Below are 128,795 nucleotides of genomic sequence, written 5' to 3'. Positions count from 1 at the left end.
AAGTTCTCTGGGCCAGGGAGCCCATATTTTGGTTTGAGGCCAGAGAGTCTAGTGGTAGTCTTTTTCCTTAATTTTCCTTTTTCTGTTTCCCACTTTTGGAGGGGAAGGCAGGAAGGCCGTAGAGGGTCTCATACTCGGCTCGAGTCAGGGTCAGGACAGAGCTGTATATCTGCAGGAGAGTGCGCCGTATGTCAAGAGGCAAGGGTCGGGCCCAGAGATGTCAGCAACTCAGCGAGGCTGGGTATCAGGGTGAGGTATAGAGGAGGTTGGAGCCTCACAGAAGACCATTGCCCCTGGATTTTTGACTCCGGATATGCCCTAGCAGTCGACCCTCCCCCCGCCACTGAAAGAACAAACAAAGTCGTGGCAGGTGAGATTAGGGCAGAGACTACCCAGGGGTAATACATCCAGGCGGTACAACCTACAGGACAGAGTGGCGAGCGACTGTGTACACCGAAAGCTGGGCAGCGCGGGACTGGATGTTTGAAGCCCGCCAGGTACAAAGTGGTGCATTGGCCGGGAACTTCTCAGAAGACCCGAACGAGGGAGAACTGCACATGATGCAGCCCACACCCTTAAACCCTCCCGATGTGTTGAGCCAGAATTTACAGATATTGACCCAGATAGTGGATGCCCAGCAACAAATGTTGGGGCGGCAACAAGAATGGCTAAGACACGGTCTTATGTCGTTTAATATGCCCCGCATGACAAGTGAAGATGACCCGGAGGCCTATATGGAAGCCTGTTGAGAGACATGCCATCTTAACAGGGCTGGATAAGGGGTATTGGGTTAGCCAGTTGGGCACCTTGTTTGTAGGAAAGGCCCAGGCGGCCTATCAGGCCCTCTCCAGAAAGGAGGCCAGCGATTATGAGGTGGTGAAGGCAGCTATCTTATATCGACTGGAAATTAACCCCGAGTACTATAGGCGCTTGTTTAGGGCCAAGAAGGGAGTGGAGGAAAAACGCCCCCGTCTTGTATTACAACATCTGAGAGACACCTTTGGGAAATGGATAAATTTAGCGACCTGTGACCAGGAGACATTAATAGATCAAATCATTCTGGAACAATTTCTCAACGACCTGGAGGAACAGGTACAAAGGTGGGTCCAACAACATTCCCCGATCAATTGCAAAGAGGCCTTTAAACTGGCGGAAGCCTTTGCTGCCTCCGAGGGGTACTACCCTAAGGATAAGAGGGTAATGACACCACTCCAACAGGTTCCTAAGGACCAGGAACAGCGGCGATCCCTACCTAAAGGACAAACCTGAGATATCATATGCTTCCACTGTGGAAAAATGGGGCATTTTGCCAAAGAATGCCCTATGCGGGCAGGCGAGAGGTGGCGTCTGGATCCCCCGCCTTGGGTAGCAACGGGGTTACAAGGAGAGCTCACATACAGAACTGATGGATTGCAGTTTCGGGAGTGGGGGAGACAGTGCCGTTTGGGACAGACCAACGGTACACATCAAGGTTAACGACCGTACCCTTTGGGCTGTCCTTGACTCGGGGTGTGCCCAGTCGCTGATCAGAGCTGGCTTAGTACCAATAGGTTCAGGTCCTAAAGGAGCCCTGTGAGAGTCTCCTGTCTACATGGGGAGGCGCAATCAATTCCCCGGCAGTGGGTACGGATAAAGGTGATGGAGCATCAAGGGGAACTGTTAGTGGGTCTGGCCCCTTGTTTGGCATGTGAGATACTCTTGGAGCGGGATTGGGCCCCTTTATATGATACCCTGGAGAGGGTCTGTGATGTAGAGAGGAACCGCTGAAAACTGAGGAAGCCTGAAGGTTGGTGGGGTAAAGCAGAGGAGGACAGACAAGCTGAGAGCGACTCAGGGACACCTGACTTTAAGGACATCGTCTGTAGTCAGCAGTTCCGGGAGACCCAGGAGGAAGACATAGAACTCCATGAATTGCATGCCACTGTGACGGAGAGCTCGGATGCAGCATCAACCTCAGCCTCAATGACGTACCCCAGATATGAGGTAAGACACTGCTGGTTATACCGAATAACGGACAACGGGGCGGGAGGCTGGGAAAAAACACAGTTAGTAGTCCCCTTGTGATTCAGGAAGATCATATGGCGGCTGGCCCACACTAACCCCACGGGGGGGCATATGGGCCGCGATAGAATGATCGCTAGAATCACCCGATATTTTTTTTTGGCCGCAGCTAGGGGAAGAGGTAGCCCGACAATGTGCCACACGCCCTGAGTGCCAAAAGGCCAGGGAGAATCGCCCCCGCCCCGCTACAACCGCTGCTGGTCATAGACACCTGTAGCAGGGCACTAAGGTGCCTGCTACTGATAATGGTAATATGGGCTTAGCTGCCACTCACCAGGGCAGCACAGGTGAGTTGCTAAGGCAACTGATTGGGTCAGCTGACCAGAAGGGGGCAGGGCCTGGCCTTTATAAACAGCGAAGGCCGGGGCCAGAGTCAGTTCCCCTGCTGGCAGCCTAAGGAGAAGAGGGAGCTCTGTTGGAGCAAGCAGAGCAGAACATAAGAGAGAAGCCTGATGGCCGGAGAGCGTCTGTTTGACAGTTCTGGGTGGAGGAAACCCTGATAAGGATATACGTAAAAGAGAGCCAGTTTGGCTTGGAAGTTGTGTTGTAACCCAGGAGGGGGAGATTTTGGTTTTGTTATTGTAGTACGAACCGGAGGACCGGGCGAGGCTGTAGGGGTGGAGGAGGCCTCAGAGGAGCTCCCCAGCAGTGGGGGTGGTTCCTGGCGCCGCAGAGGGTGCTGCGTTTTGGGGTGTCCCGACCCCGGCCCCAGTGTGGGCGATTATCGGGACGAGCCCAGTGGGCGTGGGACCCGAGGAAGGGGTCTGGGGGCCAGATAAGGCTAAGGCCGCCTGAGCCCCAATTGGGAGAAGCCCGTGAAGGCGTAAGACCCAGGAAAGTGGTCTGGGGCCAGGTAAGGCTGAGGCCACCTGAGCCCTGTCGTGACAAGGCCCCAGTGCGGGCAGGGAGTGCGAGAGGCGCGAGCAGGGCCCCAGCGCGGGCGGGAAGCACGAGAGGCGCAAGCAAGGTCCTAGTGCGGGCGGGGAGCGCGAGGCACAGGCCCCGGTTGGGGGCGAGAGCGCGGGGAGCGCGAGGCACAGGCCCCGGTTGGGGGCGACGGTATAGAGGCCCTGGTGCGGACAACGGTTTAGAGACGGGCCCCAGTGAGGGCAACAGCACGGGAGACAGGCCCCGGTCCGGCGAGGGCTGTAAGGGAAGCGAGGGGGCACCCGTGAGGGCAACAGTACGAGGGTAAGGCCCCAGTGCAGGCTATGAGAGCCGCGGGAGACGGGCCCGGTGCAGGTGAGAGCACGGGAGACAGGCCCCGGTGCAGCAAGGGAAGCAAGGGGGCACCCGTGAGGATACAGGTGGGCAATTGGGCAGAGCCCCGGTACAGCAAGGCAGGCACCGTGCCAAGAAGGGCAGGAAGGCAGCCTCCCCTTGATATTTACCAGCAAGATGTGGCGGGCAAGATAAAGAGGGTGCGTTCGAGACCCGATTTGGCACGGTAGGTAGGGGCGCTAGGGGAGGTCACAGCACCCCTAAAGGTCCCCCTGCCACAACACCCCATTCTCCCGGATTGCCATGGACATAGTGGGTCCCCTACCTCGAAGCAGCGCAAGTAATCGTTACATACTAGTGATAGTTGACTACGCAACGAGCTATCCAGAAGCGATCCTCTTGAGGACAGTTACTGCTCCCCGGATCGCAGAGGAACTGGTAAAATGGATTACCTGAGTAGGGATCCCTCGGGAAATCCTAACGGATCGGGGTGCAAGTTTATGTCTGGGGTATTGAGAGCAGTTCGCCAGACCCTGAGAATAAAACAGTTATGCACATCCGTGTATCACCCACAAATGAATGGATTAGTCAAGAGGCTTAATGGGACCATCAAGAGAGGTCTTCGCCTGTGTATACAGAAGGAACCCCGGAAATGGGATTTACTCCTCCCCCTGGTACTTTTTGTTCTTAGGGACTCCCCATCAGAATCGTTAAAGTATTCTCCATTCAAATTAGTCCTGAGGCACTGACCTTGAGGATTGCTTCAAATGCTAAGAGAAGACTGGGAATGTCCCTCACCACCAGGTATGGATACTTCAACCTACCAACAAAATTTTCAACACAGACATCACAACAGAAAACTTACAGCAAGCCCAACAACAGAAAGAAAGGCATGACATACAAGCTAAGGCAAGGGAATTTCAACCAGGACCAAAGGTCCTTGTTTTGTTACCCACTTCCACGAGCAAGGTGTTGACCCAATGGCAGGGTCCTTTTGAAATAATTAGAAAAGTAGGACCAGTTGATTGTGAGGTATACCGGCCTGGGCATCGCCGGACAAGACAGATCTTTCATATCAACCTTCTCTGGGAGTGGAAACAACCAGAGGGTTGGTCAGCATTTGTGGAGGAAGACTCAGAAGACCTTGGGCCCCAGGGAAAAGGGGTGGAGGGAAGAGCAGAGGGGCTAGAGTGGGAGATTCTGATCGGAAGAGAGCTGCCCAAGGAACGACGAGGGATGATTTGGACCCTCATCAAGAAATTCAGGGACGTGTTTCGAGAGGAGCCGGGATGGGCACAAGGAGTTAGTCATGCCATCCACACCCCTCCCGGCGCCATTGTCCAAGATCATTGGAGGCCCATACCACATCACTTCACGGGTGAAATACATAAAGAGATTAAGAAGATGCTGGAACTTGGAGTGATTAGACCATCACGGAGTCCATGGAGAAGTTCGTTGGTTCCAGTTCCTAAGCCTGACAGGACCTTGAGGCTTTGTATTGATTACCGGCATTTGAACGAGATAGCCATCTTTGATGCTTTCCCCATGCCCCACATCACCGAATTGGTGGAAAGGATTGGGTCAGCCACATTTATATCCACATTAGATTTAGCTAAAGGGTACTGGCAAATCCCAGTTGCTCCATGAGACAGGCCCAAAACTGCATTTGGAACTCCGTGGGGGCTGTACAAATTCATACGCATGCCATTTGGGTTGCATGGGGCAGTGGCAACCTTTCAACGCCTAATTGAAAAGATCTTGGTACCTTGTGAGTTATGTGGCTGCATACATCGATGATATCATAATCTTTACACAGTCATGGTCCCATCATATACAGGCTTTGAGGGCGGTGCTAGAAGAATTACGGAATGCCGGACTCACAGTGAACGCTCGAAAATGCGCCTTAGCGCAACACCAAACGAAATATCTCGGGTTCCTAGTAGGCCAGGGAATTATCAGGCCACTAGCAGACAAGGTCGAGGCAATACAGAGGTTTCAAGCCCCACAAACTCCAAAACAACTTCGGTTGTTCTTAGGCCTAGTCAACTACTACCGACACTTCGTGCCACATTTTTCAGACCTGGCAGCACCCTTATCTGACGCGTTAAAGGGGGCAGGGAAAAAGGGGGTGGCGTGGTCACCGGAGATGACGAGAAGTTTCCAACAATTAAAAAAGGCCCTGTGTGAAGAAGTAATGGTACATGCATCTGACTTTACAAAACCCTTTGTATTACAGACGGACACATCAGAGACGGCCATTGGGGCGGTACTGACACAAGAGAGTGAGGGAATGGAAAGACCAGTGGCATATGCAAGCCGCAAGTTGGCTCCAGCAGAGACGAGGTATGCCGTTATTGAGCGGGAATGCCTGGCCATATGGTGGGCCGTAGAACATTTTTGGTATTATTTAATGGGACACAAGTTCACTTTAGTAACAGACCACGCGCCGCTATGATGGCTGGGAACAGCGAAGACCGATAATGCACGTATTATGAGATGGGTGACAGTAGCCTCAGTTCGTCACTAAAAAGGGATCTCGGACGAACATAGTGGGGGTTAAGTTGGGGATATTAGCTGGAGTAGGAGGGGTGCCTTGTACAGGGCTGACAGGGAGAGAAGCTCTCCGGGCCAGGGAGCCCATATTTTGGTTTGAGGCCAGAGAGTCTAGCAGTAGTCTTTTTCCTTAATTTTCGTTGTTCTTTTTCCCACTTTTGAAGGGGAAAGCAGGAAGGCCATAGAGGGTCTCATGCTTGGCTCGAGTCAGGGTCAGGATAGAGCTGTATATCTGCAGGAGAGTGCCCCATACATCAAGAGGCGAGGGTCGGGCCCAGAGATGTCAGCAACTCGGCGAGGCTGGGTATCAGGGTGAGGTGTAGGGGAGGTTGGAGCCTCGCAGACCATCGCCCCTGAATTCCCGACTCCAGATATGCCCTGGCAGTCGACCCCCCCACCACTGAAAGAACGAACAAAGTCATGGCAGATGAGATTGGGGCGGAGACTACCCCGGGGCAATACATCCAGGCGGTACAACCTATAGGACAGAGTGGCGAGCGACTGTATACACCCAAAGCCGGGCAGCGCGGGACCAGATGTTTGAAGCCCGCTGGGTGCAGGAAGTTTAGGTTAGATATTAGGAAAAACTTTTTCCTTAGGAGGGTAGTAAAGTACTGGAACAGGTTATGCAGACAGGATGTGGAACTTCCATCTTTCGATGTTTTTAAGATCCCAGCTAGAGAAATCCTTGGCTAGGATGATATAGTTGGGGATGGTCCTGCCTTGAGAGGGGGGTTGGACTATATGACCTCCCGAGGTCCCTTCTAACCCTAATTTTATTTGATTCTATGAAATTGGAAAAAAGGTGCTGCACAGTTATGCGAGTAAAGAGGAAGTCAAAATATATTCAATATAGTGGTTCACCATAAATTTAAAGAGTCAGTGCTGAGGGGGACTGAATGCAAAAGGCACTATGCTTTATTAAGATGGGCTGTACTAATCTAGCCTTATGGTAGGATCCCATCAGTATGTTCACCCAATATGAGCCATGTATTATACAGGCATGCTCAGTGTGGGCTGTATTCAGTCAACTTCAGAGTTGGTCTGTATTACTGAGCACATGTTGCTTTTGGCAGCAGTTTAATGATAAGACAGTGTATTTAATGACATGTTCCTGTATGTGAATATAAGATAAGGGCTTTTTCTCCCACCATGCTGACTGGGGGAGAAAAAAACCTCAATTTGTATTTGATTAAATATGGTACATTAGACATCCATGTGTACTTTTCTGGGAAGCTGGATCTTTGAGATGTAGGAGGTTAAGACACAGCCCAGGCATTACTGCAGAGTGCAGATGAAGCTTTATAATTTCACAATGTATCACGTGAAATATTTGAACAAACCAACTATAGAGACTGCAAGGACTGGACATTCTAGAGAAAATTTTGTTATCGAGACTTAAAAAACCTCTACAAAATATTTTAAAGGTAAAAATTACAATTAGGAAAATCCTGTTCCAGTGACTGATTAATACATAGATAAAGGAATACTCAAAAAGCATTATCTATAAATAGTCAATAGGCTGCATTCTAGGGTATTTAAGGAATTGGCAAAGGAAACAACTATCCCATTTACAATTAAACAAAGAAGATAAGCTAAACTAAGATCTACCAAAAGGTCTGGGAAATTAACATAGTACTCAACTTCACAAAAAGGAGACATGAGCAGTCTACTCATTCATCTAAAGTCTGAATAAAAACAGGGAGCTGGAAACACCACATGGGAACAATTCAGAAAGAGTTACAAAAGCACAGATTGGTTAAGTAAGGTCAAAGGGATGCATATGCAGGAGTGGGTGAACTACCAATATTTGGAGGGTAGAAACGCACAGCTCGGAGAGGAATTTGATGTGTTAAAATTAGTAACCCCAAATAACCAGATAAAAAGGAGGAACATTAAAAAAAAAGTCACATTCTAATGCTAAACCAGGTTGGGCCACAGAATAGTCACTCCTCATTGGAAATGGCAGAATCCCCACCCACCAATTAATACGTTAAAAGAAAATCAAATACAACTTAAGATGGTATCAGCAAGAAACCCTGTATTAGATGAAATTACAGACTTCTCCCAATCTCTGGATTCTGTAACAGCATCAGATTCTAACATGCATGCATTGGAAATTGATCAAATGATTCTTCTGTGAAATGCAATAAATGATCACCTGGATAGGCTTGCAACTAAATGATGTGAAATGTGTGTTGTAAAACCAAGTTTTTTGTTTTTATATGTACAGCATACAATGCATAGACTCTTCACTTACATAAAGAACACCAAAGTGACAATTTTTAGTTTGACAACTCATGTCATCTTGGTAACGATTTTATCCTATGCACCGACTCAACAATATATTTTTAAAAAGTTATCAATGTTTACTTTAATAGAACCTTCTTTTCAACGCTAAGTTATCTCTCTTTCTCATAATTTTCAATCTCTTTCAGAAGTTCTTCTTTTTCCTTGAAGTAATTTCGGAACCAATCAATATGCTCAACTTTTTGTTTAACAGTTAAATATGGGTTTTTAGAAAGCCCACAGGTCACTAGTTCCATGAAGTGGCGAATAGGTCCTTGCTTGGGAAAGTCTTCTAGATGTTTATCCAAAAAGATATGCTCATAAAATTCAACATCATCTTCAATTCCTAGAAAGTAAATGACAAAACACTGTCAGATCATCTTCATCATCTGAGTATGAACAAGACAAACTCTTACAAATAAACTTTTTATTAATAAAAAGTTTGGTAGTGGAAATAAAAGAAAAGCTACACTGGAGTAAGAGTAGTACTGTTGTAGTACCACAAAACATTCATTTCCTCCCTAAAGTGAAGAAAAGGTGCACAAAGTTTCATGCTAGCATGATAATATTCTTTATTCTCATTTTAAATTTTCTTTATGGGATGGCATTATTGATCTATATTACTGGGTTGGGAATCCCATGGAAGCCTAAACCCTGATAACCAGTTCTCACCAAAAACTTCTATTCCATTATATGCAGACCTTACAACTTATGAATACTGGACTGCTAACAGTGTTTTTTTTAAAGACACTTTTATTTGCAAAATTATGAAATATAATGATTGTGCAAAGAGATAACTTTGCAAAGAGATTTAAAGAAATGCATAAAGTAGTTCAAATGTTTGCACAAACTAGGTTAGAAATCATACGTTGTTTGAATGGGTACCCTAAACTGGTAGGCCCATTACATTCCACTGTTTTAACCAGCCTTTTACCATTATAACTGAGAAAGGGAATAGTCACTAAACAATGATTTTAGGACTTCCCAAACTTTTGCATTTCTAAAAGCGACAAAAGGGTAGGTTGGCACACACAATTTAAAGATTTTCTAAGGTAGTTCAGATGTGCTTTGTAAAGCAGTGACCAATACAAAAAACCTGCATTAAAAACATTCCGTTTCAGAAGAATGTGGCATTATGATTTCTTACAAACCTTTCACCAAACAAAGAAACTATTTCTCTACTCTTTCTTGGGAGACTTAATTGATTTCTGCTCATATTTTTTTCAGTCTAAGTAAAGAATCTCCAGGTCTACAGATCTGCCTATATGCAGAAAAAGAAGAGAATGTCTCAAGCACCAGACATGGCCCTGTTTCACAGCCAAAAATCAGCTGACTAGCATTAGTTACTGCCAGGAGATTTTTAAGTTGAATCCTATATGAAAATTCACATTTCATTAGAACCTGTAACAAACTGATTTTATACTTTATTCAAAGTATTTGATTTTATACTTTATTCAAAGTAAATTATGCTAATTTGCAAGATGCTAATACCCACATAAAATGCTGGACAGTAATCTTTAGAGATGGCCAAGAACATTTTTTGTTTTGTTTTTTTTAAAGAGCGATAGGCAATGTTCTTGGTCTCAAGCAACAGATCTGGTTGATGTTTGCCTACGTCAAAATTTGAAACATACAAAATATACTTGTAAGCCTACATGAAGATCACATCACAGAAAAGAGTGTAATTTTTATGCTAATGGGGATATTGCAATACATTTGGCACATCGTTACAATCCATATAGACTGTAAGAGGTTACAAATAGAGTTCCACAGGACCCTGTTCTAGGTCCAGCATTGTTTAATATCTTACTAATAAACTAGACTGAGAGAGAGATGTTCTTGATTAACTTTCACATGATATAAAACTGAGTGGGCTTGCAAAAACTTTACAGGACACAGCTAGAATTCAAAAGGATCTTGACAGGTTGTTGAATTGCTGTTTAGTGCACAGTTATCTGAACACAAATAAAAGATGCTGCACCTAAGGAACAAGAATCAAATGTACAAAAATACAAAAGGGGAGATGACTGGCTAGGCGGTAGCGCTGCTGAGAAGTATGAGCAGGGGTGAGGATATAAAAGATACATAGGTATGTAATGCAGAAAGGTTCAGATAACTATGGTCAGTCTTACAAAATGGAAATCAAGAAGGGGTATAATAGCAGTTTTCAAATATTAGAAATACTGCCATTAAAAAGAATAACTGTTCTTTTGCTGCCGACACAAAACAACAGATTTAACCTGCCGCAAGACAGATTTAGATTAAATCTCAGAGAAAAAAAACCCTTTTTTTAGCTGTCAGAACAGTGGTTTGGTGGAACAGGCTGCCCGGGGAAACTGTGGAAACTCCTTCATTGGAGATTTAAAAAACAAGACTAGATAGGCATTTGTCAGGGATACTATATCCTATATTTGTGAAGGGGATTCAGTTCTATGACCCTTGAACTCCCTTCCAAACCTATAAAAGTGAGATACAAATCAGTGCAGGGTTCATGGCATGTCAGTTTCTTCAAATCCTCTAGCTTGGGGGTAGGCAATCTTTTCTGGCTACAGGCCCTGAGATAACCCACCTGGAGTAGAGGCAGTTGACAGGTACCAAGACCCTGCAGCTGCCACCACCTGTCTCCTCAGCAGTGTCAGGGAAGTGCCAACAGCCAGCACCCTCCACTGCCAAATGTTGCTGAAGCCCCATAACCACAGGTCAGATACAAAGGTTCTGCAGGCTGGATTCACCCTCTGCTCTACATGCACAACAGTGGTGTAAATCTCCCTATTGCTACATCCAATTCAGAAAGTTACTGTAGTTTCTTTTGGGTTTTAACTTCAGACACTGCAGTGTCTGGTACCAGTGAGACATCACCCTTCTTCCCCTTGTTCTGTAAGGAAAGAAAGCAAGTATTTCTTTCCCCTATGGAAGTCAGTATATTTTTTTCCACCCATCACATCAATTGTAGAAGGTATAATTCTAGTGGGCTTGGAAACCCAAGACCACTGTGAATCCAAGAAATCTTCCCATTATCATGACTGTCTCCATGTAGCATGGGATCCTGATTTGCTACTGTTCATGAACTTGAGAGCCCTTTCGTAATAATTCTAGAATGTGATCATCGCAAAAGTCAGAGATAATCAGTGAGGCAGTGACTGCAGTTAGCTGTCTTGGAAAAGTACTCTGTCCTATTATGCTAAGTAATAGGCGCTGAACCTTGTCCCACAAGTCATGCAATCCACCTGTGAGACTCCTCACTGATCTGGAAATTTTGGTTGCAATGAATCCCCACTGCCAAATTTCCAAGCCCACAAACCAACTCTCATCACTCATCCAGGCTGGGGATCTAAAAGTTTGGGCCCTACTGCTCTAAGTAAATGCTCTTCAATATTTTTGGAAGCGGTATATAGAAAGTAGTGAGGTGCTCCAAGTATTAAAATTAAATCTATTAAGACTTCTGGAGTGGAGAAATATTGTTTCTCAAATCTTAAAAGTTCATCAGTAAATTTTGCACCCCATCCCTTCTTTTAAAAAAATATTTTTTCCTTTCCTCTAGCAACCATTCTCTCCTCCAACCTCAGAGCAGAAGAGATACAGGAGAAACAGAAGTGACAGCTTCTCAGTGAGGAATTTCTGTTTTCACAGAAGTTAAGGTCAGAAGGGATCATTAGATCATCTAATCTAGCCTCATGCACAAGGAAAGGCAATTGAATTTTAGCCAAAACCTTTTTTTAACAAGTCTAAAGACTTTAGTTAGGCTTAATATCTGTGTCTTCAGAAAACAGTATGTCACATGAGTCTCCCATGTGTCATCAATGCCCCAGGCCCCAGCAATGGCATGAAACTAATGAGATGAGATAAATCTAGATGAGCCCAGCAGGCAAACTGTAGCCCTAGCAGCAAAGAAAGCAGGAAACCCCACTCAAGCTTCCTGCCAAACTGACCTGGGGAACATTCTTTCCTAATCCCAAATCTGACCAGTGTTACCCTGAGCACTCGGACAATGTAGAGTAACCAGGCATCTAAAAAATAAGAGAATTTTTTGTATCTGCCCAGATCACTGCCTCACCCAGGCAGTATCCCATTTCCAATCTCAGATGTTTTGAAGAAAGACCTCTCTATTTCACACAGACTGAAGAATTTTTCCTAAGGGCTGGATACAAGTATTATCTTTCAGAAAGATACCCAATCTTGCTTTAAAGACCCCAAACGATGATGGATCCACCACCTCTCCGGGTAAACTGTTCAGTGTTTAATTACCTCATTGCTAGGAAATGGCGTAGTTTAGGGTCAGAATCACATAAACAGAGCATTATGGCAACAGTCAGTACATGACTGGTAGGACTTTTGCCTAGAGACTCTGCCAGAAGCAACTTCACATAATTGATTTGCTGACATTTTTCATAACTCTATCATTGGAAAAGTAACATTGTTTAAGTGTCAGTGTAGAAATATTTGTTTTTCAAAATGAGGCAGCTACAGATGGGACCCAAGTTTGGCCTTACATACCCAGTTCATTACTCAAAAAAACAAGCTATTAAGGTATAGATGCACTCAAACCATGTTAAAAAGGGACAGATGTTTCCAAGCAGTAACACAGGGTTTTTTTGCTTTCCTGTTTATAGTTTGTTTTTAAAAGTTTAAAAACTGGGTTCTGTTAAACTGTTGCAGCCAGAAATATTTGTTCCACATAAGATACAATTTAATATTACTTAAGTTTTTGTAATCAAAGCTTTGTGGCTTACTAAAGGAAGCAACTCTTTCTTGGTACAGCACAATGTAAAAGAAGGTGCTGCTATTGAAAAGATGATAGCATACAAAAAAAATCAGCATTAGAACAGGAAAAGGGCAGCTGAGGTTAAGCTGTACTGACATCACTGTGAGTTTCTGCAAGCCTTTTCATGTACCTGCTTTAGTTAATGGTCTGTAATACAGTTGGCTATTTGATACGACAGAATTTATTGGCCTAAATTTGCAACCTGACCTGTGATAAATTTTGGATTGCTGTTGAAATTTTCCACATGAGTAGCCTTTGTGGATAAATCAATAAAGATTCCTGTCTAACTATATGTGAAGACTCCTTGTCCATTTCCAGACAGCAGGGTTCCAGGCACATTACTACATCAGAAGAAAGCTTTGGTCATAGCAGTTACAAGCTTGTGAAACCATAACTAGAATATCCTTGGATTAGTGCACAACAAGATGGACTGATTCTCACGGAGGCAGCAATTAAATTCTATTACAAGACTGCCAAAACAGGATGGGAAAATCAAAAGAAAACACTGAACTTCATTAGGCAATTTGCAACTCTTATCTATGACAGACGGTCAAGAAGCGCCACTTCAGCTACTACCCTGTTATGCTTTTAGTGACAAAATTGTTCTAAAAACAGTTGTATGATGTCTTCAAAGACTTTAAAATGCCACTGCCAAGCTCTCTACAAAGTTATTAAAAACTTATTTGAAAAGCATCCACAAATTCTTCTTCCATTCATAATGTTCTTTACAGGTCTTTGGAGGTCTAACTGCACACACAAAAGGTTACACAGTATAGTATGACGATGTCCTGCTAAATATGACTGCTGAAGCAGCTAAATGCTGTAACTCTGCTTTTGCTAATGAAATAGGTTGAACTAATGTTAACAATCAGTGCAGCTCTGGCAACATTACAAGGCTGGCCAAAACTTGGTAGTTGCTGCAGCCTTACTCTGAGCCATGACCAAAAAATATGCAATGTACAGGGATGGGTTTAAGATTCTCCCGTCTATCCCTGCAGTCCTTTTGAAAACAATGCAATAGTGAAAAGAACCATTAATACGGCTGAATGTCTTTTAGGGGTTTGCAACTGGGGAAGGTTTCAAATAAAAGCATTGAACTCTGCCATGTGAGAATTTATTGAAGTTTAGTTTCTTTTCAGGTTTTTTGTTTTTTAAAGACATTTCTGTTGGCAGCTTTGCAAAGTGTAAAAATAAGCAACAAAATCTCCAAAAAGACAAAGCAGAAAATTCCTGATATTTAGATTTAGCCCTATTCAACAATTTCAACTTCAGCCTGTATCTTCCAACTCAGTCTTAACGTATTGTTTTAGTTATTAAAATGTTGATTTGGAAAGTCTAACAGCCAGTGTGCTAAAATGACTTTATCTGAAGCTTTCTTGACTGACTTAGGGTAGTTTAACATTGCGTTCATGACAAAAAGCACTGGTACTGAATATATTAGATGTAGCTCAAGTGCATTATAAAAATAGTCAAAGGTCATGTTAGTACTCTAATTATTCTACAAAGTATTCTACAAAGATATATAAAGAGATCATTAAAGCTCATGTAGACGTACCAGCTTCGTTGTTAATCGGGAACTCCCATAGTTTCCCCTCTTCTGTCCATTGGATCATTTCCTCAAAACCATTCAGAGGTGGCTGTCGACATATTGCTGCAATCTCTTTAGCATATTCCAGATCCCAAAGTGTTGGTGAAGATTCTAAAAAAAAAAAAATTCTCTCAGTGTGCTGCTGTACTAGCTGAAATATAAAGCTTAATTAGAATATTCATCAACCTTAGTGAAGTCTAGTATCAATTTTAAGCTTTATGAATTTAAGCTGTAGTTAATAAGACCATCTTGGTCCACCGCTGAAATGAAAGCCCATTTAATTCTCACATGCCTATTAAACAAGTCTAAAGACCTGATCAAATTGCAGCTGAAGTTCTTCACCACTTTTTCCCCAAACATCAAAAATAGGAATTAGGAGGGTAATTCCACCCAGTGTGTCATTTTTTGCTCCCTTTCCCTTTTGCTGTCTTTTGCCTTCCACAGGTTCTTTATTTAACACATATCAAAATCCAAACATGATCTATGTATTCCCTAATAAACACAACCTTTTTACTTTCAGGTTGCTTACAAATGTGAAAAAGCACTTTACTTGCAGGTCACTGTGCCCCTGCACCAAGTGAAACACATGCTGAGAAGAGGCATCACAATCATTTGACACAGCTCACCCAAAGTCTGTATATACTGTGCTTAGATACAAGCGCCAAAAAGCCCTGCTGAAGCACCCAATCTATACAGATGCTGGGGAGCCAGGTCAAACTAATGTGCTTCCTCTTCCAGTAATGCAAGCACTAGTTGTTTTTTCTTCACGTCTGTCAGGAGCTTTAGTGGTTTCCTGATACTCCATGACCACGCTTTCATTCAACAAGGCAGCCCATGATCTGCTCATGCTTATAATAGCTTTCTGTGAGTGTCATAGATACTGCTGCATATCCTGTACGTCCCAGATGTTGTTCAGCTGAGACTTTTAGATACCAGAATCAATGACTCCTATAGACGTGTGGGGAGCCAGCGCATCAGAACAGACTCAATTAACCAAGTCTGCTGGAGCACAGAAACTGACATGCTCTGGCAGCCATATCAAGTTTATCATCATCCCCGTGCGACCCCACACTGAAAAAATGGTGGTGGGGCACTTTGAAATAAAACATGTTCGATAAGCTTTAGTTCAAAGTGCCCTGCTGTCATTTTTACAGCATGGGGCTGCTGATATGTGGGACGCGTGAGCACTTCTAATTAGCATGGTTTGCTGATTAAAGTGCCTGGCACTGCATCCCAGATCATGTGTAAAAATACCCAATGATTTAGCATAACAGACTGAGAAATGTCAACTTCCCTTTTACCTCACTACCTTAAGTGTTGACCTCTTTTGTGGAATTCCTTAAATAATCCCGTGGGAGCCACTGCTTGCATAAGAGTCAGAACAACACTAATTAATATTAAAACAATAAAAGCAAAAAACCCCCAAACTTTTAGCTAAACCACAAGCCCCAAATGCATGACTAAAATGAACAATAAATAGCTGTCTAGTAGTACTGCTGGTGCTGCCAGACCTTCTTTCTTGCTTCCTCCTATATGAGATTAGATAATAAGCTCTCTGGGATAGGGACCCTGGTCCAAGTTTTCAGAAGTGACTGGAGATTTGGGATGTCAAACCTACAAAGAGCTTTGTCTTTCAGGTGAGTACTCAACCCTTTCAGATGATTTATACTGGGCACCCCCAAAAATAAATCTTTTCATTTTTTAGAGGTCACACTCACATATCTTTATACATACGCTGAAATACCAGCACAACTTTAGAAGCTGTGAAATAGCAATTCTGATACCATAGAAGACATATCTTTGCATTTTCAAAGTGCTCTCAATTAAATTAAGCTTGTAGCACTTTTTCAGACAGTTCACTTAACTATCAAAATCCTAAAAGCTATCAGGATCAGATGTTAAAAATAGTTTTTTAACATTAAACCCTTCCTAAAATATTCTAGCATTAATTTTCTCATCTTTTTCCTTCACATCTGACATTTACACATACACAAAAGGCAATGGGGCATTTTCAGTTTTCATCTAACCCAATATTTTTGTTCACTGATCCATTTGGGACTACTTCTGTTCTTTTAATTCTCAGGAACAGTGGACAAGCCATCAGTAATCAACTGCAGGCATTATGAGTGTTGATTACATGGGAAAACAAATATCTGACAAAAAAAAGGGGATATATATCAACAGAAAGTTGTATGCCAGCAAACTGCAAGAGGGATAGAAGAAGTGGTACAAAGACAGAAAAGATTTTAGCAAGGCAGACAACATGAAAAAAAGATTAGCGGAGAGGACTTCCATTGTTTCAATAACCTATTGACAAGGGTGGCATTTGATTTATTGGCTGGTTAAATTTCAGTTGTGGTGGAAATTGTGCTTAACCTATCATCAAGCCTCCCTGGAAATTGTTTTACATTTTACATCTATTTCTGCAATAAAAAGCCGAAGACTTTTTTTTTCCAAAAGGAAAGCTTACATCCCTTGAAGTTGCACCCAATTGTAAACATGACAGGCAACTGGCTGTAACGTTTTAAATATCACAAATCAGTAAGAAATTGAAACAAGTGGAGGAAACTTTGGTTCTGTGAATTGTATCTCCATTAGATGGAGCCAGTAAATTCTTTTCCTTTCTTTCTGCAAATGGCAAACACTTTTTTTACACTCTGAAAAGCACTTATTTCTAGGGGTGTCAAATTAGAAAATAATTGTTCAAACAACTTCATACTCGGAAGAAAAATTCACCCTCAACCATATCTCTCAGCTACCCATACTCATTCTTGTACTTCTATTGGAGGATTTTAGAAGAATGCAAAGAAGATATAATGAGAAGTGAGCTGCAATATTAACTATGAAAGGATTATCATCACATTTTAACTTCTTGTGTGCATTATCCTCTGATAATTTGCTGCTACTAATAAATCTGCTTAAAAAGACTGTACCGAGTTTAAGTACACACCCTTGGTATGAATGTTAGATAGATTACAAAAATATATTTACCATTCTAAGAGGAGGATGCCATAATGTAAAATGCTTCTTTATTAACAATTCCAAAAGCCTTTAAAAGTTTTCCTTGGATGCCTATTTATTTTCCACTTACCACTGAGTTTTTAAAAATGAATATTCAGCCCACAACTTAGAGCTTGAATTTCTACTATGTGTAAATAACATTTTAATTCACAATCTGCCCTAATATGAGCCAACAAGAAAAAGAGGGGAGAGGAGTCAAGGAATCAAATATCATACTGGTATTTCCAGAGATTAGTAAAAAAATTGTTTTGCAATGAAGCTCATAGTCAGCAACTCAGAAAATAAAACTGGCCTAGAATTCTAGACAAAGAAATGCGACATAAAAAAAATCAAGAAGCATTTTTGTTGATATCTGATTAAAAGTCCAATAAATGTTCACTCATTTCCCAACCTATTTTAGTTTTATTCCTGCTACAGGATATTTATAAAATTAATTGTGCCAATTAATAATAAAATTAATGATCTGTGGAACTTCAGATACTATGAATAACATTTTCATTTTGCTTTATACGGCACTACTTTTAAACTAGTTTACACAGCTGCTAATAAAATGGTCATTATGACTGGACATGCTTGATTGAACCCAAAAATTAGCTATGTGAATACATATTTTCAGAAGGATAGCAAAAATAATATTACATTGTGTGAGTGGTTCTCAACCTTCTTAGACTCAAGGCACCCCTTGGAAAATGCCAACTCTTTCACTTGTTGTTTGACCATGGAAAAATAATAGAGCAAATAGAAAAAATAATAATGTTTTTTGCAAAGAACCTGAAAAGCCCACAATGGGTCATAACAGTTTTGACACCCTGGATTCCCATTTGTAAGGTTCTCAAGGCACCCTGGCTAAGAATCAGTGTATTATACACTCTGCTTTTCATATAAAATTGGATAATTTTAAGCCAACTTACATTTTCAGATAATTACTTAGCTATTTGAATCTAAAAGAGGTTATAATTGTGATATTCTGTTGAATGGCTCTCACATTCCATCCCCAGTGGGTTCCACTGAATCCACTGTGTTCAGGGAAACCAGCAGCTGCTGGACAGTGCACTCCACTATACAACTGAGACTACAAGGAGAAATTAACAGAAGCAGAACATTTCCCAGACTAGAAACTGGCTAAAGCTATAGAGCTAATCAACCTACAATCAAAATGCCCACAAATGGGGACCCTTGCTGATCCACAGAGAAGAGGCCATCTCCACTGCAACCTCTGGCTTTATATGAATAATACTTTACAATGGAATGTTTTCTGTGAAAGGAACTCAAAGGATTAATTTTAAAAATATCAATTAATTAAGCATCAATGGCTACAAAACAGGACAACCCCAGTTACACAAAATAAATAAGGAATAAAAAGGCAGTGACAACATAAGTAACTTGCCAACAGCCACACAATAAATCAGTCAGGAATGCAAGCATAGGCTTTAAGCCCTACAACATACTCTTTCTGTTCTTAAAAAAATGAAGAATATCCCATTCAGGGGCCAATCAAGCCTGCCCCTGCATTGCGGTAAGAGCTGCTGCGTGGCACTAGGACAGGCTTTTCATCTTATTTTTAAAAGATTACGATGATTTTTGTACATAGTCAAAATTTATGTGTGGCATTAGCTGCTCTAGGTGAAGCTAAACTTCATTTGTCCGAGAGTCGCAGCAGGGTCCCAAAGTTTCTGACAAGGAAATTCCTTCAATTCTATCCTTCAGTTTTCCCTACCATTGAAGTCTTGGGCTCCTCCTAAGCAAAAACTAGTATAATGCTTTTGCAGTATAGATAAACATTCAATCAGAACTTGGGTCAGCCAACAGATACATTTTCAACTGGAAAAATTCAGGGGAACTTTAGCATTCACAGAACACTTACAGCAGTTACAAGAAGCACATGATGTCAGTTTTACCATATGACTTTAATAATATATCTTAGTTCTGAAAGATGGTAAGAACCATTATTTCATAATGTTATGTGGATGTTTTGCCCAGCAAAATCTAGTTTAGACCAATATATTCATTTTTTACTAGATTTGGAACCAGAGAGCTTGCATCCAGCACCTTTCCTCTCACATTCTCAAAATTCAAATCATCCTTCTCCTTCGAATTCGTTGTTGTTTTTTCACCCACCTGTTTCAGAAACCTCTTTTGTAACCCTAGGAGCAACCTGGAAAATATTAAGCTTCGTTCCACTATACTGCACTGTACTGTAAACACAAAACAAAAAAACAATGGTATTTAACATTTCACAACTTTACAACATTGTAAACTTAATTTTAAACTGGCAATCACAAAATATGCTGGCGAAATTCTAACTAAACCTCCTCTGGAAACAAAAGATACCAACATACTGACTGTATTATTAAATCTTCAGCCTTTTAACCTAAGGCAAACTTTCCATTTGAGATATTATCTCATAAAGCAGTTACTGAGGCACTGAATGCATATACAATACATTCTTTCGTTAGGAAGTAAATTAATATAATTGCCATTATTTTAACTTATTTCTTTCCATTTAAATATTTAAGAACCCTAATGAAGTCAAATGCTATCAATTTATGGTATGTTAGTAATAAAACATTTCAATTAGAAAGCAAATTTCATCTTCTTTATTCTTCTACACAGAATATTACATAATTCAAGAAAAAAGTCAATAGCTAAATCAAATGATCCCCGATTTGTGAAGTAAACAGCTTTCTTGGCAGATCATATAACCACCCATTTCTCCCTGACATATGACTAACAACTCAAAGTCTAATTAGTATCATTCTGGTTCTTCCTCCTCTGGATAGGGACATATTTGATTTTGATCGTTTGTTTACTTTTCTGGCAAAGAATCATCTCAATGCTTTACAGGATTTAATAGTCAAAAGAAGAGTATTCCAAGAGTAAACATCTTCTCAGTAATAGCCTAAAAACCCATCAAAATGAATATTTCGAAAAAAAATACATGAAGCAAGATAATACATTTACTTTAAATTTAGAACAAATTATTCTTTTAACCATGTAATCTTTCCTGCGTGTACACGTTTCCACTGAAATTCTGACTGTTTCTACTTAGTATGATTACATATTCATTGTTACCCTAGCAACACTTGCCTTTTCTGCCTTTAAATTTCATCCCTCTGGCTTTCCTGCAGTTTTTCTGCAGGCAAAACTGCTACTACAAACCTGCTCTTGTCATATTCCATTTTATTGATGTAACTACCCAGGATCTATTTCAGAACACACTAATATGATGACATGGTCTGAAAAGAATGTCACATTTAAACAGATTTGGGATTTTGTTTTCCTATTTGTGCATGAATCCCAATAATATTAGTTGTAGAGGCGTATTTTGAAAAAATATCTACACCAAAAATTACTGGCTCAAATTACAATAAAGCAAGTATCACCTGTCTTTTAATCTATCTCTCTCCCGCCCCTCCTTCCTTGGGACATCAACATCTGGCAAATAGAAGATAACTTGAAACTGAACTGAGAGTCATAGTTCATTACATACAGATGCTAATCTGTATTAGTTTTTCTTTACTGTCTATGTTCTGCCCTCTTAACCCAGATTTTCAGTTTACATTTGCAGCCAGCCACTCTTGGCTATTTCTAAGTTGTAACAAGTTTTGCCACCTTAAATGAAATCAAGGACTGCTTGTGTCCACTGAAGGGTAAGACCCCCTCAGATTGCATTGGCTTTCAGTCACTATTAGCCTGGACTGGATTCACATCTCCAAGTCACAGGTAGCAGGCTACAGAGCCATCAAACAATTCACAATGCATTTAGTTTCCCAGCTCCTCAAATTAAAATAGTTTACAGCTTACCATGAAAAGTGAAAAATCTCTGGACAAAAATTTCAAGTCAACAAAAGGTGCATTTCTATCTCTTGATCCATTCTTCATTATCTTATCAGATTTTTCCTCCAATGCTTTCTGAAGCACTGGGTTTGGGAAGCAGAGTATGTCCTGCTCCCATCTATTTAGGATTCTTCCTCAAGATACTTCACTAACTCTCATCTCAAGCTGCCAGTGCCCCAAGAGAAAGCATACCACTGAAAAATATTTCAGCATCTGAGTCAGGTTTTCTCAGGATTGACTGTGAATGCTGTTTCTTAGAGGATTTCTTAAATATTCCTGTTTGTTCGAAGGCATAATTCTCTGTTTATGATATACTGAAGTGTCTCATTCTAGGACAGCAAAATCATTGTATAACTAGTGACTCATAACTCAGTGCTAATTTCTCAGTTAGCCAGATTCCACCTTCAGAATTCCCCAACTATATGTTAAAAAACATGATTCAACTTTAACCCACTAACTCCACTTAAAGTTAGATGCAATTAAGGGAGTTAATCTTAGAGAAATGTGGAGAAAAGGGGAAAGCATATAATGAGTCAACAAGTGGTTCTGAGGATGTTATGGGATAAGAGTTCCCAGGACAATAACCAGAATGCAGTAATGAGAGGACATTTTGTTCCAATATAACAATTCAAAAGCATTCTCTTAACTTCATAAAATACCTTGTGTAAACAAAAAAACAAAAAAGGTACTATGATTTTAAAGATGCACTCTGACATCACCATTTAAAAGAGTTAGTTCTATAATAGCCAACTGCAAAATCTCAGTCATTCTGTGCCTGAATTAAACTATTGTCTATCAGAAGCAGACCTTCTGTTTTAGCAACTGTGCATGCGCATGTACATGCACGAATGCATGCATACACATGGCAAGTTATTTCTACTAAGAATATTTTCCAATCAGGTGAATGTAGGACTTTAAAGCCCTTCCACCATCCCAAAATCTGATGAACAGAAACTAAAATAACTCTGTGCATAAGTAAAAACAGATTACACTTTAGCTCCAGATAGTTCCAAAAATCTAAGCTTTAATATTTAAAGACAGGCAATTACTTTAATGGGCTATTTAAAAATGAACTAATGCATTCTTGTGCCAGGCTATTTCAATGCTAGCAGCACTTTGGTGAAAGACAAAAACCCCATGGAGGTCTCTTATGCTGTAAAATTTAGCTGGTGTTTCTTGATTACTAAAATAAGTCAGTCAATAATTTATTGGGAAGGAATAACATAGAAAAAGCAGATTAATAGGGAGTACCTCCTAGTTCCAGAAAATTCAGACTTGGCTGTCTCGGGCACCTCTCTCTCCCTCTTATCCTCGAAGGGAATAAAGTTTGATGTCCTGGATTTACTTCTTATATGAGTCCATTTTCTAATCTTGCTTGCAATAGTGTTGCTGAAATGGAAGAGATAAGAAGAGAATTGGAGAACATGAAAATACAGTAAGTCTGGCAACATGTTTTAATATAGCAAATCATTCCCTGTTGGTTTCACAAGCCTGCCACTCAAACTTATGGAAAAGAGAACCAGACATACTGCCAAATTTCTGAAGTCTTATCTTTATAAAAACTTAACTGCTCAATTATTCTTATATAATAAAGGGCTTAGTCTGTCTGCCTGTCTGTCCATAATGCTCTTGGAGCACTCTGATTGGTTAGTAAAACACAATACAACCTCTCTGCCTTTGTGCAACCAAACTCCTCCTTGCCCTCTGTTTTCTGGCTGGCCAAAGCAAAATTACCCTCATGCCTTTCCTCTCCTCCAACTGTTTTTGGGATGATCCAAGAAAGAACAGCAAAAATCAGCTGTTTTAAACCACAGTGCCCAGAGTTTAAAAGGAGAAAAAAAACTTAGTTTGAACAGTATGTTTCATAGTTCTAAGTACAATATATTCCCACTATGCCAATACATTTAGAGGATCAGTTTAAAATATAAACATTCTATCATTCATGCCTAGATTAAATCAAAAGAGCATTAATGACTAGGAAAAAAAAGAATGTCTGGAAAAGCTAATCACTACAAAAGGATTCTCTCTCAGGTTTATAGATATGGTTTGGCATAGCAGAAGGAAGACAAGAATGTCCCAGTTTTTCAAAGCAACAGTTCGCGACAGAAAAACAATCAAAACATTCAGAATCTTATACATTTATACATTTAAATATCAGAATCTGATATTTTAAAAAAAGGTCAGCACGTCTGTATTCTTTCACTCTACCAATTATTTTTGTTAATATTATTACTGGCATTGTTAAGATAGAGCTGATTCAGAAAATCCACAATTTTTTGGAGGTCTGGCTAGCATTATTCCCAAGGTCAGAGTCCCTGACTGCCCAGCCCAGCTGCTTTATTTGGCAAGTGGACCAAAAGGACAGAATGCTGCTGTATTACAGAGATCACATTCCCTCTAAGCCGTTTCCATTGCTAGGAAGCTGGATTCTTTGTGGTTTTGCACAGCTGGCCAAACTTCCTCCTGGATAGGCCCCTGAACAGCTAACTTATACGGTCTATGATGTTACAATTTCAGAGAAACAGGGTCCTAAGTCACCATTCACTGATGCGTGAAAAACTAGCAAACTTGTTTTCACCTTACCCTTTCAAAATAACTGATTGCATGGTATTATGTCAAATGCATTCATCATCCTACACCCAAACTTTCCTCCAACATTAACCAAAAACAAAACTAAAAAGGTATTTAGGGCCTGACCTACATCCCAAGCAAGAGAAGTCAGATTTTCAATTCAAAATTCACCCTTGTTCAACTCACTCTGTTTAAGTATAGCAAGTGTCTCCTAACAGAGCTAAAGGAAGCCAACGAGTCTATACGAAGGAATAAACACACTAGAGATCCTTTTCCCTTCCGGCAGCTGGAGGGTAGGATGCTGATGACAAACAGAGCCCCACCCCCTTGCACGAAGGGACTGAGAAAATTGCAAATTAAACACAGAAATATGGATAATTCAGGATGTATTTAGCTTCAAGTGAGCTTTAACTTTTCCTTCTGTGGATTTAACTGTAATCTTTAATATTACTAAGATATTTCAGTATGGTGCTGTTGTAATTTCCACCAAGTAAAACTTCATCCCATACTAAAAAAAAAAAGTTCCTGTATTATTCATATTTTTCCCTTCTAGCAAACATACTGTTCTCACTAGGTCTACAAACCAAGGAAGAAGAAGATAGTGTACAACAGTGACCTCTGCAGGACACTCAATATTATGGTAAAACCCCTGATTATCTGAGGGACAACTCTGTTTTACTAATTTGTACTGGCAGGGTCCATGACCCAGCTCCACCCACAACAGATCTGCAATGTATTGGTACTGTGTAACAAACAGTTCTCTTTTAATTTTTATTGTATTTAGGTTTGTTCTAATGTTATGGTATGCATCAGGTAGAAGATAGGGTACAGTGGCACCTTAGAACAGGAGTGGGCAATTATTTGAGACGGAGGGACACTTAAGAATTTTGGGTGAGCTGTTGCGGGCCAGGTCAGCACCCGCCCATCCTCCCCGACAGCTCACCAAAACTCCCTCTAGCCCAAATTAAGTGCCCACCCCTGGACAGAGAGAAGAAAGGTTAGGGGAACCTAACCTTTGTTCCCCATTTCTCCACATCACCCTAACCTTGATTCCCTGGCACGCAGCCAGGCTAGTGCCATGCTGTGTTCCTGCACACTGCCTCAGGCCATGTGGGTGCCACTGCCATAGCTCCTGTCTGATACAGCCACATGCCAGGGACTTGGAGCAGGGGAGAGGGTACAGGGAGAAGGGCTAGTGCCATGCACTTCCCCCCTTCTCCCTGCACCCCTTCACCTGCTCCAAGTCCCCAGCATGCAGCAGGGTCAGGCAGGAGCCACGCCAGTGGCACCCACGTGACCCGAGGCAACGCATGGGAACAGCACGGCATCGGCCTGGCTGACTGCTGGGGACTCAGGGTGGGGAGGGGGTGCAGGAAGAAGGGGCCAGGAGCTGCAGGTCATCTGGGCCCAGCCAAACCGGTGCCATGCTCTGTTTCCTCCCAGCTGGGCCCAGATGACCTGCAGCTCCTGGCCCCCTTCTTTCCGGTCCCCCTCTCCCCTTCCCTCCCCCACCCTGACACTCAGCTGGGTCAGGTAGGAGCCGTGCCAGCTGCACTCATATGGCCCAAGGCAGCATGCAGAAACAAAGTGGCCCAGCTATATGCCAGGGACTTGGGGGAAAGAAGGGGGTGCAGGGAGAAAGGGGCTGGGAGCCGCAGGTTATTTGGACCCAATCAGACCAGTGCCTGACTGTTTCCTCCTTTTCCCTGTACCCTCTCCTCTGCCCTGAGTCCCAGGCATGTGGCCAGACTGGTGCAACATTGTGTTCCCAAGCACTGCTTCAGACCACACAGGTGCAACTGGCATGGTTCCTGCCTGACCCAGCTGCCTGCCACAGACTCAGGGTCAGGCAGGAGTCAAGCCAGCCACTCCAGCTGTGTCCACATGGCGCAGCCTGAAGCAGCACATGGGAACACAGCGCAGCACTGATGTCCACACCACTGGCCACCACCACTGGGACAGGGTGGGCCAGCCAGGGAGTGGAGGGGAAGGGAGGGTCTGCTGCTGCAGCAGCTGAGTAACACGGGGAAGGGTGAGAGGCACTGAAAGCCAGGGCAGCCATGAGCCAGATATAATTCTCCTTTGGAGAAGCAGCTGCAAAATCATTTGGTGGGCCATATTTTGCCCACCCCTGCCTTAGAGACTAACTGGTTTGGAGAGGCATAAGCTCCCATAAGCAGCAGTAGGATATTTTAGATGCAATAAATGGACTGGCAGAACGAAAAGATAATTTATAATAGAAGGAAGAGAGACACAGACAAGGGATTCTGCTAAGACAGGCAATAAGTAGGTTTCATAGATTTCATAGACATCAGGGCTGGAGGGGACCTCGGGAGATCATCGAGTCCAGCCCCCTGCCCAAAGGGCAGGAAGTCAGCTGGGGTCATAGGATCCCAGCAAGATAAGCATCCAATTTACTCTTGAAGGTGTTCAATGTAGGTGCTTTGAACCACCTCCGATGGCAGACTGTTCCAGACCTTGGGGGCTCGGACAGTAAAGAAATTCTTCCTTATGTCCAGCCTGAAACGGTCTTGCAGGAGTTTGTGACCATTCGACCTCGTCATCCCTTGAGGCGCTCTGGTGAACAGACGTTCCCCCAGATCCTGGTGGTCACCCCTGATAAACTTATAGGTGGCCACCAGATCACCCCTGAGCCTGCACTTTTCCAGGCTAAAGAGTCCCATGGCTCTCAGCCTGTCATCGTAAGATCTGTTTTCCTGACCTCTGATCATGCGCGTGGCTCTCCTCTGGACTCTCTCAAGCTTCTCCACATCCTTTTTGAAGTGTGGAGCCCAAAACTGGACGCAGTACTCCAGCTGCGGCCTCACCAAGGCCGAGTACAAGGGGAGAATGACGTCCCGGGATTTGCTCGAGAAGCATCTATGGATGCAAGCCAGCGTTTTGGTCGCTTTACTAGCCGCAGCATCGCATTGCAGGCTCATGTTCATCTTGTGGTCAGTGATGACCCCCAAGTCTCTTTCTTCTGTAGTGCTAACCAACGTAGCACTGCTGAGCCTATAAGGGTGCTGCAGGTTTTTCCTCCCAAGGTGGAGAACCTTGCATTTTTCGGTGTTAAACACCATGAGGTTCTCGTCTGCCCATTTGCTGAGCTTGTCCAGGTCAGCCTGGATCACCCGCCTATCTTCTGGCGTGGATGCTTTGCCCCAAAGTTTGGTGTCAGGTTGTTAGCTCAGTTAAGATGAACAAGGCAGTTAACACCTGCAGGGACACCTGAGTAAACAGCTAGTTGAGGTAATAGGATAAGAATCTATAGTCCTTGCTGAGACCACAGTTAATACAATCCAAACTGCAGACCACTGGATCAGCTGTCATCATCTATTAGCATGTACAATTCTTCTCAAGATGCTGCAGTTTCACTTATTCAAGCAGCCTTTTGGCATGCACTTTCCAAAGAGGTTATAACTGGACATGTACTATATAATATAAAAAATACTTAAACCTCAATAATAATGTTCTGTTTTGTAGTAACAAAATGTTATATTGCACAGTTCTGATGTTCAGTTACATACTAGTTCTTTAAATCAATGTAAAAGTTTGAATGGAGAAAACAATATAAATCAGTTTGGGGAAATTTAAGCTTTCCTTGCTGCACAAAAAAAATTAAAAACTAAACTTATAAACTTTACGCACAACATTTTGATGTGAGCAGCTTACAATCCATTGCTGACAATGATAATACATTTGGTTTTGAACTAAAACAACTATATTCTAAGATACAAGAAGTATTCCAGTCTCTTGTGTAGACTAGCAAATTGATTGAAGAAATCATGACAAATCAAGCACACTTGTATGTGTTAAATTTTATGATGAACGCTTCTTCACGTTTAGCAGATGGCTGAATGTGTTAACTGATTTTCAAAGGCCAGATACAAAAGCCTAGTGTTCATCAACTCATGACAAGACATTTGGAGGAGTTGCCGTAAATTCTTAAAGGCAACTTGTCAAACAATACTATTTCAAACTGTATGATGTTAGCAAAAAGAATAAACAACTGTTTGACTTTGAACACTGAAGAAAAAGAAGCACTCCCAAGCTTTAGTTCAAGGAACCTGCCATAAAGGGTGGCAAGTACTCAATACTTCAGAAAACGGAAATCCAGCCAGGATGAGTCCAGCTAACTGTTTAGAGTTGCACTTGCAGGGAAAACATCTTCCTAATCACATGGACCAAAAGAATGAGTTATCTGTAACACTATTTCAAGCCATGTAAAAATCCAGCTGTTCATAAGAAAGAAGCTTTCACTAGGTAGCATGGGGATTTAAGCTCTCGCAATTTCTGCAAAATTTAAAAAAGTGTACAACTACTTTCTTTTCTGACCTCTTTTGGAGATTGTTCCAAGGAAGGCAGAGTAGACACTCATAGATAAGCCAAAGGGCTGTGAACAAGGAGCAAACTAAAGCCCAGATTAAAGATACAGTACTTGATTTCAATCAAGTGGCTGGTACTTGGTACTAAACATCTGTTAAGTTTATCAGGCCTTAACTGCAAATGATTAACAATTCGTTCTTCAGATACAGCCACAAGATTTGCCTCAACCTGTCAGCAATGAATTCCAATTGCTCATCGTGCAAAACAGGAAGAAATACTTTCTTGTTTTTTTCATCCTAAATTAGTGAATCTCTTAAGCCTTTCCATAATACCATACAAGAACAAAATGCAGAAAAATCACAAATTTTCACAAACCCTGGATACATCTTCTCTATTTTTTCAGCCAACCATTCCAAAAATGTTTCAAGCCACACAGCTTCTCTAACCACTCATATCAGACTTCTCTGCAACTTTTACATTTCTGATAATAGGAGATAACTAAAACTATAGACATCATTCAAGGGAAATTTATACCATGGATCTAGTGCAGTGGTGCTCAACATTTTGGCCTCCTGAGCTGCCCTGCACTGGTTTTTAGGCATGCACTGATAAAGATTTTTTGGGCCAATACCAATGGCTGATTATTGACCAGCCATATTGGCTGATACCAATCTGATTGCCTTTTTAAAGCTTAGCAGCTTGAAAAGCAGCCTCCGGCAGGTAGGTCTATTGGGTGGGGAAGGGGCATGAGGGGGGCAGACTGAAGCCCCCACGATGAGAGAGGGAGTGGGGCTGGGACAGGGAGGGGAGGCTCCGCACACTGCATGCACCCCCAGGGGAGGCATGGGGGGGCACATGCCCCCCGGATCTGTGCGCAGGGGAAGCATGGCCTGTGGCTGAGGGCTGGGGCTGCGCCAGCCTCTTCCTGGCTGTGCTTGGGTTGGGCGGGACAGGCAGCGGCCATGCTGGGAGGACTCCAGCTGCCTGCTCCACCTCCATCCGCCCCAAGCACAGCCCTGGCCCAGCCCCCACCACTGGGAAGAGCCTGGCACAGCCCTAGCTCCCAGCAGTCAGCCCACCCTTGCCCCATGCACGAATCCAGGGGGGGACATGCCCCCTCCTCACAAGCTGCCTATAGCTCTGTCCCATGCCCCACCTTGGCTGAGCAGCGCCTTCTACTGCCCTAACCCCCTCCCTCACCATGGGTGCCTCAATCTGCCCCCCCACCTGACTTAACAGCCCAGATGCTGCTCTCTACGTTGCCAGGCTGCACTCCTGGTCACGTGCACGCTGTGGCTGTGTGCATGCACATGGCATTTATCAGCGACATTATCAGCCACGCTGGCCAAAAAAAGACAATTGCTGACATTGTCAATTATCCTTTTATCGGTACCAATACAATATGGACCAATGTATTGGTGCACCTCTACTGCTTTTGCCTGGCCCTGTGCTGCAGGATCAGGCCCCATGCCACCCACACCACTTCTACTTAGCACTGCATGCTCAATCTAGTGCACAGGACCACAGCCTATGTGGCTCCCCATGGACTTATGGGGAGCCCCACAAGCCAAGTGACATGGGGCTAGGAGCTAAATCTGGGCCAACAGGCCAGGGGGCTGAGCACCTCACATAGCACAACATTTTCAAACACCCCTTTAAAAAAAACCAATCCAAATAGTATAGATTCCAGGCATTTCAGGAGAGCTCCATTTATCTACCTATAATAACCCCTGGCACTCTTGCCTGATAGCTATGAATTCAACCTGAATGGGAAGCTTTCATTTTCCAACCTCTCAAGAACATGTATCACATTATTTTTAATGAAGTTAACTTTTATCTGGCACAGTGCTTCTCCCTGACTCTATTTGTAGCGATCTGTAACCTGTCAAAATCATAGCCGTTTTTCAGTAATTGAAACAGTAGATGTCAGCATGAAACGTTGTCAACTTTTTGGCTACTTTCTCTGCTAATGCTCATTAGTATACCAACAGAAAAAGATATCCTAATCACTATAATACCCGACCAGTAACTTTTTGTCAGTCTTATTATGAACCTACATTTCCAATCACTATGTTGGCCAATAATGCATTACTTAAATTTCCTCCCAAATGAAGGCTATTTTAATAAATTTCTGTACTACTTGTGGCTTATGGCAAATACATAGTCTCAGTAACAAGTATTAACCTTCTCACTCGCTGCAGATACAATTTTCTGCTATTGCTCACTTTTTCATTAGATTTTACAGTTCCTTTTCTGAGCTGTTATGCTGGAAATAGCAGAATCAGAGAAGTCAGTAGCCTGTCTTTGGTCATCTTCACCAAATTTAAGTCAGCAAAGTTGTTTTGCACCTTCCAAACAAATAATGCTTGCCTGGTTGAAAACCAGGTAAGAAAAGGAAAAATGCCATGAATTTTTGGGGCTGTCTAGAAACTTTTGGAATGAAGGGTGAAGCTACAAACAGAAGCAGCCTTACTTCGGGGCACCTTGCAAAACTGCCATGAAAACTTAGCAGACCAGATGAAGTCTATAAGTCCATACCTTTAGTGATGACTGAGGCAGAGGGACGCAAACTGGACAATGCTACAAATATAACAGTTTAGTACAACTTGATCAAATCATATCTCGGTTATCAGCTTTGTAAAGAACATAGCTGAAGGTGTCTTTTACAGCCATTTGTCTGACAGTGTTTCCAACCATCAAGACAGCATGATGTTACAGGCCTGAACATTCCTGGGAAAAATAATATACAGACCTTACATTACTTGCTTCCCCACTTCGCTGTGCACATGTGATTTTGTGATGTTTCCTTAATTCTGAAAGTAAATCTGACAGTGTCTGTTTCCTGTTACATGGTAAGGAAGAGGCAATCATAGAGGCAGCTTTTACCAGAGCTGGACTTACAAGTGTGTCGCTGTAAGAAATGCAACAAATACAAAAATATGAAAAATCAAAATCATATACTTCTTTCCAAAGAATAAGTAGCTAACCAGTCTTAGTGCCAGCAATTACTGTAGGTCTTAACAACTTAGAGATAATGGTCATGCAACATTAAAAAAACAGGCCAAGTGTGTCTAGCTTTTGTCAACCAATCAAAGGGTGGGTAGAACTGCAGAGCTAGTATTCTCAAATCTGTAGCTGAAATACCAGCAAACTGCCATCTGCTAACTAATCAGAAGTTGAGCCAACATCTTTCCAGACAGATTACAATTATTATGCCAAGAACTATAAACAGCATAGATTATAAGAAAAAGAAAGCCATCATTAAGACACAGCTGTCCCATGACTTTTTTCCTCCTGAAAATAAGGATTTCAACTACTGGTATTAGAAAAAGGATTTCTGTCACTGACAAAAAGTCTTCCTCAGTAAAACATAGATATCATTATTTTTCCTCGTGATATTTTGCATAATCTTAACCACTGGATTTAGGAATAACGATCTGTTTTACGCATTAACATACTGGAGAGTGAAAAAAGATTTCTGCAGTTATTTTTTGATTCAAATATTTTTTTCCCTCTGGTTGCATCTAAACAACTGGCCTTCAGCTACAAAATTATATTTTTGATGACTGGTTGTACTCCCCACCTCATCAAAAAAAACCCCCCTTAAATATAGGCCTTATTCCCTCTTAAGTAACAATGGCATTTTAAGAGGAAAATTTTGTCATTCCTGCTAAAAAGTGACCCAAGGACAGCTCATAACGTTTCATTTTGAAAATTCCATTTCAGGAATACAAAGTTTGCAACAAAAAATACAATATGCTTTGTCCAGCCATTAATTAGCACTGTATTAGAACATACATTTGTATCAGTTGCAAAAGGACTGTTCCCTCAGAGAATCCTTCTCTATGATAAGCAAGAGTTTATGCCATTTTTTATCCTCAACATTAATAACATCAACTTGACAGAAAAGACATGATGTGAGGATACTGTACTTTACCTTGCAGCTTTCTTATTTTTATCTTCCAGAATTATTTCACTTGCACTCTCCATATGTTCTAGGGGGCTCTTGGTTTCCTTCTTCATCTGAAGTTTGTTTTCCAACAGCACTTCCTTATTTCTGCTTTCTTCTACTTTCATGCCATGAAGAATATTGAACAAGGTCTTCCTGTTATTCTTCTTTGTTTTCTTCTTCTGATTCTCTGAAGCCTTCTCAGTAGTACTGTCTGCAGAAATGGTAGACTCATCTTTCTGATTGCAGAACCCAGCACTACTGCTAAAGCACTTCTGTATTTTACTAGAAAAATCAGGGAGAGGGAAGAGGAAACAGAGACAAGGCATAAATTATACACTTTTAAGAACTGATGTGTTAGTAACAACCAACTGGGCATAATTTTGTAGAAACTGAACTGAGACATTCAGATTCAGAAATATTTTAGATTTGCAACTACTGAATCTTCATGCACTAGTCAGTTAAAGAGCTTTCTTTCCTCCATAAAAGGAGAGAGGTATGAACTGAATGAGTAGCATGGCACCCAAGCAGTTTGCTGAAACGTTGCAATCTCCACTTTCACCACAACTGTGGGCGCAATTTTGTAATACAGGCCATAATCTTGCAACCGTGTGACCCTGAAAAAGTCATCTGATCAAAGCCTTGTCTAACACTGCTGGCAAACTAGAAAAAACCTTAAATCTGCACAGAAATGCAGCCACAGTCTGTTATGCACTCTAGAACTGTGGAAGACTGAAATACTACTAGACCTGGGTGATATTTTTGATGAAATGCAGATTTGGCAATGTCAAGATATTCTGCATCTTAGTTTCAGTTTCAAATCATTTGCTTTGAAAAAGAAAAAAACCTTTAAGAAGTTACGTTTCATTTTTAAAAAATGAAGTGTTTTGATTTTCAATTCAAAACATTGCCTCTTCAAATTTAAAAAAAAAAAATTAAATAAAGCTTGAAATTAAACATTTTATTTTCGGTCAAAGAAAACGTCAGCCTTGAAATGAAACAAACGTTGTTTTAATATCTTGGCCATCAAAAATTTATATTTAGAACTCAACTTTCATTTTGAAAGCATGTTTCCATTCTTCCATTCTGTGTATAGTCAAACATGGATCAATGATATCTGGAGGGTTCACAGCCTGCTTAATTTGTGGCAGGCTGCTAAGAAAGGCTGTTTGTTACAGCCTTTATTTCAAAGGGGGCTACTGCTTCTTCACTCAGTTAAAGTTTCTAGTTGAAAAAATACATTAAGTTTCTAAACTGTGCTACTAACTTTTATCCAATGCTTTAAGCATACATTTCATTCTGCCAATGAACACCACTGTTTTCTCTCCCCTACCTCCCAGCTACATGCAACTTTAAATTATATGTAGGTGTATGTACATTCACTTAATTTGGTTCTCATCCCAAAAAAGGCATCTGCTTACTCTTTACTGTTAACCTGCAACAACTGGAAAAGCTGTGTGAGAGGGTGTTAATAATATATACCCCCATTCCCTGGTAGCGCTACTAGAACTATGGCGGGGGGAAGGGTAGTGGACTACCACAGAGGACTATGCAGAGTGCCAAGGGAAATGATAACATCAGCTGATCACCTGCTCTTGACCTCCCCATCATTAGCAACACAACAGGGCAGGAATTTCATATTTTCAACTAAAACAAACCAAAGAAAAGTCATTCGAGTATCCGCACAGGACATTACAGCAATGTAAGTCTTAGTGTAAAGCCACGCCTTACCTTATACCAGTGTAAACTTCCTGTTTAAAGATAAGCCTTTAGTTTTCACTTCTGTACATTTGTTAAAAGCAGGGAAGTGGTACTTCTCTGCCTCACAGGAATGACGCAAGGATACATACATTAAAAATAAAGCAGTCAGAGCAAAAAGCAATTGAACACGACCTGCCATCTCGGATGCAGTGATGAAGATGGCGAGTCCAAGGATAGAGAGAGACCAGGATCAGACTGATCACCGTATTTGAGGTCACAAAGAAATTTTACCCCCTGGTCAGACTGGTGCAGACTGTGGGGGGTTCTGCCTTTCTGTGTAGCTCTCTTGAGCTTATATTAACAACATTTCAGGGAAGCAGGTCATGGGCTGCTGCGGTTCCCTTACTTTCCCTGTGGCAGGTTAGGGTGTTAGCTGTGCATTGTGTCAGACCCAAGTTGCTGTATGTCGAGTTTAGATCAGCGGTTCCCAAACTGTGACAGATTGCACACCATCAATTTAAAATGACACAACCTTAAGTACCACCAGCAAATGTTTTGGCATATGAAGTAATTATAAAAAATCTGTTAACACGTATCACTGACAGGGTGTCTGTGTACCAGATTGGGAACCGCTGGTTTAGATGATGGTTTATATGGGGATGATCTTGCTTCACACAAGGGTTGGACTAGGTGACCTCTGGAGGTCCCTTCCTGCCTGACTTCTCCATGATTTCTATGACCCAGAGGTTACAGCAGAGATCAACTGAGCCTGAGCCAGTCTTGTGTATTGCAAAACAAGGCAGCAGTGCACCACGGAGCATCAGGAGGAACAGCACTCACAAGCCTGGGGCAGCAGCTACTCTTCTGCTTTGCTAGGCCCTGCCGAGGCCACCTTCCACAAAACCACCCAGGTACATTAGAAAGAGGCCAACAGAGAAGGTGCCGCAACAACACTCAGAAACCCGGAGCCGTGAGGGGCAGGGAGAGGCCATCCTTTTTTCCCTGCTATGCGTGTCAGTGTTTTTAATTCTCCCCAGATGCACTGGATGCCGGCTACGGCCAAGTCTGGGGACTTCAAAGGGGTTGTGCCCATCCTCCTGGCTAAAGGGCATTGCCCTCCGCTTAGGGTCACGCCGATATCCCGATTTCGGGTCAGGAAGGAATTTTACCCCCGGTCGCATGGGGGTAGAGCACCTTCCTCCGCCCCGGGGCCTCTAGAGCGCCCACCGGAGCATGCGCAGTCCCTGGGACCCCGCCGGAGGGGGAGGGGGAGGGGCAGCCCAGCCCGGGCTTGGTACCTGCGAGGCGGCCGCGGACAGACGGGCAGGGGGCAGCAGGCAACGGCCGGGCAGCGCAGCGCGCACACGCGGCTCCACATCCCAGCGTCGCCGAGCTGGAGCGGTAGCGGGAGCGGAAGTGGGACCGGAAGCAGCGCGCGGTCCGCAGCCTCAACGTCCCGTGCCGCCGCTGCCCGGCTCGAAAGCTCAGCTGGGAAAAGCGTTCCGATGTCGCGGGCGGCGCCCAGGGGCTTCCCCTGCAGCCTCTAGGCGGGACGCGAGGGAGGAGCAGGACCTGGATCCTGCCTGTGCCACTGATTCCCTGCCTGGCCTTGGGCATGTCCCTTCAACCCCCCCCATGACATTCTGTCAGATGCTACGGGGCTGTCCCTACCTGCCCCGACCCCCCGCCTTGGCCCGGCCCCTGGGGGTCACCCATAGGCAGATGTAGGATTTGGACAAGGGGGTGCAGGTGGGGAGGTGTATCATCACCAGGAATCCTGTTTTCTCTGATTCAAAAAAAAAATCCCCAATTTTCTGGTTTTAAAAAAAGGAACGCAAAATCCACAATTTCCTTGAAAAAAATGAAATGTCATTAATATGTAGATATATATAGTGATGTTTAATTCTTATCACAGAATAACATGGATTTTGGGTTACTCTCTTTAACCCAAAAATTGGGGATTTTTTTTTTATCAGAGAAAACCAGGATCCCTGATCATCGCATATAAAAACAACACTTTTTTTCTCCAAGTAAAAATAAATGAGAAACTTTACTAACCAGTTACGGGCCTAGGGTTGTATTATTCAATTTAAGACTGAAGCAGAAATACATACAGCTTCACTGAAATGAGTTAAAAACAGTCTGCAGGGCTGTGAAATAGGAGCTTCATTACTAGGGGTAGCAAAGACAGCAGCATGGAAGAACAAAAGCTAGCTTCATTGATGGAAGATCAGGACCATAAAAAAAAAAAAGAGGGTGGTCAAATGAAGAGTTTAGAAGGGATCAGGTAGATTATAATGAGCTATGAAGTCAATTGACTCCCTCAGCACTGCCTGACTAGAAATGCTTCTGCCACTGCCAGGCAGTTGATTTTAAACTTTGGGTGAAGCAGGACTCCAAGGAGGGTGCAAGAGCCAGTGCCACCATTGCCATGAGGTATTTGAATTTCTATAAACTTCTTACTGTGGAAAGTAATACATCAGGAGGCAAAACAAAACACTGCAAACACCTAAATTACAGATTCATATACTTTGGAAGCACGCCACTACATACTGGTGTGTAGCAAATGCTTCTATTTGGAGCAGCATTACAGAAAGGAAAGTGGATCACTGAAAAAGTTGAAAAACTTTAACAGGTATGTGTGAGCTGAATCAATCCTAAGCTTTTTCTAAGGCGAGCATTGTATATATGTAGTAGCTAGAATAAATAAATAAGCAAATTTACCCTGATCTTCACCCCAGTCTTACCCTGGTACTCTTCAGTGGTCCATTTGATAATAACATAACTAAGAGATTTAGAAGAAAGTTCCTTCAAGGGAAGGTTGTTCTTAGGTTGTAGATGCTTATCTCTTCCTCTGAAAGAGGGTACTAATCTGTACTGGGAACAGGTTACCGTGTTAGATGGACCAGTGACCTCATTGGGTCTCATATGGTCATCTTCACGTGGTATAAAATTCTAGGTTTCATCACAGCTCTTTTTTTTTTTAAATCTTCCATATTTCAAGCTGAATTAGCCAAATCAAATTCCAAATCTGTGAGTCAGTCCAGAACTATAAGTGGCTCTACTACTGGCAAACATCCTCCACTCCCATCTGGGACTTCAGATGTTTCCAGATCCTTTGGCGGGCATCCTACTTGCAGGCCCAAGCCTGGAGGCGTTGGGTTCAGATGCCCCCGGAGTTTTGCTTGCCCTCAGCCATATGGTTGCAGAAGCAAGCTAGGGAGGAGTCTCCCCTTTCCTTAAAGTGGGCATAAAGCCAAGACCTTCCCACTCCAGCAGCTAAGTGGGAGGTTAACTATACATTACCTTAGCAGGTACTATACCTGTGCCAGGAGAGCGGTCTCTCCCAGCTGCAGCTAGGAAGACCACCTCAGTGGTCACAGCGTTTCACTTGCCAGGTAAGCATAGGACTATGCTTGATCTGAGCCTGCACAGCTACACAGTGTGGAGTCATTGTCACGTTTTTGAAGCATGATTTACACCAACAGTCCAGGGTTTGTCAGTCTGAGATTCTGTGCTACATATACTAAGCAGATGGAGCAAAAGGATAGCTTTAAGCCACTTTCTGCTGTCAAGATGGTTAGCTGTCATAAATTAGAATAGTCTCTAGCTGTTCTAATTTACACCAATAGTTATAATGGCCCTCAGAGCAGCCCCAAATTGTAAAGGTCAGAAAAATAGATTAATGCCATCTTCCCTCCCCTCCCTGCCCAGTGTCTTCTGAGCTGTCATAGCCCAGAATCCCCATAGTGCCTTTACTTCAGATACCAGCTCCTGCCTTTTGGGCTATGCCTTACAAAACGGCAGTGCAACACTACTTATAGTGTCCTTTTTTGCTTGCATAGAGGGAATTCTTCCTCTACCATCTGTGACAATTCTGGTCATGCCACCGTAGTACAAATAGGCTGGGACAGGGGATGAGATCTGCCCCTTTGTCTTTTCTTAGAAACTGCATTTTTCACTGCCAGTCACTTCATGAAGGGCTTCAGAATAGCTCTCTGAACAAGCACTTAACTGGCTGTGAGCTAACCACAGAAGTTTCTTGTAAAACTTGTAATAATATCTGGTGTGGGCATAATAAAATTAGGTTCTGGTGCTTTACATACAGCTGGACTCATTTTACACTAGAAGTGAATATGATATCCAATGGAATAGAATAATTCTGAACCATACTTAGACAAATGAACAGAATTCTATCAAATCCTAGATGCAAATAATACAGATGGAAACTCTTGTGTTCAGCAGAAATGTTGTGGGCTCAGTTTAGCCTATCTGATGCAGGAGGTCACATGCACCCCGGATAGTGCTAAAATGTTTGCAATGTCACATTCCTGTGGAGAGTTTGTTTGTGGAAAGACAGCTTTAAATATCTATAAAATGGCCTGAAAAGTCTGGGTTATTTTCCAGTAAAGGTTGCTTTTGTCGGTGGTGATTTTGGGACAGCCATCAGCGATGTACAGCCTGCAGGCCAGATCTGGGCTGCAGTCATTGGATCTGGTCTGTGAAGCCAGGGGGTTTTACCCATGCCACACCACAGCCAGGTATGAGAAGGGTAGTGTGTCACTGCCATGGCTAGGCGGCAGAGGGAGTTTTGCATGCTAACATTGTCAGGTGGTGAGAAAGAAGCAGCAGCAGGCTGGGAACACCAGCTTACCTGGGACCCAAGCCACTGTGATCCAGCCCACAGCTTGAAAATCTCATCAACCTTTATTGGGTTGTTTTCGTTATCTTGGGAATTCAGATCCTGTCTATCTTATTTTCCCTGAAAACTTTTTCAGCAACTACAGAACTTCTCAGTTGATATTACACTCCAGATACCATGGAAATTAAGCCTTATGGTCTACAACCCTAGGGCAGACTTGATTGACAGTTCTGCCCCAGAGGATGCATACTGGAAGCCCCTGAACAGATGCACCTAAGCAGATTTGTTGCAGACCTGAGTTCCCTGGAAGCAATGAAATATCAAGCCTCAGGGCAGATATGTTTGATGAGTCTTCTTGGGGGTTGAAGATACTGGAAGCCCTTTGCATCTGCTTTTGGAAACTGACTCTGTGCTATTAGTAATGAAACTGCCAGAACGTCAGTTTCACTGAGCAGATGCAAGGTCTGGGGAGCTTACAGTTTTCCAGAAATTAAAATAAAAATAGTTCCAATCTAGTTCAGATAGAACTACATTTAAAACCAAAGAAAAACAAATAAAACCCATGAAATGTCCACTGAACTTGAAAGCCTGGATTTTGGCTAGCTCTAGTTTAAATTTCAACTGCAAGGCATTTCCTTTATCTTTCGGCCAAGTTCTATAGATCTTAAGAAAGGAAGAAGGAAGGAAAAAGAGGGGGAAACACAGAAGAGAGTGGATAACGGATACAAAAGAGTGAACAGAAGTACGACTCAATCTGGCAACAACAGATTTAATTTATTATTAACAACAATTAATAAACAATTGCAGAGAGATCTAGTTTATCATAACACCAGCCATCAAATTGAGATATAAGAATAATTATTTTTATTATTGATGATAACAGCAGTGATGAAATAATGACCAGTTGTTCTTTGTGCCCACAGAAGACTGGACAAGACATATTGGGCTTAAATTGTAACAAGAGAGATTGAAGTTAGCTATTAGGAAGAACTTTTTAACTCTGAGCATGGTTAAGCAGTGGAACAGATTACCTAGAGAGGTTGTGGAAACTCTCTCATTGAAAGTTTTTAAGAGCAGGTTAAACAAACATCTATCTGAGATGGTTCAAATAGGGATGCTTCAGCCTTGAGCAGGGGGTTGGACTAGATGCTCTCCTGATAGTTCTTCCAGCCTTGTTTTATTACGATTTTGTGATTTTTGGCTCTATGGCCCAGTTGCTTTCATTAATTAGTTTCTTTAATTTCCCAACACCTGCCCTTTGGAAATCAAGAACTTTAGTCACAAAACTGCTTTTGTTTATCTTTCCATTTAATTTACACCAAGTCACCTCATGATCACTTGATCTAAGATTATTTTCCACAACCTGCTCTTCAACAAAGAGGGGCAAGGGTGTCTACCTGAGCCCAGCAGCCTCTTAGAGACACCATGGTTAAGGCCTGTGTAGCAAGGGTTCCCAACTCCTGCTACTTGAGAGCCAGGGAGCCAGCACCAAAGGGATGCAGTTAGATAGGCAACTGGGCAAAGCCCAGCAGCAACACAGTGTGCATGCAGGGAAACCCAAAACGAATTAAGGAGCAGCAGGGGAGGAGGCAGTGGCTGCAGTTTAGGGTGGAACGCTTGCCTGAGCCATGTGACCAGAGAGGGCTGAGCCTAGCCCATTAAATGCCTGGCTCCATGGAGGACAGATTGCCTGCTGGCTTGGGAGGTAACAGAGAGGCATCCAACTGATCAGGTATCTGAGGAGCTGTAAGGCGCCAGCAGCTACAAGGTAGGAGCAACTGCATAGGTGGTAGAAGGCCAGGGCTAAAGGGGCTTGGCCCCTCCAAACGTGGGGCAGCAGATACGGCCACAAGGCAGCCCGGCTGTGGGCTCTGGGTGGCTGCAGCAGGAACAGGAAGAGGTGGGGATGGGTGCACACGCAGCCAGGATCATAGTCTGATGTGGGGACCACTGGCAGGCACATACTGCTCCTATTCTGTGAAGGGGAAGGGCTGGGAGGGGGTGCAGATTAAGACCCTCACAGTGAGGGAGGGGAGGGGGGCAGGGGTTAGGGTAAAATGGGGCCCCAGCTGGGCTGGGTGGTGGGACAGTCTGAGCCCGGACGGCTCATCCAGGGGCACAGAGGGCTCCTGCTGCTGTGTGCAGTCCTGGGGCAAGCACAATGGGCATGTGCGCCCTTTTCCTCCTGCCCTCTGCCCTCCTGTCAGTGGGATGCACAAGGCATCGTGGGGCTTTGGGTGCAGAGTCCAGCATGCAGTGGCAGCCATCTCTGCCCTGCACACAGATGGGGGGGCACATGTCCCCTGGGCCTCTCCTGAGGTGCATACAGCAGCAGGAGTCCCCTCTCCCCCTCCCCAACCCCTGTGGTCTTGGATGAGTTGCCTGGGCTCTGATTGTCCCACCACCTGGCCAGGGCCCCATTTGCCTTAGCCTCTGCCCTTTCTCCTCCCCCCGCCCCTTCCCCCACAGACTTACCTGTATGTGCACCTCCACATCCAGCATGTGTGCACATATTCAGCCCCCCAAATAATTTTTTCTCCTGCCTGTGAGCAACTGGGACCCTGAGAGACCCAAAGGGGGTTTATGAGTGCTTTGTAGTGGGTGTGGCTGAAAGGGGAGGATAGGAGGCCACAGGGGTGTATGAGGGGCATGCAGTTAGATGCTGGGGATGGCAACTCTGGCAGAGTCAGGGACTTGAACTGCGCTTTTAGCCCCCTAAGGGCTAGGGGATGGCATGTAGAGAGAGCAGCCTTGCCTTGGGTCAGGGATCCTAGGAGGGCTGGTGCAAAATGTGAGATGGAGCTTGGAAACCTGACATGGATTGGGTTGAGAAAGCTGGGCCAGAACAGCTGGCCCACCTTCATGCTGGCCCAAAGCCAAGAGGACTGAGGCCACTACAGAGGTGAAGAACATTGGCAAAATAACATCTGTGAGGCATGGCCATGGCTATTGAGAAAGATGGAGGACACAAACTCAACCCTTAAGGCAAGTGGACCAGAGGAGCCTGAACCATGAAGAAGAACTGTGCAGTGGGGCTGGAGGCCCAAGGCAGGTGGGCCAGGTTGAGCCCAAAGAGGAGCAGAGAACCAGAAAGAGAATCCAGAGCTAACCGGCCTCCCTGTTTTGTTTGGACTTTAATCAGCCAGCCATCAAGGAAAAATGCTTTGAAGCTATACAATTAAAACACTATAAAAAGCAAGACAGAAAACTGCCAGCAAGGTGTGCAGTCCAGGAAAGATCAAGAAACCATCCTGCACCCAGTCCACAAGTGAAGGCTTCAAGGCTGGAACAGGTTTCCTGCCTGCATTGGTGTGAGAACACCGCTGCAGCTAAATATGTACTAAGACTTCCTGTAATAGCTCATTTTATATTAGGAAAGAGTCTTTTTTCTGTCATTTAGTTTTGCAGCTTGTTGGTAGTTATTAAACCAAGCCTTTCTGCTATTTAAAAATTGACACAACACTCAGTTGATTAAAGCACTAGGTTTAAAAACCTGTGTATTACATGCAACAAAACCCACATGTTATTCCCAAATCCCCACAAAAACTTGTCTAACTTCTGCGTGTTTGTAAATCCATCTGGCCCCTAGGGGTCTTCCACATGAAATTTTAAAATGGGTGTTGCAAAATGATGCTTCTATTGTGTGAAGGGGAAGGGGCTGGGAGGGGGTGCAGATTAAGGCCCTCACAGTGAGGGAAGGACATGTAAAAATGCTTTTATAGCAGAAAGACCTGTGGCAATTCATAATGATGGCTTTCAGCCTGTACAGTGCTCCTGCATTTTCAGAGACTGATGGAAAGAGCATTACATGAGTCTACTCTTGGCCTTCTTGTTAAACCTTGATGATAACTTGGCCCACACAAAAAGTCAATCTCCCGCTTTTGTGAATAGTATATAATAAGCTAAAAGGTTCCACTCTGACATTAAACTCATGAACATGTGAAATGTTTTGAAAAAGGACTTATCTTGGGCACACAAGCAAAGGAAATTTTCACTGACAGAAAACTGAGGCCGTGCATAGGTTTGCCAATATTGCAAAACCACGACACATCTTGGGTGAGAAATGGGAAAAAAAACAATCATGAGTTTAGTATTTTCAGGGTTGAAAAAGCCTCTTGTGACTTCTCCAGTCTTGGCCTATCCATGTTTCAAGATCCCTTTCATATTAGACACTAATATGCATTTAGCATACTAAAGCACTAGGGTTGGGAGAAATATTGAAACAAGAACACAAGGGACTTGAGGCTTGTGGGTAATTGCAGAAAAAATCTATGGTGGGGTGAAGATTTAACTATTCAAAAGGAACTCCTTGTAGTGGTTAAATCTGTAGACCATTTCCATCACTATCTGCATGAGAAGAAGCTAATGTTCAGGATCAACCATGCATCTCTGCAATGGCTCTCTGCAGCCAGGAATCCCAAAAGGTCAGTTGGCAGGAGATTGGGTAGATTGCAATGCTATGACTACAGCGACACAAGGGCTAGGGGGCATTCATGCACCTCTTGTTGGGACACTAACTGCAAATACTGCCTACGCAGGAGAAAGAGGACCTTGTTGCTCAACCAGATGAGGTGTCTATGTCTTCTCCTCCCAAAACTTGCAGAAATGTAAATGTTCCTAGTTCAGCCAGTGAGGCCATGGATGTGAAGTTGCAGCAATGATCTCCAGAGCAATTAAAAGCTTTCTGAAGAGAAGACTCTGACCTCAAAATAACACACGATTTAAAAAAATCAGTTGGCAAAAGCAGCCACCCTTGAATGAAATTTACCTTCTCTATACTACAGTCAGCAAAAGCTTTCTGGTCATGATGACAAAGCCAGAGGTTTGAAGATGAATTATTGCACAGATGTTAAAAAAACAGCAGTTCATGTGTACAGATAGCAACTGTGTGTATCAAATGCAGGAAAAGGAAGTCTTGAGGTAATTTTAAATGGACACTTCGTGGTGGCAAGCTAAGTGCAGAAAATATTTCTATTGGGCAACATGTAGACAGAATCTAGGCACATAAATTGTGAGGTTAGTACTACAATGTTGTTAAGGACTTGTCTACATGGTGATTTACACAGACTGTCTGGGCACAGAGGTTTATACAATGCAACTTCTTACAACCAAGTAACAGTCAGTGTACATGTGCAATTAATGCAACTGAATTTTCTGCACAGAAAATTCAGGTGCATTAAACTGCACCCAGGCATGTGGGCCTTCCCCAAGGAGAAAAGGAATGATCTTGCAGTTGGCATTTTGGCAAATCACCCTTTACAGAAAACAGGTGAGAGTTCCTGCAAATACTAGCATCATTAGTTTTTCTAAACCAACCTGTATGGACACTGATAGCCCCAATGCAGTGGCCAATCAGCCTTTCATAGAAAACTAGTAGGGGTGCACCAATAACGATTTTTCTTGGGCAATACCAATGGCCAATTATTAACCAGCCATATTGGCCGATACTGATCTGATAGCTGATTTATAGGAATGCAGCCCATCAGCTTGGAGAGCAGCCTCCTGCTGATAAGTCAGGGCAGGGGGAGGGACAGATGAAGGGGGCAGATTGAGGCCCCCACAGTGAGGGAGGGAGTGGGGCAGGGATAGACACTGCCAAGGCTGTGAATGCGACCCTGGGAGTGGGACAGAGCCACAGGCAGTTCATCCAGGGGACACGGGGGCAGGATAGCTCCCTGCCACTGCACACACAACCACAAGAGGCATAGGGGACATGTGCCCCCACAGATTTGTGCATGGGGCAAGGGCACACTGCCCAATGCAGGGCCAGGGGCTGAACCGGCCTCTTTCCAGTGAAGCATGCTATGCTAGGGCTGTGCTCAGGGGGGGCAGTGGCACTGAGAGGGGTGGCTTTGTTGAATTTTGGGGTGGCTATAGCTCACTCTAGCTGCCCCTCCCAGCATGACATTGCCCACCTGGAGCACAGCACCAGCTCAGGCCCCCCACCAGGAAGAGGCTGATGCAGCCCCTGGCCCTGAGCCTGCAGCAGACAGCCCACCTTAGCCCTGCATACAAATCTGGGAGAGATGCATACCCCCCATGCCTCCCCTGGGGGTGCATGCAGCGGTAGGGAGCTACCATTCCACCCCACCTCCAGTGCCTCCCAAACAATGCCTGCAGCTCTGTCCTGCTCCCCAGGGTTACATTCACTGCCTTGGCTGGGCAGCCCCCTGCCCCTGTCCCACTCCCTCCCTCACCATGGGGGGCCTCGATCTGCCTGCTCCCACACCTCTTCCCCACTCCTGCCCTGCCCCCAAAAGACTTTCCGGCAGGATGCTGCTCTTCAAGCTGCCAGGCTGCGTTCCTGGCTGTGTGCATGCTACGGCTATGCATGTGCACATGACATTTATTGGTGACATTATTGACTACACTGCCAAAAAAAGCTGAATGCCAATCCTGTTAATTTTCCTTTTATCAGTCCCTTCAAGTAGTTGAAGGCCACTATCAAATCCCCTCTCAGTCTTCTCTTTTCTAGACTAAAAAACTGCAGTTCCCTCAGCTTCTCCTCGTAAGTCCTCATAAGTCATGTGCCCCAGCCCCTGAACCACTTTTATTGCCTGCTGCTGGATTCTTTCCAATTTGTCCACATCCTTTCTGTAGTGGGGGCCCAAAACTGAATATAGTACTCCAGATGTGGCCTCATCAGTGCTAAATACAGGGGAATAATCACTTCTCTCAGTCCTGGGATATTGATTTTTGGGGACAAACTCCAATGAATTTGCAGAAGATTCAAGTCTTAATTCAGACTGCAGGTCTCAGGTCCACTCTGGTTTTCAACTTGACATCTTTTGGATAGTTAACTGTGATTGCAAGTGGCTGGACTCTGAGACCGAGGTAGTAATCCCTGCCCACTGTTGGTTACTCTATGTTTGTAGCACAGTCTTCACTCACCTGTGGATGTTTGTTTCTGAAGTCCAGAGACAGCCCTGCACTTGGTGAAAGTCTTTCAGGAAAAGTCTTCTGGAGCAGGTGCTCAATCTAATCATCCCTGATCTCCTCTTCATCACATTCTTGCTCTCCTCTAGATGCCTCACAGTAGAAAAAGGGGAAGATGTAGCTGCTGCAGTAAAAACTACTCAGCACCCTGGCAATTGATTTGCAAAGCTGCAGCCATCTGGTGGGAATATGTCAAATACGTCTGTTCAAACTATTGAATATTCCTGACCAAGAGCATCACAGTGTAAAGAACCATCCTTGAGGGTTGGCTAGCAGTCTAAAAATGAGATGGAATATAGGGTGGCAAAAGAGAATTCATGGGCCCGTTAGAGTGATTGAGGCTGATGAGCAATATTCAGTGGCAGCTCTGGGCTATTTCTCAATAGATCTTACACAGTAAGGAAGCCTGTGACAGAAAGTCTATGACAGTAATAGGTTCGAGTGAATTAGATTTGGAGTCCTGTGTGATCAAGTGAGACGCTTTAAATCCAAAATACTTCAGCAAACTTATGCCATAAGATGAATAAACCTTTGGAGGGACTCTGTACTGTATTGCCCAAATAAACGCAGTGATGTGCAGGAAATAGTTTGGTCCCCAAATTAACCCAAAGTTATGGATAAGGACCATCTAAGGAGCTCTTGGCAGAGCTTAATTCCAGTGGGCCTTCCCTGCCTCTCTCTCTCCAAGACTAAACGTGTAGCTGTCAGAGCTGCCCCTAGGGGTACGTGGGGCCCAGAGCACATCAGCCTATGAGGGAGTGGGGCGGTAAAGGGTGGTGAGCGGCTGGAGCATGGAGCTGTTGGCATGCGGCAGTCACACAGAGTGGTGGCGCCCTCGGCAGGGCCTGTGTGGCACTGTCCATGGGGCCCCCCCAAAGCTTGGGGCCCAGGGTAGTTGCCCCAATTCACACCTACCCACAAGGGATGGCTCTGGTAGCTATATAAGTTGCTAGAAAAAAAACTTCCTCAGATGTGAATTCCGCAGTTAAACAGAACAGGCAATTTCCATTCAGCCAACCAGTTCCACAGGAAAAGGGTGGTACTCTTTGGGGGCTCATTGAGAGAGGCCCTCAGCAAGGCCTCTCTGCGATCACTTCCATAGTAACTGAAAGTATTTTAAGCAGGGAGCGTACAATTCCAAAGGGTAAAAACTGCTTTGTACTAGCCATACAAAACTAGCCTGACAAGCAGATGTTGTAGGTGTGTAAATAGTTAAGGCTGTATCACTCCTAATCTATCAAATCACTTATTACCTGCTTAATGTATCACCCTTTTAGGTTGGGATGACAGGCAAAGTTAAGGCAACTAAAGTGGAGAAGCAGAGACAAAGCTCTGAACCAGGCTGAAAAGAAAGCCAGAACCATTACTTATCAAGAACCTGGGAAAAGCCTAATGAATAGATCTCTGGGTTGGGATTCTGACTGAAAGAGTTGGTGCTGTGAGCAGACAAACTGTCTCGGGTTGTTTGATTCGCTCTTTGTTAAGACAGAGGGACTCTATACTTCCTTGAAAGTAAGAAGAATAGCATCAAACAGACTGGGCAGCATCACCAATTTCTTCTCTCCATTGGACTAAAATACAGGACTTCAGCTTTGGCTCTTCACCGCTGTCTAAAGGGCTAATTTACATTAGTACACCCCATGTAGTAGGATGCAGATACACTAGATAGCCACATTGGGGCAGTACTCTCACTGGAATATGGCCCTACTCACATAAATTAACTCAAGGCAAACAATTTAGTATTCTGTTTCAAGAACACCTGATTTGATTTCTAAATCTTCTGTGCATGGTTCAGTCCACAGCAGTTTTGTCATTTGTAGAAAGAATGTGACCTCAAAGTAGTAATGTATGACCTACTGCTATGCCCTGCAATAATCACAGCATGATGTTTACATTGGACACGCAATGACTGTGGACAGTTTATAATCTAACTCCTGAGAAGGTCATAAGTGTCATGTGTAGCAGGGGCTAAGATAATTTTCAAACAGTTCATTTCTCCAACAACAACATAGTCCTATGGAAATTCTAAGTCAATACAAAACCCAAAAGTTTATAACTGAGCAATAACTTGTTTCAGAGCAGTAATTAACTTACTCAAGCTAAATTTTATCATGAACGTAGCAAAATACTCCCAGTTTAAAAGAATAAAATCACTTACTAATTAACTATTCATTCCCCGGAATTGCTTCTAAACTAGCCTGTTTTTCATTAGCAGTTCGACCCTTAGCAGTACAATGAGAGTTATGAGTGGCATTTGTAAAAGGAATACCTCTCCACCCCTCAATCTCCTACCCCCAAATGTGACACTTGGGTTTTCAAATCAAGTAAATATTTTAAATAAAAAAGTTTTTATTCAAAACCATAGCTTCTGTAACTGTACCATGAAAGCTCCTCATTTACATAGCTTAGTCTTTTAAAGGAGACTTGCAATTAAACAGAAATTACTTAGTCAGTAAACAGAAACAAGAACTTGTGTTTGACTTTCAGGCCCTCTTTATTCATGTAGCTGCACAAATGGACATAGAGCTGTTGTTTGTGTGACACAGGAATTTGTTAAATAACACTGAACATAACCAAACAGGAGTGATAGAAGAGATGCATTAGGGCCTACCAGATCTGTGTTAGCTGGATTTCTCCACAAAGCCCAACTGACTTTAGTTTGTCTTCATGTGGGCATTAATAGCCTGCTCCTTTAAATTTCTGTTCAGATCTACTTGTAAGTGAATATTGTTGTTTATTATCTAAGGGTATGCAACTCTTTGATGCCTCTCTACATCTCACCAATATTTGGTTCTGATTCATAAAATTATGTCAATCCAGCTCAATGGGGTTTACATATAGCCGTCAAATCATTGATTTGGAAAAAAAATTAGGTTACTGGAGAATTATGTGGTGATTACCCTAAATTGCAACAGATTGAGTTCTTTGTTTTACTATTTGGGACATTCAGCATGTAACTCCAATTGCCACGAAGAAATCTGTACATGATCTTTGAATCACACACAGTTTTGCTTTCGAGGATATAAAAAGCTCTTCATTGTATTTTAAGCCAAATGTTTTAAACAGAAATTCATTTGGGGATCTTGATTTTTGGGGAGAAACTCCAATGAATTTGTAAAAGATTCAAGTCCTAGTTCAGACTGCAGGTCTCAGGTCCACCTCTGGTTTTCAACTTGACATCTTTTGGATAGTTAACTGTGATTGCAAGTGCCTGGACTCTGTGACCAAGGTGGCAGTCCCTGCTAGTCTGATGTTCCTCTGCACTCCACATCCTCCTCTTCCCCCAAAAATAAAGTAAGAATGGCAAGGAGAAAGTAAATAAGGACTTATTATTTACTGTCTCTCACAAAAACTAGGGGTCACCAAATGAAACAAGTAGGTAGTAAGTTTGAAACTAGCAAACAGAAGTTCTTTTTCATACACATTTTGTGAAAGGGTGGGACTTGTTGCCACCAGACATGGTAGAAACTGACAGTTTAGCCAGATTCAAAAAGGGACTGGACAAATTCATGGAGAAAGGTGTATCAGTAAATAATGAGCATGGGAGTTAGGGAGCTGAATCAGAACTTCTTAGACCTTTAATGCTGGAGGCTGCAAGTGAGAGCGGAACAGTGGAGGGGAAAAAACCTGTCATAATCAGTTTCCTCTCCCTTTCAGCAGCCACTCTCTGCCACTGTGTGACACAGGGGAGTTAGGGATACAGCCTCTGAGTCAGAACTTCCTGGACCTTAAGGCTGCCTGCAGACATTTAAAAAAAAGCCAAAACCAAAACACTTTTAAAAAAGCCTTTGATCTGGTGTCCCATGATCTCTTAATGGAAAAATTGGGGAACTGTGGCCTCAGCTACATCACAGTCCAATGGCTGGGAATTGGCTCCAAGTTCGGACCCAGAGACTGGTAGGCGATGGAGGAGAATGATAATGGCGCTCCATGACCAGTGGTGTCCCCTGAGGCTTGGTCCTTGGACCTGTACTCTTTAACATCTTTATTAACAATGTGGACACTGGTGTCAGAAGCAGACTGGTCAAGTTCGCTGATGACACCAAACTTTGGGGTAGAGCGTCCATGCCCGAGGATAGGCTGGTGACCCAGCCTGACCTTGATAGGCTTAGAAAGTGGGTGGATAAAAACCTGATGACATTCAGTACAGAAAAATGCAAGGTACTCCACCTTGGGGGGAAAAAAAATCCACATCACACTTATAGGTTCAGCAGTGCTATGCTCACTAGCATCACGGCCGAAAGGGACTTGGGGTCATGATCGACCACAAAATGAACATGAGCCACCAATGCGATGTTGCAGCTGGTAAAGCGAACAAAACTCTGCCTTGCATCCATAGATGCATCTCAAGCAAATCTCAGGATGTCATCCTCCCACTGTACTCAGCCTTGGTGAGGCCGCAGCTGGAGTAGTGCATCCAGTTCTGGGCTCCACAATTCAAGAAGGATGTGGAGAAGCTCAAGAGAGTCCAGAGGAGAGCCACGCGCATGGTCAGAGGGCAAGAGAATAGGCCTTATGAAGACAGGCTGATAGCCATGGGACTCTTCAGCCTGGAGAAGCACAGCCTGAGGGGGGGTCCTGGTGGCTGTCTATAAGTATATAAAGGGTGTACAGCAGGACCTGGGGGAGTGCCTCTTCACCAGAGCGCCCCAAAGGATGACAAGATCAAACAGTCACAAACGCCTCCAAGACCGTTTTAGGCTGGACATAAGGAAAAACTTCTTCACTGTCTGAGCCCCCAAGGTGTGGAATAGACTCTCTCCAAAGGTGGTGCAAGCACCTACTCTGGACACTTTTAAGAAATGTTTGGATGCTTATCTTGCTGGGATCCTTTCACCCTAGCTGACTTCCTGCCCCTGGGGCAGGGGGCTGAACTCGATGATCTTGTGAGGTCCCTTCCAGCCCTAATGTCTATGAAATTCTATGAAACACCCTTTATTGGAAGAAACAGATGTTACTTTGACCCAGCTCCGCAGCATCTGTATAGATCGGATGCATCAGCAGGGCTTCTGGGCGCTTTTATCTAAAGCTGATTCAATCAGCTATTAGATTAAAGCGCCAGAAAAGCTCCCTTAAAGTGCCCAGTCTATACAGAGGTTGGGCGAGCCAGGTCCAACTAATGCAATGCTTCTTCTGGGCACGTGCTGGGCTCGGCGTCAGAGCACACCAAGTTTAAAGTAAAGTACTGTATCCCCCTACTCCCTCTTCCCTCTTTTTTTTTTTAACATCTCCAAGCAGCCTAAATGCTGGAGGCTGCAAGTGAGAGAGGAACAGGGGAAAAATTCTGGTCAAATCTTGTTCACTCTCCCTCTCAGCACCCGCTCCCTGCCGCCACGTGACACAGGCCTACTCGTGCTTTGGGAACCCACGACAAACATCTACAAGCCCCCCCTAAAAAGCGACAGCACTGAGCATACAACAACAGACTGTTTGGGACAAATGCAGAAGTGGACAGGAAACAGTGGCAGTCTCAGGTTGGAAACAAGGGGGCGTGAGGCAGGGCACACGGGCGGCCCCTGAATTTGCTGAGGGCGCTGGTGGGCACTGCGCAGTGCAGCTCTGCCGAGGAATGAGGAGGCAGCCCCACGCACGAGATCAGTACAACTGGCCTGAAGTATTTGAACGATACATAAAATCAGTGGCGAAGCCAGCATGATAACACACACTTGAACATAGGCCAGGGTCTACAAACTGATGGCCATAATCCCCAGGTTCGATATGAACACAGCAGTAACAACACTCCTCTCCTCTCCCACCTGGAAGCCCCAAGGCCCCCGGGGGCGGGGCGGGGCGGGGCGGGGTGCAGCGCGCTCCGCCCCTGGCCCGAGCATATAGCGCTGGCGGCGGGCATGAGGCGGCTGTGGCGGCTGCAGGGTGAGTGGGGCCGGGGCCGGGGCCGGGGCCGGGGCCGGGGCCGGGGCCGGGGCCTCGGCCTCCCGGGGGCCGGGGCCGGGGCCTCGGTCTCCCGCTTCCCGCGTGGCAGGGCTGGCGGGGAGCGGCGCGGGCGCTGCTGGAGACCGGCTCGGCCCAGCGCCCACGTGGCTGGGCAGCTCTCGGGGCGGTTCAGGCGGAGCCGGGCTCCAGCCCGCTGCCTCTGGCCTGCTCCGGGCGCTCCTGTGCCCTCGGCTGGGGACACTCCTGGGCTGGTCGGGGAGGACGCAGCCGGGGATGCTCCTGCTCGGAGCAGGGGTGGGACTGGCCGAGCTGCTGGGGTCCTGGAGAGGCCTTTGCTGGGGGGATGGGCTCCCCCAGAGCTCCTTGTTGGATCTTGAGGGGACTGAAGGGTCCTGTCCTTGAGCTGCAGACCTTGCAGGACTTCCCACAAGGCAGAGCAGGCTGCAGGCCAGGCCTTCTCCTCTTCACTTAAAAGGGCCTGGCACTTGCCCTCTGAGCAGGCTGCAGCGTGGTTGAGGTTGTGGTGCTCTCGGCTCCTGGTGTGAGCGTCCGTTTTCTTGAGGTGGCTCTGAGGTGATGCTTGGGCACCTGTGCTGAACCGAGTAAGAGAACTGCCTGCCAGCTGTCATCTGGTACAGCGCTTCCTCCTTTCCTGTGGGTCTCCAGCTCTGGAAATTAATGGGGGGGTTTTGGGGTGTTCCCCCTCGGTTTCCTTTATATAATGCTTCCCCCATTGTAGCCAAAGCAATAGGACAGCCTCATGATTTTGAGTCTGCTTTCCCCAAAACCTGGGTTCTAGCATGGGCAAGAGTAGCTTTGCTCATGTTGCAAAAGCAAGGCCCAACACAGACACAAGGCATGGGTGAACCGGGTGGCCATCCAGGGCCTGAAGAGAAAAGGGGCCTGAAAAATGGTAACTTATTTGTTTATGAGTATCATCATTATCTCTGAAGGGGGGCTCGATTCACTGAAAGTTTGCCTGGGACCTAAGTACAGTGCTGTGCAAGAGGCAAGGATTTTTTTAGGACAATATCTTTTATTGGACCAGTGATGTAGTTGGGATAGCATTAGACAAGTTTTTGAATGCAAGATGTTCTTTCTTCATGTTGGCATGACGTGTAAGAGATGCTTTCATGACTCCTACATTGTAATCCTTTTTGTGCTGCCTTGTTGTGACCTCAAGGAAGTCCAGGGTTATGTCCTGCCTCTCTCTCAAAAAGAGTGAATATTGCCTATCTTTGAAAGCTGAGGCATAATCAAGATGGAAGGCACTTGATCCTAGTATTAGAATCACCAAATATTTCCTCATAATCACAGAGGTGACTCCTTGTCTGGTTTGGATTTGTAGTTTAATTACCCAAGTAGCCAGTGCCTGCCGAAAACCTATAGATCTGTTAAACACCAGTCAAATAAAGAAACATAGGAAGGAGGAGTATATGCATTGGTGTCTTAATTTTAGTTTCAGTACTTCCTCTTTAAGCTACCAGTGTAGTAGGGTATCTGTTAGCCAAGGCATGGTACTTTAAATTCCTAGCCAAATATACTTTTCTTTGAAAACATTTTCTTTTGTTTCCATTAGTTTGTCAACTCCTCAATGAATATCTAAGAGTTGGTATGGAAGATGGCATATATTTCATTTTTAGCTTGCTGAGTGTTCATAATTGGCTCCACTGTGGAGAGGGACCTGTTTCTTCATAGTGACTTCTGTCATTTGGAGACATAATTTTTATTCATTGATTTCTTCCTCTACATGTGTCCTAGATCAAAATTGCAAAATACTGAGTGGACTGTAGTGACGTTTTAATTGTAGGATAATTTAAGTTCAACTTAATCTTATATAGTAGAGTGTCATTTTAATCATGAAAACAGGTAGATTTTGGGTTCCTAGTTTTTGAATGCAAAAAAGTGTTTTGTTTTGTTTTTTGTTTTTGTTAAGTAGAGATCCTGGTTCTCAGGCTATTAGCACAGATTTGTATCTATAACCCAAGAACTCCGCAAGAGATGCGGTACGTCTCCTCGAGCAGAATCTTTTTATTTGCAGTATGAATTTCTTTCCCCCTTGCTTCTTGCTTATCTGACTAGCTTGTCCCCCTGAATGCTTCAGATTTAAATAGTTTGCTCAGAACTGAGGAGGATTTTCAATCTTGTAAATATCTCCCCTTTACTTGAAAACATGCTGAAAAATAATGTAAGGAAGAAAGATTTGTCACTCTCTAGTATTTAAAAAAAGATGTTGGATGTTCAGTAGCATCAGCGGCTGGAAACTTTTTGAATTCCTAACAAGCTGGTTAGTCCCAAACAAATTAGTCTTTTTTCATGAAATAACCTTTGCACTAACATGGAGACTTGTGTTGCATGAGTGTTTTATTTGAAAACTTTGCCCCTTGAAGGCTGTTTATTGTGCTAGCTTCTTTCTTGAGAGGCAGAGGAGAGGGAAAGCCTGACTTTCACTTTACAAAAAGTTGCTGAACACAAGGCTTCCTTTAAAGAGAACTCCATTGGGAACATAAGACAAGCACAATTGCTTCCAGGTATTTTCTTTTGTTTTTTTTCAGCAGTCCTTGGAATGGATACTGTTGTTTACCTAAAGAATTTATATGGACCCTAATATCGCATCTGAGCTGCTTATGATCTTTAGTGTAGTTCTCCTACTCCATCTCTTCCTCATGAAGTCAAGAAGTACTATGTCCCTCTTTTTTTAAAGAGGGAAAGAAAGACTAGGTGACTTGCCCAGGGTCACTTGGTAAGGGCAAAAAAGGGCAGTCGAAGTCTAGCCTGACCTTCATTTCTCTTCCCTTCTTTTCTTAATTTTTTTTTTAATCAATAAAAAGGGGTGGGGCATGAACAGAAGTTGAAGTGTATATTAATGTATGAAAGCAATTAATACATTATGAAAGTAATTAATCTGGCATATGTGACATTGGTGATTCTTGTAGCCATCATTTGGATGCATTGTTTTTTTTCTCCTTTTTTTTTTTTTTCCCCTACATAGGTATATGCATCTTGATACCTTATGTGACTGTGTGGATTTCTCATTCCTTAGTAACCAGTTAGCAAGTGAGAAACATGAGGACAAATCCTGTTATTCAAGCTGCTATTGACCTTACAGCTGGAGCTGCAGGTAATATCTCTGGAGATAATGTCGTATTTTGCAAAGCTTTTGAGTTTGATGTGAAAGAGTCTGCTATCTGAAATGAGCACAGTATAGGGACAGCAATCTAACTTGTCACTAGCATTTTTACTTTCTGAAAGCCTGTTATAAAGTCACATCCTTTATGGTTGAAGAAGGAAGTTGAGGTGAAGCAGCTGACCTGGGCCGTCTCCCCTTCCCACCCCTCCCATCACTATTGCTCTTCTCCAGTGAAACACATGCTGGAAAGTAAATATGTAATCTCCCTTTCAGGGTAATTATCTTCTAGGTATAGCTTTGCATGTTTCCTAGGGTTTAGTTTGTATGCTCACATGACTTGTGACTGGCATTTTGAAACTCAAGTTTTTGCAATGCAGGCAAACAGTGTGCAGGAAGGCAGTCATGATAATGCTGTCGCAGAATTCTCTTTGGATAGCCTCTTGCCCCTTTCAGTCAGAGTTATCTTAAACAATATCCAAAGAATGTATCTGTGGAAATTGGGGAAACTTAATGGTTGGCAGTTCATTTATGTCATTCAAAGTACCTTCTTACTTGTTATGCTGCTCCACTGCCAGGTCTGTACTACTGGCATAGCTGTCCAGTAAGTCGCATGATGCTTTTTTTTTTTTAAAGCACTCTTAAAGATATCTATAATGGTAAAACCCTAATCTAGATGAGCTTTAGCCAGGTAAAGCAACTTCTTTGTTAGAAAAGTATTTATCCTTCAGAGAAGGGGCTTAACTGTTCACAGATTCACAGAAGTTTAGGACTGGAAGGGACCTCATGAGATCGTTGGGTCCAGCCCCCCTGCTCTGTTCACACATACACACTTGTGCATTTAGGATGAGTTGTGCAGACTGCAAAAGTCCTCTATATCAGGAAAAAAATGGATGGATTTAATGCTGTCCTTCTATACAAGAATGACTTTTATCCCAAAAAGAGAGGCAGAAGAACTCCTTTTGCCAGTATAAATGCTGCTCCTATTCTGTTATATAGACATTAAAGATTCTACTGTAGACTAGCCCTTAACTGCAAATAAAATTTATCATTGAGACTCAATTTATTCAGAATCCATTTATAAAATCAAATTATTTTTTATTTCACTAACTGAACAAACATTTCCACACACAAGCTTGTGTACTTGGGTTGATTTTCCCCCCCCCCTTAATTATTTAAACTAGTTTTCTTTTAGCTGCTTTTGCTTTCACTGGTACCAGATATTGTACAGATTAGCAGCATGACTTGCAATGGATAGGTGAGTGGTTTGGCCAATTTATTAAATAATTGACTCTGATGGTTGTTCTTTGTTGTTGTTTTTTTTTCCTAATGCCAAAAAACGCTGGATAGCAAAGAAACATGAAATGAAATTAATTTCCTTTTGAGTTGTATGTTACAAAAGAAGGGTAGTAAAAAACAACCCGCATATTAGATGCCATAACTGAAACTAGATAACTTTCAATTTTTTGCATATAGGGCATATAATTTAGCCTGTTTTAAATTTTTGCTTTGTCTTTGTGCCATGGGTCTAACAGTACTAGGCTTGAGAATTTCACAAGGTGCCTGCTACTCAGTATTTCATATCGAGACGGCAGTGTGAAAATTGTTAGGCAGAGAGGTGTGCAAGCTCTGCAGAGGGATGCTTGTTTCGTGTTGGCTTCTGTCCAGTCAATTACTTACTTCAGTGCCTCCACACATTGCTTCCTTTGGCTGCTGAAATGAAGAGGAGCCTTCTGTCTCTTGTTTATCCCATTGCTGAGCTAGTATTCTACCCCCTTGTTTAGGGGGTCTTCCTTGCCATAGTTTGACAAGGACAGATCCTGAAGTTATTCTTTCACAAAGTGAACATTGTGATTCTTCTTAGCTTCTCTTTGCCAAACAAATAAGGAGAAGTGGAGAATGATGAGTCTTGTCCGCCCTCCTTTCTTTTTCCCTCACCCCTTGCCATACATAGCTTGGGAAAACTTGTATAGACTGTAGAGGTACAAGATCTCTTTAGCTTCAGACTTGGGAACAGGACACTCCTGACTTGCATTCAGAAAGCTAACTTGGCTACCAGGATGACTAGAAACCTTGCCTTAATTTAAAAGGACTGTCAATATTGATGGCATATGTTCCCTTCTTACCTCTCCCCTGCCCGAACTACTTACAACTACCAATACACCTACTGTTCAGGGAAGTCTGTTTCCTGGCAGTATATAGGAAAGTGGGTTTAAAGGTACATAACAGCTATGTATTAAGCATCCTGTTCTGGTTGTAACTCTGGTATTCCTTTAAGTAGACTAAAGGAGCCAAAAGCTTGAAACAATTGAATAAAAATATTGAAATGCCCTTGGTTGTTTTCACTTTGATCGTATTCCTTTATCCTGAAAGGTTGCTCTTAATCTTTCCCCCTCTTCTATCATTCCTTACAGGTCTTCTTTTATCTCTTTCTCCACCCCCCAGCCCCCTTGCTAGAAACTCATCGTACTAGCCAAGCTCTCTCTTACTTTTAATGTTGCTACCTGTTGCTTGCTACAGCTGGGTTTCTGCCCTCCAGCAGAAACTGGTTGTGCCGCAAAGAGGATTAGCAAGCTGAAAGGCCAAGTGAGATTGGGGGGGCCTCTGGGCTTAGGGCCTGCATGTAGGATGCCTACCACAGATTTGGGAATTTGAAGCCCCAGACCTGAGTCTGGGAGGTAGGATACTTGCTAGTGGTAGCACCACACAGACTTTGAATGATTTGAACTCTGCTCAGTTGAAATTTGGAACTTTTAATTTGACCTGGAAACAATTATATATTACCTGCTTTATCAATAAAATAAGAACTAGCAAACTAATAAGCATGAGAAATTAGAGACTCAAATACCCTCACTCTGGTATTTATACCTAGTTCTCCTATCTTTTCCAGGAGTCTCTTCCTTAAAAAGTCACTCACCCTTAGCTGTCCATTCTTTCGCCTCAGGTTATTTGAGCCCCTCTTAACTCTTTTACCTTTCTCTCTCTCTCTCTCTCTTCTTTTTAAAAAAAAAAAAAAAAACTTTTTTGGGTGTTTTCTTTCAGCCACTGTTAACCAGGCTATTTCAGGTTCTGTTCTTTGCTCCATTTCCCAAACTTCTGGTTTCTGCTGGGCCCAGTCTGGAATTAGTCTTAGGAAGGTGCTAACAGCCACCTGAGGCATTCAAGCCTCTTGTTCTAGCTCCCTCAGCTGAAGTTCACATGACTGTCCAAGCCAGCAGTAGCTTTTCTCATTCAGCCCTTCCATCAGGAGGGCAAGAAGCCCTGATTCCAAGTTGGGTTTGCTCAGTAGCCAGCAAATCCAACAAAGCCATTTGGTCTAGGATAAAAATGGCTATATAGTTGGAGCTAAGATGGGGAATTCTCCTGAAAGGTCCGTCTTGTCTAGCAACACAGACCAGCCCTATCAAGTGCAGCAGTTATAGGAAACGCTTCAGCAAAGAAGTGTGTAGGGGTTTTTTTGTTTTGTTGTTTGTTTGTTGGTTTGTTTGTTTTTTTTTTCCTCTGAGTGCACACCCAGGCTCTTTTATTTTACTCCTTATCAAACCCCTCTTCCCTTTCTATCCAAAAAGTAACCTCATGATAACCAGATATTTATGATAACCACATGTGCACAATTGGTTTCTTTAGAAATATGTATTTTTCAGAGTTAAACTTGTCCTCCTATATTTTAAAAAATGGTATGTGAAAATCTCCAGCAGAAAAGAATAATATAGCCTGAACACACAACACTATGTGGTTTTTTTTTTTTGCAGGGGGTGGGCAACTTCATGGCCAGCTCACCTGCCTTGGGCAGTCTTCCCTGTCTCCCCTGCACAACTTGGTTGTTAACTTGATTTATTAAGTGGGAGGCTGCCCATTCCTTGCCCTGATGCCAAGGGGCACTATCTGCAGCTCCAAACCTGCTTTACACCTTGGCCCATGCCTCACAGATGGCATCCAAATTATGATTACTTCCCCCAGCCTGAGGCCAGGGCAAACTAAGTCCATAATTGAGCTCCATTTGCTCTCTCTCGCTCTGCTTCCCTCTCACAAGGGGCCTCTTGCATACTTGCGCATCCTGGGCCACGCTCCACTGCCCTAGCTCCTCTTGAGCAACCCCTTGTGGGCTTTCAGGCTTAGCTACTCTGTCCCTAGTACCACCATGCAGCAGCTTCAGCTCCTACAACTTTCCCTACTCTGTGGCATAGCCTTAGACCAACACTGGGCTGCATTTGCCCCAACTTCCTCACTGGCCAACTCTAGACCCTGTCCCACCCTGGGGTCTCCTCATTATACTTGCAACTAGCTACTCACGGGACTGGCCTTCAGGCTTATTCCCAGTTTGACCCTACTGTGAGGGGCCTCACACCATGGTTACTAACTTCCCCCTCTGGGGCCTCCAGGATCTTGCAACCCTGCTGGGCTCTGGTGCCTACAAATGAGCATACCTGGACCCACTATTCCCACGGATCTCATGATTACCCAGCAGATAGTGGGGGATGGGGTTCAGGTGCCTCTACCCACCTTTCACCAGGGAGGTTAGCGATCCTGGCATTTAGTTGAGACTGCCCCACCGCAGGCAGTCCCACCAGGCCTCTTTGCCCTGGCAGGGTGCAGTTTTAGGTCATGTCCAGGACCGAAGGAGCCTCCATGCCATCCCTGTAGTTCCTGCCCTTGCCTCCAGGATGTTCCTGAGCCATAGCTCAGCCAACTGATGTTTCTGTCATGGCCACTGGCAGCAAACTGCTGCCTCCCTCTTATAAACTGGGTCCGAAACTGGCTTCCCTAATGCGGCACCTGCCAGCTAGCTGCCTGCCTCAACCCTTAAAATGGTAAACAGCTGAAGGTGCACTGCCACTGCTTGTAGTATCCTAACTGTTTTCAGTCTCCTATAGATAACCTAATTGACTTTGCTCTCATGGAAAAATACCGTTTGCTTTGCACTGTGATGACTTAAGACAGTGGTGTGAAGCATTTGACAGATTGACCTTGCAGCACAGTTTAGCAACATTGCTCAATGTTATCTTTTATATTTTCCCTTTTATATAATTATCTGGAGACTAAGTACAATATACAGGGTAAACTATATACTATCTCCATTCTACTTTGAGACAAAAGACCTTCTGTCATCCACTTGACATGTTATTATAACTTTCTAAACATTTTCTAGTAGCATTCGAATGTCCATTTAAGAGGAAATGGTTATCTGCTTAAGTATGTAGTTATTTTTCTTGTATCTGGCCCTGTAGTTCTTGAGTGTTTGGGGGTTTTTTGTTTGTTTTTAATGTATCATGGCAGTTGCATAAAATCTCATTAATTCAAACCTTTCAGGAATAAAGAAATACACATTTTTGGTTGGTTTTAGGACCGCAAGTGACTAAAGGCATGACTTGGTATAATGCTATAGGTGTCTAAAGTGAACTTAACTGCTAGGCTTTGGAGAATAATCCAGTTTCTCTCCCTCATAAACCAAAAAACTCTAGTGGTACCTCCATTTGGGACAGCAGAGTTCACTAGGTGCCTACACTTGGGCTTCTGAGCACGCTTAGAAGTGACAGTTTGATCACCTGGTTGCTTTGCTCCTACTCAACCTTTTTCTGGTCCCTTTTTGTCCTGAGAAGATGCCAAAGTCTTTGTGATGTGACCTGTTGAACCTTCTCTGAGTATGCCTGCCTTACACCAAACACATTACGCTCCACTCATAAGAAGTGGTAGTGCTACTGCCTGCCTTTTGTTTAATATCTGTAGGTTAGAGTGGTCTCCAAGAAAGTTGGAAGATTGACATCTAAGTCTGCCTCGGCCTGACCCAAATCCATATTTTTCATATGTTGTCCTAACCACCGTGCTTCAGGCCAGCTGATGGTACCCTTCACCCTTCCTGTTGAACTTGAGCCACTGGCAGCAAAGAATACAAGAGTTGTTTTGCTTTCCTTTTTTCCTGATAGGATTGGTGTTAACTCAAGCAAGGGGCTTATGGTGCTCCCCTGGCCTGGGGTTGGGGGGTGAGGAAGAGAGCCTGAACAGAAATGTCATGGCAGCAGGGACCAGAACCCAGAAGGTTCTTCTTCCTGAGGACTATTGAAACCATGAAGCTACAGTGAGGCCCCTTCTTGTATATCAGCCCAACTTCAAAAGGAAAGGTAGAGAGCTGTGCTGCTTTGACTGTTCTACAGCCTGGTGGCTGAGACACTCCTTGCTGTGTGGGAGAGGTGTATGTTTGAATAGCTTCAGGCTGGGAAAGGCCTAGAGCCCATCATGCAGGAAGTGGGAGACAAAAGTGCCTGTTAAGGTTGGCACCAAAGCTCTGGACAGGGTTGAGAACCTGGGCAAACCCCCATGCTACTGCTTCCTATTGGCTAGCTTTTGGTGGATGTTCTTGGGTCGCTGCTAACAAGCAGTTCCTCTTGCCATACTTTATGTGGAGTGCTTGGGTACCTAAACTGGTTAAATTAAGTCATCCTCAAGAGGTACCCAAGTCTTTCCCACTGACTGTCTATGGAGCCTAATCGCATGCAGCGGGTCAAATTAGATTTCTCTCTAGGGCTAAGCTGCCTAGATTTTTAGGCATCTACATGTAGGCAGTGGAGACCAAACTCTATCTAACTTATTTGATACTTGTTTGTTTTATTGTAATCTGTTCCTAAATGTTGTCATTTTTTTACTTCTGTGACTTTCTTCAGTAGTATTCTGAGAATTAAATTCACTGGTATAGTGAAAAATGTGTCTGTCTTATGCCAGCAGTGAATTTGTCCCCTCTTGCATATTTCATGACTTTTTTTTTCCTCAACAGGTTTATTTCACACTTGCCTTCAGTAGACTATTTGTCCATGCGATTCATTAAAGTGCTGTTGAATCTTGACATTTTCCTCAGGTGGGACAGCATGTGTGGTGACAGGCCAGCCCTTTGACACAGCTAAGGTTAAGATGCAGACATTTCCCGGCATGTATAAAGGACTCGTCGACTGTTTTGTGAAGACCTATAAACAAGTGGGATTTCGAGGCTTCTATAAGGGAACCACACCAGCACTTGTAGCCAATATAGCAGAAAACTCTGTTCTATTCATGTGCTATGGCTTTTGCCAACAAATTGTGAGGTTTCTTGCTGGTCTAGACAGGAAAACAGAGCTGAGGTTAGTAACTGCATCTCATTCCTCCAATGTATTGCACAATTAAGTCAACAGTAATTATTAATGTTACCTGATTTTTATTTTTTTTTTAAATGAAGTTGTTGCACTGTATACTATGTTGTGGCTGAGTAAGTGCTAACTCTATAGCACATTTTATCTAGCTGCCTGTAGTGTATTTCATAAGAGCAGTTTGCTTGTCAGCACAGTGTCTATGAGAATAGTATCCAGAGTGGTTTTTAAAAACAAAAAAACCAGCCAAATCAGACTAGCAGATCTGTTGAGAGTTTGGTAAGCACAGTAGAGAGTAAGGATTTTCAGTCTTAAGTATTTCTAAATGTATCTAGCTCTCATTGTCATTGGGGGGGAAAGTATCTTTAAATTGCAGTCCTAAAACATGCATAGCTTTAGCACATAAAGATTTAATTGTGCTTTGTGCTGCAGGTAAGTTAGGGCCAGGGGTGTTTTGAATTCTGAACTTCATAGAAAATTAGGGTTGGAAGGGACCTCAGGAGGCCATCTAGTTTAGGCCCCTGCTCAGACAGGAACATCCCCAACTGTCTCATCCCAGCTAAGGTTTTGTCTGGTTGGGTCTTAAAAACCTCAAAGGATGGAGATTCCATAGCCTCTCTGGGTAACCTGTGTCAGTGTTTTACTACCCTCTGAGGTTTTTTCCTGAACTTGAGACTGTTGCTCCTGTTCTGTCATCTGCCACCACTGAGAGCAGTCCAGCTCCATACTTCTTAGAACTCCCCTTCAGGTAGTTGAAGGCTGCTATTAAATCCTAGATTCTTCTTCTCCAGATGTAAATAAGCCCATTTCCTTCAGTCTCTCGTGAGTCATGTGCCCCAGCCCACTAACCATTTTCACTGCTCTCTGTGGATTCTCCAATTTGTCTACATCACTTCTGTAGGGGGGGCACTAAAACAGGCCACAGATGTGGCCTCAGCAGTGCCGAATACAGGGGAATAATCACTTCCCTTGATCTGCTGGGAACACTCCTCCTAGTGCATCCCAGTATGCTCTTAGCAGTCTTCACAACAACTGAGCCTGTTGTCCACTGTAACCCCCACGTGCAACAGAGCTGCTGCTGCTTAGCCAGTCAGTCCCCAGCTTGTACTGGTGCACAGGATTCTTCTGACCCAGGTGCTGCTGGACTTTGTACTTGTCCTTATTGAACTTCATGAGACCTTCTTTTGATCCAGTCCTCCTGATTTTAGTCTAGGTCTCTCTTAATCCTAGCCCTACCTTCAAACATATCTACTGCTCCCCCCAGCTTAGTGTCATTTGCAGACTTGCTGAGGGTGTACTCCATCCCATCTTTCAGATCCCAACTTTACCAGCACTCTTAAAAGACAAGCAAATTGTCCATTTTCTTCCACATGTGCCTTCTGCTTGGATGTCCAAAATACAGTGCATGTGAATATTTGGACTAAGGCCAGTAGAGAGAGTCTCTATTGGCAGCATACCTGAAAGCATTAACAGAAACACCCCTGTACCCTGGGTTGAGTGCCTTGGATTCTTTTAAGCAAACAGCCAATGAAACTTGCTGAGAGGTGGGAGGGGGGCTTGTCTACTTGAAGGGTGTGTGGGGTTTTTTGTTGTTGTTGCGTTTTGGTTTGGTTTGGGGGTTTTGTTGTTTTGTTTTTTTTGTTTTGTTTTTGTTTTTGGGGTGTTTTGGACAAGTGAAGCTAAACCTGCACTAGTCTCTGGTGCCAAGGTATTGCAGCAATGCAGTTAGCTTTGTTTCAGACTCTTGATGAATAATTTCAAACTATTCAGTGCGTTGAATGTCACTTTTTGACCCCATATGCATCCCATGCACTGAATAGGTTTTAAAATTTTTCGTCGAAGTCTGAAACAAAGCTAACTGCATTGGTGCAATACCTCTGCACCAGAGACTAGTGCAGATTTAGCTACACTGGTCCAACCCCGCCTTCTCTCCAAAAAAAAAAATCACAACCCCCAACAAAACCAAAAAACAAAACCCAAAAACCCCCACACACACTTCAAGTAAACAAACTCCTCCCACCTCTCAGCAAGCTTCATTTGGCTGTTTGCTTAAAAGAATCCAAGGCACTGAACTCAGGGAGCCCCAGGTGTATCTGCTTGCAGCCTCCTGGCTGCCTGCCACAGCTGGTCTGGGCTCTGGGCAGGTGTTTGCCATCCACCATGGAGCCCAGGTTGCTCTCAACAGGGAGGATGCTAGCAGCTGTATGGGGGGGGGTCTGCAGAGCCCTGGTCCAGGTCATTGCCAGCAGCAGGTGCAAAGACACCTCAGGAAAGATGGTAGGGAAGGGTTAGACCCTTGTGGCTCCTCTGCCATCCTCCGTGAAGCACATGTGCCAAACAAAATGTCTTCACGTGTCATGCTGGCATGCATGCTGCTGTTGCCAGCCCTGATCCATGACTATCTGAACGGGCCAGTCATATGTTGCACTTCAAAACAATGAATGTACAAAGATAGACCCTATAGCTTTTAGATTTTTGCCACACTCCTATGTCATTGTGCCTTGTTTACTGACTATTATCTGAATGCTGGTCTGAAAACAAAGTTGCTAACTTCTTGTGGGCTCTCTTGGATCCTCACTAAATTACTTTTAGCAGTTCACAAACACCAATTTATCTTCACATGCTCATGGGAGGTGCGGAACATCTTAGTTTTGTTTTTCCAGGGGGGCGTGGGGAGGGAGAGAGCTAGGGCGCACATTTATCCAGGTCAGAAGTATTTGCTAACCTTTTGGTGTCCAATTTATGAGATGCCTGGGACTTGTTTGGTTTTAGGACTTAATGTTGCCACACCTGAGAACAGGGGTGTATGTTTTATAGGGTATTCTTAATGATTGGTATACAAGGGTTTGTTGTGCTTTTGGGGATTCCTTAGCTAAATGACCGGCTGCAAATGCTGAGGCCAGGACACAATGGCTGAGGAGACCCTTTCTGGTCCTACGTTCTTCAGCACTTCACACATTCAGAGCACTGCTCCTGCTGACTCCAGTTGTGGCTGGAGTATTCAGTGCTTCTGTAAAGCAGACAATGGGGTATCAGGTCAAGCATCCAGGATACAAGGAAGTGTGGTTTTAAGAGCCTTGACTAGCATCGCACAAGAACTCGGTAGTAGTGGGGATAGTACCTTAGCAGCTAAAATAGAATCCTGCTCCCTGTCGCCACAGGGCTACCCTTTTCTTATCCCACAGTCACCTGCCTCATTCACTACACACACTCCAGCTTTCTCAACAGAAGAGACCAGGGTCACCCCTACAATAGATCATCCCAATTTGCACCCCCAAAGCAGATTCATTCTGTGCACTTGATGAGCCAGCAGCCATATGAAGGGAAAGGGGAGGAGTGTAATGATGTAAATAGGCTGCATCATAATGTAAAGGCGCTAGGGAGATGAATTGAAGTTGCCCTGGGAACTAACTCTGGGGTGCTTGACTTTACAACCAAACCAGTATTCTTCTAACACAGGGGGCGGGGAGGTGTTGCTCAACCCTAAACACCATGTCATCCAGTCTGTGTAGAGCTCAAGGGGTTGTGGCTTTATGAGCTATAATCGGGCGCATAGGATAGGACCAGTCCAAATCCCAGCACATGGGGCTAGGGGACCCCTCTTCTAACTGCTTCTGTTTGTGTGTAAACAAAAGCAGTTTTGGAAAAAACAAGCAGCAGAAAAGCACCACGGAGTAATTCTGGCTGGCTGGTATCCACTTGGTTTATCGGCAGGGGATCTGCTGTGTAGACTTTTTGCCACTTTAACCTGTATAGCTGTAGGTTGTGACCTCTCAGGCTGATCCATGCAGATGGGGGATGAGACTTATTGGCCATGGTCTTTGTGAGCCTTTGTGTACTCTGGGCTATAGAGAGAAGTATGCTCTAGTGGGTGACTCTTGCCCACTTGCCTACCCCCAGACCTAACCCGTTGTATTCCATCCACCCCAGTATGTTCCCGGTCCAGTTGTCTGTCTTGTCCCAGGCTCATAGTGCCAGCCTCCCCTCAGATTCCACTAAACAGACAGAGACAGTTATCTCTCGGCTTCCTGTCCTCCCCTGCCCTAGACTCCTCATGCAGTCTGTCATCTCCTCAGTTCCTTATGCTAGTCTCTTCCCCCCTCCCCCCCCCGGTTCCTCATACTAGTGTCTTTCTTTACCTGGTTGCTAAAGAACTGTGACTGGTTAGATAAAGGCTTGGGCTTGTGATGCTGTTATTAGTTAATGAAACTATACAGTATTTAAGTTCTGCTTTATTCACCTATATAGGCTGTGCTTTTGTTTAATGATAAGGGCCTGTTTCTTTGTGTCTGAACTTACATGGAGATGGAGAAAGCTGGGTTTTTAATTATTTCCCTATTTTAATTCTAGCCTTTTTGCCCTTCAGGGTATTATGGTTAAGGCACAAAGTTTCAAAAGCCAGTGGTACTCAAGGGAGCACTGAATGATGTGGTTAGTATCATATCTGGCTGACTTTTGACACCTGCCTTCCCCCCACTTTGCTTCTCAAAAGACCAAATATACCCATTTTACAGGTGGGTCAGCTGGGGGCAGCATGACTCCACAGAGTAAAGGTCCAAACTCCTGCAATCTGGAGCCATCCGAGAACAACTAAAACCTCTCTGCCATCATGCTGTAATGTGTATTAGGGCTGTCAACCTCATCTGGCCCAATGGCTGGTATGGGGCCAACCCAAAGGGCAGATGAATGGCATGAGGCCAACCCTATGGGCCAGATACAGCACACTTAAAACTTGCTTCATGGGTCTGGCCTGGGACATGTGGCACACAGCACCAACTCTGGCTGGTCCAGGACCCATATTGCATGTGGCACCTGCCCCAGAGCTGCTGGTATTGCATGTGTTGCATTGTCTCAGAGCAGCTGGGGCAGGTGCTGTGCATGTTGCATGTTCTGGACTAGCTGGTGCAGATACCATGTTCAGCATGTGTCCCATAAAAACTCCCAGGTGGAGCCAGTCCAGTGCACACTGTGCAATTGTATGGATCAGGCCCAGGGCAGCACTGGGGGCCAGGTAGTGGGGCTCCACATGCCAGATCTGGCCCAGGGGATGTACCTCTTGACACCCCTACTGTAAGTGATTCTTCTTTCATTTTTGTCTTTTTCTGTTTTGCTTTATTAAAGCTTTTGGGAAACTGGCACTTATGCAATAGGCTGTATGGGAAAGGAGGATGAATGCTTAGATGCCTTCTGTAATTTGTCTTTTTTCAGTGATCTTCAGAATGCAGCTGCTGGCTCTTTTGCTTCTGCATTTGCCACTTTGGTTCTTTGTCCCACAGAACTAGTGAAGTGTCGATTGCAGACCATGCATGAATTGCAGCTATCTGGGAAGATAACACAAGGACACAAGTAAGTGTAATCTGTTGCCATCATACATCTACTTTTGACATTCCATCCCTGATTTAACAAGTGTGTTGGCTAGTATTGGCTGCTGACTGCACAAAAGATGGATTACTTTCTATGAAGGTGTAGTCCTGCATTGAAGTCAGCTTCATTACCAAGTGTCTGGCCCTGCTTCCCATCAAGGTGAATGGTAAACCTGTGCAACTGACCTGAGCCAGCAACTCCTGGGTTCTGATTTTAGCCTTGTACAAGACATGCAGCCTGTTTAGCTTTGTGTTGGTTTTATTCCCTTTATGTAAAAAGTAGTAGGGATGGAGTGTTGTTGTAGCCATGGTAGTAGTCCAGGCAATGTTGAAGAAAGTTGTTGGTTTTTGTTTTTTTTTTAATATGGTATTTTTTATTGAGCCAGCTATATAGCAGGGAGAGCTGTTGCACAACCTTTTAGGGCAACTACACAGTTGGTCCAATAAAAGATATAGTAAAACAGAGGTACTACTTAAAGTACTTGCAAACAGTCTTTTAGCATTCTACCTGTTAACGCTAAGTGTCACTAATTTTTTTTTTTTTCTTTCAAACTCTATTAGTACAGTCTGGTCTGTAGTGAAAGGTGTTCTTCAAAAAGATGGTCCCCTTGGGTTTTACCGTGGTCTGTCCAGCACTTTACTTCGGGAACTCCCAGGCTATTTTGTCTTTTTTGGAGGATATGAGCTGAGTCGGACATTTTTTGCATCGGGGAGATCAAAAAATGAGCTAGGTATGTTCCAGCTCACAGGTTGGTGAAAAGGTCATTCTCCAACGGATTTGGCATATTATGATTTCATATATGGAAAAAAAAAAATCTCTTCTGAAGTATTAATGCACATTTTGGATGTTCAAGTAATATATAAATAAGCTATGCTATGAGAACATTATTAAGGTTGAAAGTTAATGCACATATACAAGGAAGTGTCAGAACTTCATTTTCCTGTCCCCTGCTAAGTAAGGACTTGGCAACAGTAGTTTGCTTTGCCATGATGCAGAGCTTGAGTTTTAATCACCTGACCTCTGGTCTCTGCTGTACATAATTTTTTTTTTTTTATAAAATATAATCCCAGAAGCAAATGTGTACTTGCACTTGAGAGAGTGATCACCTAACAATGGAATCTTGCTCCATACATGTGTCTTTGCTGTTATATTCAGAATCAGAACTGCTGGCTTGAATGCTTATAGCTGTTAGTTACATTGGCTCTGATTTTTGGATTGTACTTTTTTGTCCTGGATATACTTTTGACAGAATTGACATTTCTGTCTACTTTGTATATCTCTGTATATATTGGCAGAACTAGACTTCTGTATTCTAGGTTGAGGTTTTTGGTGGCTTCACTTAATTTTAAGTAATTAAAATTTAGAACTACAGTGTTAGGAAAGCATACATATGCATCTTCAATGCCAAATTTCTAGCTAAGTAGTTCAGGAAATAAGTACACCTCCAAATGTGCAGAAACTGGAAACTTTAGAATTAACTCACAACAGTTAATTCTTTATATCTAAAATACAGATCAAAACTACCAGCAAGAAGCTATTTTTTCTATGATGCACAACATTCTATGCATTCCTGCTGTTCACATACCTGCAAAATAACTTGCTTCCTTTTTTTTAGGTCCTATTCCTTTAATGATAAGTGGTGGCTTTGGAGGCATCTGCTTATGGATTGCTGTGTACCCTATAGACTGTGTCAAATCTAGAATTCAGGTTCTTTCCATGGCTGGAAAACAGGCGGGTTTCATGGGAACATTTTCAAATGTTTTGAGAAATGAAGGTAGGTGTATGTGTATATAACAATCTGCAGAATTATGGGTCAAAACCACTTTCATTGGAGTACAGTAGATACAGGAGTAATCTGGGTAGTCTGCAGCCTGCTCAGTTCAGTGGATTGCTAAATTAAGAACAAGTAGCTTGGCTCCTTTTTATTTCAAAAAGCACAGCTCATCAACTCTGGCACAGCTGATCAAAGAAGTAGTACCCTTTGAAATAAGCTACTATCAATGGCTAAAATGCCACTGTTCTTTACTGAAGCTCTATATACCCCTCATTTTTAAGAGGATGAAGGAAATAACTTGATCCTGTGGAATATCCAGGTTCTATTGTGCTGCAGTAGCTACATTTTACAGGGGGAATTTAAGCTCTGCCTTTCCCTCGGACTACCTGGTCCTGGGAAACAAAATTACTTGCCTATCTTTGTAAAGACAGTGAAGGGAGAACATTGGGCAAAAGTGCTAGTAAAAGAAAGATCTTGAGCCTAAATGTTGGTCTCTACTGCCTCCTAGTCTTGCCTCTTTGTTCTGAAGGCAGTCTTTTAGTCCATCCACTTTTAAAATGGTGAGAATTTAATCCATTTTACTGTCTTTAACTAATAACTTGTAATGTTTTAATTTGGAATAAGACTCAAGCTCCTAAGAAAGGAGTAGATTATTAAATTGCCTTATTGATCAGTCCTTGAAGTTGTCATTTAGAAAGAGGTTTGATAGCAGCCAACGTGGGGAGAAAGGAGCTCTTCCCCTGACTGCTAACACATCTAGCATCCAGTAACTACTTTGGCTTCAGCTCCCCTGTGAAAATCCCACTTTATAGCTAGGGACCTACCTAATTCTCAGTGGCTGCCCCTTGACTTTTTTTTTTTTTTTTTGCAGTCCAAGCACAGCACCAGCTGCCATTTTAGCATACCTCTGGCTGAGTGGCCCCAGAAGTCTCAACCCTCCCTATATATTAACAGATGATTGTCAGTCTTGGGAGGGGTAGGACTCCTGGGCCCCCTTACCCAACCAAAGGGGTTGCACTCTCTACTACAACTATTTGGCCCCTCATCGGGTACTCCAGCAAAACTCATTGCCTCTCGTCTCATCCTTGATGGTGTTGGACAAGAGAAGCTGTCATCTTCTCTCTCTTTCCCCTACCCAACCAGATTTGCTCCTGTGATTGGGGGTGTGGGGAAGATGAGTCTGGCTGAGAAGGGAACCTCAACTTCCCTGCTTATGGAGAGGTACCTCAAGATTCCCTGGAGTGCCTCTCTCTCTCTCTAAGCAGGAAAAATGAGCAAGTACTTCAGGGTGTTGAGGGGCCTGAAGCCCCCAGAACACCAACCCAAGATGGATTGAGAGTACAAGCAGCTTGGGCTACCTGTACTCTTCCACCATGGAACAAATATACATCTTCTGTAATAAAACAGTAAAGTCTGTTATTTAATGCCTTTTGTCATGCCACTGATTTGTTCCTTTTGTCACCCTACAAACAGTAGCAATATCTGTTTGCTCACAATTGTTATGGTGGCACAAATGAGGTGTCAGGCAATGTCTGTTTCCACCCTTAAATTTTTGGCCTCAGAAATGCTGTCAGCTGGTTCAATTTGCCTCCTGTTTACTCTAAACAGGACCAATAAGTAAGGCTTCTCTTTCCTTGTGGGAGGTAAGCTTGTGCAAAATATTCTGAATCAGTACTTTTAAACATTGAACATCCATATCATTAATTGGTTCATACTTTTGTTTCCCAGGAGTACTTGCTTTGTATTCTGGACTAAAGCCTACCATGCTTCGTGCATTCCCAGCCAATGGTGCATTATTCCTTGCCTATGAGTACAGCCGGAAGATAATGATGAAACAGATTGATGCCTACTGAAGCCTTCCAGCAGATCTAGATCCACCTTTTAAGAGAACTATAGGTCACCTTGGGGTTTGACTGCACACAACAAAAATCAGGTGACCTTATTTTTAAGAAACCTGCTTTTTATTGAAGATTTTAAACTTTACTTTTTTTTAAAAATTTTTTCTAGACTAGATACTCTTTTTCCCTAAGTCTGATCCACAGGACTGGCTGGGGCTGGGTAGAGGAGGTTGAAAGCTGGAAATTTGTATTCTTGTTCCACCAATTAATACTGCTCAAGAGACTTTAAGATGCATACTGCCCTTGATGACCTTTGTACTCAGCATAAGGTGCTGCAGTTGTTTCTAGTTGAACCTACTGTTCCCATTTTATATCTGAATCTCTAGTGGTAGAGCAGGAAGTCAGTCAGGATTTCCTTTTTTTCTCCAGTATTGGTAATGCAGTGTTTACTAATGCCCTGTAACTTTGAGAAAATAGTAGTATTCCCCACATTCCCACTGAGGCTGAAGGTACTGGCATTGTACACTTAAGTCTTAAAACTATTTATGGACTCCTGGCACTAATAGGCTACTATAATATTATAAATGCACAAAGGAAGAGGTATACATCAGTTTCCTGAAGAACTGAACCTTTAAGGATTGTGTACTTGTTTTTTTTTCTCCATTACTGTATGAAACAAGCACATTGTTATCCACAGAATTGCATGGCAATAGTGTTAACAGACCAAAATCAGGGTATAGTGCTTCCTGCTGTGACTTAATCTTATTCCTGTTTTCATATCAACTTGGGAGGCGCTACCCCAGAATTAAGCATAAGATGGAGTGGACAAGCAGGACACATGCCTTAAGAGCTGGCTAAGTGGAGGGGTACCAAGGACAAGGAAGGGATATCTTACCTTACCAGCTTACACTGGCACAAGATATTCTGGGAATCAGTCTTTTGTAAAACTTCAGTGGAATTATTGCTGCCGAGGTGGAGAATTGACCTCAATTATTTCACTACTGAAATCAGCCCTTTTGCTGCTAAAGCTCAAGTTGAGAAGGCAAAAAAAGGATGGTTCCTTCCTAGTTGCAGTGAATTCCATTACTGTTCTAGAGAACTACAATTTCCAGAATTCCCTGCATTCCATGACACTGCTTAGCTTGCAGTGTCATGGGTCCCTGAACATTGCCTGGAAGAAGGAAAGGAATGGTAAGAGGCTAACCTGTGAGAACAGATATATAATTTTAGCTTGGCACCAGGTTGGGTTAGATTTATTTCACCCTGAACTATGAGCTTCTTGCTAAAGAGAAAAGCAAGTTACTAGCTGGGTCAGACACTACAGTTAGCTACTAGATTAGGTCAGAGGTGTTAAACTCATCTGGCTTGACTGGCCAGAAGGGTAGTGTTGGGGTGACCTGTAGGCTGGTTCTGGCTTATGGACCCCCTCCCATTCTCTTCCCCAGCATACCTGATCCAGCAGATACTCCAGCTGATCTGGGACCTATATTGCACTCACTGCCTCTGTAGTCCTAGACCCACACTGCCTGCAAGTGCTGTGAACAGCACGGGGCCTGGAGCAGCTGCCATGTGGCAACTGGACTGTATATGGCACCTGTTCCTGGCTCAGTGCCTAAACAGCATGTGACCCAGACCAGCTGAAGCAGTGACTGGATCAGAAGAGACCAATGCTTTGCTTGAGGCTTGGGATATCATCTTCCCTTCAACATACTATAACCATCATGCTGTTACAAGAGGTTGCAAAAGAAGTTGTCAGTAGTCAGATTACATTTTGCTTTTTGGATGGAATAACTAACTGGCTTCAGTATGCCAGAATAAAAATCACTTCAACTATGAGAGTACAGTGATCAGGAATGGGAGACCATGGCTTCAGCTTTTACTCCCCAGTTTAGCACAGGCATTCAAACCAGCTTCTCATTTAACTATTCCCTCTAGAAGTCATTAACTCCCTGACCATGCAAAGAGTGCATGTACTAGGTGGAACAGCATCCTCAGACTATGTAAAACACAATTTATTCCAACTGCCTGTATTGCATGGCGGCAAAACAGTTTACCTTTTGGGTGGAAGACTCAGTTTAAAAGCCTCCTATTCAAAGGTGTGCATTACAGCTATGCTGGTATAATAAAATATTTTTGTTTACATAAGTCCTTAGATCAGCTAGATACTTGAAAAAATTGTTCTTTACAAGCCTTTGGGCACAAAACACCTTTCTTCAGGTACAGGCCAGATAGAGACCTACTAGTTGTGTGAATCTAGTCTTTGGCAGCAGAAACTAAAGCAAAATAGTTCAGTATTTGATCACTTGGAGCTATAGGTACAGAAAGAGCCATTTTAGCAAATATTTAAAATGAAAACATGCCTAGCTCTCAGTATAACAGTAGTAGTAGTTTGCTGGTACTTTCCAGCTGAAGATCATTAGCTTCCTTGCTGTACTTCTCCCAGTAGTATGTAAAACTACAAAAAAGGCTTAGTATCTCAGAGGTTTTTTTGCTCTGTTTGTTTTTAAAAACAGAGCATGCTAGTGTCTCCAATTTCCACAAGCCAAGCAGCTACAAGATGATCAAACTGAGCCAGGAAGACTAGGTTGCTTCTTCTTACCCATCTCTTCCATAAGGAATTAATTCCCTATAAGCTCAGGTGTCTGTCACTGTATGTAGTCTGGCCACTTACCCCACAAGTAAGAAAAATGTTGAGAGAACATCAAGTAGTGGCCTCCTTTATAGGAACACTAAAGGATTCTTTGTTAGTGCTAGTTCTGGCTTTAATTAGCCTTTAGAGGACAGCAGAAGGCTTCCATAAGACAGGGATTCCTGGTAGGAATAAAACAACCTTAAAAATTTAGAGCTAGTTTTGGTTTCCTTTGTGACTTGCATCCCTTAGAATTAGGGTTGTTTTTTTTTTTTTTTAAAAAAGCTCTGCAGGCATGGGAAGGTGGCCAGCTCCTGTAGGCTTGAACTACCTCCTATTCTAGGGGTGGAAAAAGTGTAGCCTATAGGCCACACCTATCCTGCCAGGCAATCCCATCCAGCCTGCAGGACCCATATGCAAGCCCTGGCTATTGCTGCCCCTCTGCAAGCTGGCACCTCCACACAGGGGGTATAGTTCTGGTTGCCAAGCACTTGTCCCCCCTCCCCAACCTGACCCATGCCAGCCCCAAGCTAGCAGGCACTAGAGAAAAGCTTCTGCCTGGCAGAGCTTTTGCTGGTGCCCTTGTACCTGTTCAGCCCACTCTACCTGCATTTCCAAGCTTGCAGGCAAGGGCCCCAATATACCAGAGTAAGACTATTTTGAGCTATAATGCAAATCACCTCTAGATATACTATGCAAGTGAGTCAGGAGAGACTTTTTTAAATCAAAGTTAAAAGTTAGAGTAGGTATAGTTGTTTAGTACAAGATGTTTTTCTTCCCCAGTTTCAAACTCCCTCCTCAAAAGGAGTGCTTCCAGGTCTGGGGTGGGAGGTCCCCATGCAAAGATGTTTCAACTTATTTCATAGACGTTAGGGCTGGAAGGGACCTCAGGAGGTCATAGGATCCCAGCAAGATAAGCATCCAATTTACTCTTGAAGGTGTTCAATGTAGGTGCTTGAACCACCTCCGCTGGCAGACTGTTCCAGACTTTGGGGGCTCGGACAGTAAAGAAATTCTTCCTTATGTCCAGCCTGAAACGGTCTTGCAGGAGTTTGTGACCGTTCGACCTTGTCATCCCTTGGGGCATTCTGATGAACAAACATTCCCCCAGATCCTGGTGGTCACCCCTGATAAAAACTTACAGGTGGCCATCAGATCACCCCTGAGCCTGCGCTTTTCCAGGCTAAAGAGTCCCATGGCTCTCAGCCTGTCATCGTAAGATCTGTTTTCCTGACCTCTGATCATGCACATGGCTCTCCTCTGGACTCTCTCAAGCTTCTCCACATCCTTTTTGAAGCGTGGAGCCCAAAACTGGACGCAGTACTCCAGCTGCGGCCTCACCAAGGTCGAGTACAAGGGGAGAATGACGTCCCGGGATTTGCTCGAGAAGCATCTGTGGATGCAAGCTAGTGTTTTGGTTGCTTTACAAGCCGCAGCATCGCATTGGAGGCTCATGTTCATCTTGTGGTCAATGATGACCCCCAAGTCTTTCTTCTGTAGTGCTATCCAATGTAGCACTGCTGAGCCTATAAGGATGCTGCATCCTTATAGGCTTATTTCTTTCACAAGTGTACCAAAATCTTTTGTAGATACTGTACTAGAGTCTCAAAGAATGCAAGTTTTGATACCTCTTCAAAAAAAAGTGGGGTAAATGAAGTTGGTAATGGCAAGTGACACTTGTTTAGGAGTTAAAAATTGAAATGCTGCTGCATAATGGGATATACTTCTAAATGAAAATTTAAGAGTTTAAACTGCTAGAAGAGTAGGTAAGAATTATTCCAACAACTTAAACTGATCTTTTTAGGAGGGACAGAGTGAAAGACAAGTAGGACTCATTATAAAGGAAAAAGCAAGCTGAAAAAAACCCAAAAAACCCCCCAGAACTAGTATTTGTACAAATACCATAGCTACTTTAAGTTATACCTATGATCAAGTCTGTGGGCATCTAAACAGGAAAGCCTACAAGTGTTACTGAATGCTCATTTGTCTAGTGAAATTTAAGTGTTTTATGAAGTCGATAGAATCTCTGAACAGTCGCACAAAAGCCTAATTAAGTGACCACATATTCAATGACTATTAGTAGGAGACTTACTATTTTCCTGTTATTCCAAAGAGGTATAATTCATGGAGTAGCCAGGCTCTTTAACTCTTAAAAAAAAGTTTAAAAAAAAAAGAGACACAACAAACATATGCACAAAACACCCCAAACAAACATGCATTAAAAATGCTTGCAAACTAATTGCACAATCTTTAAATTAAGTGACCCAAGAACCCAAATTTTAGCAAGACAGTTGATTCCCTTTACTACTGACAAGAGGTTCCTTTTAGTGGCCATTACATTTCAAGTTGTAAAATATGGACTCCAGTAGTAGGGAAGCTTTCCTTTTAGAGTAGAGAGCAGTATGGTAAAGATTAAATGAACACAACTACTTTCTATACTATGCCTTTGAATTTTGACTGATACTAAAAGGCAGCAGTTTATAGACTTTAAGTGTACTCTAGGTGACTTCTTTGGGGGAGTGATTTTAAGGGGATGGAAGTCTCACAAGCATCCACAAGTCTGGGTAGCTGTATAGTTTATAAAGAGATCCAAGACCACAGCTTATGCAAGTTTACATACATACTTTAACTGGGGGGGGGGGGGAGTTACAGGGCAGAAGTTCATTGCTTTAAGATCTGAGAAGAAAAAAAGGAGCATGGGAGAGGCTATGTATAGAACTTACTCTTATGGGGAACTAGGATCAGCAGAAGAACAAAAATTAAAAGTTCTTACCTACTCTGGTTCTGAGGACCACTTTTCTGGCAGTCTTGTTGACAAGTGGAAGATTGTCTTGTAAGAGTTCACGCTAGAGTTGTTATCCCATTATGAAAATAAGTGCCTTCCAAAAATTGAAACCACCTTCATTTCTGTACTTAAAAAGGGAGGCCAATTTAAAAAAACTGCAGTCATATTACCCCCAGGTCCCTTTCATTCATGGTGCTAGTCAGTTGGGGGGGGGGGGAGGTAAAGACAACTCAGATTTTCTCATTTACACTCTGCCTCTTAAAGTCATGTCTCACCTTCCCCCCCCCCCCCGCAACCGACTAGCACCATAAAATGAAAGGGACCTGGGGGTAATAATAGGACTATAGTATGAATGAGGCAGCAGTGTGAGGTTGTAGCCAGTAGGGCAAAAACTTTGGCATGCATCAATTTGACGCATCTCCAGAGCCAGAGGAGGAGATTCTTCTGCTTTACCTCCAATTAATTTGGAGTCTTGTATACAAGGAAAGGCCGAGAGACCTAGGACTCTTCAGCCTAAAGAAAAGACGACCAAGAGGGGACTTGGTAGCAGCTTACTACTACAGTAGGGGAGTACATCAAGGGCTCAGTGAGCAACTGTTCACCAGGGCACCTGAGGGGCAAGTTAGGAGTAGTGGCCACAGAAGATGACTTATTCAAGTTCAACGTTAAGACAGACTTCTTCAGTCAGGGTGTCCAGACTGGAATAAGCTCCCTCAAGGGAGGTGGTACAATGACCTACTCTGTCTAGTCTCCTCTTGAGGATTTCCAGTTACCTTGATGGGGGCATCTGACCCACAGTTATCTTTCCTGCTTGGTGCAGGGGGCTGGACCTGATGATCTTCAAGGTCCCTTCCTGCCTTACAGTCTATGAATCTCTTTTCCTCCCCCACTTTTTTCTTTACTGAATTTTCCACCTTCTTTCCCTCTAGTATTAAAGGCATGGGTAGCCCATGTTAAGTTTGCCCAGTTCTGCCCCCCAGAACTACACCAGCCACTGCCTTGCGAGACAGTACCAAGTGCAAGTAGCACTGCAAGAGGTTCAGAACTAGTGCCAGGGTCTAGTGCTGCAGTGCTATTATGCACCATATGCCATCATGGCCAGATTGCATGAAGACTTAAATCAGATTAAGGCTTGACAACTCAGACTGCATGAATGCCCAGGCAGGACAAAGGAAAAAAAAAACAAAAACAAAACAAACAAACAAAAAAACCACAAAGTGAGAATACTTGAAGTCAAGACAGGCTACAGATAGATTAGAGTTAGCCTTTGCACCGTTTCATATTCAGTATCTTCCTGCCAGTCCTCACTGCTGAATGCACAGTATTGGCAAGTGCAAGACTGTTAATTCTTGCTGCCTTACTTCAACTGCTTTGGACATGTCTACATTGTAGAACAATATGTTGAACTGGTACTGGAACTAGTTCCAGCCTCAGCTTCAGCCTTTCAGTTAACAAACATGCACATACATCCACAGGTGTTCATAGGCATTTTTGAACAATGAATACAGCTAAGAGCCAGAAGTCAAAAAGCATTCCTCACCTCAGCCCCCATCAAGTGGTGGTAGAAGGAAAGAACTAAAACATGCTTATTATAGTCAGGGTCTGACACAGCAATAAGAAAGATGTACTCAATGCAAGCAGGGTATAAAGAATGGAAAAAGGAGTCTCCAGATGCATCTATTTGTAAGTTCTTGCCTATTTAAATAGTTCCTTAAATATCAGAAGATACATGCATGTGACTGTAAAACAGATTATGAAAAAGACAAGTTCCCACCTATTTGTAAGGCATGGGGCCAACAGCTATGCATGCTGGGTTCTCTCCCTTTCTCCAAGCAAGTTTGTTTTTTTGTTTGTTTGGTTTTTTTTTTAAAAAAAACAAAGGGAGATCCACTGGACACAGGATAAATATGGATCAATACAAAGTAGCTTAAATATTAAAAAACCCCAAAAACTTCAGGGACTGTCAAAAGCAAGCAGCTGTATAAGATCTATACAAAGAAATTTTCTTGTTTCAAGGTTTATTTGAGATGTGTCAATATACAAAATGTACCAAGATACAGGTCTCAGAAGATGCCACCTTATTGGAAGAGACTAAAACATGACTGAAGGAACCAAAACTCAACCAAGTGCCAACATCTTCCCGCTACGGTTCAACGAAATTCAACTCCACAGCAAACTCCTCTCTGTAGATCTTCCACACTTTGGCCTTGTGAGGGTTATCCAACTCATTTCTAGGCAGGTAAAGCCTGGAAGACAGAATTTATGAGGGTGAACTCTTCAGTTCTTCCCTCATCCATACTGCATTCAGAAAACCGGCATATAAATATATATGTTATCAGTCCTGTTTCTGCAAGAACACTTGAAGTGGCATTTAAAATCCAGCCCTTAACTGGAACAGCTTTAAACAAAAACACCCCCTCCCTCTCCAGGACTGGTAAAGCAGGGATGTTCAGACAAGCAAACTACATGGTACTGCAAGCATCATTATTTGTACTCCATAACAGCGCAGACAAGATTATTAAAAAAAAAAAATCCATGCAGAACACCAGGATGAGAGAAGTCTCACAGGCAAGAGGCATGTTCTGTTCATCTGGACTAGAGTTTTGACAGGAGTATACCAAATTTTCTATTGCTAAACAGCTGCAGCAGTGAAGGAGGCAGCAGCAAAAAACAAACAAACAAACAAACAAAAAACAAAACAAAACCAGTTCTCTCACTATAAGCATGAGGCAGCACCATTATTGAAATATACTTCTGTGCTGCATCTGCCCTTGCAAAATGGTCCCTCATGCACCAAAAGACAACAGCATGTACTTCACCACCATAAGCTTTGTTTTAATTGTACCTGTTATTTTCTATAAAGGAAGTGTTAAACCAGAAGAAGAATGGGCAATCATCATAGCCTTTTGGAAGATCCTGGAAGAAACAAGATTACATTTAGGATATTTTCTTGCAGAGTTTTAGTCTTAAAAAGTTATACCAGGACAGTTTCCACTTGTTCAAAGCATGGGGTAGCATAATTTTCTGAGTGGAGCAGTCCTAAATTGTGTTCAGTGAGCAGCAGTCCATCACAGCAGTTCACTAGAAGGGTTGTATCTGAAGTAATTTTTGGGAAACGACTAGAAAAAAGTCAGTAATCACTAGACTGTCAGTCCCAGCACTGGGACCACACCCAAGTCTTAAACTGCCTCTAGTCCCAGGCCACTGACAAGATCTGGTAGCAGGGACAGCACCCTCTTTAGTCCTCAGCTCCCTGTGACCCTGGCTGAGACCCACTTCCTGGAGCTACCAACAAGGCAGTGCTTACTACAGTTTTCCCAGCCTGCATATTGTGCAACTACTCAGAACATATCCCAACTTAACATGGCATAGTGGTACTTAACATGCATTTTATTCAGATCATAGTAAGTGCCCCATTTAACATAGCTCCCGTTTCACTGAGCAAGGTCTATGATGCAATCCAAGAGTTACTTGCACCATTTCTAGTAGTCAAGAAAGTGGAGGCAAGACTACAAAGTTTCTTTAAGTATGTGTACTCCACTACTTGGGTATGTTATGTTATTGAACAGTCCACCTTCAGAGAAAGTAGAAAAACCATGCTCTGGTCTCGATTCAGAAGTAGTTTCTGCAGTTGCACAAGAGCAACCCCAGCTCTGCTCTTTTCAGTGGTAGCTTTTTAGTATCCTGCATTATTTGCTAGAATGTGCACATCTAAAGTTCCTAACGGTCAGACAGCTATAGAAGATTAAAAACAACCCCTGTATACTTACAGAACGGGATTCAAATCGAATTTTTACATCACCACTTATGACAGGGCAGCCTTCCAAACCAATTGCTACAAAGTCTCTTTCAGCATCAAAAAATAACTGAAACAAAATAGAAGTAGTCAAGGCATGTTTTCAACTACCAAAACTAGAAGTGCATACAATGCATCAGTTGCACATTCAACTAGGTTATAGCTCATGACAATACCCACTTATTTGCACTAACAGCCTGATGAACAAGGCAAAAAAGGGGCAAGAGACAAACAGCTATTGTTCTGATGTTCCTAATCTGGTTAGGAAATTAGTCTGGTTTAAGAAAAATTCACTTAGTGGGCTTTATTAGTTTATTGGGAAAGTGTATTCCTCCACACACAGCCTTAAGGGTGAAACTTCTACTGTAAGAGGCATTAGGATATCCAGGAAAAGTTTTATCCCTCATGTGTCTCCCCAAAAAGATTTGGTTTCTTACTTTAAACAGAGTGGAAAATAAAACATGCAATCTAGTAAAGTAGGTCCAAGTTGTTACCCTGCAGTTTTCTTGAATAGTGCACACACACTGGAATACCACTTGCTTTTTCAGAATTATCTGAATTTTGAGATCACTTCCGTTGCCTTTTCCAACCCCTAGAAGGAAGAATGATGCTAGATTTTAGATGCCTAGTAGTCTCTCTCCATACACATTTGTTTTAGGAGTCAAGTAGAACTTCTGAATGCCAGAAAAGAAATAGGATTTACTCCATTAAATGTCTTGCTTAGTAGTTCCAAGATGTGCGGCAGGTCTTGAGTATGCATGTTCATTTAATGATGGCACATTTGGGATCAGATTCCAACCATTATTTGCCTGGACTACATTTCCATGTTCACAAGGCACCTGGCAGTCAGCTTGCTGGTGCAAAGGGAACCTGGACTGGGACCCACAGGGACTCATGTAGATGCACCCCATGACCTTTGTTACTGCACCTTCATTTAGTACTTTCGGAAGTACTAGGGATAGCACAAAAATGATGATGCACAGCGCAGTATGGGATATTAGCTGCTACATGGCTGTAACATGCTGTAATGAGGGAGTGCATTGGTACAGCAATATAGCTGCAGCATCACTGTCGTGATCAATAACACTACACTACAGTAGTGTTGCTATGGCACATGTACAGCTTAGTACAATCAACTTACTGTTAGTCCCAGCCTGGTATGGTACCAGAGCTGGCTGAAGATTCTAGTGTGGTCCCAGGACTGGGGTAAGCTGTCAACCAAGCCAAGCCCTGCTGTGCAACTGAGTACACATTCAAGTTTAAAGAGAGATTCATAAGTGTTAGGGTTGGAAGAGACCTCAGTAGGTCAGAGTCTGACCCCCTGCCCTAGGCAGGAGAGAGTGCTGGGGTCTGGACAAGCACCCAGCTGGGGTTGCCTCTCTCAAAGACCCCCAAGGTGGGGGAGAGCACCACCTCCCCTCAGAAGCCCATTCCAGAGCCTGGCAACCCTTACTATGAAGAAGTTCTTCCTGATGTCCAACCTAAATCTGCCCTCTTGTCAATTTGTGGCCATTCTTCCAAGGGGCGCCCTGGTAAATAAAGCATCTCCACTTCCTTGCTGCCCTCCCCGATGAATTTATAGGCAACCACAAGATCACCTCTCAGCCTTCTCTTGTGAAGGCTGAAGAGATCTAGGTCCCTCAGTCTCTCCTCACAGGGCCTTGCTTGCAAGCCTCTGACCATATAAAAAGTGGCCCTCCTCTGAGCCTTCTCAAGATTCCCTGCATCCCTCCTGAAGTGCAGCGCCCAACACTGGATGCAGTACTCCAGCTGCAGCCTGACCAGTGCTGCATAGGAGGGGAAGCAGCATGCCCCTGGACCTGTTCTGCTAATGCATGAAGTGTGTTTAGCCTCACTGATCACTTTGTCACATTGATGACTCATGTTAATCTTGGAGTCAGCTATGACTCCAAGATCCCTTTCTGCTGCTGAGGTCATCCCCAAGCCTGTAAGTGTGTTGGTGGTTCTTTTTGCCCAGGTACAGCACTTTGCACTTGTCTCTGTTAAACTGCATCTTATTTCATTCTGTCCATTTTTCTAACCTGTCCAGATTCACCTGGCTCTATTAACTACCCTCTGGGGTGTTAACCTTGCCCCATAAATTTGGTATCATCTGCAAACTTGGATGAGGGTGTGGAGAGCATCCTGTCCAAGTCACTGATGAAGACACTGAATAGCACCAATCCAAGGACTGAGCCTCACAGGACCCCACTGCCCACATCTTTACAGGTCAACAATCGACCTGTCCACCACCACTCTCTGGGTGTGACCCTTAAGCCAATTTGCCACCTACCTGACTGGGTAATCATCCATGTTACAGCCTGTCACTTTATTTATGAGACTGGAATGAGATACCATATTGAAGGCCTTCTTAAAGTCTAGATAGAGGACATTGACCTCAATTCCTGTGTCTAAGCACTGTGTGACCTGGTCATAAAAAGCAGCAAGGTGAGTCAGGAAGGACCCACCTGCTATGATTTCCTTTCAGCATTATTTCTCCTGCTGGGCTCCCACAAATGTGATCCCGAATGATTTTTTTCCAGAGTTTTCCTGAACAATAAAGGCAAGATGACCTGGCCTAGTTTCCTGGCTCCTCCCTCCCCCTTCTTGAAAATAGCAGCTACATTGGCCCTTTTCCAGTCCTCTGGGACTGGACCAGAGCAGCAGGAGTGCTTGAACAGCCATGCTAGCAGCTCTGCTATGATACTGGCCAATTCCTTCAGCACCCTTGGTGGAAATTCATCCAGGCTTGCTGATTTGAATATATTCCCCACCCTGCCTTCACTAAGTCTGCACTAACAGTTGGTGGACTGGTGTCCCTCTTATGTCCACCTATGGTCCAATTGGGGGATGTGTCTTTGTCCATGTCTAGGAATACAGATGCAAACAACTCACTGAAGAGCTCAGCTTTGTCCCCACCCTTCACCAATTGCCCTAGTTTGTCCTGTAGGGGTCTTATGCTACCCTGCACCTTCCTTTTGCTCCCTATACCCAAAGGACTTTTTGTTGTACTTAATTTGTCACCAGCTTAAGTTCTAATCCTCATTTGGCCTTCTCAGCCGATTCCCTGCAAGTGTAAGCCAGGGAGGTATACTCCTCCTTGGTAGCTACCCCATTTTCACAGCCCGTATACCCCTTGCTTTACCCTTGGCTGAACAGAGAAGTCCAGGAAAGCCCAAGGGGGCTTCTTGGGCCCTTTGCCCCCTTTTATGTGCAATGGGATAGTCTCTTTCTGTGCCCCCAAGATCACTCCCTTGAGGAACCACCACCCTTCCTGGACCCTCATTTTGCCAGTGCTCTTGAGCTTTAAACACCTCATGAACTAATTTCTTGAGTACACTGAAGTTAGCCTTTCTGAAGTCTAGCACTTCAGCCCTGCTAGTTTGTTTACCCACCCTTCACCAGATAGGTGACCATCGACTGCTAGGATTCACCATCCCCTAGATTACCTTGTACCTCCACATTCCCCACCAGGTCATCCCCTGTAGCCAGCACCAGGTCCAGCAAGATGTTCCCCCTAGTGGGATCATACACCTTCTGCTTTAGGTGGAAGTCCTGTATGCAGGTTAAGAACCAGCTTGAGTGGTTAGATTTGGCTAACTGATACACCAGCAGATGTCAGGGTAGTTTAGGTCCCCCATGACAACTATCTCCCTCAACCATATGGCCTCCAGGAGCTGTCTGGAGAATTCCAGGTCTGCCACACCAGGAGGATGAGCTAGTCTGTAGTAGACCCCCCATACTACCAAGTCACTGCCCCCCCCTGCCCCCCAACTCCCTTGTATCCTGACCCACAGTACCTCAGTTTGACCTTCCTCTGATCTCATCTTGATTATAGAGGATGTATATTGTTCCTCAGAGAGCAACACCCCCTTCCCCCCAGGACAACCCGTAACCCTCAATGCCAACTGCCCAATTGCGAGTAGCGAAGCCTGGTGGGACCGTACCAAGTTACTAGACAGTGTAGAATAACTTTCCATGGCTGGCTGTTCAAGTCATTGATGGCGCCAGTGGTAAACGTCACTACATTCAAGACATGATCAACCTGTTAGTCATGTCTTCAAAATTGAAGTCTGCCAGAGGCCTAGAGTTCAGAATTAGACCTAGAATTATTCCCAAGTCAGTCCATACACAGCATTAATGCACCTTAATGCATTTACATGCATGTTTGTGGTTTAGCCATTTGTGCCCAAATTTGATAACCTTTTTTGCAAGTATCAAAATTTAGACACAAGTAGCTGTAAAAACACACCATTTAAATAAACACATAAAGGGCATGCATGTGCCCTTAACCCAATTTGAAGTGCCAAAAAAAAAAAAAAAAAAAAAAAAAAAAAGAGACAAACCCCATAAAACTGGCACATGTAAATGAACCCAGAGCACACTAGCATAAGCCTCCCAAAGGAGGGTATAAGATTTGACTCAATGGGTGGACTCAGCAGCTAAGTTCTTAAACGCCTGCTGCTTCCATCTTGTACAGAAGCAAATATGAAAGCATCCCTATTCCACTACAGAAGCATCTTTCAGTCAGCTACAAGAATTTATGGTCTCAAGTGTTTATGTTCACTGTTCTCTTGCCCCTTCCTCTGGTACAGGCAACAACAGAAGTGCTTTCTGAAAAAAAATCAGGGCAATCAACTAGTAACCTCAGGTGCCTGTACATGAGTGCACAGAGCCTGAAAAACAAGCAGAATAACAGAAAGTTTGGTGGGGCAGCTCATATGACTGGAGCTGCCATGGGTGGGTACAAACTATTCAGCAAGGAAGAGGAGTTGCACTCCACAAGTGCCATATGGATTGCACAGAACTCCAATATGAGGCTTGAGATTAACCTTAAACCTATTGAGGAGTCTCTGGGTTGAAGGGAGAGCAACAAGGGTGAGGTCATGGTAGAGGTCTGCTATAGACCAGTGTAGGAGGAAGCAGTGGATGAGGCTCTCTTCAAAACAGCTAGCAGAAGTTTCCCCGATCACAGGCCCTAGTTCTCATTGGGGGGGGGGGGGCACAAAAAAAGGGGACTTCATTTCACCCTGGTATCTGCTGGGGTGAGTGGACAATACAGCAGTGCACAGGCAATCCAAGAAGTTTTTGTAGAGTGTTGGGAACAAATTTCCTAGTGCAAGTGCTGGAACAGCCAACTGGGGACCATGCTTGGCTTAGAGCAGGGAACTCTTCAGTGAGCTTAAAAGAAATAAATAGGTGTCACAAAAAGGAAGCTTGTAAGTGGAAGTTTGGACAAATAAACTAGGGAGGAGTATAAAAGCATTGCTCAGGCATGCAGGGATGAAGTCAGGAAGGCTAAAGTACAATTGGAGTGAGCTAGCAAGGGATATGAAGGGTAGGAACCCTTGTTGCATGCATGATGGTAGAGGGTGAGGGGGAAATGGAAGAAAAAACCCTACAAAAACAAAAAGGTGGGGGTCCCTTACTGAATGGGGGAAACAACCTTGTGACAGAGGATGCAAGTAGCTGATGCCCTTTTTTGCTTCCGTCTTCACAGGCAAGGTCAGCTCCCAGACTGCTATACCAGGCAGCACAGTTTGGGGAGGTGGTGAGCAGCCAACAGTGGTGACAGAACAGATTAGGAACCATTTAGAAAAGCTGGACATGTACAAGTCCATGGGGCCAGATGGGATGCACCTGAGAGTGCTGAAGGAGTTGGCTAATGAGGCTTCAAAAAATGATAGCTTGTGGCTCTGCAAATTCAGTGATCAGGAAAGATTCTGGATGATTGAAGAAACGGCAAATAGTGCCCATATTTAAGAGAAAAAAAAAAAAAGGAGGATCTAGGGAACTATAGACTATTCAGCATCTCAGTCCCGGGGGGGGGCGGGGAACAAAACCAAAACCAAAAAGTAGGTCATAAAGCAGATGCTCAAGGAATCTGAAAGAACTTGGAGAAGGCAATTAGCAACAGTCACCAAGGGCAAGTCATGCCTGACCAACCTGATTGCCTTCTGTGATAAGATGATTGGCTCTGTGGATGCAGTGTACCTTGATTTTAGCAAGGCTTTTGATATGGCCTTCCACAACAGGAAGTATGGGCTTGATGAATGTACTGTAAAGTGGATAGAAAACTGGCTGAAGCATTGGGCTCAGAAGGTCTAAATTGGCAATTGGTATCAAATGGAGTGTCCCAGGGGTCAGTCCTGGGGCCAGTTTTGTTTCATGTCTTCAATGACCAGGAAGATGGCTTAAAAAGTGCACCCTCAGCAAGTTTGCAGATGACACCAAACTGGGAGGAATAGGTATGCTGCAAGGTAGGCCTAGGATTCAGGGAGTGGCCTAGACAAGTTGGAGAACTGGGCCGAAAGGAATCTCATGGAGGTTCAACAAGGACAAGTACAAAGGTCTTGCACTTAGGATGGAACAATCCCATGCACCAGTATAGGTCAGGGGCTGACTGACTGGGTAGCAGCTCTGCAGAAAGAGGACCTGGGGATTACAGTAGACAATAAGCTAAGTGAGCCAACAGTATGCCCTTGCTCTCAAGAAGTTTAATGGCATACTTGGCTGCAGTGTTGCCATCAAGGGAAGCAATTATTCCCATATTCAGCAGTAGTGATGCCACATCTGGAACACTGCTCAGCTTTGGGCTCCCCACTACAAAAAGTGATGTGGAGAGTGACACTGTCCACTGGACTCTCTCTACAAAAAAAAAAAAGTCTTAAGTTACCCGAGGGTGGGTTTTGAAAGAAGATTGAGAGATAGACTGCTCTCAGTGGTGGCAGATGACACGATTGCTGCTTGTTTTCAAGTTGCAGCAAGTTTAGGAAAAATGTTCTTGCTAGAAGGATAGTAAAATACTGGAACAGGTTACCCAGGAGTGGTGGAATTTCCATCCTTGGTAGGTTTAAGACCTGGCTAGACAATGCTCCACCTGGGATTACCTAGCTGGCGATTGTCTTGCCTTGAGCAGGGGGTTGGACTAGATGACCTCCTGTGGTCCCTTTGACTTTGGGTCCTACCATGTAGCAGTTACCTAGCCACCAGACTGTAAAAGTAGTCAAAGCTGCATTTTCCCAATTTTACCACAAGGACATTGTGGGAGATTAAGTCAACATGGCAGAAAGTGACCAATGGTACCCCTCAGGGTTCAGTACACAGACCAGTGTTTTTCAGTAATGTTCAATGATTTGTATTTGAGTGTCAAAAAGCAGACTGGCAAAAGTTTGCCAACACCACCCAAATTATGGGGGAAGGCAGTCAAGCTTGAGGACAGGCTGGAGATACAGGGCGACCTGAACAGGTCAAAACCTGATTTAAACACACAAAAAACAAACCCCCCACCCCCCCCCAAAAAAAACAAAAAACAAAAAACCACCATACCACACAGAAGTTTAAAGTGCTCCATCTAGAGAGAAATAATCTATAACACACTTGCCAACACCACACCTGAAAGACCTGCAGGTCGTGATGGATCACAGAATGAACATGGAGCTACTAATGCAATATCATAGCTGGCAAAACAGAGTGCTGGCATGCATATACCAAAGCATCTCAAGGAGGGCTAAGGATATCATCCCCCTGCTGTACTCTGCCTTGGTGAGACTGCATCTAGAGTACTGCATCCAGTTCTGGGCACTGCACTTCAGAAAGTATGTGGGAAAAGCTGGAGAGAGTCCAAAAGCAAAGCCACACATGATTAGAGATCTGGAGAGGAGGTCATCTGAGGAGAGACTGAAACATGGAGCTGTTCAGCCTGGAGAAAAGAACAACTTGCAGGGGACTTGGTGGCAGCCTATAAATTTGTAAGAGGGACATACATCAGGGCCTGGGGGAGCATCTGTTCAAGTGTATAGCATATACAGTGAACACTAATGCATGTAGGTTCAAGCCAGCAATGAAACATGCAGGAGAGCATCTACATTTAGTAGTTCTTACCACGTATAGCATGGATCTTGATGTTTCTTATTCTGAGCTCCCTCTCTGGTGGAAGTTTCAGGCCATATTTGTTTTTCATTATTTCATAATAGCCAACATATCTACTCTGAAATGGAACAAGAGAAAAGGTTAAATGCTCACATTTGGCACCTGAATATCAAGGCAGTGCAAAGATAATGGCTAAAATAACTAGTTATGTTTAATTTTCTACTTTACCTGGAAGAAACAATCCTAAAATTCCCCTGCTTCAAATATCCTTAACCCCACCCCCAATTATGCCTATTAGACCCATTACCTAGTAATGGATTCAAGGGTTGGAAACTTTTCTTCAAGTCAACTGCTAGGTAATGCATTTCCCTTCCCTGCTCCCCAGGGAGTCTGAGCTCCATGAAAACAAGTTTCTCAATAGCTTGATACCCAAAATGTGGTAGTGTTAGAAGATATCAATCCTTCCATCCCATTTTGTACACACTTCATGACAATGTCTTGATATGCACTTTGCCTCTACAACTAGCAGTCATTCTGTTCAGCCTTACCTGAGACGGAGTTTCTACTCCTTGAAATTTGGAGCTGGTACTTCTATCTGTTCTTCTCTCCCCAAAATAGTCCAAGCTCTCCTATATGTGCAAACATTTGAAATAACGTAATAGATGCATTCTTTAGCAGTGAAGACAGCTGCCTCACAGTAAAGTCTGTTCCACTGCAGATTAAGAGCACACCAAAACCTCTACTGCTGTTTTGGCAAGCAAATTCACTGGCTTTCAAGAAGAGATATACTCGATACTTAAAAACAGGACAACTTTTTTGCTTGAAAGTTTGCTAGTTGTGACAACCAGACCAGGCCTTGTTAGATTTCCTCTCCCCCCCTCAGCCCCCCTTCCCCAGTTATCCTACACCAGATAGAGAGCATCCTAGTCCCCTGATCAAGTGGAAATGAAAAAAATCAATTCTTCAGAACAACGGAGTTTCATGCAAGATACCATGTGTATTGATTCTGCAGATGTTAGCCAATAGCAACAGATTGATTGGGGAGGGAGAGGAAAGAGGGAAAGATGACAGACATTCAAAGTTGTTTCAGCTTTTAGTTTGCTTGGTTTACTCAACCAACCCTCATATAAAAAGAGAATAGACTTTAGAAAGCTGGGATATTAAAAGCTTTAAAAAAAACCCAAACAAACAAACAAACACATTATTTTCTTTTAAAAAGAAAGAATATGGAAAAAAACAAAAACAAAAAAAACAAACAGTTGAAGGCAGTCAAGTGCTTCTAGACGGGTCATCCCAGCATGGCTCATTCTCTTCTAGATCTTCCCAACTGCTTTTCCCAACTATATTCCATTTCCTTGAGTAATGAAGATTTACATCTTGATAAAAAGTTGTTTATTTGCAATGCAGAATGAGGCATGCCATTCATGGGGAGAATCTCTCTAGTCAACATTGTTGTACTCAGGAAATACCTCATCCTTTGCCAACTTTAATTTGGTTTAAAAATTAAACAAAAACACAACACAAAAAATACACCTTTCTATCAGTTTCATACCTTTGCACTTTCAAATTGATCACTGTCAATAAGCCAGGTACAGACCATTGTTCCAGTCCTACCTGCATTAAAAAGTAAAGGGAAAAAAAAAATCATATTTATCTCTATCAAGGTACTCGACATTGCACATGATTGGCAACATGAAGTTACATGTTATTTCTAAAACTCCAAGTGTTACCAGAAGCTAGGATCTTTTAGCAGATTTCAAAGTTACTGAACAAAAAAAAGAAATCCATCAGTTGTTAAGTTAAGCCTGTAAATTTAGGTGCAAGTTCATTGAGCCCATTCCTGAGAAAAATCCAGATACTGCTCTAAAAGGGGAGTGTGTTAACAAAATGATGATGATTTTCAAAGTAGAATTCACTAAATCAGTCACGCCCCAGCACTACAAGCAAGAAGAGATTCTTGCTTCAAGGGTGGTGATACCAGTCTGTTCTTCAGATTGTTGAGAGAGTAAAGAGATCACTCAAAGCCACTCATGGTGGGAGGAGGGGGGTTGGTTTACAAACAACATCTTTAGAGTGTTTTGTTTTGTTTTTTTTTTAAGGTTAAGTATAAAAAGTTTTCATGAGTGCTGAACTTTGAAAGTTGAGTGCAGCTCAACTTTGATAAGTTTGGGCATGTTAACAAGGACAGTTTTAGACAGCTGCTTTGATAAATGCCTTCTTTAGTATCTTATAATGCCTGTGGGCAAACCTTCACTATAAAAAAGTTTTAGTGAAGCTCATGATTTAGAAGTCTTTGCAGTGGCAATAGCCTGGGACTGAGAACTGGTCCAAAGGGTTGCTTGGGTCCTATAACCAGCAGTTCTAGGCTTCAAGATACCTTTTGTCCAGTCTGAGGGGCAAGGGAGTTTTTTTTGTTGTTGTTTAAATCACAATCGTTACAAAATACTCAGTACTTTGTAATGTAATCTAAACTGTTCAGACTTTGAGGCTTATCCCTGTACAACTTTGAAAAATTTTATCCTGGTCTCTGTAAAGAGTTTGAGGACCTCAATGAAAGGAGTACAGATTTGTTAGCATGCAACTTATTTGACTACAAGACATCCAAGTTATCCCATGTTCATGTAGTACTTGCCTCAATCTGCAATTTGATCCGTTAGAGACTTATTAAATTGAATCTTCTTACCACTGTAATGTTAGTACTTTATTGCATCTTTGATCCTCTTACTTGCTAAAATAAGCATTCTCTTACCCTTGCCTCCTTTGCAGTGAATTGCTATGATGTTTTCTTCATCCTGTTTCATCCACTCCCGGACACTGGCAGTAAACTTCAGCATGTCCCTGGATAAGAGACTAAATGTTAGAGCCATTTCTACATCCTATAGTAAAAACACCCTAAAAAACCATACAAAGAGGAAAAAAAAAAAAAAAAGAAGAAGAGGGACAAATACTAGTCTACAGGTTTCTCTTGCTTTGTACAGGTTTGCTCTTATGCGATGACCCTTTAATACCAAAAATGTACTATATGCAAGGTAAATTCACTCTTATGCAACTGGTGTGGTAAGAGCCCAATCATCTGCTTTGTGCAGTGCATTGTGGGAGTGATGTGCCCCAAAAAAATAGTCTGCGAGGATTTGCTCCTTGTCTGTGGCAACTATAGAAATGCATGTCATCACCATTATGATAGTGCCCTGTGCTTGCCATGTATTGCCTGCTGTTGACAAGTACCAAAGTGGTCTTGTAAGAGTAGTAGAAGTGGGTCTTGGTGTCAGTAAAGTCAAGGCTTTGGAATATATCCCTATTTGTTACACTGAAGCAAGTTCCTTTTATGCAAATTCAAGTTATGCACCATTTTCCAGGAATGCATGCAGTGCAAAATGAGGGAAGCTTGCATTAGAGCAGCAGAAAGTTAAGGTTGAAAGGAGCCTCAGGAAGTCTAGTCCACCTCCTGCTCAAAGCAAGACCACATCCACTACAACATCCCAGCCACGGCTTTATCTAGCTGGGTCTTAAACCCCCAAGAACAGAAAGATTACTCACACCAAAGTAGGGACATTGTGGTCATCAATGAAGATTCTTTCTACTCTGTAGTGGAAGTACTTTGGGTCATAGCCTTTTTCACCTACAAGAAAGAGTTCTCACTTCATTGGCATAAGGCAGTTAATATCAAATTACTTTGGCTATGTTTTGAATGTGCATAACTAGCAGATACTAGGATCTAGCACCATAGTATAGTATGACCATTTTAGCTAGGATTTAAGCCAATAAAGAAGAAAGCTTGATTATGAAAGTGAACAAGCTGAAAAATTAAGCCAGCTTTCAGGTCATGGTCCTTTGGACTGAGCTTTTCCATTTTTAGTAGTTTGTCCAACCTGATGTTGGCTCCTACCACCTGGTCATAGAATAGCCATCTGTGGGCTTTTGGGCTAACCCCTATTCAGGGTCTTTCCAGATCAGAAGCCCATACTCCTTCCAGCTCCCGGGGCTACAGCACAATGCTTTTAACCACCACTTAAATCCTGGGCAGGAGTAAGGGATGACTCATGGTTGTAATGGCCAAGACTAAGAGGAGCCATTTTACTGTTCCTTCATTTAACTGGGAGATATAAATAGATATCCAACCACCTCAGTTCAATCTGCAGTTGATTATAAAAGTTGGAGATCCACTACCCAAGACCCACCCAAGCACCAGCCTACCAATAGGTTTCAGTAAAACAGTTTCTGGTTCTTAACAGCCCTTTGTACCACCCAGGGTATCAATAAGAGCAGGGATCAAAGTCCTAGCCCCACTGAAGTCAAGGAGAGCTTTGACTTCAGCAAATCCAATACTTTCACAGACCTTTCCCATTACCTAGTTAGTATCAGTCTACTCTGCCTTCTCCCCGAGAAAGCCAACATACCATGGAGGCTTTTGACATACCTTGTTAACATTGGTACATAGTCTCATTCAACACTGGATGCTCCAAGTAGTAAAGGTCAGTACAGAAGGCAGACATACCACATACCCTGGACATTAAACCCTTCTGAACTTGAAAACCCATGTTATTGGCCAATATTCTTAAAGACTTACTGCAGAGGTTGTAGATTTTATAGTGATCCTTATGTTTTGTGTCAAAGAACTTCACAACTTCCTAAAAAGAAGAAAGATGACAGTCAAGACTTTTGAGCTCAACTATTAGTGTGAATGCGTGTAACAGTACAACAGCTGCCACTCAACCTTAAGCAAAGTGGATGTACAGTAACTGCATTCATAAAAGTCTGAAAAAGTGAAGCTCAGGTCTTAAATATGAAGCAATAGCTCAGGCTCTTATCTGGCTTCAGCATTACTATTCAATTAGTCTGCTTTTCCTTTAAAAGGAACTGCACCTATGTATTCATAAGATTGAATAAAGTACAATCATATTGCACTAAATTCATTCTCCCTAGCCAGAGGGATAGTTTAAGGCCCATAGTATTCATCAAGAAAAGAGAAAAAAAAGAAGGAGGAGACACATCGTCTCAGAAGGTCTTTGGAAGCAGAAGTCAAAATTCAGAAGTTACAAAAGATAGGTCTCCATAACCACAAGAGGTGGCCAGAACAAAGAGAGTAAAACACAAGATACTGTGTTAAGTTTACTGTCCATATGTTCACTTGGTACTGGCATAAAAAAGCTTTTAGTTTTAGCCCATAAAACCACCCAGAGACAGTTTAGGATTTCTTATCCAATCCATAGTATCCTAGCAGAGAGATGGGAAGTAGAGTACAGAAATTCAGTTCTATAAACTTAATTCACAAGTCAGGAGTGATTAGAAGATTTACCTCTATAGGATTCCTATAGAAAGACTGCTTTCCAGAAGATGGGAATGACATTGCAATAACACGGTCTAAGAAAAAAAAAATCCCACAAGCCACACATTAGAAGATCTACAAACTGGTAGTACTAAATGTCTCAAACTCAAGGCAAAAAGCCATATAGCTTCAAGAGCTGAGGCACTCATTTTAATGTTAAGACCAAAGTTAGTTACAGGTAATATCATAAAACAAAGAAAATAACTTTTGCTGCAAGCACCATTGTGTGGCACAAGCTTTAAGTGTGCCTTTGTAATTACAAAAGCCATGTAAATTAACTAGTTTCCTGCACTAGCCATTTTACATAATGGACAATCCACTTGGAGGACCATCTCTGCTCCTCACTCTTCCAGGGTAGGTAGTGCTCCATAGTCACGTATGCCCTTGTTCAGAAGGCTAGGCATAGAACAGCAGGTGGAGGTGCCAGCAGGTTTGAACTGGACAATGCTTTAAGTGTACATACCAGTAACGTAAGTGAGATCCAGATCAAAGCCATCTTTCATATAACGCCTTTTGTTTTCCGAGACCTGTCGGGGAAAAAAAAACCCATGCACAGAAGTGAGTACAGGAACCCCAAGTAGACTTGTGATCATCTATAATACTGGTAGTTTTCTAGACCAATTTCCATTATTAGGGGAAAGTATAATTAGTGAGAGGCAAAGCTTCAGGTCCCCTGCATAGAAGTGTGTGAGGGACTATGTAAAGCAGTTGGGTCTTGCATTCCCACTGGCAAGTCAATGCTTCATTAGGCCTTGTCCACACAAGATTTTAGGAATCATCAGCTAGCAAGAGCTTCAGTGAAGGAAAACAAAAACCAAGCAGCTGAATGCACATTCCCAGAGGCATGATTGACTTGATCACACTACTGAACAAACATATTCATCCTAGTCTACACTGATGCAGGACAATGGCATGGGCATATTGCCAACTCTGGGCATTTTTTATATGCATGTCTGATGTGACACTGGGCATTTAATTAGCAAGCAGTGTTAAGACCATCTGTGTGTCACATGCATAAGCAGTGCAGTGCAGTGCATCCCTACACTGAAAGAATGGTGGTGAGGTATTTTGAAATAAAAGCTCATTTGCTCAGCATGCAGATGCTCTATACTACTGATACATACATGTGGGGAGCCTGTTCCAACATGCTGGAAGTCCAGCATGGAGCAGACTATTAAATAGTCTGCTGGAGCACACAAGTTGTCATGTGCTAGCAGCCTTGCATATCACATGCAAGTACACTCTGAGGTTAAAGTACATAGTACACTTTAAGCTTATGCAACATGTCTTTGCTTCTTCTCAAGCAACCTGATCCCAATTCCATTCCTACCCACGCAGGGATGAGACTGGAGCAGAAAGCTCTAGGATGGTCACAAGGGTTAAGGCAGCAGTTCCCAACCCTGGGTCGCAACCCAAGTGTGGGTCACAGGCAGTGCCAGTGGCACTGCACAGAAGAGATGGAGGTGAGCTGCACCACATGCTGGGAGGTCCCCTACTGCTGCCCTTGGGCCACCACTCCTGCTGCACTCCGCTCCCAGCAGTGGGGCACAGGAAAAAAAAAAAAGAGGTTGGGAACCACTGGGTTAGGGTTACCATATTACCAGTTTTAAGAAAAATACAGCTATTAGGGACAGGGGGAAGGGAAGAAAAGTAGTGATTGCTGGGGGCAGTGATGTGCCCAAGCCCTGCCCCTTACTCCCAGCCCATAGTACTCAACTCCCTAGGCCATAGTAGTGCCCCTCACTCAAGAGTCATAAACCCCCTTGTCCCTGGTGATGCCCTTCACTCCCAGCACAGCTTGTGCCCTGCATACCTGACCCAGTCCCCCTCCTGCTCCCACCCCACTCCCAAGCTACAGCCTCCCCAGCCCCATCAGAGCCCCTCACTCTGGACTGGCAGCCCCCTGTTCCCCCAGCCCTGCAGCATCTCCTAGCTGCCCTACCCCTGTGAGAAAGGGTGCTGTCCCTGGTGGTATTGGCCTGGCCATACAGCTCCCTGCTGCCCCCAAGGGGCCCCCACCCCTTTCCCCTATTGGAGGAACAGGCCCTGCCCCCTTGTCATCCCTCCTTGCCCTGCTGGAGCCCCAGCACCCACACTCCCACTCTGCTACATACCCCCAGACAGTCCAAGCCCTGGTCCTCCAACCCCTGCCCCATAGAGACTTGCTGCATGCAGCTGCTAGGGCTGCTCCTACCACCCTGCCTGGATGCATTCCGGTTGGGGGTATAGGATGCACATACATGTGCCCCTGCCTCCAAATTACCCTCCCCCCAGCCCCCAGTGAAGAGCTGCTTGGTCAAGCTGGGAAGTATCAGGAAAAAAACCCCTTCAATGCTGAGCAGAGTAAAGTCCTAGACTTAAAACAAAACACCACAAACAAACCAAACACACACCACCAATAAGACCATCTGGACAGAGATGGAAGGAGCCAAAAATATGATGCATTTAGGAAAACCTGGATTGGGAGAGGGAGCGGGGTGGGGAGGAAGAAAGGGGTGCTTTTATTTAGAAGCGGCTCCCAAGAGCCACTCAAAATAACTGAAGTGCCCACAGTGTCTGATGGTGTTTGGCATCCTGCACTTGCAAATGGCAGTGGCAGGGGCTTTAAAAAACAAACACCACCACTTCTTGGTGTTCTTGTTACTTGTATTAAAGGAACTTACTGAACAGAGAGGGACAGGCTAATAAGGGACAAAGTTTAGAGAAGGCTGCAGTGTTTGATATGCGAGTAGGTTACACAAAGACTTGAAGAAAAAAAGAAAAGCAAAACTAGCAGCAGCATTAAGAATATACAAAGTCTAAGTTTGGGAGTGAGGGGGGGGAATTGCTGCATGTGCTATGCCAGCCTCATTTAGTATGTGGGCTTGGACCTGGTACATATATGTTGCATTCAGCATGGGGGGGGGGCATGCACCACCTTCCAGACCAGCATTGTACAGTGGCTCTAGATGGAGCTGGTAATTGGCCCCACAAAGCCAGAACACAAGACCGGTTTGGTACAGGCACCTCATGCATACCCCATGCTAGCTAGCTCCACACAAAAAAAAGGTACTGGACCAGGTTCCAGCATATGCACTGTGTGAGCTTCCCACACTGGACCAGCTGTGTCCACTGGCTCCAGTGTGGAGCTGGTCTGTGCATCTCATCCAGCCCTCAGGCTGGCCCCTGTGCCCCACATCCAGTTTGCAGGGCCAGATGAGTTTGACTGTTCTGCTTTATGGCATCTGCTACCACCCATTGGCTTTGTGTCACCTGCCAGCTTCAATCATAGGACTAGAATTCAAACTGCAATATTTGTACCTTCATTCTTTATCCTTTATTGAAAGGAAGAAAACAAACAAACAAACAAACAAACAAAGTGTGCATGTACAAAATAGGAAGAAAGGCTGAAGTTACTTGGTTTAGGAATAAAACAACTGGAATAGGAATTAGCAAGTTCATAAGAGTCTTCAAAAGATTATAAAAAGAAACAGGGCAACAAAAAAAAAAAAGTTAATTTTTCTCCCTTGTAGACACTGCTAGGAATAGAAAAAGTTAGCAGTTCAACTTAAAGAAGAGAAGTTCTGTAGGGAAGGGAGTTAAATACTGGAACAGGAAATATAAAACTGGTGGGATCAAGCCTACACTTATTTTAATGCGGTCTAGAACTGTTCTAGACAACTTCAAAGTTAATTCTGCATTGAATAGATGTCACCTTTTTGAAGGTCCCTTCTACCTCTATTCATTTGTTAGGGAAGTCTAGCTACCTTCTTTTATTCAAGGTGATGTTTTGCACTTCTGTTCTCTCAACATCTCAAGTATACTTGAGCCTCAAGGTGATAGATGCTGGCAACATACCTTCCTTCTAAAAAAGGAAAAAAACACTTCAAGTTCTGGGTTTTTATACAGCAAGACCTTCCCTTTACAGAGTCACTGTCACAAGTGATAGAGAAAATTCTAAATGAGGCAAGAGTTCACTAAAGTTTGGGATTTAAGAAACAAAAAGCCAAGAGCTACAAATGCACCCTCTTCAATGTTCACTTCAAATTCATCTTATGTTAAAAATTTTGGGGGACAATATTTCAAGTTTAGTGAACTGTAACAAGACAGGGTAACAAGTTTTAATAAAATCACAGAGTTAATATTTGACAGCAACCTTTAACTGTAAACTCCTGTATTTCACAGCTACAGCAGGAAGTCTGCTTTGAGAGAAGTGTATAGCTGGCAAACAGTCATAGCACCACTTCAGCATCGTTGGACTGCTCAGTTTAACTCTGAAATTTAAAAAGGCTACAGCTACATTGTTAGAGGCAGTTTCTCAAAAAGCCACACACTGAAGTGGTCCGTCCACCTTCAGTACCCTAGCATTTCTTAGATATTTGTGCATTTCCTTCCAATCACTGTAACAGCTTACATCTTCTGGAAAGAGATTACTGTTGCTGCTTTTCTGGTCTGCACATAGCATGCTATTTTAGACTAGCTACACCCAGTAGCTTAACTAGGGTGGGTTGACCAGGGCAGCAGCATGCCAGCAGCTGGGAGTTGCTGCAGCCCCTGGCCCTGCATGCCTTGTTACACCTCTGGCTATGAGCAACTAGATACGAGTATAAAAGATAGAGATAGCAAAGGAATCAGGAAAACAAGAACTCATTTATCCCTTCTCACAACACTTGCAATTTAAATAGTAAAAGCAACGAAACCCATCACCACTGCTTGTCAGCATGCTACTAAGCTAACTTACCATCCTCCTGGTCACCTTTTCAAGTTGTTTCTTTTGTGAAGCTAGGCGAAATATTCTTATCAGAATGATGATTCTCAGAGCTCGAAGGAAGATAACCATTCTAGCGGGGGGGGAGGGGGGGGGAAAAAAGTCAGCCTAGTAGTGGAATAAGCCAGAACAAGTCCTATTTCAAGTTGAGATATTAAATGGGGGGGGGGGGTTTGGAATAAAAAGGAGGCTCCCTCCCACTTTCTCAGATTTAAACATGCAGGTATGATGAAGTTCCACAAGTTTAGTCAGTTAGTTTGCATGTATAAATCTTAAACAAAACCCCCAAACCCTAGGTACTTATTAAAATGATTACATGTTTAGATTACAAACCAAAAACAAATCTAGAATTGTGTTGGCAGGGGGTGGGGAAAGAATTGTCAAGGTAATCTTTCCCTCCAAATAAAGTTACGAGGCTAAACTACTTCAGAGTGTTTTGTTACAGAAGAGTTTAAATTTTTCTGGAAATGAACTAGATTATCTTGCATCCTTGTATTCATTATGGCCTGGCTTAAAGTAGTGGGGAATTTAGCACGTGCTGTAGGGAATATGTAATAAGTAATTATTACATATTCCCTACAGCACCTGCTAAAAATTCCCCACTATTTTAAGCCAGGCCATAATGAATACAAGGACACAAGATAATCTTGTTAGCGTCCATCATTTTTTCCCCCTTCTCCCAAAAATCACTGCACTTAAAGTTCAATGCTAGTTTTCAACATGAGGGGGGCTATAAGATTACAGTGTTTGCCTCTAGCTCCTATAAAAGGCTGTCTGCCGACTAAAGTTCAGTAGTGGAGCGGTGCTAGAGTCCACCTTTAATCCCTCATCCATTTGGGTTAACTAAACACTTGAAGTTTTTACAAGGAAGTTAAGAATTAAACTCTGAAGTGATAAGAAAGATGCTGATTTCTATGGTTTTAGGAAAGCTTGAGCAACAAACACTTTTCAAAACCAATTTCTCCAACTTCTCACAAAAGGCCCTTATGTACATCACTTAGAGCAGCAGCTCCTAAATGTCACTACTCAAGAACACAAGATGGACCCATGTTCTGGTCCAGGATGACTTCTTTCTAGCCCAACATTTCTTCATACTAGTACAGAGCAGACACTCTCTCAGAACATCTATGTAGACTGATCTACTTACATCTTCCAATATTCAGAGGCCAAGTTAACTAGAGGGTAAAGAAGGCAACAAGGATAGTCAGCACCTGGGGCTGACCGGGAAAGCAAGGGGCAGAGAGCCACTGCTGGCAAGAACAACTGCTGCAGTCACCCTGTTATGCCTCTAGATCTAGGAGTCCCAGTTTGGGACTTGCACCCATAAAAAAAAAATCTTTAATAAAACTAGCAATAGGCCTATCCTGCATGGATCTGTCCAATCCTCTTTAAGCCTGCTTAGGTTCTCAGCCTCTACATCATCTGGTAGGAAGAGATGCACAAAAAGTTGCTTACATGATGTGTAAAGGAGTCCTTCCTTTGTCGTTTCAAAGCTACAATCCAATTTCCTTCATCTTACCTAGTTCCGGTATTGTTGAATGTAGTGAGTAGTAAAAAAGATATATATCACTACCTACATTTGTTTAAGTGGCACAGGTGGGAGAGAATAGAACATACACTTGAGTCAAGTTTTGCCTCGAGTACAAGCTTCTGCTTCCTGTCCACATTTTAGACCTTACCAGGCTTAACCAATGGGGGTGGGGGGCGGTAGCCAGAAGATGGGAGTTTGGCAGGAAGGAATCCAATTATGAGTGCTAGGTGGCTGTTCCAGAAAGCCAGTAGGCAGCTGAAGGAACAAAAAAGATAAAATCTTTACTTTGGCACCAGGCAGCTTAGACTTGATTTCACCTTGCACCAAAGCTTCAGGTTTCTAGGACCCTCCAAGAAGTCTCATCTTCCATCCTGGCATCTGAATTAACAGGAAGGCAGCCTTGGGCATCCCTCCCTGGAGGGCACTAGAAATTCAGCAAGCTTCTCCAGCCCATACTGGTCTCCCTTCTGCTTCTTAGAGCATCCATTTCCCTGTTCCTCTTAATGCCCTCAAGTTTCTCACTAGCCTGCTTGCAGGCACTCCTTTCAGGTAACTCTTAGGAGTTAACTCACCTGTTTGTCAGGCTAGAATGTCTGCTGGTAGCCAGCACCACTTACTGGATGGCCACTCCCTTGAATACCCATTTGCTTAAGCAAGGGCCTCATCATGGAACAAGGGTTAGTTAACCCTAGATGGGGAAAGTTGGATCTAATTTGGCCATTTGTAAGAGACAAGCAGGGAAAAAGTTGGAGAAGTCTCTGCCTCAACTTTGTTCTGCATTTGCCCCTTCACCTTTTCCTCAAAAGTCTTCCATCCTGAAATGGAAGTCAATGACATTATATACTTTTTCCCCACTATTACTACTTCCACAACGTTGGGAAAGAAGCATTTTTGTTTAGTTAAATTTTAATCTTTTAAATAAGAGGCAGAGTATTTCTGTACAGAGTGCAGTGCCTAATCCAAAGGCACAACTAAGAACCAACTGTCCCCCCACCACACGTAGTAAGCATAAGTCTTGATTATATTTCTAATTATGTTCAAGTTAGTTTGCTGTTCCCCAGACCAGCAAGTCCTTCTAATGCTCACTTCAAGTATAGCAAACACTTACCTTGGGATCTTGTCTGCTGCACTGAAGCCAGAGAAAGAATACACCATATTAATCAACAGAGTTCCCACAACAATGACAGCATCCAAGATATTCAGTTTGGATCTGAAGTAGGTTCTAAAGCTGAGGAGAAAGAGGGCAAAGTTTTAGATGCTCCTGCTAAAAATACTAGGAAGTAGGTATATCAAGTTGCCAAGAATCATTCCAGTTTGTCTTATCCCAGTATTATGTATTCTTCTTGGAGGAACTAACAGTTTTGTTTTTATTTATTTAAATAGACTACCCTGATACTGTTCAACATTAGTTGGTTCTGACAGTAATTATGCACTTGGATATCCAGGGCAATTCACATAAAGGGATTCAAAGCTTTGGGGAGTGCTTAACCAGTCAAGTGATTTGCTAGAGACCTTCCAGATGGGAGAAGATTATCAATGCAAGCCACTTCCTGCATTTTGTAAGGGTGCACCAATAAAGATTTTCTTGGTCAATACTGATAGCCAATTATTCACCAGGCCTAAATCAGTCAATACTGATCCAATAAGTGACTTACAGCTAGGCAGCACGGAAAGCAGCTCCCCACAGGTAAGTCTGTGCAAGGGAAGGGGCAGATTGATGCTCCCCATAGTAAGGGAGGGAGTGAGGCAGGGGTAGAGGGCACTGCCCAGCCAGGTCAGTGAACAGGACCAGAGGCAGGGGCAGGTTGTCCAGGGGATCAGCATCCAAGCACTTTAAAATGGTGGTGGGGTGCTCGAATCAAAACTGGTCATGTGAGCTTTAGTTCAAGTGCCACCACCACCACCACCAAGCATGGGGATGCTTTTAGGAGAGCCAAGTGGGGCAAAAGTGGAAGCAGGCTGCCCGCTGTGGGCTTGGGGCTCTCTGCCCTGCTGCCTTTGCCTTGGGAGCAGTCTGCTGGCCATGCATCCCCTGCCTGCCTGGCAGCAGGAGGCACAACTTGCTACTGCTGCCAGATGGGTAAAGGACATACAGCCAGCACACGGCTCCCAGGGCACAGGCAACAGGGAAGACAGCCCCAAGCCTGCAGTGGGCAGCCCACCTCTGCACCATGCACAAGTCTGAGGGGCATAAGGCCCCCCCCCCCAAACACCCCTATTCTAGGGAGGTGTGCAGCAGCAGGGAGCTGCCTCTTCTCCCCCATACTTCTAGAATGAGCTGCCCATAGCTCCGTCCTGCTCAGGGTTCAATTCATTGCTCTGGCTGGGCAGCACCTCTAGCCCCACTCCCCCCCTTGCTGTGGAGACCTTGATCTGCACCCATGCCTCTTCCCCTCCACAGACTTACCTGCATGGCACTGCTCTCCCTACTGCCTGGTGGTATTCCTTACCAATGTGTGTACACACACACACACTGCAGTATGCATGCAGCAACCAGGGGCCCCAGCCAGAAGGCATTTTATATTTTTAAAAAACCCAGCAACATCAGCCAAAAAAAGCCAATAACGTTAAGTTTTTCTTTTAAAAATGTGCCATGAATGGCATTGATATCAGTGCACCTCATACCTCAAGTATCTTGATCTTCATGTGCACCCAATTACTAACCACAGAAGAGTGCTATTAACACTATAAGCAAGTCAAGATTAAGAGATGGTTGAGAGGAGCGGTCAGGACAGATGGAAGATAGTCAAGTTTAAAGTATTCAAGTGAGATAGCAAAACTTTGTCCCACTGAGAAGAGAACACACACACACACACACACACACACACAGTCTGACTAAGTCAGCCTAGTGGAAACTTACATGTCTGTTAAAATAAGCATTCTATGCCATCATTTGTTTTATTGGATTTAGAAAAAATGGGCAAGAAAAGTGCCAGTTCCTCTACCTAAGCAACTAGGAAAGTAGTTCCAGGCGTACCCAACTCTCAGTTCCATGGCTGAATGGAGGTGCCTCCAAGTGTATTTCTACTACTAACTAGCAAGTTTCCCCATCATGAAATGGAGGGGGGGGAATGCAGCAGGCAGGGATGGAGTACTGCCACTCAGCAGCCATCGTGTCCCCCCCCCAAAAAAATCTGGCCCCCATGCACTCCCTAACCCCCCACTCCTGGGGGCAGGGGGGAGGGGGAAAGCTTGCACAGCCACCCAGCTGCACAACATGCCTCCCTCCCCCTCTACCACCTGCCTCCTCTGCCAGCTGTTGGGGCCAGGCAGCAGCAGCAGAAGGGGGGCACTACCACCAGAACCCCCACTTGCCTCCCTCCCTGCTGGCTGTTGGAGGGAGGGAGGGAGGGAGGGAGGCAGGGGAGCAGGGTGTGGAAAGGGGGTGGCCTGGCAGTTCCCTCCATCTGTAATGCTCTGAAGCCTCGCAGCCAGATCAGCATGCACCATCTCAGCAGCACATGCAGTTCGCCCAGAGTATTATGGACAGATAGACTAAGGCTTTTATTATGTTTGCCATGTCTAGGGTTCTTGCCAGGAGTTGAAGCAGCTCATTGGAAGACTTTCTAGAAAGAAGAGAGCTTGCTCATTCCTAATAAAGCAATTTTATTTGCATTATGGTAGCATGAGAAGCCCCAGATCCTCCCATCTCATACCTGTGGACATACACACACAAGTTGTGCTGCGAATGAACAGCCCCACCTCAATTTCACCCCTCTAGAGTCCGGTTTGGGTGCCACCCCTCTAGGTATCCATGTCCGCTTATTGGGGGGGGGGGGGGGGGAAAAAGTGCCCCATAGGCATTGAATCTTACCCTTCCACAAACACTCGCAGGTGAACATCAACAAAGAAGAAGAGTGCTATCCCCAGGGAAACACCTTCAAGGGTCTGTTTAGTGTTCCTTTGTGTGTCACTAATAGCCAAGTCCACAATCAAAAGTGCAATGTCTACAAATATGAGTACAACACCAAATACTCTACAAGACAAAAAGAATATCAGTAATGAAGAAAACAATACAAGAATATTGTCAGCAAGGCTCTTGAAGATTAAGTTTCTAAAATTAACCTTATAACCTATCTGTAGCTAAAATGAAACACACACTATGTTTCTCCACTAATCCATCAATTAGTTAATTTTATTCTCTCAAGTTTAGAAATGCAATATTGAAGCAATTAATGAAACTACATCTAAAATAAAACATGAGCCTGCATCTGCTGTCCATCCACTCTTTGTAGTCAAGTCACCTTTACTTCAGCAGCTGGAAGTGAAAGCTGCTAGCAGGGGACCAGCAAGTTCAAAAGAGCCAAGAGTTAGTGTAGTCCAAACTACAGACACATGACTCAAGGAAGACATCAATCATTAGCCAAGTGATAGAATTACATTTTATTTAAAAGACAAACAAACAGCCTAGATTTGTCTTGGTGAGGTCTCTTTGGGTGCATTTATGTGCTCATTAAGTGTGCCATAATTACAGTGCATTTTTTAGTATCTGTAATTACAGGTACTAAACTCACGCAGCAGTGCTGATTCTTATGGTGCAGTATTAGTGCTGATGCGTGCTTTTTGTGATGCTAGTGTACTATAGACCAGTTTAACTGCATATTGGCACAGGTTTTTCCTGCTGTGCTAATGTGCAACAGAATTAGTCTACTGCGCTTGAAGCAGCTCTTGTAGACTTCCAATAGTTCCATCAGCATTCATTCGTCCCTCCCAGTGCCAAGAGAAGAAAGTTTCCCCAAGAAGCTCTTCTGAATTTTATTCGGAATAAGTTTTGCATAGCCAAGATTTGATATTTGCTTTACAGCAAAATGGCTAGAAGCAAATTTTACATCTCCCTCCCTTCTATACTGGTATTATATATGCATATACCCACCCCGTACCTGAATCCAAAAGACATCACAAATGGAGAAATTTTTGTCTTAATATCCCTGTTTAAAAAAAAAAAAAAAAAAAAAGAAGAGCAACACAAAGTTAATGGCTCTGACATACGAGCAACTGTATTTAAGTCATTTTTACATCACTATTGCAATGAGGTTAATCATCTAGAAAGCTAAAGTTATATGCATGATGCTTGTAAAGTAGTTGCATAGCTAGCTTAAATTTTGCTTTACCCTTCTAAGGGAATTACTAGCAAGATTTTTCTCCATCAAGCAGGAACTGCACACCTCCTTAGCCACACCCTAGAAGCAGGTTTGCAGAGACTGAAAGACATGCAGTTCCCATTTTGTATTTGTTTTCATGTGTAGTGTTCTGAAAGAGATAAACCGGTTTGCAGACTTAGTGTTGTGTAGCACCAAATTAGTGATTACCCAATTAACAGTAGTCCAGTTACAGGTTATGCATAGTAAAAAACATTAGGTCATAAAGTCTGGAAGATGTTTGTTCAATGACAAACCAGAAGCATCTTACCAGCAGAGACTGCCTTTGTAAAGAAGGCTTCAATGCAATATGAAGTTTTAGCTTTAAGAAAGTTTGAGATAAACTTTTGCTTGGAAAGACCAAATAAATTCTCACTTCATCTTTTAAAAAGACTAATAGCTCTGATAGGACTTAAGGCTCAGGATATGTTGACCCCAAAAAATTCTAGCAATATCTTTATTGGAATCAGTCTTTGAAGCTCTTCTGAAAAGTACTCTTACACATCTAACCATAAAGTGTCCTAAAAAGTGTTTTACAAGAAGTTATTACTTAACTTACATTTTAGTTGAAGCTTAAAGACTCAGTTGCCTCATATAGCAATAAGATTCTTTTGAAGTCTATATTGCCAGCATTTTATTTGTATGATTAAATGCATCATGGCCTTCATACAGCAACTGCTTAATACCACTGGTAAGATGCTTTGTGCAGCTATAGCATAGCATCTTGCACCAGTATTTCTCAGTCCTTTCATCTCCTTTCAATAATGAAGCAGCAACAGGAGAGTCAAGGACAGAGGAACCACCTTCATACCAAGAAACACTGCAGAGGTAGTACCACCTTCACCAGTTGATCAGAGCACTGACAACAAATTAGACCACAGTAGAATTTTAGGTCTCCCACGTGAAGCTATTAGAATATTATACAATTCTGCTGTAACTTAACCTATTATCAGGGGATGCTCTTGTTAAAAACTAGAATCATGTAGATTTAAACTCCTTTTAGAGACTACAGGACTTACTTGATACAGCTGTCCGGTTCACCATCTTCATCACGGCCATCATCAATCTTTACACTGGCCTCTGGTGGCTTTTCAAGACTGTCAAGGAAACAAGTCAAGTGCTTTGCTTAGGGCATTACAAGTCCTTGGAAGGATGAACAGCAGTGATATAGGCCAACATAAATGAGCCAAGGCTCTGCCTCCCTGGCTGTCACCAGAAGCAGAGACACTGCCATGCCGAGTTCAGTTAACACCAGCCTCAGAGAATGGTAGAATGATTGCATGCAAGATGCTCTTGAACTGCAAGGCCAGTTCATGAAAACTAACATGTTAAAGAAAAATGAACAGCAGGCTCTCACCTTTAGGTAGCAACACTAAAGGTAACCAACTGTCTTACAGTACCAGAAGCAGCAAGAGGTCTCATGAGGGCACATGGAAAGACTCAGAAAAAAATTTGTACAGAGAGTGCAGTAAGACCAGTTTCTAGGGCTGTGCAAAGCTTTGGTAGCAGATTCGATTCAGAGGAAGTTTAGCAACCAAATCAAAGAAGTTGGGAGACCAGAGTAAAAGAATCTATTTAGAGGCCAAAGCAACTATGGAGCCAAGGCTGGCAACATGTATTAAAAAAGATAGCAAAAAAAATAATATTTTTTTTTTTTTTAAATATGTAGGGAATAAAAAAAAGGTGGGGTGCAGCATAGGACCTGCACTGAATAAGCAGGAGCAATTAGTGACAGATGGGGGGGGGGCAGGGGGCAGCTGAGCTCTTCAATGAGTTTTTTGCCTCTGTGTTCTTGAACAAGGGTCAAGATAAGCCTAACAGGTTCTTAGTTGGGCAGAGGGACATTAGCCCACCAACTGTTGATGCCAGTTTGGTGCAGAGTCACTTGAATGAGCTGGATATGTTCAAGTCAGCAAGCCTGGATGAGCTTCATCCGGGGGTACTGAAGGAACTGGCTGGTGTCATAGCAGAACCACTGGCACAGCTGTTTGAATCCTCATAGCACTTGGGTCAGGTCCCAGAAGACTGGAAATGGGATCCACATTGGCCCCTTTTTTCAAGAAGGGGAGGAAGGAGGATCCAAGTAATTATAGGCCAGTCAGTCTTACCTCCATCCTTGGAAAAGTCTTTAAAGGAAAGAAAAAAGTTTAAGGTATTTGTGCAAGTCCAGCAGGAAAAATGCTGCAGGGCAACTGGCATAGATTCATAACAGGCAGATCATGTCCAACTAATATGGCTTTGTTTTATGACCAGGTCACGCTTAGACACAGGAGTAGAGGTGGATATTTTCTTAGATTTTAGGAAGGCCTTTGATACCGTCTCATAACGAAATTATGAAGTTGCAACTTGGATGCTTACACAGTCTGGGGGTGGCACTCAGTAGGAGCAGACAAGTCAGTATCAACCTTAAAGTATGTGGGTAGTGGGGTCCTGCAGGGCTCAGTCCTTGGACCTGTACTCCTCAATATCTTCAGAGACCACAATACTAAGATTTTGGGAGGAAGTAAATACTCTGGAGGATAGAACTACAGACAGACCGGATAAATGGGCATAACACAACAGGATGCAGTACAACTAGGACAAATGCAGAGTGCTGCACCTAGGGCATAAAAACATCCAGCACATCTACTGGCTGGGAAGTGACCCTCTCAGCAGCACAGAAGCTGAAAGGGATCTCAGAGTCATAATGGACTCCAAGATGAACACGAGTCAGTGTGACAAAACCATCAGCAAAGCTAACTACAATTTATCATGTGTCAGCAGATACATGATGAATACAGCCAAGGAGGTGATACTTTGCAATCTGACCAATGCCACAGTTAGAAGTACTGCACCCGGTTCTGGGCTCCTTACTTTAAGAAGGATGTGGATAACCTTGAGAAGGTCCACTCAGAGTTAAGGGTTTACAGGCCAAGCCCTATGAGGAGAGACTAAGGGACCTGGACCTTTTCAGCTTTTGCAAGAGAAGGCTGAGGGATGATCTTGTGGTTGCCTACAAATTCATGGTGGGGTGGGGCAGCAAGGAACCAGAGATGCTCTGTTCACCAGGGCACCTCTTGGGGTAACAAGGAACAATGGTCAAACTGACAAAGCAGATTTAGGCTAGACTTTGGGGGGGGGGGGGCAAGCCAAACACCCCCACCCCCAAAACAAAACACCACAACAACAACTTCTTCACAGTAAGGGTGGCCAAATCTTGGAATGGGCTTCCAAGGTAGGTGGTGCCTCCCCTACTTTGGGGATCTTTAAAGAGAAGGCTGTATAGGCATCTGGCTGGGGTCAGCTGACCCCAGAACTGACCCTGCATAGGCAGAAGAGAGACTCCATCTGTTGAGTTCCCTTCCAACCCTAGCATCTATGAATTTATGGACAAGAGGCATCTAAATTGTTTTGGAAAAGATTCATAACCCCCCCTCCCCCCCAAAAAAATAAACAACTCAACTGCTTTGGAGGTTTTCAGCCACAGACTAAAACGGGCAGCTGACAGCCATCTCCAGCTGGTGAAGTCTGTTGGGGTTGGGTGGACAGAAAAGCTGCCCAGCCAAACCAGGGCGGGGAGGGGGGGCACACTACTCAGGGAGGGAAGCTGGGGGTGTGGTAGCAGGGCAGAGCCCCACCCTACTCCTAGCACTGATGCAGGCATGGCAGCACTGGGAGCAGGAGCTATGCCCTGCTGCAGCCCAGAGCAAGCCATACCTGTATCACCTGCCCCCCCCAACACACACACAGGCATGGGTGCAGCATGCCTTAGCAGGACACTGCCTGGAAGCTAGGGCCACTGGGGCAGTGCACTGCCAGGCTCCAGCTCCCAGGTAGTGTGCTGAGCCCTGCCGAACCATGCTGCATCTACACGATGTGACAGCTGCCACACTGATCCCAGGTGGAGGGCAGAGGGGGTAAAGATCCCCACTACCCCCCACTGCATGGTGGGGGGGGGGGCTCTGCCACAAGTGCCCCAAATCACAGATTCATGGATGTTTGGTTCGGAAGGGACCTCAATAGATCAAGTCCAACCCCCTGCATAGGCAGGAAAGTGTGCTGGGTTCAGATGACCCCAGCCAGATGCCCATCTAACATCCTCTTGAAGATCCCCAGGGTAAGGAATCACTGCTACTAAAAGGCCCCAGTTACTGCTTCCAGAGCCAGGTTTGTTTGTTTTGTTTTGGGGGGAGGGGGGGTTGGTTTTTTTTTGGGGGGGGGGGGGGTTGAGTGATGGGCCTAGGCTGGGCCAGGCACCCATGAGGACTTCTCCTATAGCTCCCCCTGCCCAGGGAGAGGCAGGCACAGCCAGAAGAGCTGCAGGACAACCTGCAGCTTCCTGGCTGTGCCTGCCTCTTCTCAGCTGATCTGAACAAATTCAGGACAGTGGTCCAAGTCTCCAAACAGAACCAGTCCTCCAAATTGAATGCTTCCTTATTCACACACGCCTACTGATTTCCAGCGTGACATTCTACAACAGTGCCAGTCAGCATATACCATAGTAATGGATGAAGTGTTAGTTAGCATGAAGTGAGCTCTTACTGAATTGCATGCATTAGCTTTTGTGGAGTTAGATGCACCTTGCAGTCTTTACCCTGACTTCACTTCAGCTTAACATGGCTGTCTGATGGAGAAGCATAAGCTTTTGTGAGCAACACTTCAACTCAGTCTGCAAAATGCATCTATTGTTTGTATAGATACTATGGTATATTGGCTGATAGACAACTAGAAGTTCAACAAGAGCCTTGTTATCAGTACACACCAATGATTAAAAGTGCCAATAGATGAGAAACCAAAATAAATTGTGGTATGTATGGGAGCTAAAGCTTTCAGGATTAGAAGTGGACCTATACTTTCAGTTAGAACCGATTTGAAAATTGAAGACTGGAGCAGCTTTCCCTCTAATTGACCCCTAAGGGAATAGGTTTTTCAGTATATGCTTTTCAGCAAGGCCAGCTGGCAGTTTGGTAGCTTTTCCAACAACAAGCAGCTGGACTCCATTATCACAGAATGTTTCCACAACACCAAGAATGTGAGATTGCTTTCTATTATGAATAGAGTAGAAAGCAGCAGAGGACTTGCTCTCATACCACTTACCAAGGAAGATGAACTGATCCACACCTACACAAAAGCTCATAGCAGGGAGCATGAGAAGAGGAAGGTCACTGACTGTTTATCTATTCTGTGTTTTTGAAGCTTCTTACCCAGAAGTAGGAAGGGGAAATTTTTTTTAAATGAAAAAGTCAAATCTACCTCTCTTATGGGGGCTAAAAACAGCCTCTCCTTCAAGTCAACTTAATTTGATATGTTAGAAAGAATCTTGGGATAAATCAGTGTAATATTTTAAAATATTTAAATAGAAGGTACGAGTTGTTTGGGTTTTACATATCTGCATGCAAAACCAAATAGTAACTACCAATTCAACACAGCTGTGGCACCTCCCATTACTTACTGGATTAGTCATCTCTTTTACCTCTCCCCAGCCCCTTAAGTTCAGTTATTTTCCCAATTAAGATTCACAAAATAAAGGAGGTGAAAGCTATTAAACATATCCATTCATTTGAGAATGTACATTACAAAACACTTACAATTCCTATACCCTGGAATACTCAATACACAGTGCTTAGGAAGCACTGGACTATAAAAGATGCAAAACTATTTCAGCATACCTAAAATGCCAAGTCCAGTACAATAGAGTACTGTTCAAAAAGTATGAGCTCTTGCATCATAAAGCAATTCTCAGAAACATTTCTGTTAAAAACAGGATACCAGACAGGAAAGGGAAAGATGGGATCAGTACCAATCAAATAAATGCTAAAGCAGCACTTTGTCAGTTACTACTGACTATATATTCCCTTAAAGTTAAAAAGATTTCTTGTGAAAAGTTAAGAACTTCCTCCTGAATACATTTTAACAAGATGAGGACTTTAGAACTGTTCAGGTCAGTGTTCTAAATACTGGAGTCAGGAAGCTCAAAAGCTAGAGGGATATACAGCTTCAGGAGGACCATGCAAGTTCTCAGGGTCTGCTAAACCCTTTACTACTTCTCCAGCTGAACTAGTACACATATTTTTGCACTACTGTTGTACAACCTGCAGAAGTGTGTACTGCTATAAACATTACTAGGGTCACAACACTTAGTCCAGTTCTTTAAAATCTATCAGCATCCAAAATTAATTAAATCTACCTAAACTGGGGGCAGGGGGACTTATGGAAGAAAGGTTATCATGCTTTGCTTTAGCAAAATACTAAATTTATAAATTTGACGCAATTCATATTTAACATTTTTCTGAAAGATACAGATTCTGGGCATTGCAGCATGAGTCCCAGAATTTGTTAAAGATTTTTTTTTTTTTTTAAGCCCTCATGGTTACAGAGAAAGAAGATGAACCCATAAACTTTATAAGCCTTATGAAGAAGCCCAACCGTATGTTTAAATTATTTAAACAAGATTAGTGATACTTGGGTTTTAAGAGCTGGCAGTACTGTTTAAGTAATTTAATTCTCCACTACATAAAAATTGCAGCATTAGAAGCTGGAGGGGGGGGGGCCTTGCTCTAAATATGGGAGTTTTTTCAAACATGCAAGTTAAACAATATGAATACATCTACTCCCCAAAAATACTTTATATCTGTGGCCAGTAGAAGCCATGTGCAATCTGCTGTGGCAAGTTTGATACATATCTGTACTTGTATGTTAAAAGGTGGACTGTGTGCCTAATTACCCAGGTAAGAATTGGGGGAAAAAAAGAAGAGAAACAAAAACAACCCACTACACACAAGCTCAAAGCCATTTGTTTTAACAAACACATGGCTTAGTATTTATGCAGGCCAAAAACCTGAAAGTTACTTAAGTGACCATGATATGATCAAGTTCAGAATCCCGAGGAAAAGGCAGACAGGACAGCAGCAGTTGAGCCTTGGACTTTAGACAAGCCAGACTTTGATGTACTCAGGTAGCTGATGGGCAGGACTCCCTGGGAAGCCAGTGCCAAGGGGAAAGGAGTCCAGAATCATTGGGTGTAAAGAAGCCGTTCAGGTACAGGAACAAGCCATCCCAAAGCACAGGAAGACTAGCAAATACAGCAGAAGACCAGCTTGGCTTAGCAGGGAACTCTTCAGTGAGCTAAAACACAGAAGAGGAAACTTATAAAAGTGGAATTTGGGCAAACAACTAGGGAGGAGTATTGCTCAGGCATGCAGGAATGAAGTCAAAAAGGCCAAAGTGCAACTGGAGTTACAGGTAGCAAGGGATGCGAATGGTAGAAAAACCCTTTTGGTTACAAGCATGTCACTAACCAGAGGAAGATTAGGGAACGTGCAAGTGCCTCCCCCATTCAGTGAGGGAACCTTGCAACAGGCATTGAGTACTGCATCCTCTTTTTCACCTCAGTCTTCACAGGCAAGGTCAGCTCACAGACTACTGCAGCTGGTAGCAGTTTGGGGAAGAGGTGAGCAGACAGTAGCTAGAGAATAGGTTAGGGACCGTTTAGAAGAGCTGAATGAGGCAACCCCAGGGGACCAGACATAATCACCCAATGGTGCTATGGAAGTTGGCCAATGCAATTGCAGAGCTACTGACCATTATCCTTGTAAACTCGTGGCAATTAAAAGAGATCTGAGACAACTGGGCAGGGGCAGTGGGAGTGAGAATTAAAAAAAGTCATGGAGCAGGTCCTCAAGGAATTCATTTTTAGGTATATGGAGACAGGAACAGTTGATATCAATTCACCAAGGGCAAAAATCATGCCTGACCCACTTGATTGCCTTCCACAAGAAGTGGATGCAGGGAGAACAGTGGATGTGATGCATCTTAATTTTACCAAGGATTTTGATGTGGTCTCCCACAGCTCACCAGCAAGCCAAGGAAGTATGTGTTGGATGAATGGACTCTATGCTGCATACAAAAACCTGACTGGACTGTCAGGCTCAAAGGGTAATCATCAATGGCTTTATATTCAATTGGCAGCCAGTATCAGGCAGAGTGCCCCAAGGGCAAGTTCTGGGGCTGGTTTTGTTCAATGTCACCCATCTCAAAGATGGAATGAGCGCACCATCAGCAAATCTGCAGAGGACGTGCACATGTGCGCGTAAGTATGCTGGAGGGTGGGGCTAGAGGTTCAGTCCTCCAGTCTCTCTGAATCCATGAGAGAAGTACAAAGTCTGGCACCCAGGACACAATAATTCCATGCACCAGTACAAGCTGGGGACTGACTAGCTAAGCTGCAGCTCTGCAAAGGACCTGGGGGTTACAGTAGACAAATCAGTTGGATGAGTCAACCTAGTGTACCCTTGTTGCCATGAAGGCCAACACCATACTGGGCTGCATTAGTAGGAGTGTTACCAGCAGATCAAGGGAAGTGATTATTCCCCTCTATCCAGCACTGGTGTAAGGCCACACCATACAACTGAATACTTTGTCCAGTTTTGGGCCTCCCACTACATGATGTGGACAAATTGGAGAGATTCCAGCAGAAGGCAACAAGAGTGGTTAGGGGGCTGGAGCACATAACATGGAGAGGCTGAGGGAACTGGGCCTATTCAGTCTCCAGAACAGAAGACTGAAAGGGAATTTAAAAATCAGCCTTCAACTACACAAAGGATAGCTAGTTACTATGAGGATGGAGCTAGAGACTGTTCTTAGTGGTGGCAGATGACAGAACAAAGAGCAACAGTTTCAAGTTGCAGCAAGGGAAGTTTGGGTTAGATACGAGGAAGACAAACCACCTCTCACTAGAAAAGCAGTAAAGCACTGAAACAGGCTAGCCAGAGAAGTTGTAGAATCTCCATCCTCAAAGGACTTTATACAACATCCCAGCCAAGACTCGTCTAGCTGGGTCTTAGTCAGATGGTCCTGCTGGAGCAGGGGATTGGACTAGATGAACTCCCAAGGTCCTTTTCAACTATAATTTTCTATGAGATCCAAGATTTTAACCATGTGGTTCTTATTTCAATAGCAAGCAAGCATCTAGTTACCCGTGGCAGGGGTTTTCAGATAACTGGCACCCCCTTACCCCACTCATGCCAGATGAAGCTTTTACTGTAGTTCAACTGAGAATACCTTAATTTGCCAAAGCAAGGTAATTCAGGTTGCTACTGAAAACTTGTCCACAAATGCAGTAAGTTAAATTGCAAAAAGAAGAAAGAGAAACTTAACTGCTACCATAACTTCATGAAAGGAGGAGATCAGAGATGCAGCTAAACTACTGGGGTGATATTTTATTAGATAAAGAGCTTGAACTTTTATACATTAACTCAGCTACCCTTTAAAAAGGAGAGTTTGGTTTTTCTTCAGTATCCTGAAAAATAAAGTGAAATACATTTAAGCTGGAAAGTTATGCCCAGTCTGTCCTATATTAGATATGGTATCCTCTTTCAAATGGAAACATGCATCCTTTTATCCTTTTCATTATAGTAATCAGGTTAGCTCATGACACTTCTTCACTCAATTCTTGAGTATTTCTTCACAAAATATGCAAATCAACTACTACTGAACATTTTACTTCCTGAAGCTTGCACTTGGTCTTTCATATTTACACAACATGTAGCAGCAGCATCCTGTGTTTTCAGCTATGCTTGTACTTTTATATTACACTGAGGAGCACTGGGAAAAAACGCAAGGGACAGATGGACAAGAGCTTACACACACTGTAAGTTGTGAAGTTTCTGGTGAACCACTTACTCTTGAGCTTCTGGTGGTTCTGCTCCTTGTTCATATCTCACAGTTGTCATTTTGTTCTTAGTTCAGTTGGTCTTAATAAGAAAACATCTAAAACAACAAAATCAAGTTATTCCTCAAAGCATGTCAGAGAAAGACAATAAGTACTCCATAGGTGTACATTAAACAAAAAGTAAGAAACTAGCCCTAATGATGGTTAAGTTGCTGAAGGTTTAAGGCTTCAGTGCACCAAGTACTTAAAATGCATTTAGTTTATGATGTTCCACTGGTGAGAAATTAGATGACTTATGTAATAGTGAGTTACCAAATGAGCACTCTGGGAGTTGAAGTCCAATATATACAATCCAGTAGTTAAAGAGGATAAATTGGATGAAAGGAGCCTAAATACTGAATAGTTGTCCATTCTGTCTAGTAAGCAACATAAATTGGCAGTGTTTCATTCTGTACTTTATAGCTTTAAATGCACGCTTGTCAAATAGCTCAGAAAAAACTAAAAACCTTGTTCCAAAGACACTGTGTCCATTGTCTAATCCATTAACCCAATTACAGCCACAGAACACAAAAGAAATTCATAGCACAGCAAAAAGATACAGCTGTACTCAAGTGTTCCCAGAAGCAGTGTTTAAAAGACCATTAGTGATAAACTCAGTCCAACTTCACCGAAATTAGCCACTGCTGTTACTTGAAGATCATTAGCACCAACTTAGCAAACCAAAAGCACAACTCTGTCAAATGAGAGTTGATGTACACAGTACAGCAAGCCTGGCACAAAGACCAGCTACCTTTCCTTTCTTAGAAAAGAACCTCTTACAAAGAAGTCTCTTTCTAAAACTAGAAGACTTTCTCCTTCCTTCCTCCCACTTTTTTTTTTGGTTGAGCAACCTGATTTGCATTAAATTCCCATAAGAAGCTTCTCTCAAACAGAGGTGCACAAGACCTTTGTACAGAGAGGATCAGAAGCTTGAGCAGCACCTGATGTTGGTCGCTGCCTGCCTTCACTTAAACAGCAGAGTGTGTGCTCCCACTCAACTCCTCCAGCTGCAACAAGAGTGCCTGTTCCCCACAGCAGTGCAGAAGTACCAAGTTTGCTCTGGCAAAGAAAGCAGCTTCTTGTCTCACCAGTGAATCAGCAGTAGTAAACTGGACAGCTTTGGCCCCACTTCCAAGCAGGGCTCTAGTTTGAACATTTAGGTCCAGGAGGGATTCAAGGGGGGGGGGCTGCCACAGCACACAAGCTGGCACTGCCAGAGGGCTGGGCAGCCTATTTCTAGGGCTGTGATTCTTTGTGCCTGCCCTCAGTTTCCGTGGGAGGAAGAGAGGGGGTTAAGCCCCTCACTCAGCCAAGGGGATTAACAGAGGGCCAGGTAGCCCCTACCCAGAAGGAGCAGACCAGGAGTCTCGCCCCCTCTCCCGGGCTCTGCCCCAGCGCAAGCCGGCAGAGTCTGGAGGAAGTGATGCAGCGGGGCGGGCTGGGCTCCCCGCACAGCCACCCTCGGTGGGGCGCTAGCCCCGGGCCCAGCGGCGGGGGGCAGCCTTCCTATCCCCCTCCTGCTCCAGCGCGGCGCCGCCGGGGGACCCCGCCCCGCTCCCGGCCTCGCCCCTACCTGCCGCGGCGGGCCCTGGCCCGGGCGAGGAGCCTGCTGGCGGCCCTGGGGCGGGGGCTAGCTAAGGCCCGACGCGCGCCCTCGCGCTCCGCTTTGCGGACTCAGCAGAGAGGGCTCCACTTCCTGAGCTCCCCGCTCCCCGCCCCGGGCGGCCATCCTCCCGCCCAGCCCTACCGTCCCGGGCAGCGAGCAAGTGACCGGCCCCAGCCCCGTTACCTCGGACAACAGACACACAGAACCAAGAACCAGCCATGCTGTGCCGGCGCCGCGCTTAAAAGCAGCGGCCGCACCTGCCCCCGCAGGCCGCACGTGGCGCGGGGGGGCGGGGCGCTCGCACCCTCCTGGGCAGTTCCGGAGTGGAGCGCCGTCGCCATAGCAACGGGCCGCTTCCCCCGCACGATGGTTGCGGCTGCGGGGAGCGGCCCCCCGCACTGATGCGGGAGACACCTCCGCCCAGCTTCAGGCAGCCAGCTCCTGTCTTGTCTGCTGCAAGCGGGTCAGCTGAGACGCACCCAGCCCGTAAGATGCCTCAGCGCCGGTGTGGATGTGCACGCGTGTCACTTGCTTCAGGCAAACACAGGATCGCTTTAGTGGGAGCCTCCTTTGGGGACGGCGCGCACCTGAAGACGCTGAGCCTGGCCAGGACATTTTTTGCAGGCTCCTCTGGTAAGGGCTAAGGGTTTGGCCTTCACCCCTCAGCCACCTCACCTGGAGGGTAATGGCTAAGGACTGGGGGTCCCTGTGGTCCAGCTGAAAGCAATGAGAAGGATCCTGTCAGGGAAGTTAAGCCCGTTTCCAGGAGCAGGTCCTAAATTAGGCACCATGATGAATGCAAACCCCTCACCAAAGGTTTGGCACCACCTTCTAAAAATGCTAAAGGCTCAGCAGTTCAGTGTTTTCATGCAGGGTGGATGCCTGTGTCCATCAGCACCAAAGACAACCCGGCCCATGTAGGCAGGGGTTCCTGTCCGGGCACAACGCTGCAAGAAGTGCCAGCCTGGCATCTCTCTTTCTTTCTTTCATGTGCTGAGATGCGCACACACTTTTCCTTTTATGGTTGCTGTCACCTTGATTCTAATTTTAAGGAGCTTGTTTTTTCTTAAGTCTCCCCCGCCTGGAAGGGACCTTCTGAGACTTGATATGTTTCCTCTACTGATTTTGCTCTTTTCCATTGGATAATGGCCACAGTCATTTTAGACATAGATTCACACCCCTGTCATTTGTGCTAATGAAAATATCTTTATTATAAAAAAGAGCTAAACTTTCTTTATTTCAGTTACAGGCATGGCATTTTTTAACAAACAGCTCTGACTTAGAACAGTTGTGCTGCTGCACAGCCAGTAGGGGGAGTTCAAACCCTGCCTTTTGGAAATCTTGTTCCTGAATTGCTCACAGCTTTCAGGTACTTTTGTTGATTATAAATTTCCTAGTGGTTTGAGCAGCCGGATTCATTTTTTCCTCTTTCAAATGCAAAGCAAATCTCTGTCATGGCTATTCAGAATTGTGAGCCCTTTTATTACGTCAAACTAAAGCAAATTGAAGGTAAGTTCCCTTTTTCATCTACAGACTTTGGAGATATCCTCAGAAATGCACTTTATTTAATTCCCCATTTATTTAGTCCTAAAAATTCCCTTCATATGCAAACATTGGCCCTGCATGATTGTTATTTTACACTTGTTGAAGGCATTGAAGAGATGATATTCCTTTGGCTTGATTTATGAGATGAGGCCCTGCAAGGGGAATGCATGAAAGTAGGAGGAAAGCCAACCAGTTCCAGGCTAAGTGGAATGCGCACATGGAATAAACAGTTGCTAAAGTCAGAAAGTAATAAGCTACACAAGTCAATAAAGATTAAGAAAATAAATAAAATTGATGTTGGTAGAAACTGAATAGACTGGTAGCAGTAAGAACATATGCTGGAGCATTTGCATTGTTGTTGTTTGTCTGTTTGTATATTTTTTGGTCTTGGAAGTTGTACTTGACATAGGGGGAATTTTTTTGGGTGTGGTGGAGGGGCCAGAGGTGGGCTAGTTGTTTCCTAAAGACGTGACTCTGCTGTCCTTCTGGATGCATACTTTCCAGTTCACTAAGATATTACACATGGAATATTTTCAAGATCAGATCCAGGAAATTGTGTAAATGTGGTAAGTTGAGCTTAACTTGTCTTATAGTCATATGTAAGAAGCTCTTAATGTAGTTTTAATGTAAATGCTGACTTTTCATAAGAATCTTGTATTCAATGCATTCAACTTTCAAGGGTGCAGGAATAGGCTGAGAATCCTCTGAACAGCCAGTAAGGCATGATTCATGGTATCTTACAGCCCTTTTACCTCCGTTTTGCAGGCATAAAGTAAATTATAACTGTAAACTAACTGATCTGTTTCCTATATAATACAGTTGATCCTGGACTAAAACCTGAGATCAGAAATTTTTGTTGTTCAAAATTTTGATCCCAAGCCTGACTTTTGTGTCTTGGGCTTTCTATACTTTCTAATCATACAGCGCTGTTGATGCTTGACCAGTATTGCCAATTCCTATTTGATTATGGGTCTCATGCTGTTTGACATATCTTCGTAAAGCTCCAGTTCCTTGGGTGAAATGATTCAGCTTAGAATGTCAACTTTCTTTTTCTAATAAAATATAAAAGGTATTATAAAATACCTTTTGGGGTTGGACCCGATGATCAGTAAGGTCCTTTCTAGCCCCTAACAGCTATGAAACTTTATCGCCCTAACATCTGTGAAGAAAAATTTGGAAATGTGACTCAAGTATACTCCAGAAGGTCAAAAAGCTGAATGCAGAGAAAATGATCTACACTGGATTACTGTAGTTCTGTTTTGGCTTGTTTGTTTTCAACTTTGACTTAATTTCAATTTTTCAGGTCTCAATAATGAGTTTTGGATGTTGACATTTAAAAGAACCTGAAATCTAATTTTAATCTAATGGCAGATTTTCACCACTGTAACTTAATAATGCTATTAGTAGAATGGTAGAATTGCTAATAATAAAAATATAGAAAAAAGCAGAAATGTTCATTAAGTAGTCTGTTCTGTATTTGGAATAAAACACCAGCATGACATACCTGTATTACTTTCCCTTCCACACAGTAACTCAGAGGAAGTTAAATAACAGTTATTAAAATAAGACCTCAGGTGTAGGTAATTTGTACCAAGAGTTTAAAAGAGTTTGCCAAGGATTACTATGACCACTAACTTTTATTAAAACTCACCATTGATAAATAATGTTGAATTTCAATAATTTTTTTAACACTGAGAATGTCTTAGAAGACTAGAAGAAAAGTACTAGTATGTCAGTATAATAAAGGGTTGAGCAGGATGACCTAGATGATAAGCCCATCAGCCTGCCATTTTCCTGATGGAATGGTTGATATGGACTCAATTGATTAAAAATGACAAGAGAATAATATAATGAATACCAATCGGAGTGGGATTATAGCAAACAGATCTTTCCAAACTAACCTGATATTTTTAAGAGGATTAAATTTTATTGATAAAGTAAATAGTGTCAATTTAAAAGACTTTTTTGTGAGATGTATTTGACTTGCTGCCTGCAGCATATTAAAAGTTAAAATGACACAAACTCAATAGGGAGCACATGACGTGGCTTAAAACCTGAATCAGAACACAGTCATGAATGAGAAATCGCTATTGAGCAGATGTGTTTCTAATAGTGTTGCATAAGATTTGGTTCCTGCACCTGTGTGATATTTTTATCAATGACCTAGAAGACAGAAAATCATTACTAATAATGTTTGAAGCTTACAGAGTCTAGAGAAGTGGGAACTAATAAAGAAGAGAGACCACTGATGCATAGCAATTTGCATTGTTTCATAAGATGGGCACAGACAAGCCATCTATGTTTCATTATCGCCAAATGTAAAAATATGCATCCAGCCTCCAGGAGAACACTCTTTCTGAGTCATCTACTTTCCAGCATAAAAACCTGGAGCTTATGGCAGATAATCAACTGACCATGAATTCTCAGCATAACATGGTGGCCAAAGGGGACTAATGTGCTGCTTGGATGTGTAAACATGAAAGTCTGAAATAGGAACAGGAAGGTTATATTGACTCTGTGTCTGGCATTGATGGAACATCTCTTGGGATGCTGTATCCCTTTCTGTTGTCCAAGATTGAAGATGGATATTGATAAATTAAAGGGAGTTCACAGAAGAGTTATACAACTGACAAAACCACTAGAAAACATGATTTATAATGAAAGCCTCCAGGAGCTCAATCTGCCGGAGGACTGGAAGAGGGCCAATGTGGTCCCTATCTTCAAAAAGGGAAAAAAAGAGGACCCGGGAAATTACAGGCCAGTTAGTCTTACCTCAATCCCGGGTAAGCTCTTTGAAAAAATTATCCTGGCACACATCCAGGAGGGCCTTGCGGGGGAATGCATGCTCAGGGGCAACCAACATGGGTTCATCAGTGGCAGGTCCTGTCAGACCAACCTGGTGGCCTTTTACGATCAGGTCACCAAATCATTAGATGCAGGGGTTGCTGTGGATGTAGTCTTTCTGGACTTCCGGAAGGCTTTCGACACTGTCTCTCACCCTGTCCTCATCAAAAAGCTGGGAGACTGTGGTGTTGATGCCCACACGGTCAAATGGGTCGCCAACTGGTTGGAGGGCCGCACCCAGAGGGTGGTAGTGGATGGGTTCTTCTCGACCTGGAAGGACGTGGGCAGTGGGGTTCCGCAGGGCTCGGTCCTCGGGCCCGCACTGTTCAACATCTTCATCAGTGACTTGGATGACGGGGTAGAAAGCAAGTTTCAAGTTTGCTGATGACACTAAGATGTGGGGGGATGTGGGTGCACTAGAAGGGTGCAATAGGCTACAAGCTGACCTTGACAGGTTGCAACGGTGGGCGGATGAGAATAGGATGGGGTTTAACACTGATAAGTGCAAGGTGTTGCACATGGGGAGGAAGAACCGGCACCACACTTACAGGTTGGGGAACTCCCCTCTTGCCAGCACGGAGACGGAAAAGGATCTTGGAGTCGTCATTGACTCCACAATGAACATGGGCCGGCAGTGTGGGGAGGCAGTCAAGAAGGCCAACCGTACCCTGTCATGCATCCACAGATGCATCTCGAGCAGGTCCAGGGAGGTGATCCTCCCCCTCTATGCGGCACTGGTCAGGCCGCAGCTGGAGTACTGCGTCCAGTTCTGGGCGCCGCACTTCAAGAGGGACGTGGACGATATGGAAAGAGTTCAGAGGAGGGCCACTCGTATGATCAAGGGTCAGCAGGGCAGGCCTTATGAGGAGAGGCTACGGGACCTGAACCTGTTTAGCCTCCACAAGAGAAGGTTAAGGGGGGACCTTGTGGCCTGCTACAAACTGGTCAGGGGGGATCAGCAGGTATTGGGGGAGTCCCTGTTCCCCCGTGCGCTGCCAGGAGTGACCAGGAATAACGGTCACAAGCTGGCGGAGGGTAAGTTTAGATTAGATATTAGGAGGCGCTACTTCACAGTCAGGGCGGCTAGGGCCTGGAACCAGCTTCCAGGGGAAGTGGTGCAGGCTCCTAGCCTGGGGATTTTTAAAAGGAAGTTAGATGAGCACCTTGCCGGGGTCATCTGACCCCGGTGCTCTTTCCTGCCAAGGCAGGGGGTCGGACTAGATGATCTACCTAGGTCCCTTCCGACTCTAGCTACTATGAAACTATGAAATCTCTTTAGTTTATCATACAGAAGATTAAGAAGGTGATTTGATCACAACTAATACATAGATAAGACAAAAGAGGCCTCTTCAACATACTAGATCAGTGTGTAACAAGATCCAGTGGGTAGAAGCCATAACAAAATAAATTCAGAGCCCAAGTAAGGTATAATTATTTAACAGTGAGGGTTACAGAAGGAAGTTACCAGGTTCAGTATTTGCACATCTTTAAATTACCAGTGGATTTTTTTCCCCCTAAAAGACATGACCTGTTTCAACCAGGTATTCATTTGGGAAAGCCTGTGGCCTGTAATATGTGGGAGACCAGGCTAGATGATCATGGGGGTCCTTTATTACCTATTAACTTACACTATTACTTCAGTGCTTTATAATGATTCAGGTAAAATAAAAGTTTGAAATCCAGTGAAATCTGGTATGACAACCTGTTAATTCTACATATGCTGCATATACAATAGTTTAAGTGTTAGACTGAATGATGTTTCCTAGTTGGAACATTAAATGTTTTCTTGTTGGATTGGTTGCATAATGCCTTAATATTTTAAATTAAACCCCTCTAATCTAGAGTCCTGAGGAGACTGTTCATTACCACACATTGTCCTGCATATTAGGAGTCTGCTGATTTATTTTTTTTCTGTCCAAGCAATTATACCCAGTTAAAAGCAGGAGGTGGAAAGCAGGAGAAAGATTTACTGCACATCAGTTGTGTTACTATCCACTGGAATGGTTTTTGTGTGTCTGCTCCATTCTGCAATAAGTGAAAAATAAAACAAAGTAATTCAACAGATTTGTTAATCCACAAGTAAAGAGTCCCAATTCCTTCTTACTGAGGGACAGAGCAGACAAACTATTGCTGAGGATTGTCTAACATGCAATAAGTCTCCTCTTCTCTTTTCACTTGGCACACTTGTTCCATCAGTCCACTCCCTCTCTGACCCTGTAGCACTTGCAGAAATAACTTGCATTTTCCAGTGACAGTTACTGTATAACAAGTAAATCAGGAAATCAAGGGTGTCAGTTGGGGGCTTCAGCTGCCTATACACCAGTGTCAGGAGCATGGGGAACAAGCAGGAGCTAGCCCTCCTGCTCTCTAGTGGGCAATATATAGATTCATAGATGCTAGGGTCGGAAAGGACCTCAATAGATCATCGAGTCCGACCCCCTGCATAAGCAGGAAAGAGTGCTGGGCCTACATTACCCCAGCTAGATACACATCTAGCCTTCGCTTGAAGACCCCCAGGGTAGGGGAGAGCACCACCTCCCTTGGGAGCCCGTTCCAGACCTTGGCCACTCGAACTGTGAAGAAGTTCCTCCTAATATCCAATCTAAATCTGCTCTCTTCTAGCTTGTGGCCATTATTTCTTGTAACCCCCGGGGGCGCCTTGGTGAATAAATACTCACCAATTCCCTTCTGTGCCCCCCTGATGAACTTATAGGCAGCCACCAGGTCGCCTCTCAACCTTCTCTTGCGGAGGCTGAAAAGGTCCAGTTTCTCTAGTCTCTCCTCGTAGGGCTTGGCCTGCAGGCCCTTAACCATACGAGTGGCCCTTCTCTGGACCCTCTCCAGATTATCCGCATCCTTCGTGAAGTGCGGCGCCCAGAATTGCACGCAGTACTCCAGCTGCGGTCTGACCAGCGCCCGATAGAGGGGAAGTATCACCTCCTTGGACCTATTTGTCAGGCATCTGCTGATGCACGATAAAGTGCCATTGGCTTTTCTGATGGTTTCGTCACACTGCCGACTCATGTTCATCTTGGAGTCCACTAGGACTCCAAGATCCCTTTCCACTTCCGTGCCACCCAGCAGGTCATTTCCTAGGCTGTAGGTGTGCTGGACATTTTTCCTCCCTAGATGCAGCACTTTGCATTTCTCCTTGTTGAACTGCATTCTGTTGTTTTCTGCCCACTTGTCTAACCTGTCCAGGTCTGCTTGCAGCTGCTCCCTGCCCTCCGGCGTGTCCACTTCGCCCCATAGCTTAGTGTCATCTGCAAACTTGGACAGAGTACATTTCACTCCCTCATCCAAGTTGCTGATGAAGACATTAAAGAGTATCGGTCCAAGGACCGAGCCCTGCGGGACCCCACTGCCCACACCCCTCCAGGTCAAAACCGACCCATCCACCACGACTCTCTGGGTGTGACCCTCCAGCCAATTCTCCACCCACCGGACTGTGCAGTCATCCAAGTCACAGCCCCTTAACTTGTTCACCAGTATGGGGTGGGATACCGTGTCAAAGGCCTTCTTGAAGTCCAAGTATATGACATCCACCCCTCCTCCTGCGTTGAGGCGTTTTGTAACCTGGTCATAAAAAGAGACTAGATTGGTCAGGCACGATCTGCCTGCCACGAACCCGTGCTGGTTTCCCCTCAGCATAACTTGCCCTGCCGGGCTCTCACAAATGTGAGCCTTGATAATTTTTTCAAAGACTTTGCCAAGGATGGAGGTGAGACTAACTGGCCTATAGTTGCCCGGGTCCTCCTTCCTCCCCTTCTTGAAAATGGGAACCACATTGGCCCTTTTCCAGTCCTCCGGGACTTGACCCGTGCGCCACGAGCGTTCAAATATTCCCGCCAGTGGCTCTGCAATGATGTCAGCCAGTGCCTTCAGTACCCTCGGATGGAGCTCATCCGGGCCTGCCGACTTAAAGGCATCCAGTTCTTCCAAGTGACCCTGCACCACCTCAGGTGGTGCCTCATATGACTTGGTAGGGATTGCGGGGACCTAGTGGGACTCCTCATATGACTGGAGCGTAGCCATAGAGGGCTGCACCTTGCACAGAAGGGACTGAGCAGATAGAAAAGGTGGAGGGGGTAGCTCTCTATGTGAGGGAGCAATACACCTCTCTGGAGGCTGATATTGGCTCTAAAGATAAGCAGCTTGAAACCCTCTTGGTCAAGCTTTGGGGAGGGGTAGGGTGAAAGAATCCTAACTGTGGGTGTTTACTACTGCCCCCCAAACCAAGGGGAGGACCTGGATCTGGAGTTCTCTCAAGAACTGACAGAGGCTATGTGTGCAAGGGACTTGGTTGTCATGGGCGACTTATATTCTCATTAAGAAGAAAGGTAGCAGAAGGGCTGCCAAGACCTCCTGGCTCAATAGGGACATCACGGTCCTCTTGAAAAAGAAAAAAGAGGTGTACACACAGTGGAAGCTAGGGACAGACCTCAAGGAGGACTATACAACAGTGGTCCGCAGTGGCAACATATAGGGGGTGCACTGCAAGGCCCCAATCTGCCTGCTGGATCACAGGAGTCTGTTGCTGCCAGCAAATGACAGGAGTTTTGCTTGTTAACAACTTGAGGTGCAGTTTCCCAGAAACCTTTGCACCTATATCCTTGAAACTTGGCAGGCTTCATGCCCTCAGAAGGGGCTACCATCCCTGCAAGTTTCATCCAAATCAGGCAAGAAATTACAAAGTTTTAGGCATTTTCATGATTCCTCATTATAACCTATGGGTGAAACGTTGAAACAGCGAAAGTTTCAACAAAATGAAACGGAACAGTCCTTTTGAAATGAAACAAAACACTGTTCCAAAGAAGTGGAATGGTGCTGTTTTGCACAGCCCTATTCCCCATGTACCCACAACTATGCAGAGCTTTAGGCACCAATCTGGAGTGAAGATCAAACTTATGTCTCCAAATCCACAGCGAGGCATTGTAGCTCCTCTCCCATTACATTCTGTCTTGAGTCCTCCACAAAATTGACTTAAGAATCAGAAAATGAGGGTTGGAAAGGACCTCAGGAGGTCATCTAGTCCAACCCCCTGCTCAAGCAGGACCAACTCACACTGGATCATCCCAGCCAAGGTTTTGTCTAGCCGGGTCTTAGAAACCACCAAGGATGGAGATTCCACCACCTCTCTGGGTAACCTGTTCCACTGTTTTGCTACCCTCCTAGTGACAAAGTTTTTCGTGTATCTAACCTAAACTTCCCTTGCTGCAACTTGAGACCATTGCTCCTGGTTCTGTCATCTGTCACCACTGAGAACTGTCTAGTTCCATCTTCTTTAGAACTCCCCTTCAGGTGGTTAAAGGCTGCTATCAAATCCCCCTCTCACTTGGCTCGCTTTGCTTCGTTTCTCTAGACTAAATAGTCCCAGTTCCCACAGGCTCTCCTCAGAAGTCATGTGCCCCAGCCCCCTAACCATTTTTGCTGCCCTCTGCTGGACTGTCTATCCAATTTGCTCACATCCCGTCTAGTGGCAGGCCCAAAACTGGATACAGTACTACAGATGTGGCCTCACCAGTGCTGAATAGAGGGAAATAATCACTTCCCTTGATCTGCTGGCAACACACCTACCAATGCATCCCAGTATGCCATTAGCTTTCTTGGCAACAAGGGCACACTGTTGGCTCATAATCAGATTATTATCTACTGTAATCCCCAAGTCCTTCTCTGCAGAGCTGCTGCCCAGCCTGTCAGCTCCCAGCCTGTACCAGTACATGGGATTGTTCCATCCTAAGTGCAGGATTCTGTACTTGTCCTTATTGAACCTCATGAGATATCTTCTGGTCCAATCCTCCAGTTCCCCAAGGTCACTCTGAATCTTAGCCCTACCCTCCAGCATATCTACTACTTCTCCCAGCTCAGTGTCATCTGCAAACTTGCTGAGGGAGCACTCTGTGCCATCTTCCAGGTCATTGATGAAGATATTAAACAAAACCAGGCCCACGACTGATCTCGGGGCACTCCTCTTGATACCAGCTAGACATTGAGCTGTTGGCCACTACACTCTGAGCCTGAAGCTCCAGCCAGTTTTCTATCTTCTTTATAATCCATTCATCCAGCCTGTACTTCCTTAGTTTGCCTGTAAGAACATTGTATCAAAAGCCTTGCTAAAATCAAGGTGTATCACATACACTGGTCTCCCCAAATCCACAGAGCCAGTCACAGAAGGCAGTCAGGCTGGTCAGGTATGACTTGCCCTTGGTGAATCAATGCTGGTTGTTCCTAATCACCTTCTCCTCCAAGTACTTAGATATGGATTCCTTGAGGACCTGCTCCATGATTTTTCCATTGACTGAAATGAGGCTGACTAATCTGTAGTTCCCTGAATCCTCCCTTTTCACTTTCTTAAATATGGGATCTATATTGGCCCTTTCCCAGTCTTCTTGGACCTCTTCCAATCTCCATGATTTTTCAGAGGTAATGGCCAGGGACTCTGCAATCACATCAGCCAACTCCCTCAACACCCTTCGATGCATTGCATCTGGCCGTATAGACTTGTACACATCCAGCTTTGCTAAATAGTCTCTAACTTGTTCTTTCACCACTGCTGGCTGCTCACCTTCTCCCCAAGCTGTGCTTGCTGTCAGTCTGGGAGCTGACCTTGCCTGTGAAGAGTGAGGTAAAAGAGGCATTGAGCACTTCAGCCTTTTCCTCATCACAAGGTTGCCTCCTCCATTCAGTAAGGGACCCACACTTTCCTTGATCTTCCTCTTGTTGATAACATATATGTAGAAACCTTTCTTGTTACCCATCACATCCCTTGTTAGCTACAACTCCAACTGTGCTTTGGCCTATCTGACTTCATCCCTGCATGCCCGAGCAATACTCTTGTACTCTTCCCTCATTATTTGTCCAACTTTCCATTTCTTTTTCATGATTTAGTTTACTGAAGAATTCCCTACTAAGCCAAGCTGGTATTCTGCCATACTTGCTAGTCTTCCTGCACATTGGGGTGGTTTGTTCCTGCACTCTCAGTAAAGTTTTTGAAGTACAGCCAAGCCCCTGGGCTCCTCTCCCCCACAGACTGGCTTCCCAGGAGATCCTGCCCATGAGTTCCCTGAGTCAAAGTCTGCTTTTCTGAAGTCCAGTGTCCTTACTCTGCTACTCTCCTTCTTTCTTTTCCTCAGGATCCTGAACTCAATCATCTGCTAATCACTGCTGCTCAAGTTGCCATCTATTATATTCCTCACCAATTCTTCCCTGTTTGTGAGCGGCAGGTCAAGAAGAGCACAGCCCCTAGCTGTCTGCTCCAGTACTTACACCATTTAGGGGCCAACTTAACTGAATAACTGGAGTTCAAGAAAATCTGATTTATTAGCAACAATTAGTGTATTCTCTCCCTGGTACTTACATTCTTGCTCTCTTTATCTCTATTTTATACATAGAAATAAAACCTGTTCCAGTAATAATGTGTGTGCTCTGCAAAGGAGTATAGTGCTTTAACAAAAGTGTATGTGATTTATGGAGACAACATTGTTATTAACTAATCATTATTAACTAGCAATTAGAGTTAGTTTATAGTCCCACCTGATCCTTACAGAGCTTTTCATCAATAGGCCTGAAGTACTTTACAAAATTAATATAATTATTTCTGTTTTACAGATGTGGAAACTGCAGCACAGAAAGGTAAAATGACTTGTCCCTTGTCACCCAGCAGGCTAGTGGAAGAGCCAAGATCTTCTGGGTTCCAGTCCACTCCTATGCTGTGAACAAGGCAAAAGGGAGCAACATGTAAAGCATGTGGATTAATTTTAAATTAACTTTGTTGATTTTATGTTACTTTGAATGGGACTGGCCCTGCATTTGTCTGAGTCTGCCTCCTACAAACTCCATCTACATTCACATACCTCCTTAGTATTTAGGAGGTTCTGCCCTCACAGCTGCTATTAGTGGATGATTGGGTTTTTCCATTAGGCAGATCACTTAATGTCTCTTCACTTTGAAAAAATATCTAAAAACTTTTTCCAAAATCATTTAAACCTTATTACCACTCTTTTATTTTCCCATCTGTTCATAAATTTGTTGAGGGGGTTTTGAATAAACAAGACTGTGATCGATGGGAAGCTGGGTGACAGCAACCATGAGCTGATCACCTTCACCATCCGCCGTAAAGCTGGCAAGTCAGTCAGCAACACAGAAGTCCTTGACTTCAGAAAAGCCGACTTTGACAAGCTCAAGAGGCTAGTCAGTCAGGCCCTCAGGGACCATGACCCCAGGGAGAGGGGAGTTCAAGAAGAGTGGTTGCTTCTCAAGGAAGCGATCCTCAGTGCACAAGCTAAATCTATTCCAACATGGAGGAAAGGCAGCAAGAAGGCACAGTAGCCCCCCTGGCTCTCCAGGGACCTAGCGGACCTCCTGTGACTAAAAAGGAAAGCCTACAAAGGATGGAGGACGGGATTCACCTCCAAGGAGGATTATTCTGCACTGGTCCGGTCCTGCAGGGAGCAAACCAGGAAAGCCAAGGCTGCAACTGAACTCCAACTAGCTTCAAGCATCAAGGACAACAAAAAGTCCTTTTTCAGATATGTGGGGAGCCGAAGGAAAAGCAAGGGCAACGTTGGACCCCTGCTAAACCAGATGGGGCAACTGACAACTGACGCCCAGGAAAAAGCCAACCTATTAAATAGGTACTTTGCGTCAGTCTTTCATCAGTCCCATGGGATGCCCATGCCTGCTATGGGACAGGGAAATCCGGGTGAGGGGGATCCC

General features: G+C 43.9%; 3 protein-coding genes across 4 annotated transcripts; 1 reads left to right on the top strand and 2 right to left on the bottom strand.

The window, feature by feature from the left end:
• Positions 1–7,854: 7,854 nt before the first annotated feature.
• Positions 7,855–35,335, bottom strand: MRPS31 (mitochondrial ribosomal protein S31). The gene is made up of 7 exons (XM_090026982.1): positions 35,181–35,335; positions 32,170–32,466; positions 30,985–31,143; positions 22,584–22,721; positions 19,614–19,690; positions 14,442–14,585; positions 7,855–8,470 (listed from the first exon to the last, which is right to left on the bottom strand). Exons 1-7 carry the CDS (start codon positions 35,258–35,260, stop codon positions 8,238–8,240), a joined length of 1,128 nt encoding a protein of 375 aa, XP_089883108.1. The 5' UTR covers positions 35,261–35,335; the 3' UTR covers positions 7,855–8,237.
• Positions 35,336–51,214: 15,879 nt separating this feature from the next.
• SLC25A15 (solute carrier family 25 member 15) lies at positions 51,215–73,413 on the top strand. Its single transcript, XM_090026970.1, has 7 exons — positions 51,215–51,334; positions 54,348–54,476; positions 61,333–61,591; positions 66,806–66,943; positions 67,522–67,691; positions 68,577–68,735; positions 70,464–73,413. The coding sequence occupies exons 2-7, from the start codon at positions 54,422–54,424 to the stop codon at positions 70,586–70,588; spliced, it is 906 nt and encodes a 301-aa protein (XP_089883096.1). The 5' UTR covers positions 51,215–51,334; positions 54,348–54,421; the 3' UTR covers positions 70,589–73,413.
• Positions 73,414–77,988: 4,575 nt separating this feature from the next.
• LOC149875052 (phosphatidylinositol 3,4,5-trisphosphate 3-phosphatase TPTE2-like) lies at positions 77,989–115,992 on the bottom strand. 2 transcript variants are annotated; one of them, XM_090026946.1, is made up of 19 exons: positions 115,875–115,992; positions 114,058–114,144; positions 105,417–105,494; positions 104,140–104,187; positions 103,074–103,235; positions 100,368–100,487; positions 97,702–97,801; positions 93,445–93,508; positions 92,952–93,016; positions 92,223–92,283; positions 91,193–91,274; positions 90,405–90,493; positions 89,208–89,269; positions 88,204–88,284; positions 87,668–87,773; positions 80,278–80,375; positions 79,758–79,853; positions 78,833–78,903; positions 77,989–78,233 (listed from the first exon to the last, which is right to left on the bottom strand). In XM_090026946.1, exons 2-19 carry the CDS (start codon positions 114,105–114,107, stop codon positions 78,131–78,133), a joined length of 1,536 nt encoding a protein of 511 aa, XP_089883072.1. In that variant the 5' UTR covers positions 114,108–114,144; positions 115,875–115,992; the 3' UTR covers positions 77,989–78,130. The 2 variants fall into 2 exon arrangements, with proteins under 2 accessions (XP_089883072.1, XP_089883083.1); XM_090026957.1 differs by lacking the exon at positions 115,875–115,992 and adding an exon at positions 115,659–115,796.
• Positions 115,993–128,795: the final 12,803 nt, after the last annotated feature.

Source organism: Crocodylus siamensis, chromosome 1 (assembly GCF_052110815.1).
Source record: "Crocodylus siamensis isolate JL-2025a chromosome 1, ASM5211081v1, whole genome shotgun sequence".
Taxonomy (NCBI): domain Eukaryota; kingdom Metazoa; phylum Chordata; order Crocodylia; family Crocodylidae; genus Crocodylus; species Crocodylus siamensis.
The sequence above is the reverse complement of the archived record's forward strand: the minus strand, read 5'-3'. Positions and strand labels throughout refer to the sequence as shown.

Coding starts and splice junctions, on each gene's coding strand:
- MRPS31 (XM_090026982.1), bottom strand. CDS start 35,260: ATGTGGAGCCGCGTGTGCGCGCTGCGCTGCCCGGCCGTTGCCTGCTGC. Junction 19,691..22,583: donor GAATTTTCTGGAACTAGGAG/GTACTCCCTATT, acceptor TTGTGTTTACAG/TACAGTGCAGTATAGTGGAA. Junction 8,471..14,441: donor CCCGATTAACAACGAAGCTG/GTACGTCTACAT, acceptor TTTACTTTCTAG/GAATTGAAGATGATGTTGAA.
- LOC149875052 (XM_090026946.1), bottom strand. CDS start 114,107: ATGACAACTGTGAGATATGAACAAGGAGCAGAACCACCAGAAGCTCAA. Junction 92,284..92,951: donor TCTATAGGAATCCTATAGAG/GTAAATCTTCTA, acceptor TCTTCTTTTTAG/GAAGTTGTGAAGTTCTTTGA. Junction 91,275..92,222: donor TAAAATCTACAACCTCTGCA/GTAAGTCTTTAA, acceptor TCTTTCTTGTAG/GTGAAAAAGGCTATGACCCA.
- SLC25A15 (XM_090026970.1), top strand. CDS start 54,422: ATGAGGACAAATCCTGTTATTCAAGCTGCTATTGACCTTACAGCTGGA. Junction 54,477..61,332: donor CCTTACAGCTGGAGCTGCAG/GTAATATCTCTG, acceptor CATTTTCCTCAG/GTGGGACAGCATGTGTGGTG. Junction 66,944..67,521: donor AAGATAACACAAGGACACAA/GTAAGTGTAATC, acceptor AAACTCTATTAG/TACAGTCTGGTCTGTAGTGA.